A 115,020-nucleotide genomic window follows, 5' to 3' on the forward strand; every position below is an offset into this window, starting at 1 on the left:
GGGATGAGCATTTATAAGAGCATCGTGTCAGGATAACTGATTGGATAGGATGTGTTTCACATGGGTTCCAAATGGTCTAACATGCAGCCCTGCATTCCTTCAGGTTAGACTCTGTGTTTGGGATATTTTGTATTATGCAATGGGCAGGGGCTCTGTGAGAGGAAAGTGCATCTTTTTAGAGGACTGTTGCCATCATGTCGGTGCTCGTGTGTAGCGTTGTGCACCGCGCTACTGGTCATTCGTTTCAAGTAGCCATCAGGCAGGTACTACTAACCACGCATGGCTGAACAAAAGCTGTGTTAGTACAACCCTTGAGCAGTGAGACAACTTCAAAGAGGCAACCTTTTTACAGGTGATGTAACATACCCTCTGGCAGCCATATTGGAAGTCCACCATTCTTTGGTAACAGTATGAACAACTGACTAAACTCAACTTTCTAAACTGTCAGAATTCAGAAGACATAGTTTATTTATGTGCTCCTGTGTCTGGAATGGGATCGTTTTGCCATTTTGAATCAATATCCACTTGTTGGCACTGTGTCTGGTCAGATTAAAACTCAGTTTTGTTGCAAACCATACTGAAAACATTTTCAAATTTGCACATGAATTGTATCTATTATATCTAATAGATGACAGTGTTGCAGGTGGTTACCAGATGCATGTTAAGACAGATATACTGTGGAGCATTTTGCTAAATTAGCCCTGTGAATAGAACTACGGTTGTAAAAGCTGTTTTTTCAGGTTACCTCAGCCGACTTTTCAAGCTACAACTGGCAGAGCCTTGTAGCCGAGAGCAAAGGTGTTGAAGACAATAGAGTCTTCTGTGCCACATATTCTAAATGCGGATGCTTTTCAGTTTTATTTAACGGGTTACTAAATGCACACGCACTCCATGATCTCAGTCAAATATCTCTTTTTTCTTTGCTGTGTTTTTAGGCATCATTTCTGCAAAACATTTTGGTATTCCACTGGGCTTACATGATGTCTGTGCTTTACATAGAAAATCCTTCAAAACGTCTGAGTGCTGTCATTATGTGTAGACCAGAGGATTCAGTCACATGGGCAACCATATCCTCTGCATCCTGAATCCTGCCCATATCTTAACCAGCTACGCAGTATGAACCACAAGCATTCCAGCAACACAAAATAAAGTATTTCTCGCGCATGTGGACATTGGAGCTGGGGACAGTATTGCATCTGGAATATTACTCAATGGTATTATTATAATCAACAGAGTTTTTAAGGGAAAATGGAACCATGTTGACAATTTACATAGCCCCTGAAACTATGTGATTTCTATTCTTGTTTTATTAATAAGGTATTTTTCCATGAAGTATAAAAAATGCCACAGTAGTTGTCTGTTATTTCCTCTTTCTTTGTATTGGAAAACTTCATTATATATATATAATAGAATAGAGGAAACTTTTATTGCCATGGCATTCAAAATCAGAAAGAATCCTTCACAATATTGATAATATCACGTGATATCAGGTTTGAGCCTTTGCATACAAAATGCAGCCTTGTCAACAAAAAAAAAAGAGGGTATGAGATCCAAGAAGGAAGCAGCCACGTCCACTTTCCACAAAACAAATCCGTTTCCTTGACTTTCACAGAAAAGTGCATGCAGTAAACACCAACCAAGGGCTGGACTGGGCTTGTTAGAGAGCTGTGAACTCTTTTTTTTAATATCCTGTTTTGGTCCATGTGTTGTCTTTAGCTCTAGCTGACATAGCTGTGGTTTCACCCCAAAGGAGGAAACCAACTGTACTGCATGAGTCCAACGCACGGCAACAAACTTCAAATCCGGATGCATGACATTTTTACTCTGAACAAATAACTAACAAACACTCTTTTTTTTTTTTGTCTGTTTAAAGTTTTGCATGCATGCAACCACCTCCATCCTTTAACAAAGTGAAGCAATAATCAGCCATCTCTCAGGCTCTCTGTTTCCCATAATTCCCTGACATAACTTCTTTCACCTTTCTTGTGTTGGGTTAACTGGAAGATCAGGTGACAGTAAGAAGTATGCAAATGTCACAATGGAATTGTCAATGTGGATGACGATTGCACATTTTGACATGTGCAAGCATGCGTGCATACACACACACATTCATACAAATACATGATTCATTAACTTTGAAACGACTGAAGTACAGTAAAGACTTGTCTGGATACAGATAAAGGTTGGGGCTACTTGCTTCAATCAAGAACATTTCAAAACTTGAAGAACCTTAAAGGCAAAAACAACTTGTGCAAAAAAAAAAAAAAAAAACCTGTTTTTTCAGTTATCTTTGCCAGCATTCAAAACCTTTGTCTCTAACTGCCTGGCAGTTAATCAAAAAGGTGTGCTCACTGTCAGGGGATTTCAGCCTGACTGGCTCAAGGCCGAAGTCCTTCCTTGAACTACATGAAAAAGAAAGTACGTATTATTAGAATGTATTTCTCGTGATTGAGGAAGAGGCAGAATTGTCTCTACAGGTGAATACACCATAATGGAACAGACATTAACTGTGCTCGCCGCTGCTTGCTTGCTTGCAGCACAAACAGTAGCCTGTCAATCTTCTGCGTGTACACAAACATGTTGTGTATGTATGTGGGAGTATTTGTGTTTATCTGCATCTTTGTGTGATTGTTTACTGTACATGCGTATGTGGGCATGAACTATAAATGCGAACATTATTTGAGAGTGCAAACACACCCAGTCCACTGAGCTGTAAACACTGTACCCACCACAGCTCCTGGCTAATCAATCCCTTACGACGGTATCTTGGCGCTCCTTTCAAACGGAGCGGTTTAGATTTGGCCGGGCCATTATTACAGAGTTGGGGAAGATGATGCCTCAGTTAAGTAGCTGCCTCTCAGTGGCTTAGTGGTTGAGGTTAAATAGATTCCATAGGATGATATGTTGCTCTGTGAGTGTGTGCATTACTGTGTGTATGTGAGTTGTCCCAGTTCTGTCTGAGGGTGGCCACAAAGGCTTAGTGGTAGAATGCCAAGATGCTCCTTTAACCAAAAGGACGATTAGAGAGAGGCTTCTGCTGCTATGGTACCTTGCTTACACAGTGTTATAGTGAGAGTGTCATCACACACATGAAATGTGCATACACACATGCTTACTTACACAAACAGCTAATGGAGTATGTAAAATCATGTTGGAGACCATTTATATTGCAAATAACCACCAAATAAAAAAATCCAATCAAAGAGATGTACATGTAACCACACCCTCAGTCGAACTCAGCTCTCACTAGTTCTACATGTGACATGGCCTCAGTAACATCTGTATACGCCACATTTACACAGCTATATTGAGTCTCCCTGGGAAACTGTTGATTTTTTTTTTTTTTTTTACCACCAGTTTATTTCCAAAATGGTGACGTGCTCTATTCCGTGAAGAAATGATGTTAACAGAGTGACATTCAGTGTGAATAACTGTTAGGGTTGCTGTGGCGACAGGGGTAAGCCCATGCATGTAGGTTTGTATGTAGGGTGAATGCGTCTTATTTTTACCATGTCACCACTGGTCTTTGAATTTTTTAGCATGTTGGAAGCAATAACTTCCTCAGTTCCTTTACTCACACTTGCCAACGTTGCCCAAGCGCCAAATGGAGGATTTTCAGAACACATCAAATCTTCTCTTTTGCTCACTCTTGAAATAATTATTTTACTTTATTTTTATGTACAACAAAGTAATGCAATCAGTAGTAAAAAAAAAATAACTAAGAAAGTAGAAAAATGCACTCAGCAAAGAATAAAAATAGCTGAGGTGCATATAACTGAATCCAATCAGTCCAGCAAGTACAAAATTAGTTTGCACACCCCAAATGCATAGGGATACTCTTTTAAAACTTTATCTGACTTTTTTTTTTTTTTTAAATTTTAATTAACAGTGGCCTGCTGCTGCTGGAAATGAGACTTATGTGAGCAGTAAGCTTAAACCCAAACAATAAAGTTGCAGGCTAATAAACCAAAACAATGAGCTGAAAGATGCTAAAATGGACTGTATAGCTTCATCACTTCACATGACTCCTCTCACACTACACATAGTTATTTAGTTAGTACAAATTATTGATTAGTGCAGCTTTAACTTCAAATCTATCTGCTTTTGACTCGCTACATGTAGACATTCTATGACCTGTCTGTGTGTGCTTAACATATGTATAAGTGTGTGAGTCTAAAAACAGAAAAATATACAGTACAGAATCTTTAACACCACTTTCAGCATAAGGATGTTATAAATATATCTTTTAATCTAATTTCAGTTATGGCCAGAAGCAGCATAAACCATTGTGCTGAATGTCTATCTCAGGCAGCTACCAGCAGCAGCGTCCATGCTATTTAAGGCTGGGGTTTCAGCAGCTCTGCCTTCCTCTCCAGTGCACAGTTTTCTGGTCAGTAGCTGTGTCCAAGGGAATTCTTTAGGGCTTTGGTTATGTGTTATTCTCTGAGGCTTCTGCCCTCTGTTATGCTTGCTAGGCTGAGGCATATCAGACTTCAGTCTGCATTCCTGAAATACTGTATATGAATCTCCAAGACTCAAAGACTAGCAATATTGTGGGATGGATTTGGGGAAGAGCAAGAAGTCATGGGCAGGGTGACATTTAGAATTTTTTGGATCTGTCAGCATGTTTGTTTTTCTGTCACTAAGAAGAGCAGTCAAGGAAATATGAAATTGAGAAGTACTGTATATTTTGAATGATTTGTTTAGGGATGTTTTGCTCTGCTGTCTAAATGAGTTCTGTTTCTCTTCAGGCAGAATATGATGTACTGTTTCCATGAGTCAATCTGCATGTAAAATACAATCCAAAGCAGAAACAGAAAGGCTCAGTTAATATTTGAATACACCCCATAACATGAAAAAGTCTTTGCCACGCAATTGCTTTTCATTCTTAGTCAAATCATTTAGAGTTAGATCAAACAGCAGTGACTGCAAAGAGAAGCACCTGAAGTCAAGGGAGTATTTTGTCGGCAGTAAATCCACAAATGAACCAAAAGTAGCAGTGTCCTCTCATATCATCATTGATATGAACACACCGTTTTATGCATCGTCTTTGCTTCTCAGAAACACAGTTCATTCCTTACTTACTTACTTCTCTTGAGATATATTTCTGCCTGTCAGTAAATATTATGTTATCATAGAACTCTGTTTGACGGCTTCCTGATAACAGCTTGATAAATACTCATCAAAGTACTTCAAAACTATTACTGGCACGTAGGACTAATCCATTCGCCTGGAAAATCTGATGCATACCTTCTCCTTTTATAGCAACTCTCGTGTTTGGCATTTTTAGCGAGGGGGAGTTTTTAGGACATCATTGCATAATGGACATTATGTCAAGAGTTTTCATTGATTGCAGCTCAGCAAATCTCTCTTGTCTCTTAGTTTGGACTCTTGGAATTCACTGTGAACCATCTGTGTAAATAACAGCTAAATATTTCTCTTAAGTCATTATTTTCTCCTTTCTCAACTCCCCAGAAATGTATTTACATTTTTCTAAAAATATCTTTTGGAAAACTCAGTTGATGCTCACGGAAAGTGATTGTAATTCTTTTCAAAGCACACGCAACTTTTGCCCTTTGTCTTATGGCTACAGTATGTTCATATACACTCCTTATAGTACATGCTTGTCAAGTGGCTCTCCCTTCCCGCTCCTCCTTCTTATCCATTCCTTCCATCCGCTTCATCTCTCCATCCCAGCTGCATGTGGTCAGGAGCTTGGACAGTGGGCAGGGACAGGGCTGGGCGGTCCTGCTGGCCTGGCGGTGCTTGGCAGTGGGGAAAGTTGGTGGATTAGGCCCTCCCTCCGCGGGCCTAGTGGGCCTGGAGCTCTGAACGCAGAGCTAACCGCTCTAACTGCACAGTATAAATAGAACAAACTTGGGTTTGAGAGAGCACCACATTGTGACTTCTCAACTGTCAAGCAGATAGGAGAGGCAGGAGCATGGAGGACAGAAAGAAACAGAGAGTGTGTGTGTAATGAAAACATAAGTAATGTTATTGAGGAGTGAAATTTCCTTGTGAGCTTTTGTAGCAACCTAAGAGTAGCAGGAGAAGATGGATAGGGAGTATTGGAATGGAGAGAAAATAAATGGATATGAAATGAGAGACAGGGTTGAAAGAGCACAAGAGGAATATTTGCAGCTGGAATGACAAACGTAGTCGCTAAAAGAACTGTAAGGTATTGGAAATATTGGCCGAGCGTCTACACCTTCACCTCTTCCGAGCGACGACTGCCCAGTGCCGGCAATTTTCTGTCCAAATCCACTTCCCCGCACAAGCCAAGTCCAGGTGATGGTTCAGCACACATACAGTGTTATGTAAGAATTGCGGGAATGCTTTTTGGCTATGACTATAACGAGCTGAGAGGGAATTTGACATGAGAGCCCCCGTAGGTCCGTCGAATTCCTGCTGCCGTGGAGGATTCTAGCATCCAAATTCCTCTCCTCCACAGTGTGGTAGAGTTACAATGAAATACCTTGTGGTGTTGAACTCTACTGCCTTTGAAGTCCTATTCAGGACTGTGTGTTAGGCTGCTGTTGTTGCATGCCATTCTTCACACAATAAGCTGTGTTATGTCACTGTTACCCCTGGCCAACCCCGTGATGTGTCACACCAGAGGAGGCCAATCCATGATCTGCCAAAAGATTTCTTCTTTTGAAAAAAGTACAGGGAAGTCAGATTGGATGCATGGCGCAAGCCGCAAAGTGGTCTTGAATGCTTTACCATGCAGATAATTTGTTTTGATAAAAATGTTATTGCTATGCACTATTGACCGCTTTGTTACATAATGCTATAAATGCAAACAGTGTGAGTCCAGCAGACATTATGTCTCATTGTATCACTTAACGTCTGTGGCATAAATAGGAATTGGGACAGTTCATTGAGGATATTTCCATAGCAACAATAGGTTTGTGTATTGATTAGTAGCACAGTGTCACAGCTAATTAGGCCGTACTGAGGTGATGAGAGAGAGAGAGTGTGTGTGTGTGTGTGTGTGTGTGTGTGTGTGTGTGTGTGTGTGTGTGTGTGTGTGTGTGAGGATGCTGCTTCGTTTTGTTGTGTTTTTCAGCTGCCCTGAGGGCAATGCAAATTCCATTACTTCCCTGGATGTTGCTGGAAATCGATATTTCTATTCGGCTATTTCTGCCAACATCATCATCCATGAAATGGCTTTGCAAACGCATTGCGTTTAAATTCAGACACACACGAGCATAGACATATACAGAGGAGATAATAGTTCCACCGCTCCACTGCTCTGCAATGGAGACAGAGAGAAAGACAAATGTAGAAGAGACTTTGATGACAACCGGGAAATGAAAGGGAGCGTATCACACGAGGCAGAAATAGAATAGAGTGGTACCGTATTGATTGTCAGAATTTGCACTGTAGTCATCACAATGCATGAAAGGAAAAAAGTTGGGAGGATAGAGGGAGGAAGGGTCAGAGAGGGAGGCAAAGCACATACAGATGACTTTTCATACTTCCAGGGTGAAAGCTAATGCAGAAGGTTTGTTGGGGGAGTAATCGAGCTGCACCTTCTCCTTCTGTCGTTCACACCTCATCGGAGAGAGGTTACAGAGACACACACAGAGCGGATGATGAGAGAACTCTACTCTGGACAAAAACCAGCAGAGCATGCAGTTCAGTGGACAAAAGAGGGCCTCTGTATTGTGTTAGACAGCACAACCAGGTCAGCTGTTCAGAACATGTCAGGTGAGGAGAAACAGGAAGCTTGGTTTCAATGAAGGTGACAGTGGTTTTCAACTATTCAGTGTTTTGTATTGCGGCCTGTGTCTTTTCTGTAGCATCATAAAAACACCACATTCCAAATGAAAGACTTCTGTCTTTGATTTCATGGCAACAGTATATAATTATCTCTCTACACACGTCATACATATCCATTCTGTTGGTTATGCATATTTGAGCCATTTCAAATCAAATTGTGTATACTTTATATGCTGCCCATTTCCCAAAACATATTACACTTTTGAGCAAGGAACTTCTTAAAAACATGGACAACCATAGTCATTTATGTTACCATTTAATTTTCTGACTGTTTCAATACAATACCTTTTCTATTTGAGTTCAGCCATGTTAAACCATGTATGTGTTTATTAGTCTGTATTATTTTACTGAGCTGTTGGTGTTAAAGGGAAGGTTTGACATTTTGGGAAATTACTCTATTTGCTTTTTGCCAGGAGTTAAATGAGAAAATCAATAACATTCTTACATCTGTCCGTTAAATATGAAGCTTAGCTCAACATGTGCAGAAGACTAGAAGAAGGGGTAACAGTTAGCCTGGCTCTGTTCAGAGGTGGCCTTCCAGCAAAGAGGGTCCACCTGCGGACCTCATATATTGGGACCCCAGGTCTGTGAGCCACCAGGAAGAGAGTAGCGTCCTCTGGTATGATGTGCATCACTTCATTTTCTGCCACAAAAGTAACCAAATATAGGCCTACTATTACAGTAAATTTAACACATTTTCACTCAGAATGAGAGGGTAACAGTACTGTAACTTTTCTGTTAAAAAATGTGCTATAAGAAATAAAACCTCACATAAAGTCAGGGTTCAAGTACTATTGTGCAAATATAACTTTTTATCTTCTGTCTTTTATAAATATGTTTGTAACTAACTAACATAACACTTGTTCTCTATTTTATATATACATTTGAAAGAGAGTATGAGGATATATTATATTAGAATCTGTTTCACATGATTTTATAGGGCTAACATAAATGTTAGCTTGTCCAACAGACTGACATCACATGTGCTTTATGTAACGACAACCAAGTTGTATTATTTTTAGTTCATGAGTATTTATTCCGTCAAAACACAGCCAGAAAAAAAACATGTCACAGCAAGAGTGAAAGTTAGTTTTTTACCTGACAAAAAACTATTAACAATATTAATATCAACAATATTAACAATACTTAAAGTCTTAAGGAGAGAAACATGAGCATTTTCAAATTTGGTTAAATTAAAGAGAAAAAAAGAGGCAGCTAATGGAAGTGAAACAGCTCACTTCCAGGGACCCTACAGGAAGTGACACAACTCATGCCTTGAGACCCTACTCTCTTCCAACTGGCTCCCCAGATGTGATGTCCACAGCTGGACCCTTCTTCTACCAGCACCAAGTGTAATAACCACAAATTGGGTTTTACAAGGGATTATAAGCAGGATTGTTTCTTGGCCAGGTGCACTGATTTCCGGGAGTCTCCACTAGTTGCCTAGCAACCTCACAGTGATGACAAGAAAGCAAATCAGTGTATTTCCCAAGATTTTGGATGAGTCCTTTAAGTGGTATTTTGTTTACTTGTCACACAAGCTGTGGATTCAGGTCAGCAGAAATAAAGTGGAAATACCACCAACCTAGTACAAACTAGCAGACAATATCTACAATATCTCTGTAGGAAAAGCACAGGTGTATGTAATAAAATTAATTCCATTTAGCTGCTTCAGCTTCAGGGTCTTGGTATTATGAATTCTGGCTCACTATCATGGCTTAGTGGGACACTTGAATGGAACAAAGCCATCGTTAATGTTATTAGTAACACTTGTGCTTTTCTTTCAATATGTCTGCTGTGAAAAAGGTCTATTGAGGACACTGAGGCCATGTCCTTGTTCTTTTGCAAGGGAGTTGCTGAATTTCGAGGGTTTTTTAGCAATGTGTGTGAAATTTATGCTCTCCAATTACAAACTTACACATTGTGGGTCAGTATTTTTGAGGCTGATTCCAGTATTTTTATACCAAATGTGTTAGTTTGACCTTTTTAGGCAAACAAAATAGTAGATTGATGAAGGCTTTAGCATTTCTCAATGAGAATTGTGTTACTGGTATTTATTCAGAAATAAGATTTACAGAAAGTATAAACCAACAACCAACTGAATAATTAAAACAATCCGAGTTGTTAAAGAAATTTAAGACAGTTCCTAGTCTAAAATTTCTGATAGTGGTTGAGGGACTTGTGACTTCAGTATTTCTAAAATAAAGTCCTGGCTATGGCCCTGGCCAAAACACATTGATATTTTTAAGAATTTAAAATGTCATCAAGTGAAATATAAGCTTGTAAAACATTTTGTCTGGAGCGCCTTTTGTTTTTTCAAAAAAAACCCTCTGGTTTTAATTGATAAGCATTCAGAGGTGACTCATTTCAGCAAAACAAGCTTTTGACTAGCTTTTATATTTGTTGGCCAATGCACCATAACATGTGGCATTTTAACACACTTCATCCTTGATCTACTGCACATGCACACTAACATGCTCTTATTCTTTTAGTGAGCCTGTAGTCAAAGCTCTTTAGTAAACTGACATGAACACACTGTGGAATAATAAATAAATGCAAATTTGTCATTTGGAATGCATGAAGTCATTACCTTTGTAGCGACTCCATCATCACTCACATAGCTGAATGGACACACTTACCAGAGTAATTTCCACCACTCACATTGAACGTTTCAGTCATTTATTCAGCTGGCTTGTTACTCAGGCAAATTGAGGTAAGTGCCCCTGGTCAAGGGCACCAAGGTATTTCATCCCAGGAAGTAGACCTGACAAGTGATATTGCATCCTGAGACTCACTATATCATGCAAGTGTGAATGGAAATGCTTCATAAAGGTGTTATAAAGCTTGCATATTTTGGCAACCGCATTTGAATTTTGATGTAGACAAACACATCTTTGCTTGGTGAAGGTTATCTACATATGCTGCTTACTAAGGGTGCAGGTTTTGTGCTGATAACTTTCATTGTATTGTCTGTTTTATTTATTGTATTGTTCTATCTTTCTTGTGGACATCTAGTATCCAGAATGTGAGTTTTGCTCTCTCATCCCCCTCACCAATCCCACATCAAACCACAGAGACACTGCCTATCAGCATAACTTGAGGGATAGTAATCAGTCTGTTGGCTCATTTGTCGCTCAACCACTTTGACAGACTGAAATAAAACTATTTAACGGACTACAATTAAAGTGTAAAGTTACAGATATTCATGGTCCCCAGAAGATTACTCCTCATAACTTTGGTGATCTCCTGACTTTTTCTCTATGCCACCATGAAGTTGACTATTGGTTAGATTGACATAAAATTTAATACAGATATCCATGGTGCTCACACCCATAATTCTGACTTTTTCTTTATGCCATTTGCAGGTCAGTAACTTAACTTATCCAGTGAATTATTTCAATAGCTGCATGATAGACTGGCACAAACTTTGGTACAGACATTCATGGTTTTGAGTGAAATGTCTCAACGTCTATTGGATGATTTGCAATGAAATTGGGCACACACATTCCCTGTTCCCTCCAGGATGAATGTAATAGCTCAGGTGATCCTTTAACTTTCCACCTACCATCAAGTCAAAATTGCAACTCTTCCAGTGTTTTACTTAATGACCAAATAGCTGCAAAGCTACTTTGTGTTTAGTGCTAATTAGCAAATGATATCATGCTAACATGCTACACTAAAATGGTGACCATGGCATTCATTAAATCTGTTCATCATCAGCATGTTCATTGCATGTGCACATGTTTTGTCATTGTGAGCACACTAGCATGCTGACATTAGCATTTAGCACAAAGGAAGTACAGCTTCACAGAGCCGCTAGCGTGGCTGTAGACTCTTAGTCTTGCTAGATACAATATTGCATACAGATATCTACGGCTTGTATTCTTGCTGTTCTTCATCCACTGAGAGCTCAAAGATACTGTTTTACATTTGTGTGTGTGTATATGTGTATGCATGTGCACAGACCACGTGTGCATGTCTGAAAGTTTCACATTACCAGACATGTGTGAATTCAGTTAGCGCCATTTCTGTTCTCCCAGACACCCCTGAGAACCTGAGGTGTCGACTGGACCTTTTCACATCTGCAGCCTTGTCAAATCAAGACTGTCTACAAACAACCTGGCTTCTGTCTGATAGACGCATAGAGAATCCTCCTGTAACTAAATCTGTTAGCCTTGGCTTTCTGCCTCGGACCTGAGCAGGGATATAAAAGCGATATGGTTTCAAATTATTTGAATGGTTGGAGGTGTACTTGATTTTACTGCCTTGACGCTCTAGCAGCCTCAGAGGCGAGCCTTTCCCTCACGGGATCCAGAAGTCCAACAGTCCTCATGTCTTCCAAACTTTAAAAGTTTTCAAAAATGCACATTAGCTGCTATTTTGCCTGAGTCTGTTCACCACTAGTCTCTCTGAGGTCAGTGTAAAACCTGGAGTATCTACTCTAAGCCTTGGACAGATATCCCCACTCACTGGGCTCACTGGAAAAACACTTAATTTGCGGTGGCGTCACTGTGAGGACACTGCTCACTGTGACATGGTTGGTTAATTATATAATATTATATGTCATATATTTGTGCGCTAAACAATAGGAAGGTTAAGATAAGTCTAAACTGACTCCTGGCACCATATTGTGGCATAGTGTGTGTGCGTGTGTCTGCGTGTGTCCGCATGTCGCCAAGTCTAATTCACTCATTGAGTTTTGGGGGTCAGGCTAAAAGGCTCAGGTTAAAGTTACTGACAGAGTGTCATTATCTGACATGAATCTAACTTCCCTATGATATACAATCTGCTCTGGATTATAGATTTGACCTCCCCCGAGTTTTGCCAAATTGAAGAGATTAATCGAGGCCTCTTGCTTGGTTCTCTCCCAGGGGCGGAATCACTTGCTTCGTCTGGATAATGTCATCCAAGCTTTGACAGGCCAAGCCGCCGGGCTACCGGACAGCTCCGCTCTGTCTTTCTACTCTTGAAACTTTGCTCAAAATAAAGACATGTACTCACTGTTCAAAAAACTTGACACTTACAGTAACTTATACAATTATTTCTGGCAAGAAAATGAAACAACTTCCTGATAATTGCTGAACTTAAAGTACTCATAATATGGAGGAAATTATCTTCCTCATAATACTGAACATGATTGTGCGGATAAGGACACAATCAGTGACTAACCACCACATATAATGCAAACAGTTTTGGAAACGGTTTTGAACTAATGGCATGAAGGTATTTAAAGAATGCCCAACAATGCAGGTAGCAGCAATGATTCCACTTTCATTTTGACACCATATAATCACAGGTTTGTAACGCTGATGCAGCCTTTCAGACATGTTTTGACATCTAAAAATGATTAATGGGAACCCTTTACTGATTTCAACTGCTATTTAAATGACAGGAGAAGCATGAGAAATATAATCCCTGCCCCTAAAGGGGTTTCAATTGTCTGAATGGACAGCCTCAGTTTAATGCAGCACAAGACAAATGTGTATAGTCGAAGAAACTAACTAACTAACTAATATATTTTATTACCCCACAGAAAATGAAGACTACAGTACACAAGATAGACAGATTTAAAAAAGAATAATCAAAATTGAAGCAGCAGACAATGAGATATCCTTACTTCTAATATGGCTCTAATGGTAAAAACACTGGCTCCTACATTCCCCATAATGCAACTCAGTAGCATCTTTTGATGGCATCATTTTACCTTATTTTGTCAAACTTTGAAAAACTCCTTCCAATGCCACAGACAACATTATACAATGGTTTCACAGGCTAAGTTACAGTATTCCTCATGACGAGTAAACTGAACTGCATGTGTAAAATTGTTGGAGTGTCCCTTTAACCCATTCTGTTAAAAGATTACTGTTGCAAACTGCTGTTGTTGCTTGTTGTTAAACTAAATTATGAAGTCATCATCATATTCATCTGTTGACAGAAAACATTACCCCGGTTATGCCTGCCAGGCTTTAAACATATTCATTCATGAGTATAATGTTCCTGCCAGCTTTTACGAGCTACATAAACAGTGGCTCTGAGCTGCTGAGTCTCCAATACATTCATCCAAGCAGTCTCCACAGTGTGAATGATCTTGCATTTCATGGGGACAGATAATTAGATTGGTGAGAGTTCATTTCAGGCCACCAAATCCACTTCAGCAACACTCTAGTCCTGTTTACTGACCTTTCTTACTGAGGAATTATCTCACACACTCTACCCAAAACAACACAGCAGGCCTGTCTCAAACACATAAAATTAGTATTGATGTCCACGTTTAAGCCCAGGTCAAAGTCAATGCAATTAATGAAGGATTACGGGCAGCGAGGAGATCAAAACACAGCCAGTCACACAGTTTCTTCATATTTCGGAGGATTAAATGCTTAGCAGCTGGGATTGCTAGACCTTTACTTAATGTTTGGGAAACTTTTTAGGACCATATTTCATTGTCAAACATGGAATCTATAATACATTTTAACCTGATTAAGACGAACTAACTGCAATAGCAGTTGAGTTTGTAGTCACTCTAATTCACATTTTATATCTTTATGGCTTTATGATTTACTGGATATCTAGCTATTAATTTTCAAATGAAGCACACCTTTATAGCTGTTTTCCTCCTTGGAGCATTCACTTGCAGTACAATATCGTGTTTGTTTTATTGTTTTTTTTTTATAGTAGCAATGAAAACATGTACAAGGCAATTGATTATTTCTGAGAAGTGGCTCAGGTAATTATTAATGGGTCTTGTAATGTTTCGGTTTTGATTTTGATCGTGATCATCCTCATCTCCAACACACACACACACACACACACACACACACACACACACACACACACACACACACACACGGACAGACACGGACAGACAGACAGACAAGAGTGCGGTAGCTTTAAGATAGGAGGCGTGGTGCTGCTGTTTTGACCGAGTTGTCAGTCCCTTCACTCTCCACTATCATTCTTCTGAATGAACAGCCTCGCACAGCCAACACAGGGCATCGGCTTTCTGTTTTGGTTTTTCTTTTTTTTTTATGATTCAGCCCTGAGACTGATTTCGCCTTGTGACAGCGACAAGGGATTATTATTACCGAACAGTAACTGTTTCTCCGCAGCAAATCAAGAAGGTAAGTTCACAATTTCCCTGCGAATCAATGTGAAGTGAGCGGTACCTTGTGATGGTGCTCACCCCCCGGCTCTCTCTTCAACTGCCGCGGAAGCAAAGGGAGCCATCAGCTGGAAAATGTTCCACTGAAGCCCAGTTAAAGGCTAGGAAGAAGTGTTGCAGTGTCAGTCCGCGTTGGGTAATTTTGTGTTTTCAAATAAGATTCAAGCACCGCTCCTATGATATAAGATGGAAATGTGCTGTGCCTGGCTGCTGTTTTTTTTAATGCCACATGCCAATTAAGATCTAGCACCTGATTTCAAGCCTGTCTGGATGATTTAATATGAAGGGAAAATGATTAATGGGAGAATTCTGCCTGCTCATCAAATAGAGCTCGTTATTGCCTGCTATTAGATACATATCAATGAATGTAAATGCAGTTTTGCGCATGACAGTCGGTATCAACCTTTAATTTTATGCAGATTTGACGTTTTTTATCGTTATCATTGCCGATGACATTATTGCTCTCAGTTATTAATCATCATGATGGACTGCACGTAGCCTTCACATGATGCGCAACGTTTTGACCTCGATATTAGGCGGCTGTGCGTTCAGTGGGCTACACGGACAGACATACCTGGGACCATCTAAAGAGGGCGCTGCGTCCCCTCAGCTGCTCTGTCATACTGCACAGTCATACTGCAAAAAATGTCTATTCATAACAAGGCAAGTTGTGCTGTGATACCATTACGTTTAGTGAAGTGTTTTTCTTTCCACTATCACTATCTTGACGCAAGGCAGGATGAATAATCTCTACTTTATTTGTCATTGTACATGAAAGTGAACTAGGATGAGGGGAATTATATCACCTCTTTGGAAGATATTTTCTTGTTTGCAGAAAAAATGTTACTAAATATGAACAAATTACATGTCATGATTGATACTTCTTGCAGTGTGCAGCAATTCCAATCCTTTTGAGCTAAATTTGGCTACAGCAACTTTTCAGGTAGTGCTGTGCATCCAGCACAACTAAATAATACTTTCTATAACATAAAACAAGTGTCTCCTCACAACATTGCTGTCTAACTACCAGAAGTTAATCTGCACAATGCAGATTGATAAATGCTGAGATTTTTGCTCAGATAGAGTTTTTTAGGTCAGTTTGTCAATAGTTGTTTTGTACCAAAAAACAACTTTCTGCATTTTTAATCAGGAAAGGTAAAAAAGCTTGCACGCTCGGGGGCATCCATACCTCTTAAAGCTCGCTTTGTGAGTCTGTTTATAGGATGGGAAGGCATCAAGAGCTATTTAATCTAACTGAACATCTGGCAGTGATGCAGCGTTGGGTCCTCTTGGCCAGTTGTTGAGGCTTTACAAGCACAGCACCATGCTAAGCACAAAACCATCCCCTCCTCCTCACCCACACAGCTTTTGCCTAAGGAGTACTTAGCATCCGCTACATTCCTCCTACTGGATCAAGATTGTGCTGCTTGTGAGCGTCAAGTGAGCCAGTGATCCTTAACTGTTTGGACGCGATTCAGAGAAATAAGAAATAGAGGAATAAAAATAAAAATGATGATTATGGGAGAAAGGATTGGAATGGATTATGAGATAGAAATTACATTTTAATCATGCTAACCCATTGGGAGTAAGTGGCTTGTGGGATTTGTCCATGTAAGGCTGCTGAAGGAATTTTTAACAATGTGTAATGCACATACTTTACAGCCATCAATAGCCTGCCCACTGAACCCCACAGACTTGCGTTAATGGATGTCAGCGATGGATGGATTTATTGAAAAGCCCGGCACTATAGCTGGCTGTATATCTCTAAGCAGAGCTGCAATCCATTGAGCTTTTAATACGCTTCAAGCTTTTTCACAGCTCCAGCTTCAAGCATGTAAAATCATACATTTAAAACAGGAATATTTGTCTGTTTACTCTCAAGTCCGACTAGAGCAGCTGTTCCAGCAATTTGGCAGGAGTATTTTTAGGACCACTGTTTTGATTATAGCGCACAATCCTTGTCCAGCTACCTGTGTGTTTTCAGAAGGGAGGGAGGGAAGGAAAATAGGTCTGACATCCAAGAGTAACAAGGCCACTGGGCTGAGGTGTTCTGCTTCTGGCTGTGCCCCTGCTGACTGAGCGGAGGGTATAGAGCTTTTGGTTGTGTTTGTTTTTGTGTGGGCGGAAGGATGACTGGAAGCCTTGCTCAGCTCAGAATGGCTGCATGTGTTAGCAGGTACAGTATCTAGCGGGCCACACATGGCTGTGGTGTGTATGCTTCTCTGCCCTGGGGAGGGGTGGCCAGGGGAAAGACAGGGCCATTGTTCCTGACCAGCCGCTGAGGCAGAGGTTTACTCGCTTCCACCGGGGCCAGATGTTTTGCTTGGCAGATGCTACTGGCCGTCGGGGCCATAAGGTGAGAATCTGGTGAGGCTGGCTAGATAGGGCAGGAGCTGAGGCAGACTGGACGCATGTGCTTGGTGCAGGGATGGCGTTTCGCTCATATCTTCTTCACCTTTTGTGCAGCCCTCATTGTAAACACACATCTGTCAATTCAGTGATCACTTATATGTCAGAGGCACTTTGGATTGAGATGTACATTGCATATCAATGAAATGTAACCTTTTAATAAATCAATATGCGACAGATACTGATCATCACATTATCTAGAAAGCACTGTGTGCAGCGATTGCACCCTTACAGTTCATCAAGTAGCATTCCAAGTCAATGGCTACGTCCCAGTCTCGCCTCATAAAACTTATGTCCGAAACGTTTGCCAGCAGCTGGCCCTTCTTTTTCTTCTTTACCCTTCAGTCATCGCTAACATACTGAGCGGCCACAGCGCACGCATACGGCCTCGTGCCAGTCTCTGTTCCAGCCCACTCTTCTCTTTGTGCGGTGGACAGGCAGGCAGCATGCTGGCTTACTGTATTGGTACAGAGTTTCTGGCGCAGAACGAAGGACTGGGAGTAATTAGCTGTGAGGGTATAATCCTATACCAGACACAGTGTTGCGTCTGTTAAAAGTGCCCCCCTTCCCCTAACTCCCAATCCTCAGTCACAAGTGGTGGTTATGACCCCCCCCTACCCCTACCCCACCCCACCTCACCTCACCCACTTTACTAGAACCATCATTTATGAGTGCAAAAAGTGAAACTGGTTTGGTTCATAGATTTGTTTTTGCAGTAGGAGGCAACCATATTTTTTACACCATGAATTATACCCTCATAGTCTGCATACACAGTTTAAAATAGGCCTCTTTCTGTAACATAAACAGTGCATTTCCCACCAGCTGTCAGACTCTGAAATCTACAATGAGGGACAAATTGTATATGTGCACAGAAGCACCCTAAAACTGTGCAAGAATGCTTACAGGCAATGCTTGCACTGTGATGCTCAGTCACTGTGAAAGAACTTGGATCATAAGGCTGATTTATATATTTCAATATCTTATGTTGCATTTTAGTAGATTAACCAAAGCATGGAAAGGAAAATTATGCCCTCTCAGCCTCGTTCTGTCTCAAAGATGCCTGTAGGGTATGGTTCGGGTTGACTTTCTTTTATTGAGGATGTTAGAATAAATACAGATTTGGGTGCTTTTATTTCAGGTTAAGTTACACATCTTCTCTATTTTGTCTGAAAATGGATGACGACAAGTTTTTCTTTTGCCTCAAGCTATGGCCTGATCTCTGCCTTTTGTAGAATTGGTCCTGGCCATGCGGGATCAGTGTGCAGGTCTTGCTGATGAGTGGCTAGAACAGGCTCTGGTCTGTTTCTTCCACACAGTAGTGAGGCTGTTCTCTGCTGTGAAGCACCTGAGTTGGAGAGGAACTGCTGCGTGGCAGGAATGCCCCAGTATGCCAAAGACCCTTGGCACCAGATCAGCATGGGGCTTACCCGACTGTGAAGTTGTACTAAGATATGATCTTAATGTACATTTGTTGGCTCCTTCACCCAGCAATCTGTAAATCTCCAAGATTTACTTTCCCTTTTTGCTCTTTGCATCACTCTTGCATCCTCTTTATGGCAAGTTCAAGAACAGAACTTCAGTGTGTTCCACTTATTTTGCGGTGTATATTAGAGATATGCAACCATGAATCTATTTTAACTAATTGCTTGGAAAAACCAACATCCATGGATCATGTGTCATACCTTTTCCTTGAAGGAGGAAACCTCCTTGTCCAGTGGGATCTATTAAACAAAACAGTGCAGGACACTTTGCATTCTTCCTCCTCCAATCCTTCTCCTTTTTCCTCCTCTTCAGTCAGTCCCTATAGCCTAATTTCCTCTGTCTCCCCACACACACACCCACTCACTCACTTCAAATGTAAAAAAAAAACAGAGTTACGCAATCATGTGGTTAATTAAAATCTCATAAGCCCCAGATACTTTATCATAGAATGGACACCTCAAGTTCTGTTCTCGCAGTTCTGCACAATGTGTCATTGTTATCCAAGCTCTTGTGCACTAGTGCCACTGTAGTGTTGTTGGAAACAGTAGCTTGCTGCCTTGACTACCTGATTAGACTTGCATGTTTCCACCACTGGTATAAATCAGATGCAATTTAAGTCTCAGTTTCACCACGCGTTGCTCTGATTCTACAGAGGGGAGCTTGTGGCAACAGTAAAGGTTGTATTTTGCATTAAGTGTGCATGATGGCTGGATGATTGGTTCTTCAATCATATCAGGGCTTAACACACAGGGAGCAGGTGCTCACGTAAGATTGCCTCTTTAATGTCTTGAGGAATTATTTCCCCATCAGTGGGAATGATTTAGCACTGGGGGTAATGGAGGTTGAGAATATCCTAATATGTCTCCACTTCCTGACAGCTCCCTCCCCCCTACCTCTCTCTCCTTGTTCCCAACCTCAGTCCTCTTTACCCCCTACCCTCCTTCACCCCCCAGACAACTAACTCAATGCAATGGTTGTTTCGGTCCCCTGTCTCCATGTAGTCACAGGCAATTAGCTCCCGTCAAAATAGGCTGCAGGACGAAGGGTTGAGACTCGGGCATCCAAACCCCTTGCTCCTGCCCCTTATGCTTGGCTAATATTACCCCAAGCTACCAAGAAAGGGCCAGATAGGTTTTGTCAGTAGATGGAAGGGAAAGAAGGGGAGGGTGGTCCACTCGGGACCTGTGCGCGTGCTACCTCACTGAGCACAAAGCAGCTCTTTCACTTGGGATCCGGAGCACATATGGAATCGTTTATCAAACCCTCAGTGCGTCAACCCCACCGTATTCTCTCAGCAGCAGGTTTCCCCTCACCTCCGCATCTCAGATTCACTTTGCCTCTGAAATTAGCTTGAAAGACTGCACCTGGATATGTTCATCCATTGTCCCTTTCTCCTCAGTCCTACTCAAACCCTGAATCCATTGTCTTTAAGGTCTACTCATTTAAGAAACCTTAAAATTTCTTTCATGTTCTTAGATTTTCTGGTTTGACCTTATGGTTTGTGTTCTGTATATAATGTCCAGTGGACAAGACTGACCACTGTGATTTTTGAACCACAAATTACCATGTAGATTCCCTCATGGAGGTAGACCACTTTATAGTAATGCATCCCAAGCTTGTATTCACATTGGGCCAGTTAAGGTTACAATTAATCCACTGATGGGACATTCATTGCAGTTGGTGCTTAGTGGAACAATTTCAGTTAAGGTTATGTGACCTGAACTCAAGATCCACATTTAGAGTTTTCTTGCCATTCTGTGAATGAATTAGAGTCCACACAAAATTACAGGAACACTATTTTAACAGTAACACTATGCCAGCGTGACATCATCTCCAAGGATTGGCCTCTAAACTGCACAGCTGGATGTAGATAACGGAGCAGCTTGGATGTTTATTTTTTTCCCCTTCTGCATTCCAGCTTCCTATTTATAATGGCAATGATATCCAGCTCGGGGGGTTACTTCTATAAAAGGAAGTTTGAAGACTTTTGCCGACTCACAGTCCACTCGAAAAGGGGCTTGCATGCCACATTTTCTCAAGATGTAACCTTTAGATTTCCAGTAGAAGGGCATCAATCACAGAAAAAGAATGGTAAGTTTGGCTTGGGTCAAAGACAGCCGGATACAAGACTGAAGACTTGACTGAAAACACTGCAGAGAGAATCCAAGCGCAAAACTATCAGTTTCCTCAGTGGGGTTCTGCTTTTATATCATCCAGGTGTCTCCTCAAAGGATTTAATGTTCTGACATTTGAGGTCTTTAGTATTTATCTTCTATAGACAGTGAAAACAGCACAGAAGAATCCTGAAAATAAGGTGTGTAAAATGACCATAATAGATGCACTTCTTTGTACCAAAGGTCAAACCTATGTTTTTGTTGAGAATAGACTCCACACATAGTTAAATGTGGCGAAAGGTGACCTTTGACCTGTGACCTCGTCCAACTGCCTGGCTGGCCCTATAGGAAATAGATTTTGTTTACAAAGAGCTTGTCATTATGTGCTTTAGATTTAATTATCTTGACATGTCGGGTTGGGTAGCTAAAGGCATTCAGTATCTAAGTCTGGAGTCATGTGGCTTTGTTTTGCCTAAGCGCTAAAGACAAAGTTCACCCAGTTCCTCTTTAACCTGAGAATTTCCTCTCCTTGCAAACTGAGTAGATTTGGTCACCATTGCCAAACTGTTGACAAATCATTTGGCCTGTATTGTCAGCCCCTGAGTTTTTATCTTGCATTGTTGGTTTCCTAGGACAAAATCCTCCCTAAATTAGCCTAAACTCTTCAACACTAACAATCCAGATGTCCTCAGTGGCCTGACACCCCATTTAATGCCTAGCAGATGGTATTTGTAGCATTGGATTGTGTTGAGAACAGATTACCTTAATGAGGTCATTTACCAATGAACTGTGTGGGTTTGGACATCATCTGGTGGAGGCCCATACCAGCCCACAGGGTTTCTACAATTTATTTAAGGTTACTTATAGGTTAAACATCCCTGGAAGAATGTTGATTCCTTGCTTGGACCACTAAATATCCTTCACAGTACTCTGTGTGTCTATGGAGTGCGTTCACCATGAGGGGCCTCTTCACAAGAGATATGGCATAGCATGAACTTCTTTGGGCTGTGTTATTGTAACTATCAGATCTTCCTCCTTTTTCCCTCCCTCCCTCCGTCTCCTTGGTGGACAAGGGTCTTTTTCACTGCCCTGTGCGGCTCTGTTTGTGTGTTTGATTGTGGGAAAATTTCTCGACTGTCCGTGAGAGTCCCCCGCTCTCTGGACTGGCTTTTCCCTTGAGGTCCTCTAGGCTCGGAGTGGCTGAGCACCACCACTGCTCCGAGGTCCTTCTCCTCCCAGCAACCCCTAGTGGTAGAAGTGGTAGCAGAATGCCCCTGTTCAGTCTTTTGAGAACCAAACCACTTGTCTAAGCTGTTTGTATGACCCTTCCCTTATAGTCAGGCATGACAACAGTTTATCTTTTCAGAAGGGAGAGATCCTTCAGGCTTTTCAGCACAGCGATAAAGAAGCCTGGAAAAAACACTCCCCACCAATTAATCACTTCAGACATGGAGCTGAGATCGGGACATGGATCTTGATGTGACACAGAGTTTTGAGAATGGGCCAGGCTGTGGTGGGTTTACTTTGGCTACCATTGCAGAATAAGTCCTGGCTCCAAAGCTGCATATTGAGATAGGTAAAGTTTATAGCTTTGAGTTTGCAGTTTTGTTAATGAGACTTGCTCTGGTTCATGTACAGTATATGCCATTTGGCTGAGGGAATTACCTCATTAAATGAAGTTTGTGGCTTTGTATATTTATGTTGTGAATTCTAGTTTTCCTTTTAATGCATTCTGTTCTGGAGCCTTTTGTATTGATTTGCCTCCATTTTCACATTTGTATATGGGCACAGTTTCATTTTCGCATCTGTTTCATGGGATTTCCCTGAAATTCAGGTTTTGAGTCATTCTCACACAGTAGTGTCACTGCAATACTTTAATTTTCACATTGGCCTGCTTGTGTGACTCTACACTGACTCAAAAATAAATAAGCTGGAATTCTTTACTTAAGATAAGACATGCTGTCAGATAACCAAACCTCCCACCTCCACCCTCAATTCAGTTTAAACAGCTGTAATTCACTTTACTGGTGTGGCAAATGTGTTTTATCAAAGTGATCTAAATCTGGAACATCATAACAAGATTTAAGATGTAGATGCATCTCATTCATCTGTATTGCTTTCCCCCTTAATCCATCATAATATTCTTATCCAGTGTTTCCCCTACCGTTGCCTTGGAGGAGCTGCCCGCCCCTCCAACGGGACCCCCCGCCCCTCCTGAACGAAACAAAATATGTTTATTTATGCTGTTCACCTAATTTATGTGCACATGTCACAGTAAGTGCAATAAAAGCTTTGTGAGTAAAAAGTCAACAAGAGTAATTTATTAATGTAATCCGCACAAAAGATTGACAGACAAGTCGACGACCCCAAACCTCTAAAATTCAGGCAAAAAATAGCAAGTAACCCCCCAACCCCTGCCACCATTGCCGCCACCATCACCACCCCCCCCAAAAGCAGTCCACCTAGGGGAAACTGTTATCCTGTCCTCACCTGTTTTCACCGGGTTTGAAAGCCATACGATCATAAATTGACATGAGGAAGAAAAAAATGGTTTAGACATGGTATCAAACAGAACCTCCCCAGTGATTTCATTTTGTTTAAAACCAAAGGCTATTACTAAACAGTAAAACATTTTATAAGCTCAACACCGTCATAATTCTTACTAAGACTTTTGGATTACTAAATTTGGCATCCATATCTTATGCATTTCTTCACAATCATGTAATGACGTTATGATGCAGTTCAAAGCTCTTAAGTAGAATAGAAAGCTGTGGCAGGCACTTTTACTGTGTTCTACAGGCTCTCTCCCAGGCCCTAATGCATCATCTGAGCTAACTGCCATCTCATTGTGTTTGAGCTTTGAGATGGATGAGCGAACGCAGTTAAGGATCCAGCAACGATGACAAACGGTTCTGTCTTTTTTCTATCGAGTAACTAAACAGACAAACACCATCCGAACAGTGGACCCGAGCCATAGATCCTTCAACCACGGCAAGTTCTTTTCAGAAACTCCTTTTCGCCAAGTGACAAACCGCGTGGTTGGCAACAACTAAAGCATTCAGAGGCGGTATGAATAGGGGTCTGTCTCTGGAGAGGCTTGTTGAAATGGGGCCTTTTGCTTTTATCCCTCCGAGGAGGCAGATTGATCTTGCGCAGGTTCGCGCTGGCAGTACACTTCAAATGGACTGTTGAAAGGCAAGGCGTTTATTTGTGCTGCGTTATAAACTGTGTCCTTTTCCCAGATTTAGCATCTGTGGGTGTTTTCCATCATCTGTAAACACAACCAGGCTGTGCCTTCTACCCTGTTATTCTTACATTCTTACATTCACCTGCAACATTACCTCTAACCTTTCCCCTTTGTCCTGCCTACTGACGTTTTCCATCAAAAAGATAATCTACTCATCCGCTCTCCTTGATCAATATCAATACTTAGGTTACGGGAAAAAAAAAAAAAAAAAAAAAAAAAAAAGGGATTTTCATGTAGATTCCAAGTCCTATTTCCATTCATAAAGTTTTTGCAGATGGAGAGGACATGAGGAGTAAGGGGAGGAAGGAAGCCTGTTAAAACAGTTGTCATCCTCCTCTGATGTGCACTCCATTACTCCCTCATGGTAAATTTCACGTGGACATCAGGTGACCCCCTTGGTATTGTTTCCTTGGTTACTGATGTATTGACCTCCCTACCCCTCCCACCCCCCACCCACCCAACATCCCCCCCCCACTCACACATCCTCCTCCTTTGTGTTATGCAGCAGCTTCTTGGAGCTGTGTGCTGTTTTTCTTCTCCCTCCACTTGTATAAACCAGGAGACTATCTGCCATCAGCATTCAGGAAGTATGGGGGTAAACAAACACCAGGAGCCAGCAGGAGAAACTCAAATGACCCAACCATGTCTAAGCAACCACGCACAGCAGGTTATTTTTGGTTAGGTTCTGTATCGCATTGTATGTGCATTCTGTTTATATGGCCTTGTTTATATTTGTTTATGTGTCAGGGCTAACTCATTTGTGCGTATGTGAGATTACATGGGTTGGGAAAAATGAAGCTGGGTTCGGATTCCTTTCATTTTAAACATCATCACTGACTGTGCCAGATGGCTTATGATGCAGGTTCTTTCCAGCCACTGACTAATTAGTCATTTAGAGTGTATTCAGTCCTGTGTATGAAGTTCATTACTAGCAGTTACGCAGCTCTCTTCTAACTCCTCTCTGCTAATGTTGGCAGTGGTTGCTGTGACCAGTTTTGCCGTTACTGGTGTGCAGTTATAGGATAAGGTTGATATTATTTTATAATTTTATCACTGTCAACATTTGCTTTTCAGGGCAATTTTTTAAACAGAAGTGTGTATGTGAGAGAGATCTACAAAGCTAAAAGCTAAAAAGTATGTGTCTGTGTGCTCATGTGTGTTGAAAGGTCCATCCTGTCAGCAATGGAGTGATGGAGAGATAACCCATAAGCCACTGCTGTGTGTGCCAAACCATCTGACTTGTTGAGGCACACACTGAATGCAAGAGTTGGCCTGTATTAAAGCTACTGGAGGCTGATGTATTTTTTCTCTCTCAACAGCTTGGCTGGACTGCCCAATTTCATGCAGTATCAGAGCCTGCAATATTTCTTCAGGCAACGATCCATCTAGAAAATAGCGCTTTTTTTTTTTTTTTTTTTAAAAATCCAGTCCTCCATCATCACAATTCAACCCCCACCCTCTTTACCCCCTACCTTCGCATTGTCCAGAAGCCGCAGGGATTAGCTGTGCCATGTAGCGTGAGGAGACTGAAAGATATTGTGATCGTCGGAGAGAAAAAGAAGAGGTGAAATAGGGGGGTCAGCGCAGTGGCGGTGATGCTGCTGGACTGTTACCGTGCCCTGGACCACATCTACTGGGATTGACGCTAGCAGTGGGGAGTGGATTAGAGGTATTAGGCAGACAGACTGGACCCTTGGTGCAGACATTAATGCTGCTATATCAACCCATACGCACGTCCCTGTGCACCCACCCCCCACCCTTTTGCGCTGACAAACAAAATCCCTTAAATGCGCAATTAACTGCTAGAGTGATCTGGTCTACTACAATGGCACAGAAATCAGCTTAAATATGGAAAGAATATGGTTGTGATTTTCTTTTTACTACTGAATGTTAAGTGGTTGCGGGAAACCAAGAGCCAGAGGGGAGTGACATTTTGGACAGAAGTTGAGTTGTGTATATCAACTTAAAGGTCTATGATGAAATATTGCTGGAATAATGACTCAAATCCAATTAGTCAATGAGAATTAAATGAGATTTTCCAGCAGGCTTGAGGGAGGTGGGTTTAGGACCTCCTGTTAAGTCAATTAAAAAACAAGGCAGTGGCCTAACCACCAATGAGCTGCTTCCATGATTGTGAGCGATCCGCAATGCAGTGAAAGCCTGCTGTACATTGGTATACCTCCAAGCTCAAACATCAAAGCATGAGAATATTTAATACATGTATATTTCCAAGTATCTCATGTATGATATGTGTCTCATCTTGCTTTAGAAAACACATTTTCCAGCATTGCTGCAAGCCTGTTTCTAAAACTGCCTTGCCTCTTGCTCCCTCACTCTTTCCCTTCCTTGGATTACAACCACGCTTGTGCTGGGCCCAGATTCGCTGCCAGGTTGCCTTGGCGACGGGTCGCAGTACATAAACCGGTCGATGTTTGGGGAACGCTGCGCCGCGAGGCAGGAAATCTTGTGCATTCTTTATCTCTCACCCCTTGGATGGTGCTCGTTCAGTCCTCAGTAGGGAGCAGGAGCCACATAAGCAAATGGAAGCCTTATTTTTCTATCCGGTCTTTTTTTTTTTTTTTTTTTTTCCACCTTTTTCAGCCAGAGATAAACAAAATCTTTTGAGTTCCGGACAACCCACGCTTCTTTTGCAAGTAAAGGGGAGAAAATGAAAGGAAGAAATGGTTTGTGGAAAGCAGAAATAAGGTGTCCTAATGCATAAACGGTGAAATGATTCAAGTGAATGTAATTCCTCAGTTCATCACCGGCAGCGTCGTGCAACATAACATTCACACACCTTTCACCTCTACTGTAAATATGCACACACACACTCATGTATAGCACACATGAATGAAACACACACACTCACACACACACCCTACCCGTTATTACCTTGCCTTCCTGACATTCCATCCAAGTTCTGGAGGAAGAGGAAAGGGAGCTGCTGATCGGACGCCCATGAAACAGAATGCTGGGAAGAAACCCTGCTGTGATCCATCCGTGTGTCGCATACATTCGAGCGCGCGCACGTACACACAAGACTGACATAGAATACCGTTGACAAAGTATTAAAGCAGACGCTGATCATAAATCTGTCTCACGCTTTTGGCTACTGGTCAGTGGTGTGCAGTACATTTCCCAGACTTATCTTCCTTTTTTTTCAGTTGAATCCACTTCTACTTAAAACCTTTTAAAATGTAACGGCATATCAATTGTCAGTACTTTTACCGTAGTGTATTTTTAGTTGTGGTATTCCACTTTGGATGAACATTTGCAGACACCTCTCCAGCTTGGCTTGGTTTCCTTGTTCCACCATTGTCTCCAGTGAAACTACAACACTAGGCCAAAGCTGAGTAAGCCTTTTTGCCTCCCTTGAGGAACAGTGCCGCTCAAATAGAAGGTTGTTGACACTGAAGAGGATGAAGTTGCTGTTCAGCCCTTTTTTTTTTTCCCTGTTCTCTCATTGATCTGCTCCCTTCCTCCTTTCATCCCAGCGTTAACAATCAATGCTCATGACTATGCAAATGCTTTGTTGTTTTGGTCTGCGTATGAGCGTTTTTAAAAAAGAAAGATGTGAAGTCATGAAGCGAGGTCACCGAGTTCTGTTTCATATCACGGCCTGCATCTTGAGAGGGCAAGCGTGTTAACTGTCGATGTGCACCACATTGACCGTTGTGGTCATAATAATGCCAGTTCCCACTACAGTCCTACTGTCTCGGGAGTAAAAAAAAAAAAAAAAAATGGCAGACTCATTGTTCTACGAAGGAAACTAAGATGCAGGGAGAGGAAAAGCTGAGGGGGAAAAAAAATGCTGACCCACATTTTTGTTGCAGCATGCAATGGGACAACAATTCGAGGCCCAACCTGACCATTTAACTTAAATAACATGTAATCGGAACAATGTGTGTTGATTGTATGCAGCCAAAGCAGATGTGATTAACCCAGATTTGTTCTACGGGGGTCAAGGCTCTTTTTTTTTTTTTTTTTTTTTTTTTTCTCAGAGCAGGTTTTCATTCTGTGGAGGCCAGCGAATAGGACAACAGCTCATTGTATGACATTTTTTCTTCACTTATAACCTGCACTCATATTACTGCAAAGCTATGCATTTCTAAAGCACCGGGAAACATCTGCACTACATTTAAATGAATGCAGTATGTAGTGAGTAAATGATGCCTATAGTTTTGGCTGCAATTACACATACGTTGGATGCTACACATGAATGCAGCACTACTCATTGAGCTCAGTAGAGGTCATGCTATACTACATACTCCTGACTGTTAACCTGCACAACTGTATGTTAGTCTGATGTGTGCTTGTATTACATTTGTGAGGACCAGGCTGTAACACTGACTTATTTATCTGATCTCATCTTTAACACTGATATGGCAAACTTTTTGGCAAACAGTTGCCTATCTACACATCCAGTGGATTTGGTGCCACATTAACATCCATTTTTGTTGTGTTTCTGGCCACCTGTTGATGGTTGGTGTCCACTTAGAGAAACATCAGGTGCTTTATCTGCACTGATATGTTCACCGATTGGTCACTAACTTGATTCTTTTGCTTCGATTTGTTCATGAGCTAATCACAAACTTTGTCTGTCTACCTTTTGGTGGTGGGAATGTAGCATTCAGTAGGCTTATTAGAGCTTTGCTGCTAGCTGCAGCCAAAAACAACACTGATGAGAGCTGTGAGAGTGAACCAAAATGGTGAAGTTGTGAGAAAACCAAAACAATGAGCGGATAGACACTTTAAAGCTCCATAGAACTGAGGGAAACAGCAGATTCGGGTGATAACTTTTTGTGGGTTGGTCACTACGAGCGACCCCTTTAACATACAAGTAGTCATGTGATCCATTGTTTATGCAGAAAATATTGAATATTGCTGCTTTAAGGCTGGGGCAATGCCGTCACAGAGAGGAGCAAGATGTAATGCTTGTTCATTCATTGTGTTCCACTTGGTTGCACGTAGAAAAGAAATGGAAGAAGCTTTGGAAAGAATAGTGGAAAAAAAGAGGGTTTGAGAGATAAGTTTAAACTCTGATTACTCTCTCACCTCCGCACAGTGAACAGTGTCAATAGAAAGTCCTCATCAGTGTAGTAGTACAAACCTGCGTAGGTGTTTGTCAGCAGTGCGGTCAGATTCCAGCTTTTATTAATGCTTTTGTTGTCTCATAAAGCCTGCGTTCTTATGAGGAGAGCGTCCTGTTTGTTAACTTGATGTTGCAAGCAGTGTGGGTGTGTGTGTGTGTTTGTGTAGTTTTAGCAGCAGAAAATGAACAAGCGTGCAGGACCGGCTTGTCAGTGTGTGTCATTGAAGAAGCCAGATGGATTTCAGGGGCGCGTGGTGCTGGGCGTGTGTCTGCCACTCCAGGAGCCTGCCCTGGGCTCAGCTGGTTTTAATCAACACCATCATTTACCCCTCGGCGCACAATGGGCCCCCTCAGCAACACTCCCCTCCACTTCTCCCCCCCCCCCCCCCCCCCCCCCCCCCCCCCCCCCCCCCCCCGCCCCCCCCCCCCCCCCCCCCCACCAGCACCTCTCCATACAGCACGGTGCTATATGTATTTACATTGTCTCTCTTGCACACACACCAGAGAAGAAGATAAATATGTGTGCTCCCATCCGCATTTGCATTCAGCAAAAGAATTCTGTAAATCCACTATATTCAGGCAGTTTACACAGTTAAGTAGCATAGCTCAGTAGCACATTCATCCTCTTTGTGCGCTGTGACATAAACGGGAAAGAATGGAGGGGCAAATTAAGATGGGGCTCTTATAAATTAAGCTTGGGTGTAATCTCTACTCACTTGGTTTGTATACATTATAGCTTCCTGCAGACAGGGCTGAGTGTTGTATATCAGCCAAAGCATTGTGGTAATCCTGACCCAGCCCTTAAACTATGCATCTCAAGGACCTTTTGTCTCATTATGTTCTGCTCAACCACTGAAGGAACATGTTGGTCCCGTGGTCAACAGCGTGATCCATGTGACTGTACGTTGTAAAGTCACTGAAGATGCAGCAGTGTAACTTTTAGGGAGCCCTGTCTCAGCTAGGGAACAGGATGAGGCAGAGGTCTCTTTAAGTTAGGGGGCTAGTAAATCAGTGTAATAAAATGTCTGACCCTTCCCACCATGTAAGAGGCAGCTGGACTCTCTGTGTGGTTAGATGGAACACGAGGCACGTGTGCTTAAGTGATGCTGATGGGTCAGAGGTTGACTGTTATTTGGCTTTGCAGGCTTACTAAACAGATTTGTTGGATAGTTGTTGGTGAAATCATTTGACTTTGCTGCATTTTTGTGGGGGATGTTACATTTTGCACATGTTCTCTTTCTCAAAGATCCACAGATGCAGCTAAAGGCTGTATGTATTGTGGGTTTTTTTTTTCTTTTATCCAAAATGTAGTCTTTTCCCCTTTACTGTTGGAAATGGTACTTGTTTCCAACAGCATAAAGGCATGTCAAGTACTTGCTTTGTGCTGGAATGAACAACGTCTTAGAACGGACTGTTCTGACCTACTGTGGAGATAAACAGGAAGTGTTTGTTATTATTTTGTCATATCTGGAGAGAAGCAGCGCTAGGTCATCACTCTAAGCATTACATCTACCAAGAAAGAGAACTGTTGAAAAATGGCAGTTTGTCATTTATTTTCAGCAGCATCACACAGAGTAAACTGTGGGTTTAGCTGGGTTGGTTGGACCTATTATGGTCAAACCAGACCAAAGGGTTAGAGAAGAAAATTGGTGGGCTATTTTTAGACACTCCACTTCCTCTGGTTTGTGATAAAATCTTTTGAGAGACGATGGAACAGTTATTTTGTCATGGTGGCTTCAAAGGTTTGGTCAACTGTTGCTTTTACTGTCACAGCATTATGCAAATGCATAATTACAACTGTATTTTGTTTACTTTCCTTAATTCTGCACATTCTGACACCGGCTAATCATCCTAGCTTCTTGGGCGCAGTCTATCATTAACCAATTAAAATTTGGAGCACATATATTCTGTTTGTTTGAAGTCCTAGCCTGCGGTTTCTACAGCAACAAATACGCCCCGTTCACTTGCATCCTCAGTCTAAGGTAACGTGACCTTGGCTGTTCAGACAGCACCGTCTGTGTCCAATGGTGCCACTGGGTTCAAAGAGTCCCCCACGAATAACAAGGGGTCAAGGGTCAAGAAAAAGGTCCAAAGGTCATGGGCGCAGACGCACACCTGTTCACAGGGGGCCTCCTTCAGTAGGACAGATGAATCCCAGATGTTTTTATGGAGATACTGTGACAGCCATGACCATATTAGAGGGGGTGTGGTGTCGAGGGTACCCCCTGCAATTGCACTGTTTAGAATTGGACTAAACTTTTCAATCACATTTCCCAGACATGCTCCACCATACATGGACATGTGCAATGCTTTTGAGGGACATAAAAGCCTTGATTTACACTGTTTTGAATGGATTTTAAGAAGGGACATTTTTACACCTGGAAAGGCTCAGATAGAGGACTTATTCTGGGGTTCAGGTTGTGGTCACCAAAGAAGGAACTCATTCTGAAGTCTCCCCTGAAGTGGTTGGTTTCTGAGCGTTTTCTTTTGAATGGCGGGATAAGAAACGGTAATAAATTGTAATTTCTGCTGTACAGCTGAAGTTGCACTCTGTGGAGAGAAGTCCCCATGTTGCCAATATAATAGCAACTGGAATATATAAACCTTGCTTTCAAATGGAGGCATCTGAAAAAGAGCAAGACCCTTTCCTTTCAGTTTTACCATGTCTTTTTTTCCATGAGTATCCTCTGTTAGTCTCTATTTTCCCTTTTACAGTTTATACACCTGGATTCATTGAGGTGAAAAAAGGAGCTATGAGGACAGATGTTTGTTTTATTGGACCAAAAGTATGGTTTTCATGCATGTCTCTTTATTTTCTATCTGATATTTCTAAAACCTGAAGGTGTCTGCTACTATCATAGTAAACACTCATTTCAATTACACACTATGAGATGAAATTATTCCAACTTGTTATTCAAAACATTAGACTGATGGCCTTCATGCCCAAAGATCAAGGCATTACATCATTGGTTAACATGATGAAGCTGTCATGAGTCAGTCAGCGGAAAGCTCAACCATTGTCCAAACATGACAGCATTTAGCTGGCACATATCCAGGCAGACAGCAGAGGTACTGTGGGAGCAGGCGGTTGAGTGACCTCTGACCCTGCCCAGTCTGCCTCTAGGACAAAAGAGCCATTCAGATGCCCAGTACTTTTGCAAAACACCAAAAAAAGCCCTCAGCCAGCGCAAATGACTGGTAATCCTGGTGAAATGCTTGTTTACTCTCTGTTATTGTTGGGCAAAGCATGTATTTGTGATAGATATAGAAAGAGGTGGAGCAGAAGGGCATCCTAACAGTAGAAAGTATGAAATTGTACTGGAGGGGGGTGTAAATAATAAAGACAGGAAAGAATGTCACCACAAGAACGTAGCGACTACAATTTACGATTTATGGTTTATGGCTTTACTGTCATAAGGATACTTTTCTGCGGAGGCTTTTGAAAGATGGATAGTATAGTCTTCCCCACTATCATGATTTATAGTTAACATACAATTAGGCCATGTATAAAAATGTGCCCTCATGTTTATGCTGTCAAGAGTTCAGGCTTTGTGCAGTGGTAATATTTTTCTCACTGGCAATTTATCTCTGTGCAGGCGTGAAAGAAATGGTTGTGTGCAAAGTGCTGTCACAAGGAATTCCTGGCTTAAACAAAACAAACTTAAATGAGAGCTGCCTGGTCAAAAGAAACCCTAAATAATACATTAAGGAACAACACGTTGTAAAACATGACTGTTTACCATGTTGGCTTTGGCAGCTGCCGGCTTGGAGGAGGACCCTCGCCACTTCTCTTCAGTGACAACCCTGGAAAGACTGCCTCAGATGCCAGTGTTCACAGTTTTAAACACTTCTTTACAGCCTCCCCTCCAGCCGTTTCTTCGCCCGTTATCAAGTTTGACTACTCCTGCATGTGAAAGGTCTGGTTTATGAGCGTGGAGGAGACCACCTTGGGTGACTTGGACTTCTTGTCCAATATTTTCCATCCACCTTTTGTCCAATTCTGCACAACTCTACTGCTCCCCTTGACTAAATTTAGCACTTGTTAGTCAGGAGGCTGTGATTGTTTCTGCATTGTGGTGGCCCATTTTTGTTTGCCTAAGATTGCTGCCTGGAATGCTCAATGGAGTCTTTCATCCACTTCTTCGGTTTTAGACAGCAGCCCAGCAAGCTTCACCAAGCTGACTGACATGTGACTGGCAGGTTGTCTGCAGCTACGTGTCATTTCGCTGCACACAGATCTACTGAGAGGAAAGCACCCTACCTGAAGTGTCGGGACTCGCTCCACATACTCTGCAGCTGGTTTATCAGTCATGACATTTACCATCCAGTGTGATTTATTTTGGGTAAACACCAACCTCACTCACGTTTAAAGGAATTACCCAGGGGGCAGTCCAAATTCACTAAAGCCAAAGTCTGTAGAGGCCCACAATCTGCGGTCCTCTCCCTGGTACACAGAGTGACAATGTGGAGTTTCAGATGAGTGTGTAACCTCTTATTTTCTTTCTTATTGCAAAATGCATGCTGTCCAAAACAAGTGAAAAACAAACATACCCTCAAAAAATTAAAAGGAGCACAGAGGGACCTATGGGTTTGGTGGAATTCTTTTTTTCCCCCCTTTTTTAATGGGCATGATGTTTATCGCATGCATGTGTAGCCCACTCCATTTGCGTCAATTAGCCAAAGTAATTTACCAGGCAGTGATGGATGATATAGGGTGCGCTTAGCTAGGCTGGAGCGTAAGGTTGTCCTATTCCACAGGGTTTCCTCAGGGTTTCTTCCCTCGTTTTGAGGATGGAGGCATTACCCTTGAGAGAGAGAGAGAGAGAGAGAGAGAGAGAGAGAGAGAGAGAGTAGAAGTGATGCAAACATAACTGTGATGCTGCACAGAAAGAGAGAGAAAGAGGCGGTAGGGGAAGTGGTCATCATGGAGATAAGCTGGCTCTGTCTAAGAGCTGGACTAATGGATGTGTCCCCTGGGCTCGCTCAGGAATGCACCCAGGCATTACTGCCAGCAACTCGGTGTCATCTGTCTTCTGTCCCCAGAGAAAGATGACAAATGGTATTATGACTCCCCCTTTCTCCTCTCTTTGGAATATCAGTGGCTCCAGTTTGTGTGCATGAGAGCGTAAGCATCACAGTTTCACTAAGAATGGACGGTGGTTATTGTATTCATTTGGGTCCTGCTTTATAGGCTTTATGTGACACAGATTTTTCTTTTTGATTAATGCACACTGATATTTTTACAGAGCCAATGTGTAGTAAATACACACTATAAAATACAAGTACTTTTTTCTGATATTTATTGCCCAGAGCATTTTCACAGTGCAATGCCATAAAAGCTACAATAAATGTATCAATCTTTCCCCATGTCAAAGGATCAAACAAAAGGAATAGAAATTTCCGTATTCCGATTATTCTTCTCATGTTGCTGTAATATTACCCTCCAGTTTACAATCCTTTGCCGGATCTGGTCAGCAGCTCTTTATCTATATGCACATTATATAAGCAAGGCTGGAATCAATAGTCTACTATTGATCAGAAATCGCCACGAGACAAGCTGTCACCTCGGAAAACCTGTTTAACAGACAAGCAGTCTAGCGGCACATATGATCATGAGTATGAAATCAAGTCACATTAGACCCTTGTCTTCAAAGCATTTGGCATTTAAGGTAAAAAATGTGTGACATCCTGAAATGGTAGAGGATTTTTATTGAATGGTCAGTTTTGGGGTCATGAGCTTATTATTGATGTTTTAAGGTCTCGCTGACTGACAAGGAGACATTCTCTCAGACACATTGACTGAGGAGATAGCTGATAGTGAATGCGTAATGAGTTCTTTTGCTCCCTAACCTCGGTAACCTGGTGCTTCAATATGTTGCGTTTTAATTACTTTGAGAGTTTCTCTTTCACTTTGCTGTTTTTCTCTAGAACTGTTTGGGGAGGGAGGTGGTGCCTGTGTCCTGTCCAGTGAAATTTCTTGAGTTTTTGACACTAATGTTTGCACTTGATGACCCCTCGTATTATCACAGCAAGATACTTGAACTCCACTTCACAGAACCCTCTGCGGTGTGCCCCCACCCCCCAACGCCAGGCATTACATGTGGCTGAGCTAATGGTTTGAACTTGACGAGGCCAACAGAGCTTTGTATAATCAAGCATCCTTGAGTCTCACTGTTTTTTCTCAATGAACACTGATTGAACCTCGGGGAAATCCCTTTCCTGTGTGTGTCATAGGGGTAGTTCCTAATGTAGAATCCCATATTTGGTATGTCTTGGTGTGTGTGAGCTCACGTTGGTGTAAGTGCTTTATTGAATGTGTTGGCAATGAGACGACGCGACAGGAAAAGGGGTTTCCTTTGGGCGTTTCGTGTGATATCCCCCCCACAACCTTTTTTTTTTTTTTTGTCAGCTCAGTGAGGGAATGCATTGGGTGGAGCTGGGATTGTGGGCATGGGTGTTGGTGGGAAGCACAGGCCGCCAAGGGTCATTTCCTTTCATCTTGCCCTCTCCCTTGGCCTCACACAGCAGGCCCACACACATACCCACACATGCATACTGTACATATATACATTTATACTCACAGAAAGTCCATCATCTTCTTGCTGGCATCTACATGGATGCTGTTGTATGCTGAAGCTGGAATCCAGAAAGGGGGGCAGGCAAGTGATCTGAAGACAGAGAGCGAGAGAGAGAGGGAGAGAGAGCAAGAGAGGGAGGGGGAGAGGGAGTGGGGACAATGTCAACAGCTCAGCTCTCAGCACAGTCAGCTGAAACCCGGAGCTCAGCTCAGAAGCCCAGAGAGGGGAAGCAGACACAACGCAGCAGCTTTGGTCAGGAAACATCGTCAGACTCAGAAATGCCGTGGAATTCTTCCACAAAACACATTCCAAATGACAAAAAGAGAGAAATAATGCCAGGGGACACAGGAATGCTTTAAAATCTTCTTCAAACTTTGCTTTGTTGAGAACCTTTTCTTTTCCATTCTAAGTGACGCGTCACAGGGGCAATCCATCTCTCAGGGCAGCCTATCTGAAGTGGGTAAGTAGGAGATACTTGATCTTGATACTGATACTCGTAACCCTCGTCGGTCATTATGTGTAAAAGCTACACCGTAGTGCTGTTCACCCAGTAGGAGATTGCACACACGACGGGCTACAGATGTTTGAGTGTAAACCCAGTTTGTCCATGCACTGCATCCCGCTGCTCAATCCAGCCAGGAAAACATAGACTGCTGCAGCCAATAAAATAAACATTAGTCAGTAGCCTCAGTTGAAAGTTGAGCAAAGAAGGAGCTGGTGGGCAACAAGGGCTACTAATCCCACTAAGATTATAAAGTTTCCACATTTTTGTGTTGTTGTGATTGGAGGGAAGGGTGGTATTTTACAGTACTTCTTTTTTTTTTTTTTACTATGGTGGCTTTATAAGTCATAAACAGCAGAAAAAGCAAGGTTGTGAAATGTGCGTGGTCTTGATGTTGTAGTGCATTATATGAGCAAAGCTTGTGGCATGTTGATGGAAGATTTGGTGTTAGCTGAGATTATTTGGAGTTTTACTTGCTTTGGAAAACATTGCATGAAAACTGTTGCATTTCAAGGATGGATGGGGTTCAATATTATATGGAGGAGTGAGTTAAAAGAGATTGATATCCATGTTTGGTTTAAACCCAAAAGATTGTCATATGATGTCTAAGTGCATTTTCAAACTGGCATTGATTAGTTCAATTGGATCAGACTCTGATTCCCTTTCCCCCTTGGTACGAGTAATTTGGGCAGATCTGAACACTGCAGTCGTACTTGGGTGCAGACAGAAACAACTGAACCGAAACCCTTTAGAGGAAGTGGTCTCGGTCCAAACAAATTCTGGAGTGTTTCATTTGAATCTAAGTCTGACCTTGACCAGCAACAAGTACATTGGCTTCTTGATATTTTGGGAGATAGGACCTGCTTCAGGACATTCTTCCTTTGTTTACTTTCCCGTTCCAGCTCCAAACTCATCCAACCAGCAAATGGAGTGAATATTATCACGTGGCTTTCAGTGATGCATTTTGGTTTGCTTGAATTTTTTTATGGATGCAAAGAAACCAAGGGGAAATCTCAACTCTTCCACTGATTTGGACCAGGGCGATCAAACCATTGGTTTGAAAATGCCCTAAGACTCACATAAACTTCAGGGAAATATTTGGCATTTCAGGAATTGAGGGGGGATTGGACAGTGTCACATGTAATGGGAACAGGCCTATTTTGGGTCCTAGACGTGGGCTGATCACACATGTTCATCAATCACACAGTCAGCCCTTTGGTGTAAGTAATGGCCTGGCAGCCAGACATTCCATATATGCTGCACATCTCCTCCCAGCAACTCAACTACTCAACCTAATATGCAACTTGCAGAGTAGACTTCCACTTCTAACTGCAGCCTGCTTTTGCTTGGGATGTTGGGATCACTTTTTTTTTTTTTTTGGACTATCCTTCCACATTTCCCTCAAGGGAAGCCAATACTTCATGGAAGCTCAGACCAACATAAACACCCTGTCCTAATCTCCCAGGGTTCCTCGTTTTAAGAAATCGTGAAGCCTCCTTTCCCATGTGGAAGCATTGCCTATCCCGGTTGAGAGGCTGTCATCTTAGCTGTAAATCCTTCTAGTGTGTCGAAAGCATAGTGATGAAAGTTCATGCACCAGCCCTACAAATTTCCACCTGTGAAATTGGTTAGGGATGCCTACTTAGGGTTTGCTTAAGTCCAATGGTTTATGGATAGAAAACATTCCAAACAGATACCTCAGCGTTTCGAAACATTTTACTAGAGGCCGGGCTTCTAAAACTCTTATGTAGGAGATAATATTATCAAAAGGCATAAAACAAACATTATTACTGCAATATTTAGAGTAATTCATTCTTTTCAATGGCTTGCATTTGATGGTTGATTAACCAGAGGCAAAACTCATTTATACAGTCATAGGGCCATGTATGTTTTCTTTGATGTTTTTTTTTTTTTTTTACATTGTGAACAAGATAGTATCCATTTCCACCACATTAAAGGCTTACTCTCCAGTCTACTGGAAATCCTCATACACTCACGTGCACCAGGGGGCAAGCACAGTGACATCGCTAAAAGATTCAGTGTGTTGGGAGGGCATTAACGAAAGTTGAAGACTCACACGTTGCAAACATACACACCCTCTGCTGCCGTCAGCGCTCTCAGGGCTTTTCATATTTTATCGACCATTACGGATGCATGAACTGCTCTCCCAGGATTAGAGGGAACGCGAGGGAGAGTTAGTGAGCGACTGTCGACCCTTTATCGCTTCAGCCCTGCTGCTGACTGGCAGCTCAACGGCCTACTCATTAGGATGGGGAGAAAGAGAAAAAGAGACTAGGTTAGCAAAGCTGCTTAAATTCAACTATCTGATCTTTTGGATGGGATTGTCATCATCCTGTATTTACAGTAGAGTGGTTACAGTGTCTGCAGGACAAAACTCTGGGAGAAAGGCTGCTGTTCCTTGCTCTCCTTTACTGGAAGTCCCCACACTGAGTGTGTGTCAAATGGCACTATTGTATTTGTGCCAGTGACACACTTTCTGAGGCTTATGATGTGTAAGCATATCTCCTCTTTACAGTGCCTCAATTCAGTGCTGTATTACTGCAGGCTATTTTAAAAAATGCTGGTCACTTCAGAGGGCTGTCCCTATCTGCGTAGCTATAACTGTCCCAGAAGAGCATTCCAGACATTACCCAGAAGCCCTCTGTCCTCTATGCTGCAGCTGTTGACCTCTCACCCAGGCAAGATTAATAGCTTAACAATGCACAATATAGAGTGCCCCAATCCTATCGCTGACATTGATGGACATATTTAAACCTTGGTGGATGAGAAGTCAAACAATGGCAAGCCGACAAACTCATGTCTACTGTGAACTGCTGAGCTAACCAGTGAGTGTTGTTGTTAGCATAAACGTGGATGGAAAACTAATTGGTAAATAGCCAGTTACTTAGTGTTTTGTTTCATTTTAGAGTTCAAAAGTTGCCCCTTTCATCACCACAAGATCTGGATCATCTCAAGCAGTGTAATTTGGATGAGTGCATTGCACTGATGGAAATGGCTCATTCCCCCAAAAAGATGAGACTCTGGGGTGTTTGAAGAACATGGAGTCTCTGGGAAGTCCAGCATCCTTTCCCTCTTGAGAGTCATGGTAACCAGCTCTGAGGTTGTACTTGTGCCAAAAAATTTTTTCCACCATATAATAACATGTCTTTAGTTAGACCCGGAGCTTGTGACTCTGGCGCGTTCCTCCCATATGAAATAAGAAAACGATTTGACACGGCAGGGTAGCGCTTTGGGGTTCGAGGGGAAGAGATGCCAAGTATTAGATTTCAATCCGAGCTCTGTAAATATGTGGGAATGTTGGGGCCTATGGAATGTGGCGTGGCCAACTTTCTTCTTATTCCCAAACAAGTCCTCCAAATTAAATGACCAAATAGTTCGTTTGACCGTGCACTCCAGAATGACCCATAAGAGCGTTTTCAGAATGACTGATCGGAGGGTTTTCTAATCCAGAGCCTCTATCAGCAGTAAACAGCAGGACATCATTTGTCTGCTTTCCAAAACTGTAACAAATCAATGTTTAAAAAATCATTGTGTTTTAATGTGACAACACTGTGGTTAAGGTCTGGTTAGGTTTAGGCACAAAAACCACTTGATTAGGGTTAGGGAAAGATCATGGTTTGGGTTAAAATGATAACTTGAAACATGGTGTCGGTTAAAGTTACTACTTCCTTAAAGTTAGGCAAGCTTCATCATCCTGGCAACAGTAAACACCATGACAATTGTGCTTATATTTTTTCAAAAAAATCTCTTTACCCATGGTTGGAAACGTGACCCTCATGGTTTGAAATGGAAGCGAACAGCGGTCTGCTGCAGCTAAGTCCACTTTTTGCAAGTTAGGATCTAACCAACTACCCACCCCGCCACCTCCAAATATGACATATGTCATCTTATATAGATGTCATCTGAACTGTCTCACTTCCCCCGGTCATAATTACTACGGCCCCTAGATGGTGTCTGTCATTCAAATGTAACTATAGGTTGTTTTTGGCGACTGACATTATGACCTATTGTGTCGTTTTTCTTGGGAGGACACGCTCCATTCCCAGTATTAATAGCATAGTTATCCCAGTGATCTGGTCTATTTGATGAGCAGAGATGTGACTTGCAAAGATATGCCTGTTGGCCAGTGGAGAAGTGGGTCAACAGTGGGTCTGTGCTTCTGATGTTAGTCTCCCCCCTTGATTTGACCTCCTTCCTGAGCCAACATTAACATCTGTGTTGTTAGAGTCCCATGCAGCAACTGGTGGACTTTCCTTGCGCAACATGTGGATGACCTTCTGAGTACAGTTACTACTACACATGTTGAAGCCTCAAGAGAAAACATGTTAAGTGAAGTGGAACATACAGTAAATACACTTTTGAATAAAGCATAAAAAAAGGTGTTTCACAAAAAGTGATTTTTTTTTTTTACCCTGTCAGGCCTCCAAATGTTTGTCATGCTGATCACCAAGTCGTCTGCTCCTGCACAGGTTCTTATTTCAACTTTTTTTCATGCAACTCGTGTCTGTGGTTCGTGGCTTTTATGAAGGGGTTTAACATGTTTATAATAATTTGCTTCAAACGGCAACTGTGCGTAGTTGGGGCCCTAACACTGACATATGGAGCTACCACATTTGTTTTGATCAAAGCAAAAAAACAGTCTAAAAGCACAGTTGTAACAACCCCCTTGTACTTCTACGCCATCATGAACATTCCTCACATCAGGAAATGACTTCTTTTTTATATGAATCAAACTAAATGAACTAAATGAACTAAAACTAATGCTATTAATGACATCCCTGGAGGATTGGAAACATCCCCCCCTCCTCTTTTTCCAGTGGTTTAGTTTAGGCATTTCCTCTTTATGGGTGAGGTGGGTTACTGTGCCTCATGGCCCCGCAAAAACCAACAGTGCTTATATGTTTGTTTTGAATGAGGCTAGAAGCCAATAAGACCTCTGAGAATTCTTGAATGTTGGCTGTGAGAGTTGACAGTTTAAGAGTTTACGATGTGATATTGAAAGACTGCCATGTATAGGAAGTGGAGATCTGGCTTCTCACTGTTATTTGAAAGAAATTAAAGTAATGGGTTAATCCATTAGGAATGACACAATATGCACATCACGTTCAGTTCAAATAGCTATGACCAATTTACAGCTGTTAAATCCCTGGTGATGGACTTAACAATTAATAGTAGTCAGGAATGAAAAGTGTTCAACATCCATTTTTCTTGAAGGTACGGTCTGCAATATACAAAATTAGTAACCACTGCGCAAACCTGGGGCGACTTCATATAATTACACTGTCCTTGCGTTGGCTTTCTGACAAGAGCTGTTTGTAAACAAAAGAAAATGAAAAATGCCTCTGTCCAAATGTGATTGCATTTGCCTCGGAGACAGTCTGGAAATATTTAAGCAACAGTATTAACCATGAGCTATTAAAGTAATTAATAATAATTGTGGTTGTGGTCAATTTAAGTGGAGGTACTTTGACTTATTCATTTTTTCCTTACATTATGCACAGTGCTGGCCCTATACTATATGACAGCCTCATGGAAAAGACTCAACAACACCTCCTTAACATTGTTCTGTCGCAATTATTAATGCTTGTTATATACAATGACTAGAAATATGAGGTGCTTTTGAAATTCTATGCGCTTGAAGTCCATTGTTCATGTTCAGAAGTATCATTTCACTGATGCGTGTTTTGCCAATGACTCAGGTAATTTTGCTCTAGACAATGTCCTGGTGACACCTTTTGAAGGCACAGCACTAAGTCCGATAGCTGAATAGGTTTTCAGCTGTGTCATCCTTGCAGCTTTCCCTATCTGATTGCAGGGCAGAGAGGAAGCGATTGAAAGAGGTTAAGAAATTAGAGAGGTAGAGAGGAATGGTAAAAAGAGTGGGGGGCCAAGGGAAGGGTGCGTTTCTGATCCTCTGATCCAGGGCTACTTCCTGGAAGATGCACGTAGGCACAATAAGAGCACGGACAGCTCTTATCAGCAGCCGCCTCAAACCCTTTGAGAGTGTCTGTAGAGGAAGCCTGTTATAGTTAACTGTATAGCCTTACATGTTATTACAACATGGTACCCATGAACTTGGCAGAAGACACCTTACAAGCAAACTGTTGACATTTTGTTGCTGTCAGAAATGACAATAAAAACATTCCTAACATCATTTCTGAAATCATTATCTTCCCTTCTTATTTTATGTGTTTGCTAAGCCAATCAAAGAGGCCAAGAATATTTCACAGAGAGACCCTGCTGTCATAGCTAAAAATAACAGTCCCACTCAGAAGCTTGGGGAGAAAATTTAACATCACACAGTCAGAATGAGCTATCCCTGTCTGTGTTCGCCTACCCTGTTAGGCCCCAGCAGAATTGTCCAAACCAAATCCTCTGGCCCATTGTCCAGGTTCACATGAGAAAGCCACTCGCTGTAGAGACTCATGGAAGCACTGGCCTTCCAACATGAAATCCCTAGCAGAATGTGTGCTTTCAGAACGAGTGCAGGAATGCATCGCATGCAAATGTACCGTGAAATAATGGCAGCTCCTCCACTGACAGCTCTGGTCATTTGTCAGTTGAGGCTGTAACTCGCTGCTAACCACTGAGATCTGTACTGGAATAGATGGGTGATGTCATACCTCAGGAATGCGAGTCACTATGTGTGTGGTGGGCTCAGTGCTGTGCATTTCTAATGTACAGTGCATTTCTTATTTTTATCACGGATGGATCTTGTCTATTAGTCATGCCAGTTGTTCCAGATCAATCACATATTGTCATTTCTGTACACAAATCTTTTATAAAATTGACCACCCATGCTGCTAAACTCCATGTAATTGAGGAAGTGATGCATGAATAATAGTACTTTCATTGCTTTGAGACAGTACAGACTTGAATTGTGTATTTGTATGTGTGTGTGTGTGTGTGTGGAGGGGGTACATGCCTGTATATTGCATTAATATAACTGATTAGCACTACAGTGTGGCCTCTGACCCTAACAGGGCAAGACTGATGTGGCTTCCACAAAGGCCTGAAGCAATAACTGTGGGTGGGCCATGGGTCCGGTTGGGGGCCATGGGAGAATTAGTTTTCAGTGTCCCAGGTGATTTGGCTTGGAGCCAGTGGCTTTGGAGGGGGAGGACAGAATTTGGGGGTAGATCCATTAGTCATTGGACAGACAGCCAGACAGTAGAAAGGCAGGGTAGGGCATGTTTGAGAGGGCATGTCTGGGGCACCGACATCCAAAGGGTGGCATGGCTCCAGTGTGTCCAATGGTTGGGTTGAATAGCCACTTCATGTCAAATTAATGAGTAGGAGTACTTCACTTCCATGTCAAGGGACACATGCAATTTTTACACACCAATACACAACCAGGACTACTCACAAATATTGGGAAATGTAGACATGTGCCAACATAACAACATGAAGACTTTCCAGTAAGTGTTGACCACTAAATCCGCAGTGGAGTCCCTCCATGTTGGCATCTCCAGATGCCTTTTGTTAAAAAGTCATCTGATCTTTAGTATCCAGAAATCCTGTATCACAATAAATGCACACAGCATGGTCATGGTAGCCGGTGCAGTGGCTTTGTGGTTCAAAAGAGAGTCAGGATTTTACTCTTGTGTTGTGATTTGTTATCAGCTGTTTGTGGCTGTATCAGTTTGAGGAAAGGTTTGTGAATCTACAAAAACTAAAATAGAAATGATGGGTTGTTTAAGTTATAATCCTTCAACACTACCCATCAATGGATTTACATTCTGAAATCACCATTATGTCATAGTTTTCATTGTTACTGGTGGAGTCCGCCTTCCATGTGCAGGATTCCAATTGCGTAGTAATTGCTCTTCTTTCCAACAGAGAAGCTGCCCCCCCCCCCCCCACCCCCACCCCCCAGTAATTGATACATGTGTCATTTTGAATGCAACTCTTGGAACTATATAATTAAAATGCACTTGCTATTCCACAATAATCATAGGTATCTCCAAATCAACCAGGACTGAAATCTTAAGGATTATAGTTGACTGGTGCAGTTTTGACATGCAACACTGGTGTGTTGCCTCAGTCAGTTGTGTGGGTGTGTGTCTCACCAGCTGCATGCCAAATTTTTTGCCAAACCAATGCCAGTCCCTTAATCTCCACTGCATTTGGCATCTTGTTCCTGCTTGTGCCAGCGTGGCACTGCTCCCCCATCTCTGGTGCTGGTTGCTTACGTAAGCCTGTCTGTACCCTCCTCCACGGCACAGCACCCCGGAGGAATGGTCCTCATTTGTGGGACCCAGAAACAATGTGTGTGCAAAAAAAAAAAAAAAAAAAAAAAAAAGAAAGAAAAAAATGTGTGCTGCAGGCTTGCCTCTGATCTTTTATTCAGTGCCTCTTTAAAATAATCTTGCTGTTTCTTTTCTGCCTTCGCCTATTTTACTTGTTTGTTTCTACCAGTTTTATTGCAGCTTCTAGTTTCGGCTTCTAGTATCCTTGTCACTGTATCTGGATGGCATGAGCAAGAACTGTGAAAAAGAGCTGGATTCGACCTCATTCAACCATCCGTGTCTTACAAATAAGATGACAAGAGCACTGACTTTGTGTGAAAGTAGGGGGCAGGTAGAGGTACTGGGGTGTGGACGAGGGCAGGGAAGGCAAGAAAATGAAGACGGAGAAAGTGAGCAAGCATTTTGATTTAAAAGCACACTGCAGGAGCTCTGTTTGAGGAGAAAAAAGGAATGTATTGTGCGGAGTAAAAAAACGAAAGGAAAGACAGTGATGCAGCTTTTTCTGATTTGGTCTAACAGTGTGCATTCACGAGCGATGGTAAAAACAGGAGCTTGATTCCTGTCTGAATTTTGTATTTTGTACTAAAAGCATTGTGTTGTGTGACAGATTAGAAATGAAATTACGCAGGCACAGATGTTTTGAGAGACTGATCTCTGCATAGCTGTACACTTCTTCTTCTATCTTTCTCCTCTGCACACACACACACAATCACACACCAGCAGCAGCTCGTCTCTCCTCACTGCTGCTCCCTCCTCCTCCTCCACTGACCTACTTCCCGGCGCTGGGGATGAGGCGATGAGGTAGTGGGCTGAATGAGAAGTGGCAGCAGCATCTCCCTTTATCCCTGCCTCCCTCCCTCACCTCCTTCTCATCTCTCTGTCTCTTTCTCTCTCTGCTCGGCTGCTCTCCAGACCCTTCAAACACAGAGCAGCCAGCAGGCTCCTCTCTCTGCTTCAGGGCTCTTGGTGTGTGAGTATGCAAATACTGCATGTGTGCATGCGCTTACATCTGAATCTTGAGTGGGTGTGTCTGAATTTTAACGCGTGTGAACATGTGACTGTATGGCTGTGTGCACACGATGCAGAGTGTTTGTTCCAACTGCATGTAAGCAGGGAATTCATCAATGTGTGTGTTTTCATGCTTTCCACAGGTGTGTGTGTGTGTGTGTAGCAGAAATTCTTGTCTGTCATGACAAGCAGTTAGCTGTGACAAATCTCTATGCACCTCTTCCTGCATCTCCAATTTGGACACGCACACAGATGGTTTTAATTAGCACTAGGCTATAGAGATCCACACGCTTTCACTCTTTCAGTGATAGCTTCCTTTTCCTGTGACTTATCACTCAGCTATACATACATCTGTTTCCCAGTGATGTGCAGGGAAATGTAGGGAAGTCTGTGCGTATGTGTGTTCCGTTTTCCAACTCTCAAGTGTCGGGATGTGTGACAACTCACTGACAAGAAAAAGACCAGAGAGGGAATGACAGAAAGAAAAAAAAGAGGGCGAGTATGAAAATGGAGAGGAAAGTAAATGTGACGCAGAGAAAAATAGAACAAATGTAGTTCAAAGAATAGTTTGGGAAATACACTTATCTACTTTTTAAACAAAGATTAAAATGAGAGTGAGTGCGATCAATATCAATCTCATGTCTGTATCTTAAAGCACAGAGCAAAACACAGAATGTAGTTAGCCTAGCTTAGCATAAGACCAAAGCAGGGGAAAATAGCTAGCACTGTCCAAAATGAAATAATACACCTCTAAAGATGTCTTATTGTGTTTGTTTAACCTGTACATGAACAACAATTGTGATGTTACAGCTTGTTGGTAACAGTGTATTCATCTGTCCAGCACTTCTGTGTAGCATTTTTGGCTATAGTACAGTTAGCTAGATATGGTTAGTGAGCACAGGTTTCTGGTTTGGCTCTGTGCAGTTTTAGCACGTGGTATACAACCCCCTATGGTGTTTTTATTAATTTAACAATTATAGGTATTTACAGGTAAACAAATGAGATATGAGCATTAGAAGTGTTGCTAGGTGTATTTATCACAGTCAGAGCAAAGCTAGCTGTTTTCCCCCTGCCTCCAGTCTTTGTACTAAGCTAGGCTAACCATGTCCTGACTCCAGCTCTGTAATGAAAGAACAGACATAGGTTGGCATGGAAAGAAAGCAAATAAGTATATTTACCTTCTTTTTTTTTTTTTTAAAAAGAAAAGGAGTAAAACTGTCTTTAAAGCAGGGAATGCATGAGCATAGAGGGAGGAAAGAAAAGAAGACTTGAAAATGGGGAATAAAGATGGTAGGAGGAGATATGAGAAGTAGTGAGGAAAAATGACAGATGTTACTGTCAGAGGGGGGTTGACAGAGGGAAATGTCACTCCATTCACCCTGAAAGAAAGGAATAATGGAAGATGACAGCGAGTCAGAGAGGGATGAAATGAAAAGCTGGGAGATAAGAGGGGCTCTCAGGCCACATATGGCAGTGGACATGGTCGATTTGGATTGTGTGGTGACTCCGCCATACAGAGAGTGACAAATGTTACAAATAGTCTCCAATGTTCCTTATATTTCCTAGTATATACAGTATATCTGTGTGTATAGACTGTATGTGTGTATTTGGATTCCTTGGCCTACTTTCCCTGGGCATAGACTGGAAGCAGGCCAACAGAACTGGTGTTGAGTGAGGACTGCCCGCACGTGGGGCTCTGTGGGAGAGTGAAGATAGAAGCAGACACACACATAAACACACTGACACTGGACAAGAGGTTTAGGTTGCATTTTTTGCTGAATGGCTTTAAAACCCCTGTAGAGCGGCCTCTTTTCCATTAGGCTACGCCAGCTGTCCGCAGCAACAATAACTAACTCACCACCGTAAAGATCTGGCACCAGCTCATACTTTATCTTAATAAAAACGATGAAAAGCTGTCTCTCTTAATAGTCTGAGGCATAGCCTTTTCAAGTGTAAATGTATGGAAAAAATCTCCATGATTTACCTCCCTAAAGTGCACTTTTTTTTTATCTGTCATCTCACTGTTTTAAAGTGCTGCACTGTTTCCTTTTTACCACTGACTCACCACAGTGAATACTCATATATGCTTATACTGTACATCCATGCATTTGTGGTGAGCATGCCATGCTACATCTGGTTTAAAAGAAGTAAATGCAGCATCTCTGCAACTTGTTCAGCATAATACTCTATGCCAGTTGTCATAGTTTGTCAGAACTGTGCCTCTGTTGGAAAAAAAAAAAGTGGATGTTGACATAGGAGAAGTTTACACTTTATTTTCAGATTGTGACTTTGCTGCAACGTAAAGATTGAGACTCATGAGATGGTTTCTGTAGGGACAGAGATTTTGGGGGACAATGGCGTCCCAACTGGGCAAAGTGGGAAGTTTCCCCATCACTGTCTGATTTGTGGTAATTTGATAATTTCGATTCAGTTCAGTAACCTTAATCATCCCAAACCAGGAAAATAAAAGCTACAAACTTGGTTGAAAGCACAATATAAACTAAAATAAAGGCCTTCAGGCAGGTTCCTTATTCTATATAATCTTGCACCCTTGCAGAGAGGCCCTGTGTCAAAGTTTAATTTTACTCTTATTATTTCAGTTAATATTGTGCAAGATATAGTGAAGATGGCATCTGTAATCTGCAGATCGCATTGCTTCTGATGGTACTTAACAGCAACAGGTTGCATACACAGTGCAGAGAAAGTAGGAGGAGCAGGTGCTCAGTAGGGTCTCAGGTTAATTCTGCCCTGATGGGGGGGGGGTGTTCAGGAATTGACACCTCGGCTATCATAACACACACGCGAGTGCAGTATTAAATGTACCACACACACAGGAACACATATAGAAAATGCCACACATGCTACAAGTGACATTCAGCACTCTGATGCAATGACTATGAAACAGTCACCATATGTGAAGGTGATCACACAGAATAATTTAAGATACTGTATTGAAATACTAATAAATCAACACACTGATGGTTGCACAGGCGTGTTCAACACAACGGGAACAATCTTCGGTTGCTTTTCATTTAAAATAGCCTGCAGTTCATTTGTAGCTGTACACAACTCTGCTCTTCTGCCTTGACAGGAATGGCAGATTCAAGGAGGCGGAAAAAGCAAATGAGCAAAAGACGAAGGGGCAAAATGGAAATGTGGTGTTTTCTCTTTTCATTTTTTCCCCTTTAAGCTCCTGTCGAAGGCCCGGCGCATTCATAAAGAATTTACCATTCGGCTATTTTTAGACGGCGCAGTGAGAACTCCTACGCTGAGTGAACGTGTGAGAGAGTGATGGCGAAGAGTCGTGCTCAGTCAAGATGTAGTAGATTGTGGCTTCTTGTGGAAACTGAAGTCATAAACTTTCACTGCCATATTAAACAGATGGGTGCAAAGCTCTAGGCATTACTTAATGCTTGTTTGGTTATGTACAAATATCAGTAAAGGCATAAAATCTGGCTGTTATACGGGAGTATTTGCCTTTTAAAACCTGCGTCAGTTGGTCTTGGTTCTGTGCTCTTATAGTATTGGCAACTTCAAGGAAGATTTTTTATTGTATTTCACATAAATGGCTCCAAAATTGATTTCTTGGTAAAAAAAAAAAAAAAAAATTCTGCTGGATTTGCATGTCCACAGTTTTTGCATAACAGGCTTGAGATCCATTCATTCGCAAATGCTGTAAACTGTTGCATAAAGAAGAGCTTTGGCAACTGTGTGAGCTGCTGTGGGTGTATGCTCGCATTGTGTAAGTGTGTGTGTATGCCTGATAGGACATAATATAGTGTAAAGAGTGTATTATTCATACAGTGAAGACCACCCATATCCTTTTCGTGGCATTGAGGAAATCCTTTAGGGTATCTTGGCTCATTCAGTCATCCGCTTCTGTTGTAGTGGGTGTCATTCACCACTGTCCATACGCACACATATACACAGTGTCCGCTCCATTGGAGGAGTGAGAGCACGGCTGGGACAGCTCAGTGCAACTCCGCACAAACAACGCACAGACACACACACACACACACACACTGCACAGGCACCATTGTACTTCACGGACAAGAGGTTTCTTTGTCGAGGCAAAAGAGCAACCGATGTCAAGACGAGGATATGATGGCGGTCCCTGCTGTCTCTGTGCCCTCTTGCCTCACAGCATGAACATCTTCATCCTGGCACATGTTCATATGGACATATTGAAGGGAAAAAAGAAAATTTGGCAAGAGATTCTTTTTTTTATTCTCTTTTTATGAGATGGAAGCTGTTAACAGTCTTGCACTTGCTGCTTTGGCTTAAATTGGCAACCATCAAGTTCCTCCTTTTTTGATTTTGGTTCCATCTGTGGTGGTAGGCATTCCGGCACAGCAATTTCCAGAGATCACTTGTTAATCAATCTGTATTTCCAGTGCTGTCTTCTTCCTTAGATTTTCTCTTGATGGAATTAATGAGTTTCTTTCAGCAGAATTTTTTCCTTTGTTTGTCTGTGGTGGCTGTTGCTGCTCATGTGTCTTCCTGTATTTATTCCAAACAAAACTGTGCTGCTGGAAACATAAATTGCTTCACTTCCTGCGCACCAAATGATTTCTTTCCACGGAAACATGTACAGTACCAGATACTGGATGTGTAGACAAGCATACTCAGAGGTTCATGAACTGAGAATAGGTTGAATTATTGTTGTGATGAAGAGTACAACAAATAATTTATTGCATATGAAAATGTCATGCATTATGACATTAAACATGCTTGTCTAAATGTACTGACTGTCACTGTAAGTCATTCGTAATGACACTGGGGAAACCAAACATAGCCTTGCTTGGAATTTCAGTGTCTCTATGTAACCTTCTCCCTCCTTCTTTTTCTCTTCTAGATCATGCCCCCTAGATAGCAGCCTCGTCCTCCTCTCCACTCCCCCCCCCTGCCCCTTGGCCCCTTCCTATACCCTCCTGGTCCAGCACCACCACTGCCACCTGTGTCACCACAGCCACCATGCCCCCCAGGAAGAGGACGCGGCCGGGCCTGGGCTTCCTGTGCTGCTTTGGCAGCAGCGAGCCCCCGGAGATCAACCTGAAGGACAGCGTGCCCCTGCAGCTCCTGGAGTTCAGCGCCCCCATGCCGCCCGCTGAGGAGCTGCATGCACGATTCTCAGAACTGGTGGTGAGTAAAGATAGAAGGATATGAATATTTGAGCAAGCAAGTTGAATGATTTCTTAAGAAGGTCATCCAAAGCAAATGTATGCTCCCGATGAATCCAACCAGTTATGTGTATATTTATCATTTTGTTTGTCTTTGTGGTTTGGAATCATCACCCCTTCAATTGTTTCAGTAGTGCAAGTAGTGATCAACTAGGCGTTTTGCCGACTGAATGCTCCTGCAATAAGAATCACGTGCCACATAATGCATGACTCAGTCTTACAGTTTTGTACCATGTGAGTTAACTGCCTGTTGAAGTGGAACTACTTTGACAGTCTGCTGGCAGAAAGATTTTTGTAAGATTCCAAATTATAGCAGCACATTTTCAGGATCAAGAACAGGTAGCTGGATAACCTGCGTATTTGCAGCACCTGTTGCCATTGACTGAAAGTTTAATGAGCCCGTTCACCAGTTCTGTGCTGTTAGGGAAGCTGGACTGAGGATCGATTTCCAGAATTAGACACCATACGGAAAAGCACCACACGAATGTGAAAACACATGAAAAATATATGAAGGATGTTCAGAACAGTACTTTGGTACAATATAAATCCTGGAATTTTGTATTTTCTAATGCTGAGCATCCTAATTCTTCTTCTTTGCATGTTGCTCATTATCCTGACCAAACAGGTTTAGGAATAGGAATGGAAGGAATTGGGTCTTGTGGAGGGTATCTTGATGGTTGGGTGAGGCCGCACCCTACTCCCGCCGCCAACCCCCCCATTCCACAGATTCAGAAGCTCATCCTTTCCACTACATGCAGGCCCGTGCCTGACGCTTCCCATCTCGTGCCCAGATCACGCTTGTTGGCAGAGGTTGTTAGTCTGTGCTGATGCCAGCCTGGCATGGCTGTATTGGCATGTACCCATGGTGTGAAGAGGGATCAGGGCACAGCTGTCAGAATGGAGAAGTCTGCTGTGGGTCTCATCTGCCATTCAAGCTTGTTCTGGCTTAGCCGGGCTTTGCTGTTTCTGTCCCTTTGTTTGCTAAGTTCCTGTCTCATGGTCTGTTTTGGTCCTGTCTGTCTCCATCTCAGCGTTTCTGTCTTTCTTCCACAACCTCAGATTTCCTGCTTCTCTCACTCTCCCTCTCTCAACAATGTGTTCAACAGTGTGGCTACTGAACTGCTTCTGGCGCTGTCGAGTCTTAGTCTTGGGGAATGCTAAACTTCACCGCCTGCAGGATATATCACTCCTCCAACTGTCAAATTCAATTCAAGAGATTAAGTGAAATTCCATTTGTGATAGGAAATGATTCACTGTTATCAAGGCAGATGTTTTCCCAATGGTGATCCTTCCCCCATTTTTCCAGCCAATTGACCTGAGTTGACCCTAAATTTGCTGTCGAGGCTCCTTTTATAATCACTGGCAATGCACAAGCCATTAAACCTCAGTAGCTGCAGTATATTTTTTGGCTTGATTAGAGAAAATTAAAAGTTAGGATTGTAGCAATCAAGACATCGATTGCCTCAATCAGTATCAGTAGACTGGAATGACCTAAGGCCCTTTCTGCTATATGACAACTAAAGCCTACTTCTGAAGTTCCAGCAGGTTGCTGTTTGACACACATGATGGCCTATGTGGCTTTAAAATTCTTTCATGAAGGAAGTTTTACATGGAGAAAGGTTATAAGAAGATTTGTGAAAGTGAACAGACACATGTATTGCTGGATAAAATAAAAACATGCCTGTCATATGGGAGCGCTTACCCGAATCACGGCAGTCCTCACGGTTGACAGGAATTGATGACCCACAGATTAGTTCGGGGTAAATTTCTGAGCTTGCGATGAGGCTGACACAGATGCATGAGCTGAGGAAGAAGCCGAGCAGAAGGAGCCATCCCCGATTTCAAAACCTCTTAACTTGCAGCTTTTCGACCCAGGAGAAAAAGAGGATTTGGCATTTTCTCATTGGATCTCGGCCCTTCCACATGTTGCGAATAGATTATTCTTGAGATGGTTGTTGGATGGCTGATGGTGTCTTTCACAAGCTCAGATGTTTGGTCTTTGGGGTCATGTCTTTGTTGGGCTCTGGTTTTGTTTTACTGCAGCAACCCGGCATTGAATGCAGCACTTAAAGGTTAAAATCTCATGCTTGAACGTCTGAGAGGGAAAAGTGATGTTCCAGTGAGATGATCACTCAACCTGTGACAGTTTGATTCATGTCTGCTTTGATTGGATGACCAATGCACAAAATGCTCCTACCTAATGATGGTCATCTGGCCAAACCATTGGTCCTCCACATCTGTTTTACTGTTCCTCCAGAAGACATGCTGACATATTTGACCAGTCATCCAAAAATCTGTACAACTAGACCCTGAGCAGTCACTCAGTCTGGACACAATGCTTGTAACACAAGCAGAGAGCTGTGCTACAGGGGAGGAAATAAAGAAATATAGAGAACAACATAACATAGTGTGTTTCCATGGCAATGGGAGACGGGGATTATTGTTATGAAAGCCTCTCCTGAGGAGGAGAATGAGACTCAATGGAGCCTCTGTAGTGGGAGCGACAGATCTGGGCCAAACGGAGGAGTAAACCACCTCCACGTGTCTTCACATCCATAATGGGGTCTTCCACTGTGTCTAGAGACTGCACAGTGCACACTCAGCTTAAACTTTTATTGGAAGAAAAGACTTTGGAGCTGACTTGTCACAATAATATTCTAGGCAGTATTGCTTAAAAACAAGCATATCACTATGGTAATAAAATGGGTACCTTTTATTGCAGATATTTTGGCTGTTGTCACTGCCCAGAGATACAGCAGCAAGTTCTGATATCACAGACCTACAATTTCCTCAGCTGCTATCAGCTCTCTGCTACATTATACCTATGCACTGGACAAATGGTAAAATGTATAATCTTTAAACAACCTCTCCTATATTCTCTGCTGCTTTATGAAAAAATGCATGCAGCAAAAGAGGGAAGAGTTATTGTCCTTGGTGTGTAGCTAAAGAAACTAATATTGCAAAATAAGCATGTGGGAGGTTGATTCTTGATTCCCCTGTGTTAACATGGACTCTCCTCTGCAAAATGTGCCACAACTCATCATAGAGAAAGTCTGAAGAATAAACCCTCCTCCAAGCCTGCAATAGACCCATATGAAAGCCTCCTGTGCCGATAACGAACTCGACAAACCCATGCAAATGAACCTGGAAGCAATCGCCACTGATTTGGACACAATGAACAAAGACCACATCAGAGGAGCTAATGGATCGCATCAATTAAACTACACATTTGCAGATGGCCGCAGAATTTCCTGATAGCAAATGTGCTGCAGCTCTGGATTCTGTTTTACGGATCTGGGTGCATTTTAAACAGTTTCTTTCCACCAGTGTTTCAAGGCTTGCACGCATAGTTGATATATAGGCCATGTGTGAAGTTTGGCACTGCTTCAAGAGCAATAACAGCTTCATTTTTGTTTATCGGGCAGTTCCCTCCTAATAACATTTTATCATCAAATGTGAAATTGCTCTCATATTTAGGCACCGTAATTGAAAATTGGTTCTGCTCAATCATTTGGGTACTTGAGTACATTTCTCACTGGTGGCAGTTTGATAACCCAAAATGCAATTTTAGTTTCTTCAAAGAAAAACCAAAGTGTGAGGTTGTTTGGGGACAACTACAATGGTATTTACAAGTTGCAGCTGATAGCAATGAACACATTGCGTTTACTGTGGAAAGGTCGGCATATGGTCACAATGTGTTGACACATTCGCAAAAGCCTGAACCCAACTACACAGTGCCACTGAAACACTGCAGGCTTAAACTGTTAAGACAATGATTTGAGGACACCTAGGGGGGCAGACATGCTATGGAATAGAATTTAAAGCAGCAACTCATTTTATTAGTTATGAAGAAAGAAAGATGCTGACTCAGCATCTGCATTTTGTTCTTCATGCAGAGGTTGCTCTCCCCAACCTATCAGTCAACTATTTCTCAAATCATTAAAAAAGAAAGACCCAGTCTTTCACACTTCTGCAATGTTATATACAGTATATCTGGAGAAACTGGTGCAACCGAACTAGGTCTACCAGGCCAACATCTGGCAAGTACAGTACTGGCAGACATCAGATTAGTGTGTGTTCTCTCTGTTGCACTCTGTCCTGCCCTCTTTTTCTATCTGCTTCGTCTGTCTGTCTCTTTCCCTATGTGGGTGCCTCATTCTTTCTTTCTGCGTCTCATAATTTGGGGCAGTTTTAATCCAACCACTTTGGGCAGTGGTCCAGCTGTCCAATGTCAGGCACCGCATCTGTGCACTAAAACCTTTAATAGTGTCCACCCCATGTGACTCCCAATCATTGTCTTCAGTGGCACACAAATTCTTTTCTTAAGGCAGTGATGGTAAAATTAGGCTTTTTTTCATTTGTAGCCTTAACTTTGGTTTCCAGGAACACCGGACTCTTAAACATAAATCCTCTTCTAATGTTCCCTCTAGTGTGACTTGTCGAGCCGGACGCAAATCAAAAATGCGTTGCATAACTGGAGGGAATGGAAATGTTCTCCACCCGCTGAGCCACTGGGAGTGAGTTTCCTCCCCAGTGTACGCCTTGGGATGCACCCTCTTTCCTTTCTGATTCCCTCCCTCCTTCCCTTACATTTGCCTGCCTAACTGGCTTCCCATCTCTAATGGCCTCTTCCTAGCTCTGCTTTAAAGTCAGCTCTCACTGCCCAGAGCCCTCCTTATCATGGAAGTGGTGAAGCTTTGTTTGGATGGGAGAGGCAATGTGTTAGCAATGGCCAGCTACTGACTGATTCATCAAAGAGCGGATACTATGACTCATCTGAACGTTGCTAAATGGTGCAAGCCCAGTGTGTGTGATGTGATGCTTTCCAAAAGGCAGTAATGCCACTAAAACCATTCACACGATATCTTAAGAGTAAGAAGTTAATCTTTGACCTTTTCTTGATTGTGGTTAATGATTCAGAGTTAGTCTTTGCCTTGCATGAAGAACTCCAGGACGAGTTGTGAGGCTATATCTGGTATAGAACGCAGACACGCTCACAGAAAAACTCACTGAATCTCGTTTGGGTCAATAATGGCAGCTACAGCTTCCTGTGGGTCCCCTTGAGGCCTCATATGACTTCCTGCCATCTTGCCTGTCTTTCCTCTGCCTTCCTGTCTCGCCCAGAGACTGCTGCAGGATATATACACGGCATGTGTGTGTGTGTATGTCAGCGCTACACCAGGCTGACCCTCTCAGCCAATACCGTAAGACTTCACATGAGGTAAAGACATTCAAATCCACTCTGGAAATGCCACTTCATATTCACACACACACACTCTGGAGAGGATGTCATTCTTGGACCACACACATTTCCCATTTAGGTGGAGCCTTACACATTCTCAATCAGTTGTCACATAGACACACCTACTCCCACTCCTATGCCAGTCACTCACACCCACTCATTCACTTGCCCTTTTCTGTCCCTGCATACGTATTTTCCCTCACATTTCGGTGTTAGATTTCCTTGCTTCCACCTTTATGCTAGATAAACACACATGTATAAACCACTTTCCTCACCCTTTTTCACCTATGTACACTGCAATGTACGCCCCCTCCTCCTTTCATGCGGTACATCTGTCTCCATGAAGTGAACGTGTAGTCTAAACAGTAGCAGGTATTTAGGTTTTCCCACACTGCTCTGAGTTTACTATGTTTCATTGCGACTCTTCCCTCTCTCTTCCTTTACACTCTTTCCATATGGTGTAGATAAATATTTTAAGTCTCCCACAGACATGTTGTATCATCTGACTCCTGTTATGTCATGCAAATTAATTTATGCGGCTATATAAGCTATGATTAGTGGCACAAGAGTTAAGATATCTTCATCATGATAATCCCCGGGGGTTATTACAGTACATCATACATTTGTTAGCTACAGAGTTGCTAAGTTGGAGGAGCCGCTGAATCTGGAAGTGTTTTCCCTCATTCTGTATTCCCATTTCACATTTTTCTTTAAGTTTCAATTATAACAGCTTCATCTTTGAGAAATCCTGTTCTGTCCATCGATTAGGCATGGCGGATGAGTGTAAATACTACAGTACCCATGAGCCTTGGCTGTCCTTGCTATGGAGAAGAAGCCAGTCAGAGACACAAACCACAGCGGTAGCAAATTTAGTGATTGGATGTTTTTTGCCAAAATGCAACTTGGGAGTCAAAGTAAACTTCTTCCCCTAAGTTCTATGTCACAGGATTGTACACTTTTTATCAAAACAACATATTTTTAATGTAGTTGTTAATCATTTGCACTGATGATTGAACTGGGAGAGTTTTATCCCCATCCAAGCTGTAGAAGGAACTTGACTTTAACTTCCAGAACCAGGGCTGTCCAAAAAAAGCTCCTCACTCTTTGCAGTTCAGTATGCTCACTTTCACTTCATCATTTCAGATCCATCCAAATCATTACTACTTTGAAATGTTTGTGCTTAAAGTAATACTTAAACATTTTCCTTTCGAGAGTGAGTAAGAAGATAGATGTCAGTCTCATGTCTATGTGTTAGCCTAGCTTAGCTACTGAAGGCAGGAGGAAACAGCAAGTCAAGTTATGTTGTAAAAGTGTGAATGAAATGCAATTTTCTGACATGTGTCACTGCTGCATATGAAATTAAATGGAAGTCGTGAGTCACTCTGCACAAACATGCATTCATGTGAGTTGGAAAAGTTCCAAATTGAGTGACAAAGGATCGTAGTCATCCTGGGGCTTTATGAATCCTTTTCATAATCATAAAGAGAGGAGACCAAAAAGTAGAGAGACTGGAGATAATACTGTAACTGGCATATCTGGATAATTCAGAGATCAGTCAGACACCAAGCTGACACACCCCACACACACACACAGTAGGTACATACAATGCTAGCTAGCTACTGTTAATGCCTGTTCAGTAGGTACATTGGCTGTTTGGGGTGAATAAACAGACTGACAGACAGCAGTCAAATTTGTGCGAATAACACAGGGTGAAAATGTGCTTCACATTTTGTCTGAATACACTATTAAGTTCACTAATTAACACAATTGGTTTGTTTAGTGGCTAAACAGCTTTCTCCAGTCTTTATACAGGCTAAATGTGTCCAGACACATACATAATGAGCAGACATTACTTTTTATCTTCTCAACTCATTTTCTCTAAGAATATCTTTATTTCCCAAAATCAACCCATCAACTTTTTGAGTTGAATTGATGGTGAGTGAAGAGTAAACGCATTTAGTAACTGTTAGAGCCGGCCAACAGGCTATAATGACATGCAATAAAATTCTTTCTAAATGTGTTTATCATGCCATTTGCTTTTACAAAAGTTGTCTTAATGTGCTCTCCGAGCTTTTTCTCTTTTTTCACCATATCCTCTGTGTTATCTCGGCACATTTTAGAAGCCCACCATGTCTTGAAGAACAGGAAATTGAATGACAGGTCAGGTCAGTCGGTGTGCGGCGGACATGACAGTCAAAACTCACTACCGTGACACCCTTTTTTAATTTGTAACATTACTCGATAGCCAGTTCTGTTGAAAATATGAAAGGAGTTCAGAGGCCTAAGGTATGTCTTTTTTTCCCCTCTTGCGCAGCAGGTGTAACAATATTAGCTTTGGTTTATGTGAATTCCCAACTGGAGCGTGCTGGCGAAGGTGGACGGGGGCACATCAAGAGAAAGTTTTACACAGCAAAGTGGAAAGTGGTTCGGTTTTGTTTTGGAAGATTGAGAGAGGGACTGCGTGTTTCTTGGGTGTTGCTACGGTCATGAGGAGAGGCCATGTGATGCGGATGTGGTATTGGAGCACGTTTTGAAAGCAGAGGGTGGAGGGGGTGGAGGTGGAAGAAAATGGTGGGATATTGCATAACTGGAAAGTGAAAAGTCCTCTGGCTGGCATGACACGAACATTCCTCCACCCACCCGATGTCCTAATCCTTGACTTCAACTCTTTTCTCTCTTCTTTCATTCAAAAGCAGACCAGCACCACTTCTACCTGACAATAACTAAATGAAACATAAGCTCAGCATCTATGCATTAGCCCTTGTAGCCCAGCCAGCCACTCCTTTCCTGTTTTCCTGTTCCTGTACTTGACTTTTTCTTTATCCTATTCATACACCTTAAATCTTATGTAAAGCCTTATATAATCATATATCAATTTCTAAATGGAATTCTCGTCCTGGGGTAGCTTACCTGCTCCCCCAAACTGTACAACATGCATGTCGCGGACACCTAAATCCTCCTTTTCATGGCTGACGTATATCCTGCTCTCACATAACTCCCTTCCATATAAGACCTTAAATTGAGAGGCCTGAGGAGTAGCAAGGGGGAGATGGAGAGAGCAAGAAGAAGCCGAGAGATCAGTTGCTAGGCTCAGCTCCCATCTGGTTCAAATCCAGGGTTTTCATTCTCGCTGATTTCCCCATCAGCTCCCAGTATCAGCTCCTCCAAACAGCAGCAGCTTGGACAGCAGGGCTTTGACCCGGCGACCAGGCGACAGGCCAGAGACGAGCTGGCTTCTCAGTCTCCATTTCTAAGCCCGAGGATGTGGAGAGGGGATCGTGGTCCAAACCAAAGCTGAAATCTGTAAATATTGAAGGACAGAGAGTCAGAGGTTAAATGCTGAGCTGCTAAGAGGTAGCTAGTTTTCTGCTTGATAGAAAATAACAGCAGCATTCTTCATTGTGTTGGGTAATGTAGACCCTGGATGATCTTCTCTGGGTGCAAGTCACAATTAATCATTGAAATCATGCTGTTGAGATGAAAAATGCTTTGACCAAAGAATCTAAAGCTTCTTTGAGGTTTCTATCTGTATTAGACCCCCTTGAAGTTCACACCCTTCAGATTTTTCCTTTTTTTTTCCTTCTTCAAAACCACAATAATGCAGCCGCTGGTTATCCCATTGAAAGGACTGGGTGAGAGATGATGTCATTCTTCATAGTGTCGGGATACTTGGAATGTGGGCCATCTCAGCCCACCCCGGCCAGCTGAATGGATGAAAACAAACCCTGTGAATCTACTGGCCAGCTTTAAGGGGCCCCACCTTTGGCACCGGTAGCCATCTTCACTCTGGGGGGCCCGGGGGGCCCGACACTTCTGGCTGACGTCATGGTAGCAAAACCATTATGATGAGATTAGTTTGAGCCTGAGCACAAAGCCCTGGTGCTATAGCATCTCATCCTCTCTATTTTTGTGGTTTGTGCACATTCCCCCCTTTTCTGTTTCACTCACCATGTTCCTGTTTTTCTATCAATGCATCTCTCTTTCTGTCTCCTCCCTCCATCTCTCTCCTTCTCCCCTCAACCCTGATTTATCCATCTCTCCTTTCCCAAGACTTTACTTTTCCTCCTTGGCACACAGAGACTCATTTCCTGGGCTCATATGCATTTCAAAAGGTGCAGGAGGCTCCTTGTACCAAGCGGAAGAATTGAGCAGAGCAGCAGGGGGAATATTAAAACACTCCTCTGTGTAGATCAGTTCCCAGTCAGACAGTGGGAAGGTTGGACAATAAAATGTCACTGTGTAAACTCGACGCATCCGGTGATCGCAGTCATTGCTAAAATGTTTGGCTCTTTAAAAACAAAAGCGATTGAGGGATTGTGTCCCGATGGGATTCTTGTCTTTCCCAGTCAAACGTAATAGTCATGTTTGTCATGGTTTTTCCACATATTTATTCTTGACGTGCTATATATGGGAATCTTATCTAATCCAATACAAAATAAATCGAATGGTTAGTGGTTTGGTTTGAAAAATGAATGCCTTCTCTGTTGTTTCAGGATGAACTGGACCTGACGGATAAGAACAGGGAGGCCATGTTCGCTCTGCCAGATGAGAAGAAATGGCAGATCTACTGCAGCAAGAAGAAGGTGAGTTCTGAGGTCTATGCTCCTCTTTACCGTACATCAGCTCCAATCTCTGGCTGGCCGTCTGTTGACCGGCTGTCTGCACCCACAATTTAGAGCTAAATTGTCAGCGATGAATGTTATTGAAGGGCAGCTTCTTACCAGAACAGCAGCCACACAGTCAGTCCTCATTCCAGCTTCTCATTTCTGCATTGACGTAAGCATCTTCACTCTGTTGCACGTGTTAAGCCAGCTACATGTTGCACAATATTTTCTGCAGGCTGCGCTATGTGCACTACTGTACGTGCACGCGCAGCACACACATGTAAACAACACTGAATACACAAATACACTCCCAACACCCGTTTCAAGACCCTCAATCTCCAAATCTGGCTCCCCACGTTGGAGCGAGCAATTTCCTTGTGCTGCTTAAGAATTGTCAACATACCAGAAGAGCACTAGAACATTCTGGTTAGCCCTCTCGTTCACCCCTTACCCCTCGCCAAAACATCTCTCGTTCTCTTCATACCCTTCAGCGTGTCTCTCCACAACAACTCTGCTCTCACTTTGTGGTCAAATATCCACCAGGAAATGACATTGTGCTTGGAGAAAAAGGGGAATTCAGCCCCCCTCTCCCCGTCAATAGCAAATTGAATAAATAGTCATAAACCCTCCCCTGTGTCTCTTTGCTAATTTGTTTTTTGGCTGAGGTTTTTGTGTTGGAAGCACGACGAGGATCGAAACCCTCCTTTCTCTTTCCAAGGCATGCAGGTTTAACTGATGTGATAGGTCCTGACAACCTTTTTAAAAAGAAGTAAACACACACTATTGTGTGTATATGTGTGTGTGTGTGCCTGTGCGCATGTATGAGCACCTGCATGTGTAAAAGTTTGTGCTTGTGTGCAGGACAGTATTGAGTTACTAGGAAAAAGAGGAGCAGTGGAATTGTGGTGTGTTTAGAGGGATGTCAAGGCGAGGATGGAAGCTGGAGCACCAACAGTTTACAATGAAATGGAACACGGGTAAAAATAATATAAAAGGAAGATATATTGTTTCTTCTAATACATTATGATAACCGTAGGACTTGCAGTGTGCTATGTCCTTTGAATACATTGCTTAGTATCAAAGGGGATTCAATTGTTGGCAGAATGTGCATTTGCATATGTGAACCCACATGAAAAGGCACAAGTTCAATATTACTCCAATATCAGTTATTGAATATCTCACTCAAGCAACCACAGACATTTATGAGCACTCTTTGTACTGTAGTAGAAGGTAGTGGAAACAACATTTTGGCAACAGCCCGGGCATATTGGAACCAAAATGGTTTGCAAGTGTGCGCCGAAGCCGGGTTCAGAGGTAGGATATATTAGTTTGTCGTTCCTCCCCCATCTCTTCCAGTCAGAAATCATTTCCTCTGTAAGACTAAGGTGAAAAAAAACAGCCGTGTCCAGGCCAGGAAACGGAGAGCAAAACCGGGGTAACAGTGCACAGCGGAAAGCTGGAGGAAAAACCAAACAAACCCCTCATTCATGGATAGAGGCAGCTTAATGGAGAATGAGGAAAAAAAACAACTGGTGTGCAATATTGGATAATAACTTGTGTGTCTGTGTGTGTATATGCAGGCGGGAAGGCATGAATACTGTTGTCACGTGCACACACCCACTAACCATACTGTATACAGTACCAGTCAAAGGTTTGGACACACCTTCCCATTCACTTGAATGAGAAAGTGTGTCCAAACTTTTGATTGGTACTGTATGTTCTACACACACACATCCACACACACCACACAGTAGTTCCCTGTGTTCCTGCAAATTACAGCATGACAGTGATTTGAATGGAGAGCATAGGACAGCAGAATTTCCCTCAGCCGTTCCTGTCGGTGACAAACACTGGTTCCCTTGTTTCCCTCAGCCAAGCGACGGCTCCAGTTGTTGTGGTTAGATAACACTTGGAGGGAGCCTATAAGGGCGCGACAAAGGGACAAACTAACTTTGTTCACCTGCAAAACAAACCGGCCGACACATTTACTACAGACCACTTACGCAGTTCCATTTCATCGCTGTCCAGGGAAAAATACAGGAGAGTTGTACGTTTTCACATAAACTGAAGGACTGAATGCTTCTTTGTGGGTTGAGCAAATTCACTTACTTCTTGGGCTAATGAAACAATTTAAGGCCCAAATTGAGAGTGCACCTGTTTCCACAGCACAGCAAATACATATTCAGTTTGCTTCTCTGCAGTATAAATAATACTGTATGTACATTTATCAGTTTTTAGTCACTATTGTGGCAGAAGAACTCAAAAAGAAGCTGACAGACACAACCATGAAAGCATTCTTAAAAGGTTGTTTTGGCTAACATGTTAGCTTACAGTTAGCCACTTGAACAACCAGCAGACACAGAGCTACATGAAACATCCAGGTGGAGTTGATTTTAAGGCCACCTGATGAACATTAGTCCAATATTCACTCTACTTTAAGCGTCAGTTTGATCTCTCTCTTGAATCCTGAGAAAAAATATTTGTGTCGTTAGCCTGCTAGTAGACTTTCTTACCCAGTAGTCACTGTCTGCTGGTTGTTGCTGGTAGCGTACAGTGATTTAATCACAGCTTGTTTGCTGAAAATGTTAATTAAATTTGACTGCTGTACCAAAACAATGAGTTAAAAGAGGCTAAAAGCTCAGTCTTTGTAACAACAAAATACCCTCTTCACATTATGCATCATTTGATTTAATGTTAATACAAAAATACTGATTAATTCAACTTGAACATTGTTGTTGAATACTTGCAGAATATGAGTTATATTTGCATGATTTACACCACAGCACCGCAAAGCAAATTCAGTGGTTTTCTTTCAAAATGATAGTTTATTTATTTGACAGTAGTCCTCTTATAGTCTCTGGCTAATACCAGTCAGTAGTGATGTAAGGGAATTAGTGTAAATATGGTCACTGTGTACCATGACTAACTAGAACATCTTGTCAAGGCCTTCAGGCTTTACATAAGCCAACCATATCTGCACCTCTGATCTCAGCCACAGCCAGCGGTGTTGGGTGTCTATCTCTGTGTGTATCTGTGTGTGTCTGTGAGTGTGTGTGTGAGAGAGAGAGAGAGTGGACCTAATTTTGGTAAGCCCGAGAATTACATACATGTTTAGTGTTTCTGTTGTAATCACTTTTAGAATATACCGCATTCTTGTTGGTCTGTGTGTGTTTGTCTGTGTGTGTACATACTTGTTTTTGCAGACATCGCGTTCAGCAGTCCCCAGGTAGAGAACACGATGTAACATCTAATAACTCCTGATAATCGTTCAGTGCTGGGAGCCAAACAGGGTCTCCTGACTCCCATTAGTAGCGCTGCACTGACACACACTGTGTTGTCAGGACATGATCCTACAATATGGCCTTTTATCAGTGTCAAAGCAGGGACAAAACTAGCATTGACGCATGATTTAATGTCCAAAATTTCCCTAAAAAGAGGATTTTCTGTATGTTGTTTTTTTTTCTCCAAAATCACCCGACCACATGTCATGCTTATCTCAGATCCTGCTAATGGAACGCTTAACACGACCTGGCTGATGATATCATGTACACCCAGACATTGCTCTCTGCTGAAGTGGCGGCAGCTTATGTTTTCAAATTAGCCACATGTGCTTTATCCCCATCTCTTAAACTAATGTGACCTCAGGCAAAAATTTTTGCTTCAGCTTGTGCTAAAACTTGTGTAATGTTATGCTACCTGTAACAAACGGCAAGCGTTACATAATCTTCCAGAATTCAATATCCTGTCCATTTCCTGCCTCTCTAGGTGAGACTTTATATCCCGGCTTCCATAGATAAATATTCCCCGTGGAGAGATTGGCTCTTTGGAATGTCGGACAGTCCCCCCTCTTTGCGCAGGATGGAACATATTGTGGTGACAGCTGGAGCAGAGAATATGGAGAATATGTTGACTTATATATCCTTAAATGACAGTTAGTGCGCCCCAATGTCTTGATGTAACACAGTGCTATTGTGGATGCTGGATAGCCCATGTGCTACATACTGTACTGCACTACCTAGGAATAACAATGTTAGGAATTTGGTGCAACAAATCAGCATATTTCAATGCTTTTGTTTATAGAGAAATCACACGTCTACATGTGTTTCCCCAGTCAGTATAACACTTATTTGTTTCGTTTGGGAACTCACGCTCATTTAACATTGCCAACAAGATCATTTAAGATTAAGTACACCCTCAATTTCTACCAGGACACTCCCTCCCAGCATATTTAAAAATGCAACGAAGGAGCTGGGGGTTGGGGGAGGCAAACCATTGTATCAGGTGAGGCTACGCAGTGTGTGACGATGTGACTACCCAACTGGCATGGTGCCAGTTTGTGCTGGTTGGCTGTGGTTTTCACTCCATGTGAATTCAATATGCAAAGCGGCACATGCCGTTGGTGCCGACTTTAATCATCGGTTCTGTGCCGCACACAAACAAATAGCACCTATACCAATAGCATCATAAAAAAAAAAAAACTGACTAATGAATGTATGTGGCGCTGTCAACACTTAAAAGCAAACAAATGAAATTCACGTTTATCAAAGCATTGATATGGATTTCTCTAACCTCGCTGCTACGTAGGCTACTGTCGGGCTCTGTGCATTTTAGCTGGAGAGACAGGACGGCTTGCAGTGCTTTAACAATCACTAAAAGCACATTTCTGGCCCATTGAGAGCGTCTCTGTGTGAGTACCTGTGCTGTCTTACAAGCAGCTCGGTGTGTCTTTGGGAAGTACTAGTGCATGTTTCTGAGTCTTTGTGTAATATCATCTATATCAAAGGTGTTTGCTTGTGAAATAGTTTGTAGCGTACATAATTTGCTAACAACTTAACAACTTTGTGCTCTCTAAGAACTGACAACATCAAAATTAAATTTCCAAGATTTTATTACTGGCAAACAAAGCGGTGAACTTTGACAAGTCCAAATACTGTTTTTTTTTTCCTTTTACAGTCCTCTGCTTTGTTTATGAAGTGGTCTTTGAATATATAGTGTTGTTATGCTTCTCTGTGCTGTCATGGATTTGGGCAGCTCATGAGAGTCACCACTTCACAAGCAGGGTCCCCCCGGGCCTCTCTGAGCACATGGGAACAGAGTGTGAGGAGCCCGACCGGCACCCCAAATTGCCAGAGAAACTAGAGACCTCGGGGGAAACATGTTAGCATGTCACTGAAAGCTAGTGTATAGATTCTTGCCTGTCTGAAACACAGAACAGTTGGGCTACACTTGAAAGAGCGACTGGGCCAAGTTGGCTGCCAAAGCCCAAAGGCTGGAACACATGAGTGTGAAAATGTGTCGTTCCCATATCTTTGTTATGCAGAACACGCTAATACGGGTGTGCATGTGTGCAATAGGGTCGTGACCAAGCACATGTTGAAGTTAGCAGGGATCTTGAATCAGCACAGCAGCTTGAATTATAGCATTATTTATTTTTACCTCCCTCCCGTGCTCTTTCTCAAAATTGAAAATGTGATTGAGAGTAAGTTTTAGAGTCAAACAAACAGTACAAACCTCCCCTGGCACTTCAAAGTACTGTGGGTTTAACTGTGGCCAATGAGGTATTTGGGTTTTCTACCCCCTGTTGCTCCTAAAACCTTGACTTGAAAGGTATGTGTGCACAGGATTTTTCCAATCTGTGTGCTCAATTATCATTGTCAGTAAACCCTTTTTGGAGGTTTAAAATCTTTGAGATGGCTTGTTGTATGACAGCAGGGGAGCTGAAATATGTAATTTCATCTACTCTTGCAGCAGGTGCCTCTGCAAACACAATAGCCTGCCAAACACACAGGGAAATATTCTTGAACTCTGGCTTTGGTCAGATCTTTGGGTCTTTATAGAAACAATATATCCCTCAACAGATGGTTGTAACAAGAGGAACACCTTACAGAAATATACCTGATACACTGCAGGGGATTCCTGTCCTCCTCTGCTTCAACGCAGGTTGTAAATCATATTTAATGTCACCAGACGTGAGGAATGTACAGTGTAGTGTAAGTGTGTAATTGCTGTAATAGAATTATGGGGTTGACCCTAAACTGTCGCAGCAGAGCACACGACTTGAATGTTTTCACCCAGAAGAAGACCATAACAGAACAGCACCCAGTATGTATACGTTATATACAGTATGTGTATGTGATGTGTGCAGTGCAATCATACAAATATGTACACATGTAGACAAATGCAAATTTTCCATTCACATCCAAGGCCTGTTGTTTGCACTTCTTGCACTTTTTTTTGGAACCAGGCTCCACTCTATAGAGTCTGGCTTCTTATCACAAGATTTTTAATACCAGTCATCAACTGTGATTAACTCAGAGAATGATTTGATCAAGAAAGCAGCACACAAGAACAAACCTACCATCACTTCACCTTTCAGAAAATTCCATGAAAAGGGCAAATATTCAGGAAGTGTACGGTCTGATATGACTAGAACCCCCAAAACAAACTTTGTGTTGTAATCATTTGTCCCAAAACAAGACGAAAATTACAGCACTTTACTCTGGCTCGTGAAACTGCCAGAGTAAATGTTGCATCGGACTCAACATGTTTTTTTGAGGGCGTGTCGGCGGCTGTAAGGGCCAGAGAGAGGCAGTTAAGTTGTTAATCTCAGCGTCAGGATCTGTCTGGCATCACGTCCTGAGCGTGTCAGCAGTATAGTAAGGAAAACGACGGCCAGCTCGAAAACACACTATGAGAAGTACAGTGAGTTCTATTGTTTTAGCTTTATTTCAGCTCTTTAGCTTGAGCTCAAAAACTGCCAAATCAGAAACGACGGTCATTACAAAGACTAAAATCCACATTGACCAAACCTACTCAAACCCCAAAAATCTTCAGCGGAGCTTCTTGAGGGGATATGATTCATAAATTAGTGCATTTGCTTCTGCAGCTCATTTTTATTTTCCAGACTTGTAGTTCATTGGGTCACTGGAGGTAATGAGAGGATTTTATGTCTGGGGAAAATCAATTCAGGCTGGTGCCAGAATGGAGTTTGTCTGGCTTAATCAACAGTAAAGGTCATCAGCTTTCGGCTGTGTTGTGCCACCATGCAAATATTGAGGCGACATTTTCGAAATGAAGGGATTGAGTGGCATAAAATATTGATTTCCACATATCAGAGAGTGAGCGCAGACAGAAGTGATGAGCTCTTGTTGCAGCATGAATGCCCTCGCAGTAAATGAGGTAGTTAAAGAATTTTATAAGGTATCAGAGAGCTTAGTTTGCCCCTGACGCGTTCAACATAGTATAACTGTCAGTCTCTCAAATGAACTGTTGGCAGAGCTTTATTATGATAACTATTGTACTATGCTTATTTTTCTAAGCAGATGTACTGCCATGAGGTGTTTTGCTTCTTTTATAGTGGTCTGTAGAAAGGGGGTCTGAACCTCTGAAATACCAAAAGTGCTGTGATATGGCATTAACACTCAAAATATTGTCATACACAGTCCTTACATGCACAGAAAACACAGTCATTGGAGCCCTGAGGTCATTGAAGGCCCTGCCCCTCCCACCATATTTATAATAAAAAAAGAGACATTTTTTGTATTTGCAAAAAAAAAAAAATGTCTGCATTAGAAGTTAAATTTCTGACATATGTTGAGATTTCAAATACATTTAAAGCGTTGGCAAAGAATTACTACAGCTCTTATCTTATAGAACTCTCCAATTGTGCCTTAATGTGGCTCTTATTTGAGTTTCCAACTCTCATTGACGTGCACACAGTAACAAGAACAACAACAGCTTTCCACCAGTGCTCTAAGCCCAGGCTAAACAAGACCAGATGTGAACGAGGAACATGGTCTCTGTATTCCCCTGTGCCTTGGTTGCTCGTGGCATCACGCTTCCTCGGATTGGCCAGGACAAATTGATCTCAGACAGAGCTATTTGAAAACTATTGTGGAGTGCACTTCGTTCCTCGAGGCAGTTCTCCTCTCTCTCTTTCCCTGTGTAATAAAAGCTAAGACAAGTGAATAGTCTGAGATGTTGTGACCCCATTATGGACTGGACAACCTCATAGTTTTAGCTTTCCTGTGGATGATGAGGTAAGGAGCTGAGGTGGAAAGTAGAAGGATGAAACTATGAGTGTGAAAGTAGAGTGAAAAGGAGTACAACATCAATTCTCTACAAGATTAGTTTCATAGTCTTGTACAGAATGTTTGTGTTCTAACAAGACAAAAAGTTAAGACCCCACTAGCAGCCTGTAGAGGTTGCTTTGTTGTCACATCCTACCATTATGACCAACATCCTGATGCTTTTGCTGCTTTAAGAACCTTTTCAGTGGTGGGTTTAAAAATATAGTTTGTCCTGAGGGTTGCATGAGAGGAAAATTCACATAGAATCCCAAATGAAAAAGGGGTTTATCATCTGGAGGACATAAATATTCTCAGTGAATTTCCTAGCAGTCATTAGATTTTGATCTCTTTCATACATAGAAGATGTGGCCTGATGGTCCGGCTTATGGAAAGGTCACAGGGTCACCATAAACATTAGGATTACTTAAAGTCTCAGTCAAGGAGCAGTTTTGACCTGATGGTAGTGATAAAGGAAAGTAATGCACCTACTTGCAAGGTGTATGGAGAAGGTAAAGCATCTTAAAGACCAACACATTTTGGCTTGTTGCCAGAACTGTGCCAAAAAAACATTCAAATGTTCTTTGTAAAGTGTTTTAAGTTTGACCTGGATGAAGGCCGCAAGCCAAAATGCACTGGTCTGACAATAACGTTGTTTTTAATATTACATGTGTTGCTGTTGTTTTGACCTTTTTAAGTGCTACAGGAAAGGTCAGGACATCACCAAAATCATTAGGAATCATCCTCTGGTGACCCTGAGTATCCATACCAAGCTTCTTGCCAATCTAGCCAATAGTAGTTGAAATATCTCACTCTGGACAAAAGTGTTGGACAGTCAGGCCATCTGGCTGTCCAACACACAACGTACATCCTCATACGTACAACCAGCAGAGCTATACTGTAATATTTTGAAGGCATAAATCAATGTTCATTTGACTCAATCTGTCTTTGTGTTCATGCACAGGAGCAAGAGGACCCCAACAAGCTGGCCACAAGCTGGCCGGACTACTACATTGACCGCATCAACTCCATGGCTGCTGTAAGTCAAACTCATTCTCTGCTCTTAGCCAGAATCTTCTTCACTCTATTGAAATTCCTTGATGATTGATGTTCCTGGCCAACTTTAGTTGTCCTATTACAATATCCCCCGCTTACTTCAAGCATCCGGCCACCTCTCCTAAGAGGTCACTGTTAACTCAGTCATTCTTTCTCAGACTTCTCTCTTGGCTCCCTTTTTATCGTCTCCCTGCTGACTGCTTGTTATATTCGCATGACCACATTCCTTCACTGTGACCCCAGCGTTCACACACACTGTGATGACAAACAGGCCATTTAGACACTCAGCAGTCCAGTCAGTGGGAATGACTGTCAGAAACACAGAGCGAAGCCAGGATGACAATATTCATTATTTCTAGCCCGTATGGCTGCCAATAAAAACAACATGACATCATTAGAAAACTGTAATCCACCATGATCTCAGTATTATTTTAGACATAACCGCTGTTATGCGAGTTGTGTTATTTGATTGTACATTCAGCCACTGACCGGTGTGCCATTGACCTCTCACCCCCGAGTCCTCATGTGGACGACAAGTTGGCTCCCAAATGTTTGGAGATCATAAAACATGACGTTTTAAGAGGGGCTCTTTAAGCCTGACATGTAGGTATGAAATTTAGAGACTAGTCAGTCAGTGCTGGAGACAAAGTCGTGCAACTCCAGTAAGAGCATCTTATATCAGTAATGGACTGGAGGGTTTTTTTTGTTTTGTTTTTTTCGTTGTTGTTGTTGTTGTTTTGTTTTTTCTCCACCGAACCAAGCAGACCAACATTTAATACATTTACAAGTCTTTCCAGGGCATGGATCAGATAAACTGTTCAACATAACGTACGCAGACCACCATAAATATGGAGCCAAAACGTAATGGCATTTAATATCTGTTTATTGCCATGTTTGTTTTTCTGGCAAACAGGCCTGTAGCAACAACCCATGTCGAAGGTTGCTATTTTTACAGCTGTTTTTGTTTACTGGCTCCACTCAGGGGACAAGAATGAGCTAGTTCTGAACTGTGTGTCGGTACCTGAGCTTACTGTTGAAGTCTGGAGAAACAATTTTACTGTCATTCTCTTAAAGACTCAGACAACACGCACTCACGCACACATACACAGTATTTTACATGTAGTCGAGAGAAAGAACTGATTTGTGTGTTGCCAAGAATTTTAAATCCACCAGGGCTGTAGAGGTGCCTCTGTGCTATTAGGTGTCAGACACGCTGTCAGAGTTGTTTCAGCCTTTTCTTTTCTTTTTTACTATATCTACTGCAAAAATACAAGACTTTGCAAGCTTTTTCTGTATAGTTTATTGTATATAGAGTCTTAAAATGTTGATATTTTCTTAAAACAAGATTAAATTGTGTTAGTGTGAGGAGGTATTTCCACTTTCTAGAGAGTGTTAGTGCCATTAGTTGCACTAATATTGGAGAAAAATCTTTCAAGAAAATTTTGATAAGAAGATTATTCACCTTTTGAAGCAACTGAAATGATTACATCACTGGCAGAATTGGTTTTGCTTGCACAAAGATGATTAAGATTTTATGACTCTATACTATATTAAGTAACTTGTCTGGAAGGATATTTTTATTCTCCATTCCCCTTTTTTGCACAAGCAGTCTCTTGTTCCAGCTCCACTTTAGTAGAGCCTCCCTTATTCACCATAGCTCCAACCAATTTCCTCCCCTTCCTGAATCATTTTTTTTCACTACCACTATCAGTCTTCCATTTTCTCCACCACAGTGCTCCAGACTGCATTTTGACAAGAGAACATTTTAAAGTTTGGAGGTGCTCTGCTCGTCCATGACTTCATGTCTTGGCTCCCAGGCGGGCTCACCAGGGACAGCCCTTCCACAGTAGCTGAGTTATTGGATGAGCTCATTTTCGCTATGCCGCCCGGAGAGATTATTGTACAACCAGCGTCTTGATGTTCATTCATAAAACCGTGTCAGAGTCCTGAGGTTGTTGGTTGGCCACTGAGTTATAATTCAAACGTCCTCGTGACTCTGACAAGAGTTTCTGTAGTCCTGCTGTGTCTAAGCTAGTGTGTTGAGTCTCAGAGATCCCACCTGGACAGGGATGTCTGCCGATAGACGAGAAGAGAAAAGACCTTTAAGGTAGATACGACTATTGATGTGAAGAATCACCCAGAACTCAGCTATCGCTGACTTGCATCTTCACAACCACAAAATTAGAAACTCTGTTGATGAATACTTAAAAGCAAAAACATTTTAGTGAGTGTTGCTGGATGACATGACAGAGCAGTAAAGACCAATTATAGTTTTTATTTTCTAGCTTTATTTGAACAACAGAATAATAGCTAACTTTCAGCTAGCATTTGGTTAGCTTAATTAGGTTTAGTGCCCCTGTCTCACTTTGCCTGGTTGTTTTAGTTAAAATAATGTTGTTTGCCTTCGTTTTTATTGAACAAATACTTTTTTACTTGGCGCATCAGTGACTCACATGGTCCACATTAAGGTTTTGATGAGCTGCAGTCATCACTCACTCAGTTAACAACGCACTGACGACTAGCTTGAAGGCATAGTTCTGGCTCTGGGGGGCACTTCCCATAATAAGGATTTAGAGAAGTACCTTCTGCTGGTTTACCAACTGGCTATAATAGTATCCTTATGTGCATGTTGGCCACAGGTTAGAATGAGCTTACAAATAGCAGATGTAGGAAGGAGCCATTTGGCTAGACTCATTGACATGGTGAACTGGCTCACAGCACGACCATATCATTCACTCTCCCCAACACTTGTTGTGTCCAACTTCCCATTGACTATGAACATATTCGTTTAGAGAAACAGGAGCCAAAGCCTTTACTTCTTGGCACAGGGTGTCTGAACCATCTGGACTTGAGGCTAAGTCGACATGATGGATGTTTTGACTGCACTGTTTCTAGATTAAACACTCACACACTGGACAGACCGGAGCTGTTGTTAGGTAGTCAAACATGGGGTAGCTGCAGTTAGCTGTGTGGATATTATGGCAAGAAAGTCATTTCTTGCCATGGAATATTTGCACCCAACTTTGACCTATCTGCCCTTTTTAAGGGTTGAAAAACAGGGTCACATTTAAGCAAATATCTTTTTCAGGCAAATTAATGGGCAGCCACTTTCACTAGCGTACTCCACTGCTAACACACACACTGTTTGAACCTTAGCACTTGGCAGGGAACTGCCATGGAAAAAGCCTGGAGAGGCTAAACAGAAGCCCTGTGGTCCTGACTAATGGGAGCACAGCAGCCCTTTGATGTCACTGAAGGGAGCCTTTAAGTGATGCAGAAATGCATTAACACTACCACTGGTCTAAGTGTTTTTTTATGATTTGTCCTATTTGTTGTAAGCTTGATTGGAGCTAATTGCCTGCATGACTTATTTTGGCATGTTGTATAGCTTCAAACTGTTCTTTAAAATGAAAAGGGAGAAAATTACACATGATCTGTTTGATTTGTGGTGCCTGACATATGCCTACTAATGAGGCTTTGATTATATGTGCTGTGCTGCAACAGCTAATTGCAACAAACACATTTACTTGTGTAGAGGTGGCATATGTTCCACTGCTGTCTCGCTGCCAAATTAAGATTAACATTCTTGTGATGACCAAGTACAAATAAAGAAAAGCTCTTAATTAAAAGTGAAAAATACAGAATTTATGCCAGAAGGTAACTTGTCCACTGGCACCTGCTAAAGCCAAAAACAATATCAATCAGTTGTTTTTCCATTATTTTCTCACCATTTTTGTAGATGCAGACCCTATTTGCCTTTGATGAGGAGGAAATGGAAATGAGGAACAAGGTGGTGGAAGACCTGAAGACAGCGCTTCGGACTCAGCCAATGAGGTAAGTAAATCTCTCCGTCCATCTAAACCATGACCTCTCCCTCTGCTGCAGACAGCACAGAGCTCTGCATTGCTTGCCTGGCCTCTGTCATGCATTCCTCCTATTTGACTTGTTGATATAACACTACGCATATTTACTACAGTTAATAATGTAACATGCCACAGGAAAGATTTACTTTCTATGAAGTCTGTCTCTTGTCACGGCACACTAAAAGGAGCCTGTTTAATTACTTTTAATTGAAATACAACCAATCAAAGATATTTTTAGATCTCCTAGTTTCTCTTCCCTTGACATGGTCATCAGCAGCTGTTAGACCTCACTCATCGGCCACAAAGAAACATTCAAGGACGTTGGGCAGCCCACTAATACAAACCACCTCCCTGTCCCCGTCAGCAGCTCCTTTGGAGCTGTCCATCAACTTGTGCCAGTTATATGATGCAGTGGTCTGGACCAAAGTGGGGGTGTTGAGTTTTCTCAAGGGGAGCTATGAAGTGACAGACTTAATGTGCAGAGTGACAAAAACTCAGGGCAGTCTTAGTGTCTGGGTCATGTCTGGGTTTTGTGTGTGCATGTGTGTATGTGTGTTTGTAGGCCAAGTGTGTGCATGCATGTTTGTATTTTAATGTGTGCATGTGTGAGTATCCAAACCACTATGACTGGGAATAAAGCAAGTGAGCAGCTCTAAGAGTCTAGACAAAAGGGAGGAAGTTGGCCAGTGAGTAAAAGATGAGTGTTGCTCCTTCTGGTCATTAAAAACCTTACTCCTACATTCTTATTCATGCATAGCTACATTCTCTTGCGATATTTACTGTATACACACAAAGTCACATCAAATCAAAAGTCTAATCAAAAAATGAAGCAAGATATCAGAAGATATAACACAAATGTTCATACTGAGAGAACGTATTGCTTTTGATGATCCTTAATATGTTTGAAATGAATTCTGATAGTCCTTAGTTCATAACTACTTTGGAAAAGGTTCATAGATGACTGTGTCTGTGTGCAGGTATAAGGGATGAATGATTTGATTTCTGTGCTATGTAGAGTAATAAAGAGTTGAGTCTAAACATGTTAGATTTACTGTGGAAGTGGATGATGTTATGGTTAGTGTTTTAGATATATGGAACACTTAAAAAAAAAAAAGAGTATGTTCTTATTAACTATTAATAAAGTTGCAGCAAAAGGTTGTTTTCAAGGATATTTGCTTGAAATCAAGACATCAGCTTTGTTCTCTATAGTAGAGACAGACAGGAAATGTTCGGAGAGTCCCTGACCAGTAGGCTACTGGGACACTCTGAGATTAACTGTGAATATTTAAAGAACGAATAAGGTGATGACAGAGTATACCAAATGTTCTCAGTAAATTAACGATTTACCATTTCATTAAAAAAATATAAAAAAATATGACCCTGTCCTTAAAAGTAATAGCAAAAATCCCATTTGTTCCAGGAACCCCCTTGAGTTGTGTATATATATATATGAGGGAGAAAAATTGGGGACACTCTCATTAATTCTGATTTACCACCACTGCTCTCTGACTCGTTCCAGTCGGGGACAATAAACGTGGCATGTGCGCCCAGTGGAACTGAACTATGAAAACTATTTCAGACGTTCACAGTCAGGAAATAAAACTCTAAAACAGTAGAATCATTTCTTGTGAAAGTCATATGCATAATTCATTGTTTGTCATCACCTAAAATCACAGTAAAGCATGTATGAAGTATCCAGAAAAGGCACATTTAATGACTTTCAGTGATGAAATGGGCCCGTGTAGGTAACGCTTACTCTCTTTTATGGGTAACCCGGATGAAAGCGGTGAGTGCAGAAACTGTATTGAATAATTAAATAACAGAGGAGCAGGAGCAGCACAAGTGTGTGACTGCTTTTCCTTATTTGAGATGACAGTTTTCTGCATGTTGCTCATTTGGTTGCGAATCACTTCAGGATAATTATGCACAATCAAAAAACACGATCAATAAATAATTAGACTTAAGTAAGAACCGAAGACCAAGTAGCAGCAACATTTCTCGGGATTCTGACTTTAATGAGGCGTACAGTAGCTCGCTTTTTCTCAAGCGACTTGTTTTAACATAACGCGGTTTGAACGGTTCAAACTGCAAATATGATCAAAACATTGTTGGGTGGATTTTGACAGAATGTGGTAACAGAGGATAAATATCTAGCGCATTTTCATATAGTTAAGGTGAATACTGAAGTAGTTCCTGACACACTCTGTGTCTCTCTTTTTCACTCATTCACTCTAAACGTTATATTCAAGTGTACCACCTCATCAAAGTCATTATAATGACTCAATCTCCACTATTCAGCCTGTGCTTATGCTGTTAACACGTTGAGTTATTGCTCATTAATACACAGATATTTGAAGTACTGTAGCATTGATGTGGGTAGCAGGTGTGTCCCACAGTATATCAGTGTTCAGGGGAAAGCCTGGCCAGTGCGTTAACATCCCGCCAAGTCTCGCCTTTGTGACAAATGGGTGGCTAAGACAAAAAGATGGCTTTGTGCTTGACAGCTAAGATGTCTGGGGGAACAGTTTGCTTTAATATGGCCATCAGCTTCACTCTTTATGTGTCACATCTGTGTATACTGTATGCTTTTATGGCAGCGTTTTGTGAGACGCGGGTGCCTGTGTCTGTATTCAGCTTTGATTCACGACTGCGTTCGCCTGAAACGGCCCTCCCTCCCTCCTTCGCTGTGGCATTTCAGAGAGGCAGCTGGGTTGTGGCGTGAAGAGGTGCCCTTGTGCCCTCACAGTTCCCTCTGCAGGGCCACAGGACGCAAACACATGGTGGGCATGCGGGGTGCCAGGCAGAGCGCACAAAAGGAGCACATTGTCAGCAAGCCACCCACTGTTGTCACTTTCACTTACAGGGCTGATTATAAGCCATTGAAATTTGCAAGGTGACATGTTTTGGCTGTGCTCTCTGCTGTGCGCGACTGTGGTGGACATGGAGTGTGATACGGACATGGCGACAAAATAATTTGAAGGTGTTCATTTCCTTCGCTGTGCCAACTTCAGCACCATCCCACGAGTTGAAAATGTCTGCTTAGTGTTGACTGTTTCAAACTGTAGTGGTGCCTTTTTTAGCTTGAGACCCCTTAAAGTTATACTTAATTAATCGATAATGAAAATAATTGTTAGTTGCAGCCCTAATTTAATTTATCCCACACACTCAAAGTTAATTTTATCTTTTTTATTGCAGTTTATAGCAATTGCATGGACCTGAGATGTTGCCAGTTCAAGCAAAATGGGATTTAATCTCCTCAGATTGTTTCATTTGAAGGATTTTAAGAGTCCTGAAGAGGTAAAAGTAGGGATGTATCAATCTAATCAGTGTTGGCACAGATCCTGACATTATAAAGTGGATTGAGTATTGACCATGCACTGACAGATGCACATTAAATACAGTTTTTTCAGTTTTTTTTTTCTGTTTCCGCAATCATTCATTGCAGACTGCTGACTGTGATTTATACAGCCAAGAGAATCCCGGTGTTGGATCAGAACTGAGTATTGACAGATAACCCAGAGTTGAGATATCAGAATCCGTATGGGGAGAGTAAAAGTTGGATGGGCGCCTCCCTCCGTAAATCTATCCAGTATTTCTCAAGAAAAAAGCAAGAATTTGAGAAAAGACAGAAGACATCTTTTGGTGTAAGAAAACTATCCTTTCTTTAGTATTCCTTTAATAATCTGGAGACCTCCTGCATTGAAAAGAAAATATACATGTTCATAAATCTCAAACATTAAGTTTGAACAGTTTTGGTGTTGTACCTTGTTGTCTCCTCTGTGTTTTTTCACATTTTCATTGCAGCTGCATGTAAAAAAATAAAGGAGTTAACTTTCTACTTGTAAACGTCCGTATCGTCATTATGCCCTCCCCTTTGAAATCTCAAAAGCATTATGGGTAATGTAGGAAATTATGAGATGGTGCAACAACAATGAAATCACAGCACTTAGAGAACAACTGGGTTGCATCAAGTAAATGACTCCGTAGCTGAGAGGAGACAGCAGGCAGGTCCACTCTCTCTCTGTGAGTGATGCTGTACCTCATTCACTGTTTATCAGAAATTGTTTTTGATAGTTACAATCGTTAAACCACTTTAATGGCCCAGATGTCTTATTTCAAATATAAATGTGATTGATTATAAACAGCCATAAAAAAGGAGACATTTTGAAAATTGGCAGATCATTTCTCTTGTACTCACATTTACAGCTTATCTCATTTTCTCTGGTAGCAGTTATTGCTTTGTTTACCAGCTGTGCAATGGAGCTTGAACCATCATGCTGGCGTTGTGTGTTTACTCACACACACTGCAGAATCTCAACCAAAGTAGGCATGGGAGGGCTAATATTCAAACTGCTAATCGACTGCAGTCAAATCAAATATGCACAGACTATTTCAATTTAGCTTCCAAGTATTTCAATAAACTCTCTCGCAGGGACTCGGCGGTGTTGTAACTACACGGTTACATAAGCGCTGATGTTGATGAGAATAGTGTCTGTGCATTCTTGCATGTAAAACATGACGCTCCTCAGTCATTTCTGTCATTTCCGTGGCGAAATAACTGCAGGAGGACAGGAAATGAAGCTTTCCTGGAGGTCATTGAGGCCATCCTGGCCCAGAATGCACTGCAGTCCCAGGCTCATGTCAGTAGAGCATCGCAAGCCTTTCCAGGACAGCTCTCTGGACATTGTTTCTGCAAAGCTCTTCCAGCAAGAATATTGACTCGAGTCAACTATAGCTGCCCCCACACACACCCCCACCCCCACACCCCCCCTGCTCCTCAGAAGAGCGCCTGTGTCAATAGCCCTTTGGACGATTCGCTACCACCACATGCAAATATTATCCTTCAAAACATTTTGCTGCCGGATCTCTCAAAAGTTCCGCTTAACACAGATTGAACTTTATATCTGTTTGCACATATTACCAAATACATTAGTGGGGGAGCGGAGTATAACACCTTTAAAGAGTCTTGGATGGAACTTTGTTTTTGCTTCTCTCAGAGCGCAGATTTCTCACATCTCGGTACTTACAGTAGCATTTAGGGGGGGAAATGGAGAGAAACAAGAGGCCAGGTGAGTAGATACAGGCAGGTTTAAAGAGGGAAGGAGATTTGTGTTGGAATGGCAATAAACAGACGGAGAGTGGAAGAAAGGGGGGAGGGGGGGTGAAGCACATGGGTTATACTATATGCTGCCCTCTCTTTGATCCCCAATACGTTTGGCTTTATATGTAACATACATGGTCTTTGGTGCTGCTTTAAGCCACATACACACATACAAAGAGCCCAAATTATGTGTATTAGATATTTGATTTGTTTGTGTGTGTGTGTGTGTGTGTGTGGCTTCATCAACAAGTCACATGAGCCATTATGAACACATGGCCTAACCCCACACACACACACACACACACACACACACACACACACACACACACACACATAGACTGCTCCCTGTGGATTTGCAGATAAACCTAGTCCATAACAGCCATTCCCTGCATGTCATGATATACTACACATTACACACGTGCACCTCGTCCAGGGGTTTTATCGTGATCTGTGTATGTGTGTGTGTGTGGGTTTTATGTGTGTTGCCCTTTGTTCAGCCCTCAGTTTAGCACCGTTACACACCGGGCCTCACATCAAGTAAAATTTATTTGAGCGAGAGCCGTAGTGGTATCGTATGACTTTTCACACACCTCAGCACCTCTGAAGAAACACTCCTCGGCGCTTGTCCGCGTTCTGGCCCTTTTATAGTAGAACAAGACGTGTGTGTGTGTGTGTGTGTGCGCGTGTGTATGTGTGTCCTTGTTCCTGGGGGGAAGGTGAGTGGGTGTTTTGAAAGAGATGTTAAGTGTGTGCGAACGTGGTGATTAAATGAAGGACGGAAGAGATGCGGAGAGCACATGACCGCTAGAGTGTGTGTGTGTGGAAGTGTTGCGCTTTGATAAGTTCGTGCGGTTAGGCTTTGAGGCAGGAGTGAACTCTCCACCGACTGTCTGCCATACACGGGTCACTCGCAGTTCAAAAAGGCAGAATGTTGCGCCTGTGCAGCTAAAACCTTGAAAAGTCCAGACTGTTCAAAAGAGAAGTTTTGAGCATCTGGATTAGTTTTCCACTCTGTCTTGCTCATTTAGAGTATTGTCTGCCCTGGTTGAGGGGTTTTACGCTTTTTAGATCAATGCCACTATAGTAAGTCTCTGCACAAATTACATGACCCTAAATGTTTTTTAAAGGCTGCTAAGTGGAAACATTGGCAATCCTTTAATAATGTCAAAAAAAGTTAATATCTCAAAGTTGTATTTAATTCTTAGTCTGCAGCAAACCTAACATTACTTTTGACCCTCCTCTGCCCCGATTCAACACACACTGCACTCATTTTTTTTTTGCTCCACTGTCACTTTTGTTTAGTCTTGTCCAATTCCGAGTTATATTCCTTCACTTCTTCTTCTTTTGTCTGTCTGACAAGAACTTTATGTATGTACGTGTGTGTGTGTGTGTGTGTGTGTGGTTGGCTAGGCCTCGGTATTGTTCGGCTCTGCCTGAGCTCATATCGTATGCAGCAGTTGTCTAGCTCTTGCTGTCTTGAACGCAACCCCGGCGGGTTTTCAAGTATGCAGCGGTTGTTCCAAAAAAGAAAAAAAAGGAAAAAAAAAAAAAAAAAAAAAAAAGGGGGGGCGGGGGGGCCCTGCACGCCACTCGGCTGAGCGTGAATGTCAGCGGATAGGAGAAGACAAGAGGAGACTCCGAAGTCAGAGGAGATGGGATCCATTGATTCAAGTGCTCGCTGAGGAGAAAATGAAAGATGGGGGAGGAGGGGGGAGGGACAGAGAGGAGAGAGGAGAGAGAGAGAGAGAGAGAGAGAGTAGTTGGATGTCAGCTTACTACACGGTTTTGTTGAGAGTACAGAGGATTAAATTTTTGTGTGCGTGCATGCGTCTGTCTTCCCACTTCCCCTATGCATGCGCTAGCACACACTGTAGGGTTATGGGGTGTGTGCTTGTGCTTGTGCTTGTGCGCGTGCGTGTGTGTGTGTGTGTGCGTGTTTCTGGCAAGCTGTCGGCAAACCAGCAGAGCGAAGCGAAGCCTTGAATCCCGTCCACCCTTTTGAACCCAGACTCCAAGAACAACATCTCTCACCCTCTGCTTTCCATACATTCATCACCGGGATGTTCAGCTTAATTTCTCCTCCAGTATGAAATGTCTCTCTCTGAGGTGGCCCTGCAATTCACGGACAGGCGTACCGGCTATTGCTTGCTCCTCTGCCAGCCAAACGCTTGTCACTGATACAAGATATGTAACTTTAACAGTTGGATCAGTTCCGCCTTGCTCTAGCTCCAGTGTCTGTCTTACATCTGAATCAAGCCATATCTAATATATTGGATTTCTTCCTCGCCACCTTGGTGTCGAGCGGAGAGGCCGAGACTGCGGCGTCTGTGCTAAAACAAGAAGCACATTGTCTGCTGAAAGGCTGTGTGTGTGCGCGCGCTCTTCTGTGATTTCAATGCATTGTCAGAGAAGGCCGACTGTATGCATGCATGCATGTAGTATGATCCTCTTGATCTCATCCAGGCGCTGCTGGAGATCAGAGGATTATATATCTTTTGAGAGAATCTGGTCATGCCAGGTAAAGCCTGTGTGTGTGTGTGTGTGCTTATGTATGCATGTATATTTGCTGGAAATCTGGGATTGATTGTGTGTGATGAGAGGAAAGAACCCTCGCCTCAACGTATAGGATAATAATTGGATGATTTACTTTTTTTTTTTGTTTTTTCCACGCCTGCCCGAGCCAAGACAGCAGTGGGAGGGGATGGAACTTGGATTGCGTCCTTTTGACAGTGTCAAAACAATGTATCTGTTACAATGAGTAGCAATAAATCTCCCCTCTCAGCCCCTCTCTCCCTCTTCCCTCATTGTCCCTTTCGCTTTCTGACTCCATCCTTCTTTTCTCCTCCTCTCCTTGTCCTCTTTTCCTCCCTTTGTCTCCTTCTCTCTCCTCCTCTTACAAGCGCTCGTTTGTTTGAAATAATTTATGAGGCCTATCAGGAATCTCAGTGAGTGGGAAGGTCATTTACAATACAGCCCACAGTGCGCTCACTCACTAGCTGTGACATCCCTCAATGTTTACATGTCCTGCCTGTCATTCTAGTGAGTCCGCTTCTCTCCCAGAGAGGTTAATGACTCGCTGCGTTATAATTAGAGCAGCTAATGAGGGTTGTCTGCTAGGAGACTGGCTGAACTTGGGGTGTGAAAGTTTTCACGTGATAATAAGCTGTTCTTGTCCGGCGGCATTTCATGATTTTTCTGCTGATGTGGACTTTTTTCAATCAATACTAGTGGTGGAAAGTAACTAAATACATTCACTTAAGTAATATGCTTATGTATAATTTTAAAGTACTTGGATTCAACTTTAGTCTTTCCATGTTATGCTGCTTTATACTTCAACTACATTTCAGAAGGAAGTATTGTCCTTTTTACTCCGCTACAGCTATTTTACACACAAACATTCAATTGCCTTTTAAAATATGACACATTGTATTTAAAATTAGGTCCAACTTGACCAACTTTTAGTTTTACTGTGATACTTTTGCATACAGTATACTGTAAGACATGCAGGGGTTGTTTTTCTGCATGAGTTGTTTCACTTAAAGTAGATTTTGCTGATACTTTAGATTTAAGCAATGATTTAAATGCTGCTCTTTTACTTGTTATGGAACAGTTTAACAATCTGGTGTTGCTACTTTTACTTTAAAGAATGCATATACATAGGCTTCTATTTTAATAAAAAGGGCCTTGTATATATAATGTATGGTGCTTTGCAGGGTTAATCATGAAGCATCCATGAGCTTGCTGTTCACTCTCTACCATCTGCAGCAATGCTTCTCCTCTCAACTGTATTTTGACACTTTGAGCTGTCCTTTATGCCACTTTACCCTCTATTATACTTGTCTAAATCTGTGTTTTTTCTCTCCTCCTCCTCCAGGTTTGTCACACGCTTCATCGAGCTGGACGGCCTCACTTGCCTCCTCAACTTCCTGCGCAGTATGGACTACGAGACATCAGAAAGTCGCGTCCACACGTCCATCATCGGCTGTATCAAGGCCCTGATGAACAACTCGCAGGGCCGTGCGCACGTCCTGGCCCACCCGCAGAGCATCAACACCATCTCACAGAGCCTGCGGACGGAGAACGTCAAGACCAAAGTGGCGGTGCTAGAGATTCTCGGGGCCGTGTGTCTGGTCCCCGACGGACACAAGAAGGTGCTGCAGGCTATGGCGCACTACCAGAAATACGCTGCTGAGAGGACTCGCTTTCAGGTGAGGGGAAACTCGAGTGATCTTTAACAAAAGCAAACAGCTGCCACGTTCCTTAAATTGTAGGTCATATCTCTTGGTGTTTGCATACTTAAGGAGTCTTTGCTGGAGACATGGGGCAGACAGGGATTATGGGAAAGGGCAGACAAAATATTTCAGAGTAATGCTCAAATAAATCAAGCTGTGGTCATTCTGATAATTTGGGGACTCATGCTGCAGTGCCTCAGACTCTTGGCCTCAGGTTAAGTCAACACTCTGGCCGTATTAAAGGCAGGTGAGGACATCCAGAGTTATGGAGGTCAGGGTATGTGTAGTGCTTTAGCAACTAGTAGGACTGAGTCAACACGCCACATCTCACACGTCCCCCCGGGGCGTGTGGTAAATCATGCCACCTCAGGCTAAGCTAACACCACAGGAGCTGAGTGATTCAGAACTTGAGGCCTTTTAATGTTGGTTTGAGTTATGATTAAGCTGCAGAAATATGTCGGGGGTCAGTGTGAGAGGGAGCGAAGGCTGTGAGAAGTGAGAACAGTGACCTCTGTGTTACAACGGTCCCACCAGTTGTTAGTGTTAGAGCAACTCAGCTTTGCAAATCAAGATTTCCACATCGGTTCAGTGACATGTTCCTTTTACCCCTGACTCGTTGCTACATTATCTGATGATTTAGGCGTTGAAATATATTTTTCGATTCCCATCCAACATACTTGCTGACTAACTCTCCCATCTGTTCTGACTATCTAGACGCTGCTGAATGAGCTGGACAGGAGTACAGGCCGCTACAGAGATGAAGTCAACTTAAAGACTGCTATCATGTCTTTTATCAACGCTGTGCTCAATGCTGGAGCCGGGGAGGTCAGAACCAACACTTATATCCAAAACTAACATAGACACAGTTTTTGGGGAAAGAGGTCATAATTGTTTAATTCTGTATATGTGAGAGTGAAAAAAGTTACAGGATTTTTTTTATTTTACTGTGTGTTGCAACCAGTCAATTATTTAACAAGGTAATTTAACTTTTTTTTGTATTATGATTTACCTTCTGTAATTTGCAAAAATGTCATTCAGAACTACTTAATTATTCAGAAGTATTCCAGATACTCTATATTATTACCCACCTCCCTATTCGGGTTATCTATTAACACCTGTCTCACCTTCCGCTCTCATTGTTTCCTCTTTTATTTCCAGGACAACCTAGAGTTCCGCCTCCACTTAAGGTACGAGTTCCTGATGTTGGGCATCCAGCCGGTCATCGACAAGCTTCGAGAGCATGAGAACGCCACTCTGGATAGGTGAGAGAGAGAGAGAGAGACCTAATGAGCGATGGCGCAATAAAAGAATATCCTCCTCAGTAATTATTCTGGAGTGCAGACGAAGCAAATAATTACACTTCAATCAAAGGTGCAGTAAACGCTTGGTCATCTCAGACTGCTGAATCTGTCCTTCTCCACAGGCATTTGGACTTCTTCGAGATGGTGCGGAATGAAGATGACTCAGAGTTGGCCAAAAGATTTGATATAGTGAGTAATTTAGAATTACCTTTAGACAGCGATTTTGTTGTCACATTAATATCAGTGACTGTACTGCTGTGTCTGTATGACTCAAATGATCAAAAGTCAAGCAGAGCAATGGTCAGATTTAACTGTAATGTGTTTTTTTTTTCTTAATAGACCCATGTAGATACTAAGAGTGCAGGTGCCATGTTTGAGATGGTCAAGAAGAAGCTGAGCCACACAGACGCCTACCCACACCTCCTCTCCATCCTCCAACACTGCCTGCAGATGCCCTGTGAGTAGCTACACAACAAGTCATGTTACCAACATGAATGAACCAAATCAGCACAGCATTTCTTTCTTATTGGGATCACCTTAGCATTTCTGTCTCTGACTCCACATCCAGATAAGCGTGGCGGAGGAAGCCTGCAGCACTGGCAGCTTCTAGACAGGATCCTCCAGCAGATAGTCCTGCAGGACGACAAGGGAGAAGACCCCGACCTGGCCCCTCTGGACAACTTCAATGTTAAGAACATCATTCGCATGTAAGTGAAATCTCGTTATCCTCACTCGAAGCAGAAAATACAGCATGTATGTCATTAACAGCTGTCATACAGTATTAATATTTCCTCTTGTGTCGCATTTATATAAATATACTGTATATACAGTAAAGGTCGGGAATAAATGCCGTCAGATGTTATCAAATGTTTATAAAGCAACTTAGGATAATGCTGATGAAACATTATAATTCATTCATCATATGAGAGAGTTATTTTAAGTACACTGCACTTCCCATGAGTGCTTTCTTTAAAAGCTTCTCCTCATCCTCTGAAGCTGTAAACATGCTCTCATTTCTGGAAAAATCCTTGTGGTTAGTGCATCCAACCAACTAAGATTAAAGACAAGACTGATATCAACATTATGCGCTTTAATGTCAGAATGATGGAGGCATGGTAAGAAGGCAGAGAAGCAGTGAAATATTGTGAGTTATCCATCAGAGCTTTAGTGTAGGGAAACCAGTAATCACATGCGTAATAAGACTTGTGTTTTTTTTTAGCTATTGTGCCAGTGGTCAGAGAGGAGACTGTGATTGAACAGGAAGGTGAGGTGAAGTGAAGATGGCAGCAGGGGGTCGTGGGTAGAATCAGAGGAAGCCATGCTTTGAGCGTGAATTGGCATGAAAGCGGAAGCCGGAGATCAAAAGGAAATTGCTCTAATCGCATTAAGCGGGCAGCCCGGCCAAGTCAGCCATGTTTAGGTGCGGCGAAGCAGTCACTTGGCTTCATGTAGGAGACAACGGGGAGAAGTAATCATTTTATAAAGCAAAACCAAGCATTAGGACTTGGAAGTTTTCTATATGTCATCATGGGCACAGTTTACACTGTCGCAGAGAGAGATTTTTTTTTCCAAATGATCATTGACATTTGCTGGGTTTTGTGGTTTGGGTTTCACTGAATTTTGAAACTAATCTGGACTCGTGCAGAAGCCAAAGACCGCGGCATGTGCTGAGTGTAGGTAGTGTTAAAGGATGGCATTCAGGGCTTTGTCTATACAGTACATTTGGTATGTGTCTCTTCCATCAGTGTCTCCTCCTGATGTGCTGTCATTCTTCTCTTTCACCATCAGTCTTTTCTCCCACTCTCTTCATTTTTGTTATTTGTAAACTGAGCTTCAGGTCAATGATGAATGTGTTTAGTTTGAGCGCTGAAAGCACCATAAAGCATGTAGCGTGGTAAACCTTGGCCCCTGCTAGCTCTTACCCTGTTCACTAATTCAGCCACCATTGTTTGTGCAATCAGCACACTTTTAAGCGTAATTCTTTCCAGTAGTGTACAGAGAGCGAACTTGGACTCTGCATCTAAGCCCAGATATCCATTACTGTCCATTGTGGATCCATCATAGCGGTCAAAACCTATCCCCCGCTTTACATTACTGCCAGAGCCTTGTTGTGTTTCCATAAACTCTCCTAGAGTAAGTTATGCCTGGAAAAGGGATGCATAAACTGCCATTTCCTCATTATTTTGGCTGCGTGCCGGAGGCCCTGACGGTTAACGGGTGAAAACGTATGTCTCGTGCCGTGGCGGCTCAGAGGGGGAGGAAGGGGGATGTTAAAACAACTGTTAAAACAACTGGGAGACAAAGTCATTCATCATATGCGGTCACCATGACGATGGCTCTGACTACTCACACGTGTGCCTGACCCAAAATTAACACTCTTGTACAAATCACATTTTTCCACTGCTGAGTAAAGGTATATTTGACTAGTCAACAATAAAGTGATTGTGTCTTTCTGTGTTAATTGAGCTGAGTTGGATCCGTGGAGCTGTAATTAAAGCTGTACTGACTTTGCAATCAAGTTGAAACAGTTCTGTTCACTAATGCAAGATCTGAAAAGACTTAAATCTGATTAATGACCAATTTGCTTTTAAATTGCCTTGTGGATTTCCTCATGTGAATTGATTACAAGCATTTAAGTGTGAATCATTACCGCAGTGAAGTTACTTTATCCTCGTTGGCAGTCGTACCTCAGTACTTTCTCTGTTCAGCAGTTCCACCTCTCGTGCTCTGTCTTTTTTATTGTTTGTTTATACTGTGTGCAAATCTGTGACACTGAAACGTCTTAAATGTCTATTTTCTCAACTCTAGCCATGGCTACCACCAATGTTCAAGGTTTCATTTTCTGATCTTTTTTCTTCTCAATTAATTCTCAAAACACTGTGATGATCTTTCTGTTTCTCTTTCAGTTTTTTTTTTTTACATCTTACCTCATAGTTTCCCTTTCACCCATGTGAAACTCTCTAATTGTTTCATTATCAAGAACACTCATTTCTCACACATTACCAGATTTTAAATTTATTTCAGAACATCAGAGTAACCCTGTTTGTTTAAAATTCATAACTGAATATAACTGATTCAAGCCCTGCAGGATTTATTTCAGCACTAATATTGTATTATACAGCTTGGAAAGAAAACTGCAACAACCCAGTCAATGCTGGCAATGAATTTGAATCCCTCACAAATGGGAAGTCAACTATTACTGCCAATGATCAGTTTGATCATTAAATTTCCTCAAAATGTCCCGGCTTGACTTAGTTGGACTGCAGTTGACCCTTACCCGCAATCTTTTTGTGCAAGGCTGTGCTCAGTTTACCTGCCTGTTTTTGTGTTGATGCTCATTTTTGTCTGCCTGCTTCACAGGCTGGTCAATGAGAATGAGGTGAAACAGTGGCGAGACCAGGCAGAGAAGTTCAGGAAAGGTAAGACTTGTAAGACTTGTTTGACGCACTGCACTGGAGGAGAAAATGCATCACATTTTCTGAATTCATTTCCATCTCAATGAAATAGTTGTATGTGTGTGTGTGTGTATATGTATATATATATATATATATATATATATATATATATATATATATATATATATATATATATATATATATATATATATATATATATATATATATATATATATATATATATATATATATATATATATATATATATATATATATATGTGTGTGTGTGTGTATTTGCATATAATGTCTATCTGCACTGTGTACCTTTATCTCCAGTTCATGATCTTCATTAACACCATGTGAACAACCTGTGCCTCCCTTGTCTGCTTTTAGATCATGTAGAGCTGCTAGCTAAACTGGAGAGAAAGGAGCGGGAATGTGAGACCAAGACCCAGGAAAAAGAGGATATGATGAAGACTCTGAACAAGATGAAGGATAAACTCCAGCGTGAGGGTGTGGAGCTGCGCTCAGCCAGGGAACAAGTCATGGACCTATCTTCACGCATCAATGACATAGCTGTGAGAAGTGCTACTTTTTATATAATATGGCATATAACATGCTGTATGAGTCAGTGATATGCTGCTCTGTAATCATGTAGCTAATGGCCAAGTGTTTGTATTTTTCTAATGGACATTATTATTGAATTTAAACTATATTAAATTCAATTATTTTTCCCTACAGTTTTCCCAAAGAACAATCAAAGAACAATGTTAAAGGAATGCTCCAGAATTTACAGAAAATATTTTTTGCTTTCCTACTGCAATTCAACAAGATCAATATTAACCTTATTGTATGGGCTTTACCACAGAAATTAGTTCAAAATGTGTTTAGCCTAGCTTAGCACAAACACTAGAGGAAGTCAACACTGTTTTCCAACAAAACCTTACAACCTTACCTAAACCTTTACCTTCCAAACCTGCCATATTACTCATTATAAATGTACATGTATGAAACAGGTAGCAAGAGACATTGTAGCTTGCATAATTTAGCTTACGTTAGCTTACGCATTGATGCTAATTGCTAATCAGCTGGGCCCAGTAACTGAATGCAGCATCTCAGAAGTCCTGTCGTCATTATGAAGTAGCTATGTTTACATTCTTTCAAACCTCAGAACAAAACTCAGGTGATTTTTGGATGTATTGTTGGGTAGTTTGCTAGTTAACAAGATGTAACATGTAAGTAAGACTCTTTTGGGAGTTTTTTGAAGGCCTGTTTTTCCTCATTTTGTGAAAGTTAGCTGTTTCTCCTTGCTCCCAGACTATGTGCTAATTTTGTTGGGTTCTAATACACAGAGATTAAATTGGTATTTATCTTCCTATCTAACTCCTGATAAAACAGCAAACAAGCAGATTTTTCCAAAATTTCAGAGCATTTTTGGTATTTGCCTCCAAGTACTTGTAACTCTGATAACAAGCTTTTAGTTGTTTATTTGGGTTGGGGTTGCACTCCTATTTTTCGATGACATCTTTAGCTTTTGTTCCTTTTAATTATGAATGCATTTATCTTAACTCGGTTTTGACAAAAGCATCCGCCAAATGAATGTAATTTAATGTTATTTAAAACACAATCATTTCAATTTTAATTTCCCATTTCCCCTCCAATAGGGCGGCACTGTGTCTTTCCCGCCTCCTCCTCCTCCTGGCGCCCCAGTGGCTCCACCTCCACCGCCTATGATGGGTGGCTTCCCTCCACCTCCTCCTCCACTACCATTCAGCTGCCCGCCTCCACCGCCACCTCCTCCCCCACCTGGTGCCCCGCCTCCTCCACCAGGAGCCCCTCCCATTTTTGGAGCCCCGCCTCCTCCTATTCCCTCTTCTTTCAGTTCAGCGACCACACTGCGCTCCAAGTCCATCCCTCAGCCTTCACATCCTCTGAAGTCCTTCAACTGGGCTAAACTAGGAGAGGTGAGAGGACGGACAACATCTATCTAAACTAGTCTGCTGCTGTGCAAAAACATTAAAACTTTCTCAACCATATTTAATTTTACCATGATTGTCCTAAACGTATGATCATTATGAAATTTTTATGTCTGATGACAGAACAAGATTTAGAGGCAACACCTGCTATGTTGATTAGTGTTTGAATGTTAATCCCTTCTTTCCCTCTATGCTTTTGCAGAATATGATCAATGGCACCATCTGGAATGACATTGATGACCTGAAAGCTTTCAAGATCCTTGACCTCAAAGACATAGAGAAGATGTTTTCAGCCTATCAGAGACAGCAGGTTTGGATTTGTTAGAGAGCGGATTACACAATTCTGGATTGCAGTTTTATGGTTTACAATCTGTGTGTGTGTGTGTGTGTGTGTGTGTGTGTGTGTGTGTTTGTGTTGGCGAACATCAAACATATAGAAGTTTCAGAGTTTCATTTGAAGTGTGAATTTGGCCTTGATTATTTAGTGAAGTATGTAATGGTGAGAGTGTGTGTGTGTGTGTATTATGAGATGTTTTAAAAGGACTCGTGACAGCGCCAAGGGTCCAGCTCCAGGCTAACATGAGCAGCTGTTCACTGCTGAATGCCCTATTGTAGAGATGCCACAGAACTCAAGCTTTGCCCTAGTGTCTTTAGAGCATTTGTGTGAGAATTGGGGAACTGTCTGGGTCTTCATGGGCTCATGGATCAGTATAACAGAGGAAACAGTCAATACCACTGAAGTCACAAGGAGTCACGATACAGGAAACTTTTTACTGAAGCTAGCGTGCTAAAATAAAGAGGCAATTGACTACACCATGTTGAACCAGGGGCTAACTAATAGGATAATTGCAGTATACACGCCTTTGGGGCAATACCATACAGTACGTAGTAATTACTTCCCTCACTACAAACTAATTACACACCACTTGTCATGTGATAATATTGGGTGCAGTTGCATAAATTGACATATTTTACTGCCTCAAATGGGTTTAAGTGGAATGTTAATATGTCCTAATTAGTTTCTGGTAATTGCAGTTTAAAGTGAGGTCTGTAAAGCTCAGTGGAGGGGCAATACATGAACTCTAAAGAGGCATTACCATTGTTGAATTCCTTTATAATGCATTTTACTGCCATGCTTAAAAGCCTTTTGACAGCTAAAAGCACAACTTCACTTTGCAGACTTTTATTAAAGAGTAATGGGTCGTTTGAGGTTGTTGCTGACAGTGATTTACTGTGGGTATTTATTTATATAGAGCAGGTTTTTATTGGCGCAAGCCAACGGTTAAATGCAGATCTCTATAGATATAGCCACATAAAAACCCAAGATCTTCCTGGCTTTGACAACTCAGTTCCATTTGGCAGGAATGAGATTCAATTCAACTGGACAATATTGCAGTGTTTATACGTGGCAGAATTGCCATTTTAAGCTTGTCATTGGTCAGAAAAGGCTTTTGTTTACATTTGCCCTCTGTAGGATTAGTTACTTTTCCACACTCATTTTTCATGTTCTTGTCTTTCCATGTCAAGGCAGATGTGGATGCCATCAAAATACATTCTAAAAAACATGGCCTCTTTAAGAATACTGAAAGCAAACTAGGGCAGTTTGTTCAACTATGCAACATAGGCACATTTCAGGCACTAGTACAGATTTCATGAGCCCCTGATGACTTAAACAGTAGATTGTTTTTCTCGCAGAGGGCTTCCCAGCTTCAGCTTGTAGTGTGCATAGTTGTAGTTCTTTGCTCTAGCCACCACCTTTTTTCTGCTTGAAGTGCTAATCTTTGCATGTGTTTTCAATTTTTTTTGTCTCTCTGCACTCTCCGACTGCCTGGGCAGGACCTGCTCACTAACCAATCCTTCAAACAGGTAAGTTAAAGGTCTTCCAGCTTCTTTACAACACGGTTACCTACCTTCATTGCACTATCCCCTTCTCTTCTGCGATGCTGCAGGCAGCCAGCAAAGAGAGTTATTTATATCATGAATGTGTATTTATTAATGTGACATGTAACAATGGGTCATATGACTAATTTGAAAGGTGTTGCTCATAGTGGCAAACCCACAGAGAATTATCACTCAACTCTGCAGTTCCCCTCAGCTCTCTGGAGCTTTTTTAGCATCTTTGAACTTATTGTTTTGATGTTCTGACCACTTACTGTCTTGGTTCATTGTCACCACTCTCATTAGTGTCACTTCCAGATACAGCAGGCAGCTGTTGAAAAAGCAGTGGGGAAAAAGCCAAGTAGAAAGGCAAATTTAGCAACTAGCTGGTCAGCATAGTGGAGCATTTAGCAACTTAAGTGTCAGATAATTCCCTCAAGAGTTGGGTAAAACCAAAATAGAGCTAAAAGGAGAGAGAATACGGGACTGACATTCTTCTGGTCCCTAGAAACATGACTCCAAATGTGTAAATAGGCAACTGTTTGCTAATCTGTTCGCTGTAGCAACTTTATAAGGTGATAACATGTCCATGTTGTATTTTCAGCTTGTTTCACTGCCCCAAGTGGTTAATAAAGTCAATTACTGCAGGTTTAAATGTATTATTTTCCTCCCCGTATGAATAACAGTGTAGAATATATAGCAAATAAATAAAACTGGTTGGCTGTAGACTTTAGAGGTTTGTGGAGGTTTCCAAAAGCCCAGGTGTAAATATAGCATTAATCTTAATCATCTTTACCTTATTTCTCATTATCATCCACATTTCTATCTTAGTTATTGTGTTGATTACCATCAACATGTTTCATTGCCTTAATTGTCATAATTCATCATGAAGTGAGCAGAATATGCCTGAATTTAAGTGCAGCTACTTGCATATTGGAAAAGCCTCCAAAACCATGTTGCCTCACACAAAAGAAATAAAAAGAGAGTTCAAACACCTGACCACATTTTGATCGCCGCCACTTAATAATGGTTATAAAAGATGAAGGGGATAGTCTTCAGTTGCATTGGCTTGAGTGCACAGGCTGTACACAAGCTGGCAAATTTGCCTTTAGCGCGTGGGCAGAGAGGGCTTTGGCAGACCCAGTGAATGGGAGTTGTCCCCCTAACCCAGTGCCAACCTCAGTCTGCTGCCAGGCACCGTAGGTCAACGCGGGCATGGAAAAACGACACTTTCTTTACAAGCCGCATCTGTTTTACATACGTCATACCCAGCAACCTCAAAAAGGACATTTTCTGGCAAGCAGGAAACCGGCTCGGACCATAAATAGAATGTGTTTAACATTCAGCCCCAACCATTTTTCTCAGACATGTATTCTTTCCCCATGTGGATTTTTAATACTACATTTGTGTGAAGCTTACAAAAATATCTGACTCGTCTGAACCAAGTTTTGAACAGTGTTTCCTGTTCTTCTGAGAGGTTTATAGGCCTGCCCGCATTGTGTTTTGCAGTGGTGACTCACCAAAAAAGATTTTCTCTCCTAAGACCTGCTTTAGATTTGCTGCTTTTACCGAGATGATTTTGTGACATTTTTTGAATTTACTCCTCTTTTTTCGATGTTTTTGGACACATTCATCAATTCAGTCCATTATTTATCATTTTTAATGAGATCTGCATTATAGCCTTTCAGAAATGATGCATAACACCTGACATATGTAGTTACTGACTGCAAAAACAGGTCAGTGATCTTGACCTGGGGCCAACTAAAGTATTTGGCTAGAGTGCAACCTTTTGTTCTGCGCTTGATAGTGGCGGTGATCAAATTGCAATAACTGACCTCAGTTCTTTTTAGTTTTTTTCAAGTTTAAAAAAAAAAATCTGTTCCAAATTAACACATTGTTAAATGCTTAGAAGGGGTCGTGTCATCTCTAAACAAGATAGATGTCAAGCAGATGTGAGGAAGAGGCATCTCATTGTGCAGGCATTGCGTTTTGTTTGAGAACTCTTACAAATGGGACTATGTTGCAAAGTTAATCTGTTTCTCTGTCTTGATCTTTTTTGCAGAAAGAGACGGGCTCTATGGATGACATATACGTCAGTACGAGGAAGGTCAAAGAGCTGTCGGTCATCGACGGCCGACGTGCACAAAATTGTGTCATCCTGCTTTCAAAGTATGGGTCCAAGTCATAACTATTAATTATTCTACATCATGCCATCAGTTAACACCTGGATATTATTAACTGCATTATGATTCTGAAGTGATTGTCTCAGCACAGGCTGACGTGAAATACGTGATACTGCAGCCTTTGGGTCAGGGGTTAATGTTAACAGTATTACAGTGTGGAGCTGCTTGAGGCGGGTGCCTCTAATGTCTAATACAGGATATATGTTTTTAATGGACACACAAGGACAGCTGTCAGTGTAATTAAATTAGCAACCATGTGTTTTTTTTTTGAAAGGAAGAACAAACTTAGCCCTATGACAGATGAAAACATCTAGGAAAGGATGCATCTCAGGGGTAGTGTTCCGTTTTCAACAAACTAAGGTTTTTATCTATTTTTAAATGCTCAAGGATTGTCAGTCTCCAAATTTAACCATATAAAATCAATTAAGACACATAAAATTGACCCCCCCCCCCCTCCCAAGTGGCTTTGAGTCCAACTATATCTGACCGGAATCAATTGTCATCATTTAAGACCCACCCAACAATATGGTTACCATTTGTACATCTCCTAACAGCAATAATCCAAAACCCTTTAGAGAATTTGAATCCTAACCCCCTTTTCTTTACAGATCAATAAACAGGCTTCCTAAGGCCATCCTCTGTCTGACAAAACTGCAGCATGGTCCCTGAACTCACTTTCATGTCAATAGTAAATGACCCAGGGGTACGAACTAGACCCAAATGGGGTCAGCAGTTGGTCAATAAGGCTTTGATGCACAGACTAACAATGCTGTTATTGATCACAACCCAGCACACTTAACACTGATCAGATGCACTGGAAACAGCTGGCAGTGCCCCCGGGGTTGACATTGGTCCAGACCACAGAATATTAGTATCACACTCAGAAATGTTGGTCCAGGTTTGTGTGTTATGTGTTAGTCCATTAAAACATCGTCCAAATGAATGGGTTCAAATGTAGGTGTGAATACAAACTCTTAAGAATGATGCTTTTATCCAGAATGCAGCAAACATTGTGTAGTGATCATATGTTGCCATTATTAACTACAATTTTTTTTTTCTCTGTGTAGGTTAAAAATGAGCAATGAAGAGATCAGGAGGGCGATCCTAGAGATGGATGAGAGAGAAGAGTTAGCCAAAGATATGTTGGAGCAGGTGAGGTTGGATACCTGCTTAATGGACATGTCCAGCAGCGTAGTAGCAGAGCTCATTAAGTCTATTACGACTGGTTGGCTAGCTAAAAGCAATGCATATAGATTTGATTGACAGGGTAAGACTTGCACTTTGCTAAGACAAAGTGACAAGAGCTGAACAATAAACTAAATATAAATACAGGTGAGATTGTTGCCATGTACTGTTTGTACAAGATCATTGTACAGGTTGTACAATAGTGCATGGCAGTGCTATGAAATAAATATACTAAATAAAATATATAAATAAAAAAGAGAATTTTCTGGAAAATGTGTGATAATGTAGATTTTAGTTTGCTCGACTCACTGTAGCTTTGACATTTGGGTTAACACTGCCCTTGTGTCTTTGCAGCTGCTGAAGTTTATCCCCGAGAAAAGTGACATTGATCTCTTGGAGGAGCACAAACATGAGCTGGAGCGCATGGCTCGGGCTGATCGCTTCCTCTTTGAAATGAGCAGGTACACAGAACTACTGTATACAGCTTTGCTTCACATAACAACATCGGTGTGCTATGTGTCTGTTTTTTTGTTGTTTCATGTGTAAAACATTTTTGATTGCAGCCAAACCATCTGAAATACTTGGAGATGCTTCAGTCAGGGCTGGTGTGAAATATACTGAGCGATTTTTTTAAATAGCTGACTAATCCTGTCTATATCGGTTACACAAAAAGTGAGTGCATGATACGACAGAGGTGACATGTTTGTATAGCATATTGTCTGACTGCTTAAATATTAAAAAAGCACAGTGTCTGTTCAAAAAAATGAACTTGTGAGGCAGCAAGGGGAGGCTGGGATAAAGAAGGAGCCCCAGATGTAGCTTTGATTCATCATTTAGCTGAGAAAAGATGTCACGGCTGCCCTTTGATACATCCAAACACATCAGAGAACAGAGACATCTTAAATCAGCAGTGATCTTTTTTCTGAATTCCATCCTTTCTAAGAATCTGCACTGTTTATACAAGATAATTAAACCTTTTCATTTCCTTTTGTGAAATATTATCCTGTCCACTTTCTTTCCTTTTGACCACATCTCCTTTGGTCTGAGGAATACATGTGGGATTTTGTTATTTCCCTTTTTTGGCCGTTTAATATCCCCGGTCCCTCTTTGAAATTCACTCTCCCTCCCTCAGTGAACTTTTGGGCAAGTTTAACATACCCATTTGTCAAATCTCCAACTTGATGGGTGCCTATTACATGATAAAAGGCCTGTGAGTGTGTTTTGGACGATTGGGTGACTTCTAGCTTTGAACTTACACTCCCTGGAGACAAATGTAACTCACCTCCCTTTCTGTGTTATTCCTTCTTCTCCTCATTTTCCCTCTTTCTTCCCTTCATCAGAATTGACCACTACCAGCAGAGACTGCAGGCTCTGTTCTTTAAGAAGAAGTTCGCAGAGCGTCTAGCTGAAACCAAGCCTAAGGTGGAAGGTAAGGACAAACAGCTTGGTGGTCATTGATAGCTTATCTCTGATAATGTGTTTAAAGGATTAGACTGGCAATATTCTGTATATTTCTTATTGTTAACCAATCACATGAAAAGCACTAAAAACAACAATGACCAACAATGAATTTTATTAAACCAACTTCGGGCTAAAGTACATTGCCTACTTATTTCTGCATAACACGTTCAGTGTGTACTTCAGTCGTTTATTGACACGTGTCAAATAAGTGCTGTGTTAAGCTCAGGTTGGGGGTGAACAAAACTCCATCCTCTGTCTAAGAGTGGCTAAGATTGTGAGATTGACACTAAAATGAGAGTAGCTAGTCCACCGTAAGGTTCAATCCACCTTAAGTGAGCCTGGTCAGGTTAGGCTAACCCCCTTTATTTTTCCAGCAGTCGGGAAAACAACAGACGATACTTTTCTCAGTCTTGAGAAGCTGCAGCATTTATTAACTGACACTGTGTCACATTCACCGCCACTTTTCAGCCGCTCGCTCAACCACACACTCACTACGCACGCACATTACACGCTGCTCTATTCCTTAAAGGAGCTATGCTACAAAGAGTTTCCCAGGCAGCAACACAGAGGTTGACTCATGTTTCGGAACAACGCTGCACAGAGGCTCCCAAATGCTATTGATTTCCGAATTAATAGATATTTGGCGTTATTTTTGGCATTAAAAAAAAAGAAAATTTTTTTGGCCTGGTAGAGGTTCTCATTGGCCTGGCGGCCCACCAGGTCTGTACATTTATAGGGGAAACACTGCATTTATGCTTTAAATGGCTGAAATATTAACTACCATTGGCCTCCTTTGATCAGAACTGTCTTAGAACAGTGCACTTATTATGTGGTTTAAACAGTGTTGCATACAAATGGGGCAGAGGATTAAATTAAATCTTGTAGAACATGTTTTTAGGGTGTACTACTTTGATATGACTGTACACGGTTACACGCCGGAGGCAAAAAAAATGTTTCAGACACTAAAAATGTCATCAGCTCTGAACACTTTGACCAATGCTTTTCACAATGCCCTGTGAAATCCCTTCTATGTGTTCAGTGTGCAAGTGTGTGTGTATGGTGAGAGCGAGTGTCTAGTTTTTCCCTGCAAGCAGGCTTCCAGGTTACCAGGGAGGCTGTTTTGGAAAGCTGGCCCATGTTGAGAGGGAAGAGCCTCTCTCGTAAACACTGCAGCTCAGTTCAAAGACTGAGGAAAAAGGCTTCCAATTAGGTCCATAGACGTGTGTGCGTGCACGCGTGAGCACATGGGTGTGTCATGACTGAGCTGTCATAATGTCTGTTTGAGCCATAGCTACTTGAAAGACACTTCCCTGTTGACCTAAATGTATTCTGGGCCTTGATGAGAACATCATATTATATGTACCAGCACTGTTTTATTTTCAGCGAGTGCTGACTGACAGTTTTGCCTTGTGTGTGCTGCAGCAGTTTTGTCACATTGTATGGTGTTTAATTAGTCTAAAAACCTGTGCACATAAAAACCAGGCGCATGCATGTGAGCACACAGAACAGTATCCGTGAGTGGAAAAGCATCCTCGCATTTCTGCTCCGCATGCACAGATGCAGTCCCGCAAGCACAGGACTCTGATGAGCGAAAGCTCGACCCTCCCTACACGCTGGCAACTGCTCAACACTTGCTTGTTCGTCAAGTTGACTTTTCAGACTTTGGAGACGGGGATGGAATAGACAGTGGCTGATGTCTCTGCTTCTTTAATTGGTCACTTTGAATACTGACCATGACCTTTTATTGGCTGTTTGGTTTGATCACTGGCACAGTCAAAGACAGTATTTGCCTGAGAGAACAACCATTTAAGCATTAAGCTGGATAGAGGAAGTCAAACCAATCAAAGTTTTGATAGGTTCTGATTCCAGCAGTGCACTAACAAGTATATAATACATGCAGTCAGATACAAGGAAAAACATAATACTTGACATAGCTCAAACAATATTCAGAATTAAGAGAGCAAAAATAGAAATTAAATTCATGTGGATGTGAGGTTTGGTCACACTGGTCTGAACAGTACATTAAACATAATGAATAAGCATGCTACGAGTAGATGTGAACATTGCGGACTACAGGAAACAGTGGAGCATGTATTTTTATACTGTCCTAGATATCAACAAGAGTGACAGGCACTTAAAATTACACTCCAAAGGAATCACATGACACTAGGTATTAGAGAGATGTTGCAGAGGAGTTCAGGGGTTGTAGGGTACAGGATTATTTTCAGATTTTTAGAAAACACAGGAATTAATAGGAGAATTGAATGTAATTGTATAATAACTGTTTAGATCCACACTCACATCTAGAAGGTGGTGGTATGCACCTAAAAGCTGTTTGCAATCCGCCATTAAACAACAAAAGACATCAGCTACCATCTATTCCATCTCCGCTTCCAAAGTCTCAAGTCAACTTGACGAGCGAGTGAGTGGCGAGCAGTTGTGAGCACGTCACAGCTCCATGTTTGCAGGACCGCATTTGTGCTCATGGAGTGTAAATGCTCTCTTGCAAGGATGCTTTTTTCGTTCACGTATACTGTTCTGTGTGCTTGTATCACGTGCACGCGCCTGTTTTTTATGTGCACGGGTTTTGAGACTAATTAAACGCTATAGATAGGATATCCATTATAGTTTGAGATCAAATAAAATGTATCCTCTGACATGCATTAGTGGCCAGCAGGAATGGAAAGAAAGTACAAGCAGAGTCATAATCCTGTGAGTTTGAGTATTGATTCAAGCCTCCAGAATCTTTGTTGTTGGATCCAAATGTTCCCAAACCACACAGCTCATCGATGCCCATAATAAAGTTCTCATCCCCTTTTATTATTCATGTTACTTACTTGTCATATACTCGAGATGAGACTACATTGCCCTGGACCACCCAGCATGTTCAATAGAGGCCTTTCAGAAGACGGTGCAGTGTGCTGCCAGGCTTTTCTGCATCCAGCAGAACACTGTCAGCAGAGCCAAAAGAATGGTTCCCATGATGTATCACAGCAGAAAGAACTGTAACAATAACAATATGGATTTTCTTAATGATTTTCACATTCACACTGAGGTTTCCTCAGTGGAGAGAGGGAAGCACCTGCACTCTGCCAGAGAGGTCTGTTCTCAGGGGGAAAGAAACGGACGGCATGGGGTTATGTTTGGAATATTCCCCTCCCCCTGCTGTTTTATGGATGGTTGGAAGGACTTGATAGGTTTCCCCACCGAGCTGCCCAGTTGTTTTGAGGAGTATTGATCAATCATTATGATGAATGTTAAAAATGAAGGAAAGGATGAGAACCTTTGGGCCATGTACAGTGGAGGCTTTAGTTTGCATGTGTGTCCATGGGGGCTGAGTAGAGAAACAGAATGGAAGGGGATGGAAAAAGGCCAGTTTGTTATGTAATATAAAAGGTTAAGTGATGCACTACACAAAGTGCACACATTCTGTATCAATCACCTATTATATGATCTCTCCAGCTGCTTCTCTCTCTCTCTCTCCCCCTTTTCTCTCAATGTTCTTTTCCTCCAGCCATCCTGAATGCGTCCAAGGAGGTGGTTCGGAGCAAGAGGCTGACTCAGATGCTGGAGGTAGTGCTGGCCTTCGGCAACTTCATGAACAAGGGCCAGAGGGGGAATGCTTACGGCTTCAAGGTCTCCAGCCTCAACAAGATCGCTGACACCAAGTCCAGCATAGACAGGTGGGCCAGTGGGGATTGGAAGTGGAGGTCAAATTAAACCTTAGCACATGATTGATGCATTTTGCATCAGAAATCATGCCCCTTCCTCTCACAGTCAGATGCACAGGAATGCACAGATTTTACAGATATACTGGTGGAATCAGCACAGTGCTAGTTACTCTGAAGTCTGTTGTAGATAAATGTCCAGACATTTGTTTAAAAACCATATAAATAAGGACCCCAGAACTTCAGATTTTGACTCATAATAACCTTTTTGGTCAATATCAAAAGTAATCCAGCTGATTGTTGTCCGTGCTGCTGTGGTTATGATATATACTGCTAGTTGCTAATAGATCAAACAGAAACAGCATGATTTTCCTAGACACTGGCTGCAGTGGAATAGTCTTTTTTGCTTAGGAAGGTTCCTAACTGAGTGAAATGACCTTGAGGTATCTAAGTGGCAGCCATGATAAGAGCTGGTTGAATTCTCTACATGCTAAGGAAAGGTGCTTCAGTGCTTCCTTTCTAAACTCCTTTAGCATAGGGTACACTTGACCATCCTTTTACGAAAGGAAAGGAGATAATTCTGTCCCACAATTCTTTGCGGCAGCAATATTTAAAGTGACCAAGCGACACACCATTCACAAACTCAAACGATTAAACCCACATCACACATCCACAGCGGTCTGTGTCCCCTCTGTCCAAAGCTGTGTTCAAAATGTTTGAAATTTAAGAATGATGATACGTACAGTAGTAGATTTATAGCCTAACATGTTATGTCTATCTTGCATACATTTAACATTCATTTTTAATACAATAATTGGGATTCAGGAGAGTGAGCGTGAACAAGCATTCTCAATGTGACAATTTCGTTTCAGTTTTGTGACTGGTAGCATATATTCCTTTTTTAAATTTAATTCCGACCTTGGTAATGAAGTGATATTTTTCACCGTGTTGTCCACGTTTATATAGCCGGCATGAAACAACACGGTAAAGACGCACGGGGTGAAGTATGTAATATGAGCTTTTTGTAGTCCATCTACAGAGCATTGTAGTTTCGCCACGGCAGACCCGCGTCAATAACATCTGTCGTCGTTTAATTACATAGCCCAGTGTAAGTGCAGTCAAATTCTCTCAGCACCTTGGCTGTCTCTTCCTCATGAGTCCTCATGAATTCTCCTTCACATCTTTCCTTGACCTCATGATGTTTTCCATTGAGGTCAAGGAAAAGTGGTTAGAAAAAGACAATTGGAGGTACTTTTCGACTGCAGCCATTGCTTATTTTCTCCAATGGGCAATGTTACACTTCCTGTGTGCATCACCCAAAGCATGATGGAAACTGTAGTGCCAAAACTGAAAACATATTCATCCCAAATGGAAATAAGACAAAAAAACACAAGGGAGTGACCTAATCCACAAAAATGTACCAGTACATTTACTAAGGCTTGAGGGTCCTCATATTCATTGACCCCTGACATTCTCCTCTGTCCATTGATATATGGAAAAGACCCAAACAATATCAAAATGCATAAACACATTTTTTAATAAAAGGTGATTTAGAAAATGTATTGTATAGTACCACTTCAAAAAGTTTAGTAGACGTGCACATCCAATCAACTTCAAACAGGTACTGGACCAAAGAAATGATTTACAAAAGAAAGATGAAAGTCCGCACACTGTAGCTCCCTATGATGCAGTTTAATAAGATGTCCACTAGTGACGTTCTGAGCTACATGCTCTTCTTCAGAGTCTGAAGATGCAATTAGCAACTATCTGTACTATAAACCTGCAAATAAAGGGAGTTAAAACTGGGCAGAAACAGCTCAAGGTTCAAAGGGTTAAAGATTGTGCTCAAGATGATCCTTTGTTGGGTAACTCTTCAAGAAGTAATATTTCCTAGTGAATTTAAAGTATGTCTGTACTTGTGATTCAACAGGAGCATCACCATGTTGCACTACCTGATCATGATCTTTGAGAAGAACTACCCTGACACGCTGCACATCCAGGGAGACCTCAGCAGTGTACCAGAGGCTGCAAAAGTCAAGTGAGTTCATTCTTAGAACACTGAACTCATGTTCTCTCCTGTAGGGACCCTCGCAGTGAAAAGACACTTTCACCATATCTACAATAAGGCATTTAAAGTATTGCAGTGCCAAGAGTTGTTGGGTAAAAATGAGGCACTTTACTAATATCCGTTTTTTTCTTTCTTTCTTTCACCAGTTTGGCAGAGTTGGAAAAAGAGGTGCACAGTATCAAAAGTGGACTAAAGGCTCTCGAGGCAGTGAGTTTGTGTCACGTTCCCTCCCATTGGTTCTTCTCCTGTCTGTAATTATGTTTTTGAGCATTGCAGAGAGGGACAGCAGGGTGAAGTGTTTAAATGCTGGTAATGTTCCACGCTCACATGGAACGCTAAATGTCACATTTGCAACCACACACAGAAACAAGGGCTTACTGTACGTGCACACACACACAGAGGCATGTATTTCACAGAAAGCTTAAGTGAATATGAAACATTCATCAGCCTCACTAGTTGGTAAATTTTTAGTTTGAAAGTCACACGCCTCTTGTCTGTTTTGCCACAGGAGCTGCACTACCAGCAGAGCAGGACGAGGGAACGTGGGGATAAGTTTGTGGCCGTGATCGGTGACTTCATCACTGTGGCTGGCTTCAGCTTCTCTGAACTGGAGGACCAGCTGAGTGAAGCCAAGGACAAGGTAGCTAACTGCTTAACCACTCAGTTAGACAGCGACTAACGTATGTGAATGTGAGAGCACATCATACTGTAAGTGTAAGTTCATATGTCCATGTGGGTGGCTTTAATGAATCCTTTGCTAGTTGTCCTCACTGCCAAGCATTCATGTCAGACAGATGAGGATGAGGAGGAGGGAGGAGGAAAGACAAAATACTGAAGGGAGAAACTCTTAGTCCAGTGTGATGACTTCAGCAGCATTGGGGAAACCCAGCACTGAAAGATTACCCTGGATTCCCCCTTATGTCTTCTTGTTGTTTGTCTCTTTGAGTTAGTGTTTTAAAATCCAACACTTCTTCTTCTTTGTACATCTGGGACAAACGGCCTTTTGAACCCTGCTGGCTCACGTATTGATGTATGGTAGGAAGTATGTGAGCTGAAGATATCAGTGGAACTGTGGGAATCCCAAAGGCTTAAAAAAGTAGACAGTGTTGAAAAGATTTATGCGAACATGTTATTTAATTTGCAGGCCTCTGGTGTTCTGTTACACATTTAGCATTCTGATGATGACACATTAAAAGCTTTTAAATCTTGCAAACTGCATTCAGTAGTTACATTTAAATAATATTGTATTCTGCTTTATTACAAGGCCCATGTTTTATTCAAAATAATTGACATAATGATGCTAAACACCCCCAATTGCTTAAATTCTCCAAATGATCAACAGATTGTGAGAGAGATGGAGTGAAAGAGAGGAGGAAGGGCCCTTGGGTTTCATGTAGAACCTCCCCTCTACTTAATTATTTGTGTAAGGAGGAGGCCGGTTAAAAAACTGGAGGGAAAACGGGCCAGTTGGGACGTCACGGGAAAAGAACGGGAGGAGCAAGGCACCGGTTAAAGTTGGAAAACAAAAGAACCTGTGTTCACCGGCCCAGACTCTAAACACACACGTTTCCTAACAGGACCGTGTGTCTGTGGCTCTGTGTGTGTGTGTGTGTGTGTGTGTGGTTGGTAAGTGGGTAGTCTGACGCATTAACTCAAAGCTTGTCAAAGCTCCTTGACGCGACGGTTTCCAGTGGAATACAAATATGGAAGTGTGGGTGTGCGGTCAGTGTTTCGGACTTAAGAAGGTAGAAGAGGACGACTAAACAGAGCAGGCAGTCCACTGAGGCTCATAAAGCTCCATAGCAACAAATGTGTGTGTGTGTGTGTGTGTCTGCGAGAGAGAGATACACACACACACACACACACACACACACACACCCTCACCAGACACTACTACATACATTACAAAGGATTACAGTTGTCCGAGGTCATGTGGGTTATTGGGACAGAGGTTTCCAGAGGAGAGAGGGGATTTTTCTCTTATCCAGAGAGATTGGTCAGGTTTAAACTTAACAACACATCCACACACCCACATCATCGACATGTTCACAGACAATACAAGATTCGGTCTCTATCCAAGAACAAAACAGCACCAGAAAAAACCAGAGCAGGGAGTGATTTTAAATATTCCATCGCCACATGTGCTGTTGAAGGGGAAATACTAAGATAAAATGAATTATGAACACTAGTGCTAAATGTGGCAGAAAAAATGCAGGTCCAGGCAGTAATTTGGATAATAAAACACCGTTAGTAGATGGGTTGGAACATTAAAAACAGCACCTACGTGTATCGTCAATCTGCCTTCATCGCAGTGCTCTTCAAGTCACTCTTTCATCATTCATACAACCAAACCGCTGTCTTTGCACATTTGAGCGTATTTGCTTCATATTATGTATACTTCATATTATTGCCAACCCAAAGCATGCTGAAGTGTTGTTTGTCCTAAGTGATTTCTCAAATCTAAACCGCAGCCATTAGTTTCAGTTCTTTTCAGTACAATATGAGAATCAACTCGTAGAGACTTGAAATCCATGTCATGTCTGCGTTTATTATTAACCAAGTTACGTTATCATTACATTATCATGCAGTTGTAATTTGAGATTTATTTGTTAAGTGGGGGTGGATTTACACAGCAGTAATTTAATTTTGGCGAAAATAAAAGCAGCCATATTGATGGATCCTTCAGATAGATCAGCTTGCTAACATGCAAATAAAATGTTTACTCTACCATGTTCACCATCTTACTTTAGCGTGTTAGCATTCTAACATTTGACAATTAACACTAAACATAAGCTTAGACTGATGGGAATGTCATTTGTTCAGCAGCTATTGGGTCATAAACCAAATTTTGGACAAGCTGGAATTTTGAGAAGATGATACACTAGATGAAAAGTCAGAGGATCACTAAAGTCAGTAGGCTTCATCCTGAATGTCTGCACAACATTTAATGACAATCCATCCAATAGTTGAGATCATTCAACCCAGACCAACGTGGACCAGCCAACATTGCCTCCCCGAATAACAATTAAAAACTTGTTTGCTTTGGAAAATAGATTGTGGAAGTATAATGTATATAAGTTGCTGTAAATGGGCTAAAACATGCAAAAATTCTACTGCAGTCCATTTAAAAGTCAATAGTTGGATTTTCACAGAAATGGAACATCTGATGTCCAACCATGCGACCAACAACGGGGCCTGTTTCTCCATGTTGTGTGCAATTAACAGGATCAAAGCTAACGTAACACAGCTTAAAATGAAATACATTTTGATCCTTTTAAACAGGAGCATCTGACATGAGCTTCTAAGAAACGGCACTGCAGTTTCCCTGCATATACGCAATGTTTTGTTCTCACTTTCACTTCCAGCTCAGCATCAATATCCAACACTTAATTTCCCACTTGCCCACTTTCATTGAACCTACCACCTCAAGCTAGTAATCCGTTATGCTTTAGCTATTACACCATTACTCACCAAGTTTCTTCCTGCACTTAATAAGTTGGCACGGCTCAGCTGGCAGGCTGGTTAGGTGGCTAGTGGGTGAGACTATTGTAAGACAAGCTTGGCTGCTGTCCTCTGGTCGTCACTGTGTTAGTGTCCGTGGAGGGATCACACTGCAGAATGTCAGATTAATCTTTACCATTTATTTCTTCCTGTACAAGTTTTGTGCTGGATAAAAAATAATGTGCTTCATGCAAGTTCTCACACGCAGAGCAGTCACAGTACCTTCTGAATAATTGGCAGGATTTAAGCAGTTGAGCTAGACCAATTCCAGGATGTATTAATCAGAGGCAAACTGAAACAGCCTGTACATATCTGAGGATTTGAACAGGTTTAAATCTAAGTGCTTGACAATGTCTTCATTCAACATCCATGATAAGCAAATATGAGAAAACTAGAACTGAAACAACAGGGACGCATGTAATACTCTATCAACAGTTAAACGAAGAAAATAATTAGCCTCTCACAGAATACATTGTGGGTTTGTGTGAGTTTGTCTGTATGAGAGGAGCTAAATCTGTGTGACTTCATATTCTCGATTTCACTGTGTGTGTGTGTGTGTGTGTGTGTTTACTCATTTAGCACAGACCCAAGGGGATGAGAGGAAACAGATTTGACCAGACACATAATCACAGGAGGGAGAGCGATGATGGTGGTGGTTGCCATGGTGACCGGCCCATAATAACAGGATGGTTTTGCATCCTCAGAAAAGTGCGAGCCCCAACTCCTTCATATCACAACAATAAGAACACATACATCGTGCTAGCTTCCTATAAAGTGGAATGGCTTTCTGTCACTTTGTTCGCTCATAAGATAAGAGTAGAGCCGAGTAGTAAAGTACAGTAGACATGGCTGCTTTCTAACTCGCTGAGTGAACTTTTGAATTTGATTGATTCTTGGCAGCACATAGGCAAATGGATATGCCTGCACAGTAATTTGCTTGTGAAGGTATTTTATATGTTATCATAGTAGATAACGGCATGATGCTCTTACTGTTGCTATTCTTAGGTCGTCTGAAAGCTCCACTGTGCCTTTACGTGAGCCATTGCTGGTACATATAACAAATCACTACCTAATGTGCAGCACGCACCCAAAACAAAAGCTCACATGGAAAATCAGCCAGCATTGGTGGGGAAGAAAAACACAAGTCTAGAAAAAACAGTGCCATTTATTATTTACTTGAGAATCTAAACACTTAAAGAAGTACATAAAGTATTTACTCAAGTACTTGTACATGACTTAGTTAATTCCATTTTATACTATTTTATATTTCTACTCAACTAAATTCCAGAGAAAATAATTATACTCTTTACTCCATGTAGCTTATATGACAGTTTTCCTCCAAATAGTATGATCATTTTACAAAATCTAAAGCACATATATAGAATAAACTACACAACAGGATATAAAGTAGTTAGAAATAGCTCCACCTTGACCAGCTAAGTTAACTTTAGATGCTGCAAAGCTGCACTAATCAGTATTTTTATATAAAGAATGGATCAAATGACTGTGTGTAATGTGAAAGGTTTCTTTTGTTGTGACCAACCCACAAAGATTCATCACCTGATTGTGCAGTTCCCCTGAATCATATGGAAATTAAAGTCTATTTTGGATCATTGTTTGGGTTTTTCAAACTGTACTCTCATCAGTTTTGCTTTCTTCAGTGAAAAAGCTCTAGCGGAGCTCTAAAGAAGAGCATTTAGCAGCTAAATAGTCAGATATTTCCCTCAGGAGTTGGTGTAGAACAAAACAGCTAAAAGGAGGAACACAACTCCAGGTGAATGCTAATGTTGCTATCTATCTACTAGATATGTAAATACAACTATTTGCCAACACATTTGTCTGAATAACTTCATAAGATATGATAATATTGTGTTTATATCTGGTTCTGCTGCCCCCAAGTGGACAAAAAACTATTAATGCAGATTGAAATAGATTTTGCTGATAATACATCTGTACATTTACTTAAATACAATTTTGAAAGCAGAACCTTTGCTTGTAATTGAGAATTTTTTCATTGCAGTACTGTTATCTTCAATAAAGGGTTTTAAAGTTTCTTACACTGCTGCTTTTATTTATGTCAACTTTGAAAATGAGCACCATAGTAATAACAAGACTGAAAAGCTGTGTTATATCAAGGTTAAGTGTTTGTTTACTGAAACCAGTATAATTAGGATTAATAAGTATGCTATTAAAAGGGGAAAATTACCTGTATTCTATTTTTGCCAGAAGAACTAACTTTGACCCCTACAGTACGTAGCCAGAATCTATTCCTGCACGTATCACATTGTTGTATTTAAAGGATATTAGCAAGGCCTCACAGTGTATTCTGCTGTATACTGCAGGATGAAGCTGTGTGTGCAGGAATGTAGAGTAGTTTTGGCTGCAGGCATCGTTCTGGCACAGAGCACTGGACAGATTGGACTGAACAGGGCGGACATACGGTGGTCAAATCATGCAGTCATTCTCCCACCTTGTGCGCGTTTATGTGTGTGTGTGTCTGTTCCTGCAGTTTCTGAGAACATCAAGCGATGTGTACCAGCAGATGAATTTGAGCAAAGACATGCATATGCCAGCTCACGTGTATGCCTCTCATTACAGGAACAAACTTAAAGTGTAGAGCTGAGAGTACAAGAGAGTACAAGAGCTGAGAGTACAAAAGATACTATGGAGCATTTGGTTTTAGTGAATTAGTTTAGATCATTGTGTGTTTATCAGTTGTGTACCAGCCAGCTTTTCATTCGCTTATCTAAAAGTTATATACATGGTTATCTCTGTACAGTTTGCCAAATCTCTGAAGCACTTTGGGGAGGAAGAGGGGCGGATGCAGCCCGACGAGTTCTTTGGGATCTTCGACACATTCTTGCAGTCGTTCAGCGAAGCACGGCAAGACCTGGAGAACATGCAGCGACGCAAGGACGAGGAGGAGAGGAGGGCACGGATGGAAGCCATGGTGAGACACAAACCTGAAACATACATACATACTGTATTTATCATGTTGTCCAAGAAAGAAATGATTTTTATCAGTCATTGCTAAATTGGCATTCTGATACTTTCTGGTTAAAAATTTAAAGAATGAAATGTATAACACACGGGTTAACCCCTTCTTATCTCCACCTTTATCCTCTGACCTCTCCTCTCCCTCTCCAGCTCAAGGAGCAGAGGGAGCGGGAACGGCGATCCAAGAAAAGCGGTGCCTCAGACGAGGTCGGCGGGGAGTTCGACGACCTGGTGTCAGCGCTGCGTTCTGGCGAGGTCTTCGACAAGGACCTGAACAAGTTCAAGCGTAACCGCAAGCGCTCCGTCAACCAGCTGGTGGAGGGCGGCGGCCGCGAACGAGCCGTCACCAAGGTCAACTACTAGGTCGGGAAAAGGAAGGAGAAAAAAAAAAAAACATACACTAGACACCTAAATTCTGCCGTGGTGTAGATCTCTTAACACCTTTAGTCCAGGTTCTGGAACAGTGACCATTGACATTGGAGAGGATGTAAATAACGGCTGGACTGGACATGTTGTGACATGTATGGGCAGCCACGCCGTTCTGAAGGATGCCACGCTCTCCTCTGATTGGTCTTGTAAAGCTATTCCCAACCCGTATGTCCCGGACGTTGTATGATCTCCTGAGCTGGACACAGGGCAGTTGGGATGGACGGATGGACAGACAGACCACTGTGACACATTATCCCATGTCTTTTGACCATATCCTTTAACACTGTGCTCAAGTTTCTCGCTGTCTATCACTCCCTGTTTCTCACTGCTCTTTTTTTGTCTACACAAACCCTTTGCTGTTCCTCAGTAAGTTCCCTGGTCCTGGAGCAGCCCTGTCTTCTTGCTATCTGGCTCTGAAACACAGGGACATTGGGATCAACCAGTCACACTGTACATAGACACGAGGCCAAGAGAAAAAGGTTGGAAAAAGGACGCTGAAGCTCTTCCAGGGCAGGTTTTAAAAAAAAAAACAGGAAAAGAAGAAGTTGGGATGGGGGAACGAAGCCATACCTCCAATGTCAAGGTCGCTTCAAGAGATTTTTCAGCGACAGAAAGGATGGATATTCATGAACTTCCTTTACCGCAAAGGGCGTAGAGCGTAAAAGACAGAGGAAGGATACAGCTGGAGGTTACTCGACAGGGCGTTATCGTTCATCCCAGTGGCCTCCTCCAGCACACAGCATTCCCAGGGAGGACGTACGTACATCCCCAGCTGCAATTTGCAGAGGATACATCTCTTCTCAAGGAAAAACAGCTTGATCCACCTGACAAAATGAAGACTGTGCCACAAGGTGTCAAGAATCACCTCCACTCTTCAATGGTTTCATTGTTCTGGCATTAACCAGTGCCAAAGCAAAAAGAAAGCAAATGTAAATGTATTAATACAAAACATACTGCAATTAGGCGTTTATATTTATATTTAGATGCAGACAAGCTAATTGCAAAGATGTTGAGGGTGTTTTTTTATGTTTTCATGGCATTTTTTGGGTTTTGTACTCGCAATGCATTATTCGTTGGTGTTGCAAGTTCACATTGCTGTTGAAGTGAATTTCTATACATTTTTGCGCTTTATGTAAAAAAAAAAAAGATATTTGCTCGTCCTTTTCACACCTGTATGTCTATGTTTGCACTGTAGCTTTTCTGACTAACTTTACACTCACAGGTTTTTAAGTCCATGACCAAGTCCTCTTTGTACTTAAATGAACAATAGCGATAACAAAGATAATGAAGGAATGCCATTTAGATTTTTGGAAACTTGCCTGTCTGGAACTCAAAGGCATAATCTGCCATTTGTTTACAGCGCTCTCCCTGCTCAACTATCAGTCTGCATGGTTCACATGTGAATGTGGACTGTGTGTTTATCTGTGTGTGTGTGTGTGTGTTCCGCTCCGTGGACTGGAAAATGTAATGTAGGCCACATTGACTCTACCATAGTAGAAAAGTAAAGGGCCTTTCGTTGGGCCATTAATGAGTCTCATCCGTAGCATCTGTCCCCCTGGTGCTAAAACATTCACTCACTGGACAGAGCCATCAGTCCAGTCCAACATTTTTTACTCTCACAAGTTGAACTAGTGCTTGATCATGCTGTGACTAAGATAACTGTACAGCGTTTCTGTGCATTTTTATTTCAGTTTGCATTGTAACATCAGGCCGCACCATGTGATGAGTCTGTTACTGCAATGTCAGGGTAAAACAGAGCACTTAGAGGGTGTGGATTATCTTATAGTGGCTTTAAATGGTGCACATTGACAGGACACCAACAGGAAGACACCGGCTTCAGAGAGCATCTCAGAAAACAATCCTTACTTCCAGCTTTCCTTCCAGCTTCTCTTAAATGTTTGTTTACAAATGTCCAGACTCCATTCTTCTAAGCAACCTGATACAACTCATAGGACAAACAAGAGTCAGCAGCGCGTACTACAGCCAACTCAGCTCATTTTCCTTTGAGTTTTGGACATATTCAAAGTAGTATTTTTTTAATATATGCATTTCTAAAATCTTAGCAGTAGGTATGACAAAGGCTGCAATGTATGTGGTCGACTCAGTGCAACATTTACATCTTCTTGGAGATGGACATACAGTAGCTTGCTACAGGAAGTGGACCCACAGTGACTCCTGGTCAGTGTGTAGGGAGATGAGGAAGCTGATGGGCTCTGGGGCATCAAATAAAAGGACGGATCCATTTGAAACCAGCATCATGCACCCCATATTAACATACAACCTCATGTAAGCAGATGGAGGACAACATGCTCATTAAATTCATTAAAAGATGAGGAAAGGGCATATACAGTTGCAGTTTTCCGTAGGGGTTTGAAATTAATATCACAGAGGGTCAACACAATGTAAACAAGCGTAGCTGTCCCCAGTTACAGGATTACGCATACTCCTCCTCCCTGGACAGACACAGCTGATGGACACAAACAGTGGATAAATTAGGTTTTTTTGTTATGCAGCATTTATAGAGTTCAGAGTGTGTTAAGTGAAAATTAGTCCAGGGAGTGAAATCATATTAGTTTGCATAAAGTAGTAATCCATGTTGCTCTAATATGACCCATTTTACTCATTCCATCCACATACTGTATAGTATAAGGCCGTATGTGAGGTGTCCAGGAGTGCAGTAAGAGGATTGGACTTTTCTTTTTTCAGGGCAAATTGGGGGAGAAGACATCATCATGCGTTTAATCTCCTCTGTTAGCTCATGTAGGCATGTGTTCTAATAATCCAGAGACAGAGGTGAAAAGGGCGTTTAAGGCTGAGACACCAGCTGAGCCTTTTTCTTGACAACTTTATGCTTTGGCAGATATACTTATTACATTTAGATTGGTTGTGTTTGACAAGCCGCAGGATTTGCACAACAGCTCCCGGTTCAGTTTTTTAAGGGATCATATTAACAGATAACATGAATATGGTTCTGTTCCCCCATTCCCTAGTTTCCCCACTGAACAAGCACTTGTTTATACAGTATAGTTGTGTAACAAAACATGAGAATAAGGCTGGATCTGTTGATTATATTGGATCTACAAACTTATTTTGTTATAGAGCATCAGTTTTAGACTGACAGACTGATCACCTACTACTGTATGTAATTAGGATCTCTAGCAGTGACTATCCCAGTTTGTCTTTCATTCAGCTTTTCTGTTCCCAAACACATTTTCATTTTCACCTTTAAGTGCCTGTGACCCTGTTTTCACACAAGTACCATTCCTGTTATTGTGTTTTATGTGCTCATAGTTTTCCAAACAATGTATTTGCTATAAATGCAGCTGACAGTTGTGATTGGACGTATTGGCACCATCTTGTGTTTCATCTGATATCACAAGCATTTATAGTTCTTCAAATTCTTAACATGATGCAGCATTTGACTTCAGCTCTTGGCACAATAACTTACCAATGTGTACTTCAGTGTGGCTGGCCTGTCGTCAGAGAGGTTTGATTAATTACCTGTGCACATTAAATCCCACTCCCTTTCCCCCCCATAGCTTTAATTTATCCATAATCAGTTATTTCACAGACATCTCATCCTACCAGTGTCATAGTCCTTCAGTTTTGCCTCAAACTGAAGCAGAGAGAAGGCTGAAAAAGTTGTGATCTTTCAGTTCCCATGTTGCACACTTTAGAGATTAATTTGTAAACCAAATTGATTCAAATTTTGAAAAATCGGGAAAGTCCCTTAAGTCCTTAGGGAGAAAATGACATATGATTGCATATTCTTTAACCAGCGTCTCATGTATATTTGAGCTGTCCTATTTTCTAACCTCTGCTCCTTTGTCTTTCCAGTTAATCAGAGTTATTATATCAGACTTTGGCAGACCCTTTAAACTCTTAATCCAGAGCTTTAACCCGTATTGTAGTGCAGACTATTTACTGAGTATGGGGTATTGCAACATTGTCAGTATTATTACATGTTTGTGTTGTTACATGTTTGGATGTTTATTTGGCCATTGACTGGCTGTTTTTTGGAGTGTAAAGATGGAAATCAGAGGAATGAAATTAGTAGCTTGTTCAATGCACTTTTATTATGGGACATTTCCATTTGCGGCGCCATTTTTCAGGGCTTAGATCCCTTTGAATTTAGAAGGGTGCAAGAAAGGGTGGTGCAAAAAAAAAAAAAACATGGTGTGAAGAGGAAAGAGAGGAAAAGGGCAAGTGAGGTTGGGGACTCCGGCTGGGCCGCTGGAAACACATATTAGTCAGTCTGTAGGATGACAGAGATGGACAGGACACAGACACAAAGAGGTGACGCTACTGTACGCACAGTAACAGGAGTGTATTGAGTTTAAAGGCCTCACCTGTCTGTCGCTTTGGTGTGTAAAAAAAAAAAAAAAAGAAAAAAGAAAAAAAAGGGGGTTGGGGAGGGAGTTCTGATACCACCACATTTCTGTCACTTGGCGTCGACCTGCATGCCTAAAGAAGGGTGCACAAAGTGTGATGTGTTGACTTTGACCTTTGATAGAAAATTGCTTGCAATACGGAACACACCTGTTACACGACAATTTGTACTGCCTGAGAAAAGTTGCACCCAGTTTTAGAGGTTGTATAATTGTGAGGAGTCAGTATTTTTATGGTTGGAAAATAAAAAGTATCCTCCACCGAAAGATGTACAGTTGGAAAAAAAAAGCATTTTGTACACCATTCTTGATGTTTGAGATAAGATTAAAAAAAAAAGATTAAAACATTGAGGAATGTTCCATTTTCCTGTAAATTGTACCTCTATTTATTTGCCTTATTTAGTTTGCTATATTTTGTATGTACACACAGCATTACAACAAAATGTTATATTAAAAATATGAATAATTAAACTGTGGTCCGTGTATGATGAGTAGTTTTGAGACTTGTATAAGAATGAGAATCTTTTTTTTCATTTCTATAATTTTATTTTTGTTTTGTATTTTTCTCACCCTGTGTCTTTTGTAGGGTTACAATAAACTTTTGTCCCTTACAGCTGATTGTTTATTCTTTTCTTCACAATCACTTGTTGAGATGAGAGTTTGAGTCACACGTGTATCGACACAGAAGGGCTTGATGGTGTGTGTTTATACAGGTGGAGAGAGGAATTTCTAAACACTTACAAAACATACATTTTATGCTACGAAGTTGGATTCTGTGGTATCGATAGAGATCCTCTTAATTTAGTCTTTGATCTATAATAGAGATAAAACTATTAGTCGCTTAATCAATTAGTTGATCAACAGAAATCATTCAACAACAGTTTTGATAATGGATTCATGCTTTTAAGTCATTTATCCAGAAAAAGGCCAAACATTCTGCTGGTTTTTCACTGGTTTCAGATATTTTATAGACCAAATGTGTAACCAGTTAATCAAAAAAACAATTGACTGCTTAATTGATAATGTGAATAACTCTCACTTGCAGCCTTAGTCTATGATCTAGACTTGATTAACCTACATGTGGTGTTGACACACAAAAGAAAAAATGTAGTGGGAACAGTTACAGTGATTTAGTTCCATCAATAGCAAGAAACTCAAATGACCACACTTAATGTCTCCATTCTACCAGCATCAAGTCAGAAAGAGTATCATTGTAATGGTGAAAATGTTCCAAATAAAAGAAAACTCACAGTGGTGTTTCTGATATTCTGTCCAGCCCACACATGTAAATAGAGGTGGATTTAATGCTGGTATTGAGCCCACTGAAGAATGTGGAGGTGTAGTAACTCATCCTGTATTAGAATGCATATATATCATGAATAAAACCTACAATAGTACTAATGTGTTTATTAGTGACACTGATAAAAACAGCAATGAATAATAATGATAAACATCATAGTTAATATCTGTTTATTTTCTGTTGATGTTGTTTTGCAGTTCCCCACTGTGACCACTGGGAGGCAGTGAAAACTCATCACAACATCAAACCCAAGGACGCCAACATTACTATAAATACATACATACATACAGACAGACAGAC

At 41.7% G+C, this 115,020-nt stretch overlaps 1 protein-coding gene across 3 annotated transcripts; it reads left to right on the plus strand.

The window, feature by feature from the left end:
- The first annotated feature begins 14,729 nt into the window (after positions 1 to 14,729).
- On the plus strand, positions 14,730 to 114,031 carry daam2 (dishevelled associated activator of morphogenesis 2). 3 transcript variants are annotated; one of them, XM_044374178.1, is made up of 26 exons: positions 14,731 to 14,903; positions 50,502 to 50,788; positions 60,562 to 60,651; positions 69,703 to 69,777; positions 73,534 to 73,628; positions 82,633 to 82,966; positions 83,705 to 83,815; positions 84,149 to 84,252; positions 84,414 to 84,480; positions 84,631 to 84,748; positions 84,860 to 84,998; positions 87,652 to 87,710; positions 88,080 to 88,264; positions 89,351 to 89,650; positions 89,865 to 89,972; positions 91,499 to 91,528; positions 93,603 to 93,709; positions 94,791 to 94,875; positions 95,263 to 95,369; positions 96,249 to 96,337; positions 99,884 to 100,052; positions 101,968 to 102,075; positions 102,252 to 102,312; positions 102,614 to 102,745; positions 108,386 to 108,556; positions 108,754 to 114,031. In XM_044374178.1, exons 2-26 carry the CDS (start codon positions 50,621 to 50,623, stop codon positions 108,964 to 108,966), a joined length of 3,225 nt encoding a protein of 1,074 aa, XP_044230113.1. In that variant the 5' UTR covers positions 14,731 to 14,903; positions 50,502 to 50,620; the 3' UTR covers positions 108,967 to 114,031. The 3 variants fall into 3 exon arrangements, with proteins under 3 accessions (XP_044230115.1, XP_044230113.1, XP_044230114.1); XM_044374179.1 differs by lacking the exon at positions 14,731 to 14,903 and adding an exon at positions 36,063 to 36,326; XM_044374180.1 differs by lacking the exon at positions 91,499 to 91,528 and having other exon boundaries at positions 14,730 to 14,903.
- The last annotated feature ends 989 nt before the right edge of the window (positions 114,032 to 115,020 follow it).

This window comes from Thunnus albacares, chromosome 15, assembly GCF_914725855.1.
Source record: "Thunnus albacares chromosome 15, fThuAlb1.1, whole genome shotgun sequence".
Lineage (NCBI taxonomy): Eukaryota > Metazoa > Chordata > Actinopteri > Scombriformes > Scombridae > Thunnus > Thunnus albacares.

What these genes read in the sequence shown, in the direction of transcription:
- daam2 (XM_044374178.1), top strand. Translation starts at nt 50,621, where the DNA reads ATGCCCCCCAGGAAGAGGACGCGGCCGGGCCTGGGCTTCCTGTGCTGC. An exon ending in TCAATGCTGGAGCCGGGGAG is followed by an intron (nt 83,816 to 84,148) that starts GTCAGAACCAAC and finishes TTTTATTTCCAG; the next exon opens with GACAACCTAGAGTTCCGCCT. An exon ending in CCAAAGATATGTTGGAGCAG is followed by an intron (nt 94,876 to 95,262) that starts GTGAGGTTGGAT and finishes GTGTCTTTGCAG; the next exon opens with CTGCTGAAGTTTATCCCCGA.